This window comes from Ambystoma mexicanum, chromosome 2q, assembly GCF_040938575.1.
Source record: "Ambystoma mexicanum isolate Mex_15411 chromosome 2q, UKY_AmexF1_1, whole genome shotgun sequence".
NCBI lineage: Eukaryota > Metazoa > Chordata > Amphibia > Caudata > Ambystomatidae > Ambystoma > Ambystoma mexicanum.
In genome coordinates, this window is record NC_090924.1 from 217,097,742 (window position 1) to 217,241,920 (window position 144,179).

The following is a 144,179-nucleotide window of genomic DNA, read 5'->3' on the forward strand; positions in this document are numbered from 1 at the left end:
TTCCAGACACGCTTCATACCTAGTTTGGAACCTCTCTGGATCCGGGATAGCGTCCCTGATCCCAGGGACCCAAAGATGACCCATTGGGGATGGCCAAGTTGTAACGCCAGCCAATCCCGTTCCCTCTCGCCACATGCCCCAAATGGTGCCCAGAATGGGGTGCTCCCTTATCCTACACAGTAGCTTCAACCTTGGAACCCATAGCCATTCGGCAACCGTTGCCGCCACAAGTGGTGGTTGTCAAGGGCCACCCATTGCAAGTCTTCCCGCCATCTGAGATGTGGGATTAGGACCCTAAGCTGAGTGGCTTCATAATACAAATGTATGTCTGGGAGTCCCACCCCCCTCCAATGTCCTTTTGGAGACTCAATGTCACGTTAGAGACCCTGGGTTTCTTCCCCTGCCAGAGGAATCGGGAGAGAGTACCTGTGGTTGCTGTGAAGGAGTCGGAGATCTGTATGGGGAGCATCTGGAACAGAAAGAGAATCTTGGGGAGAAAAACCATTTTAATCGCGTTCAGTCGCCCCAACCAAGAGAAGGTCAGCTTGTTCCATTTTCCTTTGGTCTTTCTCCAGTCATCACGGGGGGGATTTGCCATATATAGGCCATTTAATTATCTTGTGAGGTTGATACCCAGATACTGCAGTGTCCCCACACTAACCTTTATTCCCAGAAATGAGAATCGCCCCTCCTATCCGTCCCTGCTTTTATCAAATGGGAAAAGGACCGATTTGCCTGTGTTTATTTTGAACCCTGCCATATGACCATATTCCTCAATCACACCTATTGCGGCCGGGACCAAAGTCAGCGGGTTTACCACATGGAGTAGCATGTCATCCACGTATAGGCCAACTTTGTAAGTCTTCCCTGCAACCACAACACCCTCAACCGCGGGTCCCGTCTCAGTCTATGAACCAGGGGTTCTAGTGAGAGTACAAAAAGAGCAGGGGAAAGTGGGCAACCCTGCCTCGTCCCTATACCTAGGTTAAACCACCTTGAGTATCCCCCATTAACCGAAACACAGGCCATCAGGGAGGAGTAAATTGCGATAATACCACGCAGAAATCTCTTGCCTAGCCCTATCTTAGTGAGGTTCGCCTCTAGAAAATCCCATTCCACCATGTCAAAAGCCTTTTCCGCATCCACAGAGAGAAGAGTGCCCCCCCCCTGCAGCCCTTGGGCCTCATTTATCAAATGCAATATCTTTCTCCTGGTGTCTGCTCCCTGACACCCCCCCACAAATCCCTCTTGGTCAGAGTGTACCAATTTTGGTAAAAGAACCACCAATCTTGCTGCCGGGACCCTAGCATAAATCTGTCTATGTTTAGAAGTAAAATTGGGCGATAGGAGCCACTGGATCCAGGGTCCCTGCCATCCTTAGGCATCACCGTAATGAGGGCCTGGACAAAGGAGTACGTTGCTCTCCCTGTCTCCATAATATCGTTAAAGAGTAACATCAAAAAGGGAAGCCGGACCGTCGAGAAGGTTTTTATAAAATCCCGGGGTGAAACCGTCATCACCCAGTGCCTTCCCAAGCCGGACGAGCCCTGTAGCGTTCTGAATTTCCTGCCCAGTAATTGGGGCATCCAAGGCCCCCAATTTGACCCCCAGTAGAGAAGGGAGGTGGGTCCCTTCAAGATATTAATTAATCTCCCCCATGGGAGCCTTCCCCTCACTCCTATGTAGAATGAGGCAAATGCTTCCTGGATCCCTTCTGCTGTGCCCACTCCTGCCTCCCACCCCTCAACCTCCATGGCCCATCTCTCGGCCCATTGTCCCTGTAATCTCGAGGCCAGAAGAGCATCATCCTTATCTCCTTTCTCATAAAATTTATTTTTAAGAAACTGTAGGTTACAGACTATCTTTCCCTCTTCCAGCAATTTTAACTCCTCTCTCAGGCCCCCGGCTTCCAAAATATGGTCCTCCCCATCTGTGGATGACAACTGAGCGAGCCTTTCCAGGGCTCGTATTTTTACCCTTGTTCATTTCTCCGAGCGTACGTTCCCTTTCCTTGCGGGGCCCCTCACCAATCAACAGGCCCCTCAATGTGGCCTTCACTGCATACCATACCATACCCTTTCTAACCTCACGCGTATTATTGATGGCAAAAAAGTCTCTAATTCTATTCTCAATTTCTTCTTTAAACACTGTGTGCTTCCACAATGATTCATTACATCTCCACTTAGAGTTTCTGGGGCACAATCCCTCCCAATGTATGTCTACAGACACCATGTCATCGTCTGCCATGAGATTGGGTGAATCCCTGAGTCCCTTGTCACTTCCCATAGGTCCCTTGATATATACAGGTAGTCTATTCCCGTGAGAGTACAGTGTGGGGTGGAATAAAAAGTGAATCTTCCCGCCTGTGGGTGAAAGTGCCGCCATATGTGAGTCAGCCAATAGAACTCCATGGCTGTTCTAAGCTCCGTACCTCCCTGTTTCTGAGGTTCCCCTGCTCCTTCATGTCTGGCCTGCCTGTCCAGATTTACCTCCTTCCAGATATTGAAATCACTGCCAAGTATAAGATGCCCCTGGTTCCGGGAATATCTTGTTGCAAAGGTAACCCTTATTTTCTTGATCAGGCTCGAGATCAACAGGGCCCGCCCCTCTGCATCTGACCATTTCTTTGTCACTTCCATATGGAGCCCTTTCCGTACCAGAATCCCTACCCCTGCTTTTCGAGAAATTCCTGACCCCCCAGTATCCACCCCCAATAAGGCCACAGGGAATCTTTCATTCATCCCCCCTCTGATATCTAGTTTCCTGTAGGAATAGGACATCAGTCTCTGATCTCTTAATCTCTCTGGCAACCAGAGACCTCTTTGTGGGTGGGCAACCCTTGAAAAAACTCTGGCAACAAGTTGCCTGGTGTCCCTGGAGCACGTAGCAGTTGGGGGAGAGGTTTCTCCATAGACAGATTTCTCAGGGCCTGTTGGGGTATGCTGGGCCGATAAAGTGCCTAGAAGGATGTCCACACCCTTAGCAATCCACCAGACCATTTCCCCAGGGGTCTTACGTCCTCCATGGCAGGGCTTGAGCAGGCGGGCACATGCCCCAAGTTCAGGGGCCACACAGCTTCACTACGGCCCCTTGCCCAACAGAGACCCAGAAATATTTTACATTTAAAATGACTGCGCCCTGATGCTCTTTTCCACCGTTTTCAACAGTACACAGTTGGTTCCAGTGAGACCCAGCTATGCATAGCCATGTTCAGGGTGTGCTGCAGCAAAAGGGGAATTTCTCACTGAATAACAGGGTGTGTCAGGCAAGATCTATGAAATCACAAAGAACTTTACTCCCAGTCGTACGGAAAAATGCTTTACTTTGCAACAAGATATCACAGCTGAACTCTTCACAAGAAGACCTATTTCTCTGTGCTTATGTTAGTGTCAGTGGACGTTTGCCTTTAACAGATTTCTGTGTATGAGAAATTGACTAGGGCCACAAATAATGTTTGGGATCTAGATGTAAGAGAAAACCACATTGTGGAGTGACATCCAAGGGAAATTAACCACGTGTAAAAATTGTTGCTTTTTGCAAACAAGAAAATGTCTGATCAAAAGTAAATTGTTGAATTAAGGCCCTGTCCTTGCATAGAAAGGTGAGGGGGGTGTAACGCTCACCTGATTCCCGTAGAGGCGCCGGTCTTGACTGGGCGTATACCGTATCTGCAAAGGTGATGTGTAACACACGGCTGGCTCTTTGGGCTGGACCTCTGTGCACTGTATGTCTGACTTGAAGGGTAAGATGTCTTAGGTAAGTGAACGCCGTGCTCTCCATCTGCCTCGGGGCAGGGTGCTGTAACCAGTTTCTTCACTGGATAAGGGGAGCAGGCCTCTTGACTTCAGAGGACTGCTGTCCGTCGTTTACTGCACGAACTGTAGTTTTCGAGTAATTCTAATGTCTTTAAAGTCTTTAGTAATGATGTTTCTTGTTTTGCAGGGTTCCGGCGATGGCGGATGACGGGCTGAAGTGAGTTGAAGATGGAGCCCGTGTGATGAATAGAAGCGCCTGGAAGCACGTAAGTAAGCGCTTGTTGCCTGCTTCACGATGCGCTCTAACTGTCTTTTTATTTTGCAGGTACAAGTTCGGAGCGGCTGCAGGGTGCCGGAATACCCACTGGGTTAGATGTGGAAAGGAGTAATGGCACGTGAGTATTAAAGTTCCCCAATGTCTTTAAACGCACCTTGTTTTGTCTTTCAGATGCGGGATGCAGCGCCGAAGGCCTCCGGAGCGTGCGAAGAGTTGGTAAGCTTTTGTCTTTCAGATGCCGGAATGCAGTGTGAAGACCTCCGGAGCGCACGAAGAGTAGGTAAGCCTTTGTCTTTCAGATGCCGGAATGCAGCGCGAGGCGTTGGTGACAGCCGATGGACCAGGTAAGTGAAGAGCTGTCACTGAAGACCGTAATGCTAACCTGTTCTTTCTTGTCTTTATAGGTGTTGCTGAAGACTGGATTCAGGATGGTAAGCCTTTTTCTTTAGGCCCAGGATCAGATGCAGAAGACACGATGAGCGTTCTGCTGCAGAGGATGCAGAATAACGCAAAGCAAGATTCATCCATCGGGTGTGGTTTAAATAGCCTCCTGTAGTGCTTAGGTGTCTCCTTCCACAGCCACGCCTAGGTAAGAAAAGAGTTCCTGCTTTCCAGAAGAGTTCCAGTGTTCTGAATCTAGGGAGTGGCTCCTGCCCCACCCAACAGGAAAAGTAGTTCCAAACAGAAGAGGATCAGAGGCTCAACTGGCAGGCAAGTAAGCAGCATGGTCTGCTGCAGGTAAGTCCACCCAAGCATTATGAGCCCGGCGCTTCCAGCGCTGGGACTGGGCATATTTATGAGCCTGGTGCCACTGGCGCCAGGTCTGGGTCCAAAAGGTCCCAATTGGGACTGGTTGGCACTCAGAACCTGGGTTAAGGATCTGCTTCCAAGGGAGTTGGGAAAACCCTGACCTTTTGGAAGCAGAGATCATGACAGTACCCCCCCTCAAGGCCCCTCCCAAACCGGGCTTCTCCGGGAGTTTTGGCTTGTCAGGAAATGTTCGGTGAAATCTTTTGATTAGGCGAGGAGCGTGGACATATTCAGGAGGTTCCCAGGATCTCTCTTGGGGGCCGTAGCCTTTCCAGTCAATTAGGTAAAATAGTTTAGATTTGGAGATCTTGGAGTCCAGAATGCTTTTGACTTCAAACTCGAGTTCTCCATCAACTAGGATAGGTTTTGGAGATTTAGTTAGTCGGGTTTGAGGTTGCACGGGTTTTAATAGAGAGACGTGGAAGACCGGATGTATCTTCATGTGCGGGGGCAAGTCCAACTTGACCGCTACTGGGTTTACTATGGTAGTGATGGAATAGGGACCAAGGTATCTTGGGTTGAATGTGTGTGGCCCTTTTAGAGGTAGATATTTGGTGGATAACCAGACTTGATCCCCTACTTGATATTGAGGGGCTTCCTTCCGATGTTGATCTGCTCCTTTCTTGTATTGTTCTTTAGCCCTTTGAAGGTGAGAAACAGCTTCCTTAAAGGCTTGGGTGATTGTAGAATGCAGGTAGTCTACTGCTGGTGTTTCAAGATCTTGGAGGGGATCCAACTCCGAGGTTCGAGGGTGACTGCCGTACAAAAGAAAAAACGGGGTTTTCCCAGTTCCCGAATGGACAGAGTTATTGTAGGCATATTCGGCTATCCAAAGGATGTCTTTCCAAGTTTTTTCAGTTTGTTGCAGCAGGCAGCGTAAATACTGTTCCAGAGTTTGATTGGTCCTCTCGGTTTGTCCGTCGGTCTGAGGGTGGTGACTGGTCGATAGTCTCACATCAATTTGAGCCGACCGACAGCAACTTCGCCAAAAATGAGAAATAAATTGACTACCTCGATCCGAAATTAGAACCGAAGGAAAACCGTGCAGTCGGACGATGTTTTCGAGAAATTCTCGGGCCAGAGTTGCTGCTGTTGGCAAGCCTTTGAGCGGAATGAAATGCGCCATCTTGGAGAATAAGTCCACGATTACTAGAATCGTATTGTATCCGGAGCATGGAGGTAGATCGGTGATGAAGTCCATAGAAAGCGTATGCCAAGGGCGAGGTGGGATGTCAATAGGGCGTAAGAGGCCTGCTGGTCTTTCCTTTTGACTCTTGTTTTGGGCGCATACTCCACAGGACATTATAAAGTCTCTGATATCTTTTTTCCAAGACGGCCACCAGAAGTAGCGCTTGATCTTTTCTGAGGTCTTGGCCATACCGGGATGTCCTTCCATTAAAGAATGTGATAACAAGAGATTACTTTTTTCTGTAAATCTGTGCTGGGTAGGTATAATCGTTCTTGGAAATACAATAAGTTGTCCTTTACTGCAAAGTCCTTTCCCTGCAGATGCCAATTCTGTATGTCTGCTGGAGTTACAAGTTGCCTGGCCTTATCCTTAACTTCCTCTATGGATTCTGTGGCGATTACACCCAGAATTCTTTGTTCGGGAATGATTGGTACAGGTTTAGGGTTGATCAAGTGTTCTTCCACTCCCATCCGAGAAAGGGCATCAGCTTTACCGTTCTTTGTACCAGGTCGATAGGTAATTATGAAGTCAAACTCGGCAAAGAATAATGCCCAACGGAGTTGTCTAGAGGATTGGGCTTTTGCGGTTTTCAAATATTGCAGGTTTCGGTGATCCGTAATCACAGTAACGGTGTGTCGGGCCCCCAGCAGATAATGCCGCCAAGCCTTAAAGGCAGACTTGATAGCCAGAAGTTCCTTGTCAGTAATCGTGTAATTGATTTCAGGAGGCGAGAATTAGCGGGACCAAAATGCCACGGGATGCAACTGATTGGCTACCGGGTCCTTTTGTGATAGAACTGCCCCCACGGCAAGGCTTGAAGCATCAGTTTGCACGATGTAGGGGAGTTCAGGGCGAGGGTGTTTTAAGATTGGTGCAGAGATAAATTTAGTCTTCAAATCCTGGAAAGCTTGTTCCGCCTCGGTAGACCATTCAAAACGTTTGTTTTTCTTTAACAAGGCAGTGATGGGCTGGACTATTCGAGAGAATTTGGGGATAAACCTGCGGTAAAAGTTAGCGAAGCCTAACATGCTTTGCACACCTTTTACGGAGGATGGTGATGGCCATTTGAGAACTGCATCGACCTTCTTTGAATCCATACGCACTCCGCCAGGTGATAATATGAATCCCAAGAATTCAACTTCAGTCACGTTGAAAACACATTTTTCCAACTTAGCGAAAAGTTTGTGTTGACGCAATCTTTCGAGGACCATTTTCACGTGTTTCCGATGTTCAGATTCCGATGAAGAATAAACGAGGATGTCGTCAATGTAAACAACAACCCCCACATCTATGAGCTCTCTGAGGACATCGTTCATAAAATATTGAAAGGCGGCCGGGGCATTGCAAAGTCCGAAGGGCATGACCTGATATTCAAATAGTCCATACTTGGTGCGGAAGGCCGTCTTCCATTCATCGCCCTCTTTTACTCGTACCAAGTGGTAAGCTCCTCTAAGATCCAGCTTTGTATATATGCATGCTTTTCTGACTTGGTCCAGGAGTTCAGGGATCAAAGGTAACGGATATCTATTCTTAACGGTGATCTGGTTCAGGGAGCGATAATCTATACAAGTTCTAAGGTCTCCTTCCTTTTTTGGAACGAAGAACAAAGCTGAAGAAGCAGGGGACTTGGAAGGACGAATAAACCCATTTGCCAGGTATTGATCCAGGTATTGTCGAAGGTGAAGGTTCTCAGGCTCGGTGAGGGCATAAATTCTACTACAAGGAGGAGTAGATCCAGGTATCAGGTCTATCTGGCAGTCATAAGACCTATGAGGAGGTTGAGAGTTAGCCTGATCCTTCCGGAAAACATCTTGGTATTCTAGGTATTCGGGAGGTAACTGGGGAGTCTCTGAAGAAATTGCTGCCAGTGCAACACCAGGTGGAGGGTGACAAGTAGAGACACATTCTGGAAACTGGACCGTTCTTGCTCGCCAATCGATCAGAGGATTGTGTTTCTCTAACCAAGGTATTCCTAGAATAATCTGAAACTGAGGTGCCTTGATCACATCGAACACAATCTTCTCATGGTGTCCATCTTGACTTACTAGCGTCACCTCTTGAGTGGTATGTGTTACTGGCCCGGAGGCTATCTCCGTACCATCCACCGTAGTAATGACATCCTTTACAGCCTTGGGACAAAGAGTTAGATTCATCCTCAAAACCATTTCATGATCCACATAATTGCCGATGGCACCGCTGTCGACGTAAGCTTCAATTGCATGTAATCGATCCGGATTATCAGGGCTAATGAGGACCATAGGTATCACGAAATGCGAGGTCACTGAACTGGTTTTAACGCTCGGCAAGAGGACCTCTATTCTTGTCGGGCGAGGTCGTTTCCCTGCTCAGAGTTTGTAACTTTGGTAACTGCAGCTCCTACTGCCTTCTTGGCAGGTTGCACCGGACAGTCTCGAAGAAAGTGCCCTGAGCTTCCGCAATAGAGGCATAATTGCAACTGTTTTCTCCTTTCCCGCTCCTTTTGTGTTAGAGGACCTTTCAGACCCCCTATTTGCATGGGTTCCCCGGGGTCTACTCCTTTGGAAGGAGTTGGCGGTTTGGAAAATACTCGAGCATCAAACTTGGAACGATCGGCCTTCCTGTTCTGCAGTCTGTGATCTATTTGAACGACTAAGTCTATATAGTCCGAACAATCTTGTGGGGGATTCACTACTTGGGCTAACACATCTTTGAGCTCTCCACGTAGACCTCTATAAAACAACGTAATCCTTTTGTCCTCAGGCCATTGAGTTTCCACTATCAGTCTGTTGAAAGACGCAATATAAGCCAAAAGGTCTTGATTACCTTGTCGCAACGAAAGAAGCTCATTGTCCAAGGCCTGCCCCTGTGAATGTCTTGCGAACAGTTTTTCCATACTGAGCTGAAAAGCTTGAAAATCATGGAGGACCGGATCATCTTGATTTACTAGAGGGATCGACCAGTCTGCCGCAATGCCACTAAGGTACGAAAGCACGAAAGCTACTTTAGCTTGATCAGTTGGAAAGGCTGCTGGCCGGCATAAGAAATGCAACCGGCACTGATTGATAAATACTGCAAACCTCTTTGGGTCACCAGAAAATCATTCGGGCGGAGCAAGAGGTACATTCCCAGGTAGGTTGATCTGCACTGGATTCATAGAGGATGTAGAAGGAAGATTTCCCCCAGATGCGGGTAACGGGGTCTGTCCGGCTTGTGACTGTAGCAATTGTCTAGCGAGATCATCTGTTCGCTCCTTGGAAATAATCAGTTCCCTTCTTAGAGCGTTTGTTTCCTGACGGGCTGCATGCACTTCTGCCCTTAGTTCCCCAAGTAACTGGGCTAGCTGGTCGGTATCCGAGGTTTCCATAGCGCCTGGACGGGAGTTTTGTGGTAGGCTTTGCGTTCTGTAACGCTCACCTGATTCCCGTGGAGGCGCCGGTCTTGACTGGGCGTATACCGTATCTGCAAAGGTGATGTGTAACACACGGCTGGCTCTTTGGGCTGGACCTCTGTGCACTGTATGTCTGACTTGAAGGGTAAGATGTCTTAGGTAAGTGAACGCCGTGCTCTCCATCTGCCTCGGGGCAGGGTGCTGTAACCAGTTTCTTCACTGGATAAGGGGAGCAGGCCTCTTGACTTCAGAGGACTGCTGTCCGTCGTTTACTGCACGAACTGTAGTTTTCGAGTAATTCTAATGTCTTTAAAGTCTTTAGTAATGATGTTTCTTGTTTTGCAGGGTTCCGGCGATGGCGGATGACGGGCTGAAGTGAGTTGAAGATGGAGCCCGTGTGATGAATAGAAGCGCCTGGAAGCACGTAAGTAAGCGCTTGTTGCCTGCTTCACGATGCGCTCTAACTGTCTTTTTATTTTGCAGGTACAAGTTCGGAGCGGCTGCAGGGTGCCGGAATACCCACTGGGTTAGATGTGGAAAGGAGTAATGGCACGTGAGTATTAAAGTTCCCCAATGTCTTTAAACGCACCTTGTTTTGTCTTTCAGATGCGGGATGCAGCGCCGAAGGCCTCCGGAGCGTGCGAAGAGTTGGTAAGCTTTTGTCTTTCAGATGCCGGAATGCAGTGTGAAGACCTCCGGAGCGCACAAAGAGTAGGTAAGCCTTTGTCTTTCAGATGCCGCAATGCAGCGCGAGGCGTTGGTGACAGCCGATGGACCAGGTAAGTGAAGAGCCGTCACTGAAGACCGTAATGCTAACCTGTTCTTTCTTGTCTTTATAGGTGTTGCTGAAGACTGGATTCAGGATGGTAAGCCTTTTTCCTTAGGCCCAGGATCAGATGCAGAAGACACGATGAGCGTTCTGCTGCAGAGGATGCAGAATAACGCAAAGCAAGATTCATCCATCGGGTGTGGTTTAAATAGCCTCCTGTAGTGCTTAGGTGTCTCCTTCCACAGCCACGCCTAGGTAAGAAAAGAGTTCCTGCTTTCTAGAAGAGTTCCAGTGTTCTGAATCTAGGGAGTGGCTCCTGCCCCACCCAACAGGAAAAGTAGTTCCAAACAGAAGAGGATCAGAGGCTCAACTGGCAGGCAAGTAAGCAGCATGGTCTGCTGCAGGTAAGTCCACCCAAGCATTATGAGCCCGGCGCTTCCAGCGCTGGGACTGGGCATATTTATGAGCCTGGTGCCACTGGCGCCAGGACTGGGTCCAAAAGGTCCCAATTGGGACTGGTTGGCACTCAGAACCTGGGTTATGGATCTGCTTCCAAGGGAGTTGGGAAAACCCTGACCTTTTGGAAGCAGAGATCATGACAGGGGGTTTGTGTTGAAACATATGTAGGATATTTATTTCCAACAGTCTTGCCTCCTGGTTCAGGAAAGAAAAAACTAAAATAAATAAATCTACTTTGAAACCAACAGGACAGGTTTTTTTCAGCCCCTGACTTCAAATGACATGGCTTCCTGGGAACAGGATTTGCCTCCCTTCAAGTGGACCAGCCCCCGGGGCATATGAATAAGCAAGGGTGGTGGATGTAACACGCTCATCAGACTCTGTGGCAGTGCTCCAGCTTGATACAATGGATTATGTGACACATAGGTGTGACTTGTTAGCAACACCTCCCCTCAACTTAATCTGGGGAGCTTCAAAGGCAACTCCAGAGCCACATTGGATTCAGGCTGGCTAGGGCCTGACATTTGCGGGGGGTTGGAAGTATGCCCTTATATGGGAGACAAAAGCTAGCCCATCTGGGGCAAAAGACTGTTCGGAATTAATAAACGTTAAGACTTTTATCTCTGCAACCGGAAGACGCAGAAATGTGACAGTTTTACAGTTTAAATGTAATTTTGGTGGCATTAAAACAAGACATTGTTGATTCCCCTAGCATGTGGGGGACGCAAACGGCAGAAAAAGGTAAATTATGGGCAAAGTATCAATGGTGCAACTTTGGAAATCAATGCAAACATCCTCTGTGATAATATGTACACATGTATAAAGTTGTAGAATTGTAGGTGAAATATTTCCCACTAAAAATTGCAAAAGATTATTAGAAGGACGAAACAATGTCGTACAGACCTGGGAGTTGGAATACCATGCTATGTATGAAATATGTCATTTGCCTAAGTGATTTGCAAAAGCGCCACAACTGTAAAAATGTGCAATTTAGGTCATAACTTATTTTTGGCAAAATTAACTATGGGAGGGCCTCAGCATAGTAAACCCACACCATAAAACTGATGTCATGTCTCTGAAGTCCAACCGGCTGACAGGAAGGCGGTAACAATAAACCCTGACCAATCCATTTGTTAGAGGCATGTCCAGCCAAAGCCAGCCCCATTGTATCATCCTGTGATGTCCCCTGCCTTATAAAAGGGGGAAGCTCACAAAGACAAAGGACACACTCTCTTCTGAATTTTCCAGCTCCAGCAAATCCAGACATTCCATATTCATCCTGCAAGATTCCAGCTTCCACTGTCAGGCCAGAGCATAGCTGACTTTATCCAGGCAGGACCACTGATCCAAAAAGAAACCCCACTGAAAATCCCAATAACTCAGGGAGAAAAGCTGTGGTACCCTTTTTGAGAGTATCCTGTGATCAGACCGGCTTCTTGCCCCACTACCTGCATGCCAGTTGTACCCACGCTATCCAGTGACCAGACAGGCCCAGCTGTTTTCTTTTAGGAGAGCCCGCTAGTGTGCCGTGACCAAATCCTTTGAGTCAAGAAACCCGGTTGGCTGTCCCAAATCCCAAACTCAAGTGCTGATTGTGAGTATTACCCCATCCCATAGCAACACATAGCATACCCCATCTTGATACCTTGTCTTTGTTCCTCCATCTAAGTAATCCCATCAATACCCTGATAACTTGTTTAAAACTGTCAGAATTCTCTGTGCATCCTGTCCTTGATTTCCTAGTATTAGCGCCATTCTTCCACTCATTTCTGGCGAGTCCTTAGTACTATTTTGATTAAATAAATACATTCTCCCTAAAAAGAGGCACACTGCGTGAAGGGTTACAACTGCAGCGTAACCTTTCTATTCACAGGTGGCGTTTCTCTTTTCTAGCCACTAAAATCTAGTTTAAGTGAAACTTGCCTTTTCCTTTCCAAACCGATTTTCTCTGACAACTGCTTTTTTTCTATTTGATTTCTATTGGCATTTCCATAAAAAGAACACCACATGGAACAAAATACCCCAACCCCCACCCTTCATCCCACCTCCCCAACCCAAGGTCGAGAGCAGTACAATGTTGCATCGCTTCCCCAGAAGATCAATTTCCGCCAACCTCCCCTCTAGTGAACCCCTATAGGATGGGCTGAACAAAATTGTCATGCCCCTTCATGCGTCTGCTTCGCCGGGGGCGTCTATTATACCCAGGAGCCTTATGCTCTTAGGGCACCATTGCTGCCTTGCCCCATCCACCAGATGTGACAGTAGGGATGCCCAGTCCAACCTGAATCTTAGAGATGCTCTCCCTGTATTGAGTACGTGAGCCACTCAAGTGCCAACAAGTTCCACATTTTTGCCACCCATTCATGGTCCCGTGGAGGGTCCTTTGCTTTCCATCTACTAGCTAGAACCATTGCAGCGGCCATCATCATTATTGCGTAGAGCTTGTGGTCAGCCTTGGTCTTAATTGATGCCAGAGCCCCCCCCCCAAGCCCAGCATCGCAAGACCTTTGTTACCCCCGTGATTAAGGCCCAGGACTTGGTTGAGTGCGTCCAGAACCCCGCCCAATAATTCTCAATTTTTGGATACTCCCCAATTTGTAAGTCTTCCCTCCAACCACAACCCCCTCAACCCGCAAGTCTCGTCTCAGTCTATGAGCAAGGGGTTCCAGTGAGAGTACAAAAAGAGCAGGGGAAAGCGGGAAACCCTGCCTCGTACCCCTACCTAGGTTAAACCACCTCAAGTATCCCCCTTTAACTGAAACACAGGCCATCAGGGAGGAGTAAATTGCGATAATACCATGCAGAAATCTCCGTCCTAGCCCTATCTTAGTGAGGTCCGCCTCTAGGAAATTCCATTCCACCATGTCAAAAGCCTTTCCGCATCCACAGAGAGAAGAGTGGGGCCCCCCTGCAGCCCTTGGGCCTCATTTATCAAATGCAATGTCTTTCTCATGGTGTTTGCTCCCTGACACCTCCCCCCCCCCACAAATCCCTCCCGGTCAGAGTGTACCAATTTTGGGAAAAGAACCACCAATCTTGCTGCTGGGACCCTAGCATAAATCTTGGTGTCTATGTTTAGAAGTAAAATTGGGCAATAGGAGCCACTGGATCTAGGGTCCCTGCCCTCCTTGGGTATCACCGTAATGAAAGCCTGGACAAAGGAGTCTGCTGCTCTCCCTGTCTCCATAATATCGTTAAAGAGTAACATCAAGAAGGGAAGCAGGACCTTCGAGAAGGTTTTTATAAAATCCTGGGGTGAAACCGTCATCACCCGTTGCCTTCCCAAGCCGGGTGCACCCTCTAGCGTTCTGAATGTCCTGCCCAGTAATTGGGGCATCCAAGGCCCCCAATTTGACCCCCAGTAGAGAAGAGAGGTGGGTCCCTTCAAGATATTAATTAATCTCCCCCATGGGAGCCTTCCCCTCACTCCTATATAGAATGAGGCGAATGCTTCCTGGATCCCTTCTGCTGTGCCCTCTCCTGCCTCCCACCCCCCAACCTCTGTGACCCATCTCTCGGCCCGTTGTCCCCGTAATCTCGCGCGTGGCCAGAAGAGCGTCCGCCTTATCTCCTTTCTCATAAAGTTTCTGTTTAAGAAACTGTAGGTTATTAAAACCGATTTTCTCTGTCAACTGCTTTTTTTTCAATTTTATTTTTATTGGCATTTCCATAAAAAGAACAACACATGGAACAAAATACCTCAACCCCCCTCCTTCATCCCACCTCCCCAACCTAAGGTTCGAGAGCAGTCCAATGTTGCATCGCTTCCCCAAAGATCAATTTCCGCCAACCACCCCCCTAGTGAGCCCCCATAGGATGGGCTGAACAAAATTGTTATGCCTCTTCATGTGTCTGCTTCGCCGGGGGCGTCTATTATACCCAGGAGCCTCATGCTCTGAGGGCACCATCGCTGCCTTGCCCCATCCACCAGATATGACAGTAGGGATGCCCAGTCCGACCTGAATCTTAGATGCTCTCCCTGTATTGAGTACGTGATCCACTCAAGTGCCAACAAGTTCCACATCTTTGCCACCCATTCATGGTCCTGTGAAGGGTCCTTTGCTTTCCATCTACTAGCTAGAACCATTGCAGCAGCCATCATCATTATTGCGTAGAGCTTGTGGTCAGCCTTGGTCTTAATTGATGCCAGAGTCCCCCCCAAGCCCAGCATCGCAAGTCCTTTGTTACCCCCGTGATTAAGGCCCAGGACGTGGTTGAGTGCATCCCAGAACCCTGCCCAATAATTCTCAATTTTTGGACACTCCCCAATTTGTAAGTCTTCCCTCCAACCACAACCCCCTCCACCCACGGGTCCCGTCTCAGTCTATGAGCAAGGGGTTTCAGTGAGAGTACAAAAAGAGAAGGGGAAAGCGGGCAACCCTGCCTCGTCCCCCTACCTAGGTTAAACCACCTCGAGTATCCCCCTTTAACTGAAACACAGGCCATCAGAGAGGAGTAAATTGCGATAATACCATGCAGAAATTTCCGTCCTACCCCCGTGATTAAGGCCCAGGACTTGGTTGAGTGCGTCCCAGAACCCCGCCCAATAATTCTCAATTTTTGGACACTCCCACCATATGTGCTCCCAAGTGCCCACTGCGTCGCATTCTCTCCAGCAAAGAGGGGAGGTCCCGGGGTACATTCTATGAAGTTTGGAGGGGGTCAAGTGCCACTGGGTGAGTAGCTTCAGCCACATCTCCCTTATTTGGAGGGATCTTGTTAGCTTTGGTATCTGCTTCCATAGCCAACTCCAGTCATTATCCTCAATTGCTGACCCGGTAGCTAGTTCCCAATTCTTCATGTAGGACCGCAGTGGAGGATCCTCTCCTGCCTTCATATGTCTATATATGGCTGTTATCAAGTGCTTGTCCCCCGATTCCCTGCTGAGATACCTTTCAAAGGGTGTTAGTTGTCGAGTTGCGGCTTGCCTTAGGATGGGATGGCTGAGCCAAGTTAGCAATTGCAAAACCTTTCCCTTTCACCCAGCGTGAAATCTGTTTTACACTGTTCAAACTGCTTTACCTGACCCCTCCCGAACATATCCCGTAACATCCTGCATCACCCCTGATACCAAGCTTGAAATGCAGTAGTGTTGTGTCCAGGGGTGAACTGCGGGTTAGTGAATAAGGGGGCGTAGGGCGATGGATACGATGTTAGGTGGGCCTGCTGCACTGCCTCATCCCAGGTACGGGCCACCAGGGCTAGGATTGCACTACTATACATCTGAATCGGCTTGTCCTGTTTTGCTTCCACAGGACCCCTTTGAGATCCTCCCCCAGCACCGCCCTGTCCATGGGCCTTCATACTTCCCCCAGTCGTCTCTTTGCCAGTCCTGGAGCACCTTCAGCCGAGCCGCCCTATAGTACCCCCTAAAGTCGGGTAGCCCCATGCCCCCCTGCTCTGTTGGGGCTCTCATCACCTTGGCCGATATCCTTGGGGGCCTATTTGCCCACACGAACCTGCTAGTAATTTTGTACAGAGCTTTGGGAGTATGGTCATTTTTAGGGGATCGATACGACATAGCCAGGAGACGGGTAGGAGGCCCCAGTCTATCATCTTGCTTTTCAATTTCTCCAGTAGGGGCGGATAGTTTGCATGATACAGATATTCCACCTTTGTAGACAGTTTTATTCCCAAATAGGTGATAGAGTGCTCCACCCATCTGTAGGGGGAATTGGCCTTCAAGGAGTGAGTTGCTGGCGTTTAGACTGTGAGGTTGAGAATTTCTGTTTTAGAGGCATTTATTTTCAGGCCCGCCACGCTACCAAAGTGGGCTAGTTCGGCTTCTACTGCAGGTATGCCAGTGCTCGGGAGGGTCAGGGAGAGTATCATATCATCAGCGAAGGCTGCAATTTTATGCGATTCCCCTGCGAAAGGGAGTCCGGTTATGAGCTGGTCGGCTCGCACCGCTTCGAGGAATGGTTCCAAATGGAGGGCGTACAGTATCGAGGAGAGTTGCCACCCCTGTTTAGTGCCTCTCCATAGACATGCACCGGGTCCGACAGTTGCCCATTCACAGCTAATCTGAGGGTTGGATTTCTATAATTGGCTCTAATCCTGTCCATAAATCTGGGGCCAAAGCCCATCCTAAGCGTAGTTCCAAAGAGGAATCCCCACTCCACCCGATAAAATGCCTTCTCTGCGTCAATTGCCATAAGGAGAGAGGGGATTCCTCTCTTGTGAGCCTTCTCTATCAAGTGAGCCAGCCACCTGATGTTGTCGCTGGTCTGCCTGCCTCTGACAAATCCCGATTGGTCTGAGTTGACCAGCTTAGGGAAAAGATGGTCTAATCTTTTTGCTAGGATCTTGGCATGTATTTTAGAGTCTACATTGATTAAAGATATGGGGCAGTAGAAGGTGCACTCTGTTGGGTCCTTGTTCTTTTTGTGAATGAGGACAACTTTCGCCTCCTCCATAGATCTCGTAATTGCGCTATCCTGCCCTATTTGGTTAAAGTGCATGGTTAGGATAGGGGTAAGTGTTTCCTTATGCAATTTATAGAATTCCGCCACATAGCCGTCCGGGCCAGGCGATTTAAGATTAGGCAGGGCTCTAATTGCGTCCCTGACCTCATCCTCTGTGCCAACCCTTTCCAGTGTTTCCATCTCTTCTTGCGTTATGCGGGGCAATTTAACCCTATCTAGGTAATTTAGTTAGGAAGACTGCTCTGGAGTATCGGATGTGTACAGGGCGGAGTAGAATCGGGTGAATTCCCTTGAGATGTCCTCATTTTTGATGCTGGTGGTCCCTCCCCCCACCATAATTTGTAATATTGTCTTCTCTTTCTGCGCATTCTCGAGAGCAAGCGGTCTGCCTTATTAGCTTTAATATAACATTTCTGCCTGAGATATAATAAGCTCCGTTCGGAAGCTCGAGTCTGGATCAGGTCCAGCTGGCCCCGCACTGCCCTGTACTCCCTTTTAGTAGCCTTTACATTACATTACATTTGTAATGCGCTCTATGGGCCCGCAGGCATGGATGTGCGGACAACATGAATTACATAAAATGCATACGGTTAGCCAAACTGGGTAAGAAATTATAAACCATAACCACGACAAACCTGGTGTCCAGACATTTGGTCGACCTAAAACTGGTCGAATGACATTTGGTCGACGCAATTTGGTCGAAAACCAAATGGTCGAATTTTTTTTTTAAATTATATATTTATTTTTCGGGTTTTCGTTTTTTACAAAAATGGGTTTTTAGAAAAAAAAGGGGGCTCGGGGGGGGACCCCCCCCCCCCAAAAAAAAAAAGGGGTGAAAATAAAAAAATCGACCATTTGGTTTTCGACCAAATTGGTTCGACCATTTGTCTGGTCGACCAATTTTTTTCGACCAAATGTCTGGTAACCGACAAACCTTGCTCCACTTATTTCTGTCATTTGTAAGTCCTTAGTACTATTTTGATCAAATAAATTAATTCTCCCTAAAAAGAGGCACACTACGTGAAGGGTTACAACTGCAGCATAACCTTTCTGTTCACGGGTGGCGTTTCTCTTTTCTAGCCACTAAAATCTAGTTTAAGTGAAACTTGCCCTTTCCTTTGCAAACCGATTTTCTCTGTCAACTGCTTTTTTTTTTTAAACTGAATTTACTTTCCCCTCAAGAATCTCATCCTGTCATTAAATTAGAGTCACTCTTTCAATTTCATATTATCCCTGTAATGTGCATCTGTCACCAAGCATAAAAACCACATTCCGATTCCATCTGTCTTCACCCGTTTTTCAAACCGTTTTGACATTTAAGCTTGTGTAAATTAGCAAATGCAATTCCTACGCGTGTACCTTGCCTTGCAGTTACTAGTGCTCTTACATATCTGATATTGTTTTAACTCATATTTACCTCATTCATTCAACCGCACATTCAGATGAAATATGTAGTAATTCTGAGTGCTATTTTATGCAAATGCAAAGGTTTTAAAATATGACTTTGCCTCCCATGTCATGGGCGAAGATTGGATTGTAATTCTGTTTGTTGCCCAGTATACCTGACTCCTTTCTGCTCCTTTCTAACCACTAAAATAAATTCGAATAATACGGGTTTGATGGAGTATTGCAGCGGGAAATCTTAACTGGGTGCTATCTACCCCAACAGTAAAATTGCTTCCATTCATTTGTGCTTTGGATATGCTATAGTAGAAGGTCAAATTTAAGTGTATTCTATCATTATACAGTGTAATGATCACCCCATTGGTGATTGCTGCCCAATATTACATTTGTGTGATTTTATTTAAATTTAAAATAAATATTGTATTACCACCCACGGCCTGGTTCATGGTCCATTGTACCCGGGGTATTTGTAAAAGAGGGTGTGAGACGGGTTGTGTGCAAGCTCAATCCGAATTCTAGGAAATAAAGAAAAAATATTTTAATTGTGCGCTACATCCTTGCCTAAGGGCAAGGGTCCTGGTCTGGTGTGATGCCCAATTAGAATCCTTAACATAACCACACATTTCAGGGATTCCTTCTCCCCCAGTCCGCTGCTTCCTAACCTCTGAGGTCGTAATGGGGCCAAGAGCACATGGACAGAGTGTCTGCGCCTCCTTTTTTCCTTTTTCTACCTCAGACCCTGTGTTCAGGTCCCGGGGTGCAGGGACACACCCCAGTCCTGGGGGCCTCACCTCCAGTTCAAGACTCCCTCAGGAGTTACTGCTCAGACCTGAGTCTCTGTGCAGGTCGCTTGCCCTGCCGGATTCCATGCTCAGGGGTTGAGGGGTCTCTGCTCCCGGGTGCTTTGTCTCCCCCCTCCACTTCATCAGCAACTCTTATGGGCCAGCAAGGTGGGCACACGCGCTTTATAAGGGGGCCCTCACCTTTCAGGGAGCGCTCTCCAGTCCCCAGCAGGCCGCCTCCTCAATCAATGGGGCCCAGGCTCATCCACTGCAGCCTGGGCTTCTGGCACTGGGAGCTGCCATGTGTTGCGACTCCTCTCCACTTCCTGGCGCAGACGGACCATGCCTCCCTGTCCCAGTGCCCAGGCCGGGCTGCCACTGGTCTCTGCTGTTCTCCAGGAGCCTCCCAGGTGGGACAGGGACCCTCCTGCGTGGCCACAACTACAGGGAGTGGGCCACAGCCGATGCCCCCGTATACTAGAGGGGCATACAATCTCCCTCCACACTTAAAATACCTCTCATCCTGAGAGGGGTGGGAGCTGGAACACCTGCTTCAACTTCTGGCCGGCTAGGCTCTCCCTCCGACGTCTATCCGCTGATCAAAGCGTGGGCAGCAGCCACTCAGGGCCTTCACCTTGCACTTTCACTTTCACTGTTATTAAACAGAGGGCTGTTTCTTCGGTTCTGCCGCACCAATTTCCTCCAGACTTCAGTCTTTTAGAAGCTCTTCAGTCCAGCCGTCCATATCTGGCACTTTGTCACCACATTGGGGGCCATAGGTGGGGGCACAATTAAATTTTAGGGGCATGGGTGATGGAGTCATACATCCACATGCCCCCTGGGGACCGCTCATCATGCCCCACCTTTCTATTGCACTCTTTCATACGTGCGCTCTTTTGCGTGGATTTCTATCACATGGGCACTTTCCCCTTTGACTTTCATCAGCTACTAGTGTTGCCCATAAAGTTTTATGCAGTTCAGTAATCAATGTGCTTTGTTTCAGATTTTCATTCAGTTCAGTTTCAATATGCTTAGTTTTAGATTTTCATCCATACGGCACTTTGTGACTTATGTGTAGCCTACTGGTGGCAACCCGGCTTTTGAGTGGCTTTCCGACGACACTAACCGTTCCTCAGCATTTTGCTCCTGCTGCTTCCTTTCTGCTTTTCAGGCTGGCAGGCCGGCCTCTGCGAGCCCTGCTCGCATGCTGGGTGCTGGCCTGCATACGCCAGCAACTCCACTGCTTCTGCATGGACATGGACGGTGCCCTCTCTCCTTCCTGCTTTCTTGCAGCCCCAACTGCTCGTTCTTCTACAGAGAGGCTCCCACACCTGTGCCAGCCTAATGGCCCAACTCGCCTTGGACTCCACAGGTCCTCTGGGATGTTGGCCAATGCCATGGCTCCTCCTCAGGTCGCACCACAGCTGTCTTCTTCCGGAAAGGGTCCCCTGCTGGTCTCTCCCACACAGGCCTCTCTGTTGCTTATTTGTGCTCCACTGGTCTCCCTTTATACACCTGCAACCACTTGACAGGTTGCAGGTGTGGATTCTCAATTGGGTTTGCCTGACTATAATTAAAGGGACATGCCTGACTCTGAGTAATCTGCAGGCATCTTCCTCGTCCTAGTACTAGAGGGGTGAAATGGGTTTTTAGTGTTCATTACTCTGTCGCCGCTTCCTCGTTCCACTACTGCGTGAAGGCATCATGAAGCAAGACAGACAAACGGATTCAATATTCAAACAAAAAAGGTTTTATTAACTTAAATGTCAGGATGGTGTAATGCCCTACTTGCCCTATGCTAAGGTGGGCTTCCCCTACCTAAATAAAACTAAGGAAAGTCTGAGTCAGATTTCAACTGAAGAATCCGTCTGTGTCCAAAACCTATACTTGCCCTCACAGTTCATATATAAAATATGTAGGGATGTCCGCAATCAAAAGAAACAGTGTCCAACATAAAGTTCTGGGCCTCTTCCAGCTCGAAGCTTCCTTGCAGCTCCCTTGCACAAGTATAAAACAGCCCCAGACAAAAAGTCTTAAATTTACCTCTCTTGAGTTCAGGATGATACAGTTTAAACCAATACTCAAGGTTCCCTTACCCAAGTTCAAAGTAACACAGTTCCAAGCACCTAAGAACCATGACAACTCCAGTCCCAAGTCAGTAAATATCACAAGTCTCAGGGTTCCCTTCCCCATGACTTAATCTCAGCAGCACAAAAGTATACCTCACTCTTTTAGAATTCTTTGCCACTCTTGTATTTTCTTTTATGGTAGGGTTTCCATGCGCAAATTGTGAATTTGATGCAATAATCTTCAAAACTTTAGTAAATTCTGCTCTCAGTGTAATTTTCTGTTAGATGCAGTTTTCATGTAGTCTGGTATTCAATATGCCTTTCTTTGTTTCAATATTTAAAGTTCCATTCACTTTAGAAAACAGCACATATCGGTTTCACTTGTTTGTAAAGTATCATTCATTTTAGTATGCAGCATTTGATGGTTTTATTCGAATTTAATGTTTGCTTTTACTTCTGAACCAAGTATATAACCGTTCTGCTCTTTTGGGAGATTTTCCAAGGATTGTACTCAGTTCGGTATTCAAGAAGCACGGGTGGCACTTGTTAAGATTTTAATTCATTTCGTTATTCAAGACAGATGATTTGTACTCAGAACACCTTTCATTCAACCTGCAGTGTAATATTGACTTCATTTCAAACGGAATATACAACCTTAGGAGACTTTTGAAAATGTGTTTTCTTGCACATGTGACCACTGTGATACAAAGTATTCCTGTTCCTTCAATATTGGACAATGGATTAGAACGTAGACCTTTGAAAACATGTTTCCTCAAATACGCGACCACTCCGATATAAACTATTCCTCGAACAACCAAGTTTAAATACTCACACACCGGGTTTCCAAATGGCTAGAAACTCACTGGTCACGTTCAAAGGCTTCACAGCAGCATTGATCATACAGCCTCTGGTCCTCACTTCATGAGTTTCACCAGAATGGTAAAAGAGTATGGTCACTAGCAGGGAAAGGGGTATAACATTTCTCACCCTGCGCTCCCTACTTCCTGTCCCCAAGAACCCTCCACCCAGGTAATTCTCCCTCACTTCTCCGCCCCCAGGGTCGGGATCCAAAAGCGATGGCCCTTTCCCTGGCCACCTTAGAAGAGGATCCGGGGGAGTAGGAGTGAGGATATCGTCAGGTTTCTCACACAGACCATCACATATCCACCACAGATGCAGTCCCCATTTCCCCTGAATATCCAAAATGCCCCACAGCAGATACCCCCGGTCACCCAAACTATACAGAATACTGTCCAGCAACAGCAGCTGCCCCAATACCCACAACCGAATCCCCTCCAAGAATTCTTTACCCCAGGGTGCAGGACCACACTACACAGGAGTAACGGTGTTTGGAGGAAGCACTTTCACATTTCCAGGCACAAACTTGACTAGCCAATAGGATAGCCCAACAAAGGCTCTGATGTGCCCAGTTGTAGCAGTGATTGCAGACACGGTAGAGGAACCACAGGTTGCACTGAATATAGGCAATAAGACATTGTCGTTTTTGGTTGACACGGAGCTACCAAATCTTGTATTAATGAGGGAAGAACTTACACTCACCTGGCTCCCACAGAGGCGTCGATGTGGACTGGACTGCTGCGGCCTCCACCAATGTGACGCGTAGGGCCGAGATGACCGACTGGACTGGCCCACCTAGCTTCGTTTGCTTGGCCCGTAGGAATATTCTTCTGCAAATGGAGAAAGGGAATTAACCACCCGTGGAGTTGAGCGTAAATCCCCCCACCCCGCTGTTCTCCCCACTGATCACCTTGGATGTCCCCTCTTATAGTCTCTCCTGATGATTTGAAAAGATCTGCTCTCCATCCTGCATTGAGCGCAGGGGCGTGTAGATAACCAGTTGCTTCACCGGCTCGAAGGAATTAGTGAGTTCCAGGACAATATTGACTCCGATATTCCCGACAAGACGCCGTAAGTATGTAGTTCGTAAGAGTTCAAATGCCTGACTTTCACTCTTGTCCGATTCCTTGCAGGTTGCAGCTTGACCCTACTGAAGAGTTCCTCGTGGCAACCGGTAATGTTCTGGTAAGGATTAGTATTATCCAACACAGTTCGAAAAAATAATCTCCATATGTAACCTGTTGCTTTCTCCCTTATTCAGGCGCTGAGAGAAAGTATGAAGTCTCGGGGAATAATGCCTCCGGCGGTAAAATCAGGTAAGTCTTTTGTGGTGAGGAGGGTTCCCCTTGTTAATCCCTTGTTTCACTGTGCTGTCCTTTTGTTTCCCCTTAGGGGCCGGGGTTCGGCTAGGATGCAGTGGAAGCTGCGCCGACCCGTGAAGAAGAATAGTACCCCCCGGTGGTAAAATCAGGTAAGTCTATGGGGGGTATTCCTCTGTGTATTCCCTTTGCTCACCTTGCTGTTCTTGTCTTCTCCTTAGGTGCCGGAGTGCGGCGGGAACATGCAGAAGGATGCGGTGAAATGTGAAGATGCGGCGAAGGCCGGTGAGTTCAGCGCGGCGCTGCAGCAGGCGAGGCAATGCGCATAAAATAACTTCTTTCTTCCAGCTCGAAGGCGCGATGGATCGGGAATTCAGGTAAGGATGAAAGGTATTGTTCTCGTTCTAACCTTTTCTCCTTCTTTCTCCCTTTTTCTAGGAGCTCCAAACTCGAGGTGGGCGTGGCAGAAGACTGGATGCAGACTTGCAGGCACGGTGAGCGTTACGCTGCTGGATGCAGAATAACGCGAAGCGTGTGCTGCTCTTTGGGCGTGGTTTAAATAGCCTCCAAAGTAGTCCCAGGTAAGTATTCCTCCCCAGCCCCACCCAAGTAAAAAAATAGTCCCTAGGTAAAATAGTCCCTTCCAAGCCTCGTTTGGCTTGGAGCTCTTGCAGCATGGTCTGCATCAGGTAAGTTTGCAGCATGGTCTGCATCAGGTAAGTTTGCAGCATGGTCTGCATCAGGTAAGTTTTAATCTATGAGCCTGGCGCCTTTGGCACCAGGACTGACTTTCCATTTGAGCCTGGCGCCGTAGGCGCCAGGACTGCACCCAAATAGCCCCTAGCGGGGGTTGTTGGGCTTGCTTGGGGTAACTTGATGCCTGCTTCCGGGGTTGCTTGTATTGGTCTGGGTCCCCGGGGGTAGGCATCATGACAGAAGATTTCCTTTGTCAGACCAAATAATGGACACACTGGGATTTTCTGGGGCTGTTGTAATGGTTCTTTTCGCTGAAGATTTGCCCATTACCATAGGCACACACAAAGTTATAGAACCCTAATTGTATTTAAAACAAACACTGATTAACATATTGGGCAGAGATATTATAAGCAAACTAAACATGAAAATTTCATTTACCAAAAAGGGCATAGTATGCTCCACTTCTGATGTGTATTACACACTGCAATTATACAAGCATTTTGCACCCACAGCGCTCTGCGATGTGCACCACTTTATCCAGAGTTATTCCTTTACGTAGTGCAAACACTGTTAGTATGGGTTCCCAGGATTAAGGACCACACATTCTGATTATCCACAGAATTCTTATTCAGACCAGCAGTGCACAAGGAAGTAGCACCAGGCTCCACTATCATAATACATTTAGAAGCAGCAATAACAAAGACAGACAAAGTGATTCTGCATGGTTCAGCTGACGATGGCATTGAATTGTGCATTGACCCAGCACAGCATTTGACTGACCTGACTGCTAAACAGCTTTTCACAGACGGTGATGACATAGGGGAGATGGTGTTTGAGTTATGCAGACCATGTCAGTTGGTTGTAGAACACAGACACGTTCCCCAGAAAGTACTTCTTACAAAGACACTACCAGCACACTTAAATTAGGATTTGGACAAGGTGCCTAAAGAAATATGGACCAGCAGCCCCCATGATGTGGGTCTCTTGGCAAGAATAGGGGCTGTCTGCAACAAACTGAAACCAGTGGCAATATTGCCCTGAGTCAACCATTATTGCATGTCACAGGAATGTATGATACCATTGTAGCTTTGTGGCGACAGGGCATCACACAGCCATTACAAAACCCCTGTAACACAGCTAAAGGTCGAGGTCTCAGAAGATGGTGCAAGATCTCCAGCCTTAAACAACATAGTAGAAGTAGAATTCCCAGTGGTGCCAACTCCAGCCACCATTTTGTGTAAAATACCAACAGGAGCAACTTACTTTACAGTAGTTGACCTAAGGAATGCATTATTTTCCATTCCATTACACCCAAACTCTCAGCACCTTACTGTGTTTACCTACTGTGAGAAACCTGAGGGTATCCTCATACCTACTCCCCTTGGAGCCTCTTCTCATGTGGCTAGGGAAAGGCCATTGTTTTTCAATCCTGACCGTGGGGGTGGAGATGCGAGGGAGGATCAACTGGGTGGTGGGTCCCAGGGAATTGGGGCGAGGATGTCCACAGGTGAGATATGGTATCCCCCTTTTCCTTATGATAATCAACCTTACCATCACCCTGCCTTTATAGGCTATTGCCAATCACTTCCCCTCATTCATACCACTATACGAGGAAGAGGCGACTAGGAGTGGTACACACCAACATGTCATTTCACCACTCTTGTACTGAGATGAGGAAGAGACCTCCAGACTGTTGTGAGGGTCAGGCATGTCCAGAGAACTCCCCTAACTATGGTCAAGCAATTGGGAATGTTTGCAGGTGCATAAAAGGTGGAGCCGACAATCAGTGGAGAGACCAACAGGAGAGACGCCGGGCTGAGCTCGGGCCTGAGAGGGGAGAAAGCCTGTTGAGAAGGAGGCTGCCAAGAAGGGTCCTGCCTTGAGGCCAGGATTCCAGCAAGTACCCTGTAGACACTGTTGAGTCGATGTCTGAGTGGGGCGTAAGAGGGTCACAGTGGTAGGAGCCTCCCTGGTCTGGTGCCCACAGCAGGAGCTGCGGAGCACTGAAGAAATCTGGTTGCTACAAGCTACAGGCAGCGTCCGCGAGAGGCGAGTAGAGCTGCTGGCAACCCATTGAAAGAAGACTGGAGTGCGAGCGGTGCTTGCAATACTACGAAGACGTGTATGTCGAGCAGCAGAAGAGGAAAGTAGATGCCCGGAAGAGTTACCAGGGACCGGTGAGTGAACAAAAGGGAACACTCGTACCAGGGTGCTTCGGGGGCCATTACAGGGCAAAGGTAATTGCTGAATGAACGAAATGATATGTGCAAGATCAAGTGAACCCAAAGTGATGATCTGCGAACTGAAGGAAATCTTTTGATAAGCCTATGAATGGAAGGCAAGCTTGTTTGAGGTACCAGTAATATATATTGAAAAGCAAAGAACGAATCCTATGAAAAACAATGGAAAGCGAGTAATGAGTATTACTGAAGAGTGTGAAAGTGATGTGGTGAAGGAAAGCGAGCGCCACAGAGTGAACTGCATGAAAGAACACATTGTGGCAAAGTCAAGAGAATGGCAAAGAGGAAAATACATTGTGGCTAAGTCAAAAGGCTAGCGAGGAGAAAGCCAAGTGAATGTGAATCAGAACACAGGTGCAGTAACAGAAGAAGCCGTGTGGGCAAGAAAGCCCAGGGTTACTGGTTGCGTGACCTGTAATGGGTGGACCGTATGGTCCGACAACTGTGCCTAGAACGGGGATACATTATATGTGAAAGTCAAGGAAACATACAGAGAACAAACCTGCATGTGTGAAAGAGATTGTTGAAGTGAAGCAGAAGAAAACAATCTGCATAAACTGGCAAGGGATCGGAAGGACTGCAAAGTTGATCTGACACTGGCTTCGAATAATAAGAGACTGCAAAATAAGTATAAGTTGGCAAGTTGGACAAGCTGATGTCTTGGGGAAGGGAAAGCTAAGACCTTATGAACTTTGTTGGGGCCTTGAGGAAGGGAACCTTGTGGCCCCTTGTGGAACTGTGTTGAACTTGGCAAAAGTATCCCTGAGACTTTGTGGAACTGTCTTGAACTTGGGAAAGGGGAGCTGGAAAGTAAAGCTAAGAGGTAGAAGAAGCTCAGAACCTTATTTGGAACATGATTTCTTTTGTTGCAGACATCCCAAGACTCTGTTTAGCGTTTTAGTTGCGAGCGCAAGTATACGTTTTGGACATAGACAGACTTTTAAGTTGAACTTACTGACTCGGCCCATCCTTAGTTTCTTTAGGTAGGGAAATCCCACCTTAGCATAGGGCACGTTAGGCCTTCAACCATCCTGACATTTAAGTTAATAAAACTATTTTTGTTTGAACTTTGAATCTTTTGTTTATGTCTTGCTACATGATGCCTTCACAAAGATTCCAACACACGTGTTTACCACAAAGGTATTGTGAATCCCCAAGCATTTTCAAATTGGTACTACAAATGACCTAGGCAACTTGCAAACAGAAAGCACAGTGATAAGGTATGTAGATGACTTCTTGGTGTGTAGCACCTCAGAAGAGCAATGTTGAAATTATTCAGTGACACTCTTGTCAGAAAAGGGGTAGATGGTGGATAAGGAGAAGCTACAATACTGCCAAAAAGAGGTAGTGTATTTAGGGCAGATAATATCAGTATGAAGAAGGGTTACCCCATAGAGAGCAGCAGCGGTAGAAGGTACCCCACAGCCCAGAACTATGAAGCATATGCAACAGTTCTTGGGCCTGTGCAATTACTGCTGGTCCTGGATTTTTTATTTTTCCACTTACACAAAACACCTCCTACATGGGTTGAAGGAATCCCAGAAGATGAAGGGCCTCATAATTTCGGCACATGAAATGATTGAATCATGCAAGGAATTAAAGAATGCACTCAGTACAGCACCTGTTTTAGTGACCACAGATTACAACAAAAAGTTTTTTCTACTCTCACATCTAATGATCAGGTGATGACGGCTGTATTCACCAAGAAGATTCACAGGGACACAGGACTTTGGCTTATTACATTGGTCTTCTAGACCCAGTAATGGAGTGACATTTTCCATATGAGCAAGCACTTGCAGCATCAGCATTTGCCATTCAGAAATTGTCCACCATTATGATGGGCTGCCCAGTGACCCTGTACATAGAGCATGCAGTGTTTGCTATACGGAATCCATAGAAAGTATCTAAATAAAAATAACGAATGGAGAAATTACTGAATTTTTGTACCGATTTATTTAGAATTTTGGGGACATTTTACTAAAATATAGGTGTGGCGAAGAGCCAACGCTTTTGGATCTCGACCCTGGGGGTGGACAAGCGAGGGAGGATCAACTGAGTGGAGGGTCTCAGGGGATTGGGAGGAGAATACCTAAAGGCGACACATGGTATTCCCCCTTTCCCAGTTGTACATCAGCATAGTCTCCCTTAGCTTTTTTATGGGGTATTTTCAATCTCATCCCATCTCCACCTCCCAATTTCCAACATGTACTGGGATGAGGAAGAAGCAACTGAGAGTTAAAAATAGTACCCCTAAGAGCAACACTGGGATGCAGGGAGCGGCCTACTACACTCCACCACTAGGCTGTGCCATTAATAGGGTCAGGCAAGGTCAGGCACCTGACATTAACCATACACACCTGACTCCACTTGACTCCCAGTTAGGGTATAAAAGGCGTGGTTCCGCCAGGTGGAGGGAGCGAGCTGAGAATTCTGGATGGATCGTGGAAGCCAGGGAACAGGAGGCTGCAGCAGGATGATCCTGGAAGATCTGGAGGAGAACGGGACGCCAGGGCGCTGACCCTGTGTGCCAGAGGGGTTACAGCATGGTGAGGTATCCGCGTCTCCATGGAGCCAGAATGGGTAAAGTTATGACTTGTTGGCCGTATACAGGCCAGTGCTCATTTCCCTGGGATGTGTGCCAGTCCCAGGAGTATCTGGGGGGCAGGTGGTGAGACCATGACCTTGGCCACATATCTCAACGAGATTGCTCACCACTGCCGTGCTACAGAGTAGTTTTCGAGAGAGAGAGAGAGCAATTCAGTAGCGTGCAGGTGGCTGGAGCAGGAACAGTGAAAGAGGCAAAATGCAAAAGGCGAAAGGAAGCAGAGGAAAGAAAAGTGTGCGAGCGGCGTGAAAGCAGAAAAATGCAAAAGGTAATGGTTTTGAAGAATGTGAAGCAAAGAGACGGTGTGAGTGACCCAAAAGAGAAAAAGAAAAAATGTGCAAGAGGCACAACAATGTAAAAGAAGTGTGCAAGTGTGCACGGCAAAGTGAAAGAAGTGTGTAAGTGTGCACGGCAAAGTGAAAGAAGTGTGGAAGAGGTATGGCAAAGTAAAAGGAGGGTACAAGTGGCACAGCAAAGTAACAGAAGAATGCAGAAGGCACGAGAAAGTGAAAAGTGTGCAAGAAGCACAGGAAGGAAAAGGTGCCAGAGGAAAAGTACAGTGTGTATGTAAGGAGAGGGGCCAGAAATCAGAGTGGTCGCACATGGGAGGAGCAAAAGCCCTACGTTCTTGAAGTCTCTGCCCTGTGAAACAACTTTGCTTTGAGAGGTACTTCCTGACAAGGTGAACTTTTAAGTGAACTTTTTCTCGAGACTAGAGTTGCCTAGGCTGGGGAAGGGAAACCCTGAGAGGCCTAGAAGGAACTGTGTCTTTTCATTTGGAACCAGAAGGGTCAGAGCTTGATGAAGGGAACCCCAAGAGACCCGGAGACATTGGGCCTCATTACGAGGTAGGAGTTAAGGGATTACGGGCACCGGTGATCCCTTACCTCCATATTCTGAGGTCCCTTAGCGGGTCCCTTCATGAACGCATGGTCTGACCATGTCACAACTGAACTTAAGGGAGGAGGATTTCAATCCCCTCTCCCGAACCACAGAAGCCAAATGGATCGACCCCTCCCACCGTGGTTGGCACGGGCCCTGGATGTTCAAATTACAGGTAGCCACGTGGCAGCCAATGGGGGGAAGAAGGAGTTAGGGAAAGGGGATGGACCAATAAAGGGAAGGAAGGGAAGACAACAAGACATAAAATGACAAAAGACCCCTACAATTCCTGACTAGATAGCTTAATACTCCTGCAACCTGACCTGACTCTATCTTCAGTAATTAATTAACACATAACACGCCACCCTACACAAATCGTGAGTAAACATGGATTAGCACAACATAATGCACATAGAAAGGCACTTTAACTAGAAATGACTTAGAACCATAATACACTGATAATGAACAGAGAACATTGAGACGTTCACATGCCTCACAAATCATGAATTAACATAATACACTGCACATAGAAAAAACTTAATACTGGAAATGCGGATTAGAAGAGTTGAATTTTCCCTGGTGCTTAGAACGTGAGGAAGCAATGTGCCGGCTACCAAACTGGCATTTATCTTGCCCAAAAAACCAAGGATTTATGTGCCTGCACTTAACTTTTGGTCCGGACGTTTTCCTGAGATGTCCGGACATAAATACTTGAAGCTTTTGATTACTCCATGTTAATGCCGTAAACCGGCCAAGTGAACAAACATAGAAACACTTAACTGATGGTCCGGGAGCCTACTGCGGCTGACCCGGACCTGTAGCTCTGGAGCAGATTAAGGAGCGAGTGCCGCTGCACCCCGGGATATAAAGATGCCTTGCGACATAACCGGCGTGATGCCTTCCCGCCACTCGCTTACACCTTCAGCATTCCTGCTTCGCTCCTGCCGCCGTTGCCGCCGCCGCCCATGCTCTCCAACATTAATCAACAGCACATGAGCACGGGCGGGCGGCCGTTAAGAGCCCAATCCCTAATTGCAAAGTGCCGGCAGCTGAGTACCGACAGGCCCAAGGAACTACACATTTCCCCATGCCTGCTGGGAATTGTAGTTTTTAGATATGCCGTACCTGCTTCCTCCTGCACCACAGGCCCTTATTCCTGACAGACCAGGTGTTAAGGACGGGACCCGCTAAGGGACTTCAGAGCTAATAACGGTACCGCAAATTGCAGTACTGTTATTAGCTCCTTCCCCATTCCCATTGAGCCCTATGGGGGCTCAAATGGGAATGGGGAATGGTTCTCAGAATGGGGACTTACCAGGTCCTCCAAGGTTGGAATGACCCGGTAAGTCCCCATTCCGAGAACCCGGACCCGCTATGCGGTAAGGGGGTAGCCATGGTGCTAATAGCACCATGGCTACCTCCTACCTCATAATGAGGCCCATTGTGAACTTAATTGACTTGCAGGGTTTTTCCCACTCTTTTTGTTGTTGTCGGGGGACCGATTTTTGAACGGGAAAATTACAAATTAGGCACTCAAAAGGAAAAAACGGTTACCCCTCTCTCTGTCCATGTTATGTTAACTGATTAGCCAGACACTTCTATGTTTCTCCGCCATGAAACATAAGTGAGACGATATCAAGTATTTCAAAACATTTACAATTTATTTTTCACATAACAAACAATTTTTATATATACATTTTAAAAATGTTCACCATCGCACACAGTGTGGTTGTACGATACCAATAATTAAAATACACAAAAATCTCAATTTACAAATTAAGACAAGCAATTATAATGATAAAACACGAAGGAACCATTTGATGGGGTGAAAGGAACAGTGCAAAAGTTCTTAGTGGAAACACAGAGGAAAAATAATCGATCTCTATTTGTTCTATTTGTTCAGTTTTAAAAAGGTCATCACTCTCTGTTGTATTAGTCTCAAACGCTACAAAGTCCACTCTTCCAACCAAAAGTACAAAACACAACAAGACTTGTTATTATTCCAGTCTTATAGGATTGTCGACATGTTTCGGCCTCATTTCTTAATGAGACACCATCCCTGATGTTGTTTTCGAGTTGTTATACTGGCCTTCTTCAGGACGCACAAGTGTTTGTATATGTTGTATTGCATAAATCTTCTATACCCCCATGGTATGGGAATGGTCACACTTATAGATTTCTTGATGTTCTTAAAAGGAGGATAGGTCCAACCGATAGTCAGGCACAGGTTCTATTTCTCATGGACATCTCTATATGGCCCGGTGCTTTCGTTCTTTGGCTATTCAAATAGATTTTCCGGGGACACTAGCCTGGTTCATCCAGTCTTAATTGTGAAGAGCATCTTATTCTCTTGCCAGGCTCCGACATCCACTTAGTAACCCTGGCAACCACCGCACAACAGGGGATGTGCCGATTCAGCCCATACACTATAAAAATAATAGCAATAGAAATGTCAAAAAAGGTTGTGCCACCATGTATTCAGATTCAGCATATGTTGCATTGACAGTGCACTCAGAGTTGTCCAGATGGAAGAGGGGGTTTACCAAAAATCTGATGGTACACCTGTGCACAGCCAGATTTACTTTCCAGACGCCTTACTAAAGCATTAGCAGTAGTGAATTGTGCAGCCAATACAAAAGGTACAGACCGCAGCAAAAGAGGCAGCATATTTACTACATGTTAGAGAAAAAGTTTCCAGATTTATAAACATTCCACAACAGCAAGTACACATTACTGAACACCTGTAATGCCCTACCCTTAGCAAATATTAGAGTTACAGGGACGTTCCCCACAACATGTGCAAGCACTGTGGACTAAGAGAGGGTGGTATTTATCCCACACAGATTTAATATGGAGACAAAACATTTCAGGGAAGCCTGTTCTGCCCCAAGAGTTACTTAAAATTGCACTTGAGGAATTGCATTACCTGGCACACCCCTCCAAACAGTACATTGTAGCAGACCTGCACAGGAGGGCTGGTTTGTCCCCAATTTGCTGAAACATGTGGCAGAGTTCATTACAAATTGTGTAACATGCCAACGATATACTGCAGGTCACAAGTTGAAAACGATTATGGCAACACTGGACAGCCTTTCAGAGCCTTTTTCAAAATCTCCACATAGATTTTGTAAATATGCTTAGATGCATGCTATTTGATAGTTGTGTGCCCATTCTCCCGTTAGCTTGAAGTAGGTCCCTATGTCCACCCTTGTGCCAAATCTGCAGCTAAATTCCTTGTACGCAATGTGTTCCCATGATGGGGTATTTGTGAGGTGTCGAGGTCCAACAATGGGCCACATTTCTTCAATGACCTCTTCAAAGAAATCACTTCCCTATTAGGCATAAGATGTGTGAAACACTTCACAAGGCTGGCTGCATTGCTTTCCTTTGGTTTTATTTGCTTTATGGAACCTGCCCTGGTCATCATGTAACCCTGTACGGGCAGGCGTCTACAAACACTGCTTACTCTTGTCTGCACAGCTTTTGATGCTCAAAGTTCAGCAGAAATGTTGTGAGTTGAGTTTCAGGGCTACCTTATGGAACTTACTAATTCTCTCAAGTTCATATCCCTGCAGGTTGGGGCCCGTCGAAGACAGCTAGCCGCATCAACAGCAGAAGAAGCAACGCCACAAGATGAATCATCTACATCAACCACAACTTGATCCGGGGGATAAGGTTTTTGTCAAGAACTTTACGCGAAAGTCGGGTGAACCTCAGATTTTTGGCCCGTTTGAGGTCCCTTACACAACACCGACCACTGTGAAGGTTGCTGGCCGGAATGTATGGAACAACATCTTGGACAGTCACAAAGGCAACACCCACTTTCCAGGACAAGACAAGGGGGGAGAAAAAAGGGAAGTGTTGGCCAGTTAACTAACCTTTTTAACATCGGTTTGTCTTTTTGGGTAAACTTTATCCAACCATACTGCAGAGAAGACCCGGAGGAGTAATTCAATATATGTTATGTTTGAAGATTGTTAGCTTTCTTTTTTTTCTCTTCCTTTCATCTTGTTTAAAAAAGAATGGGTTTTGGCTAGGCATAGCACTAATAATATAAATGTCTTAGAGAATATTAATGTTTCTGCGACCAGAAGCAAAAGGGATGTTTTGAATTCAGAGTTGGTCTTAAGCAGCACTAGGGGAGAGCATCACATCGAGACTGATAACATGTAGTACAACCACATGAGGGCAGTGGGAAGAGAGAGAGGGCAAATGACACTTGTTATGTCTGCTCCCTGCTTCCACATGTGATCGGCACACACAAGCCCTTTATCCCACAGAAAGTACCAGCACAGACAGCACACTGTTTTGTCCGCCTGGCTTTATGCAGAGTTTAGGAGGTTGTTCCATGGACACAGGTTCTGGATACAGTGGATGGAAGAGGGTGACGTTGATTATGAAGATAATTGCATCAAGCTTTAGAAAATGGCAGAAAAGGAAGAAACAAATCATATTGTACTGCATAATGAAACAAAGGGACCAAGGAGTGGGGAACTATCATTTACAACACAACTCACACACTTTCTTCCGAAAATGGAACAGGACATGCATTGCCTTGGTGTAGGATGAGACCACGATTAAATATAGAGGGTGCTGTTTTCTATCCGGATGAGTAGGTGGAAGGGCTCATTGCATGTAGGGCAGAAGGATGGTGGGATTTTCAGAAGAAGTGGCTAGGCATATAAACAAGACTTGTTTTGCTATTTGGGATAGTAATGTACAGACACTGACTTGGAAAGATGAAAATAAACAACCCATTCATATACAGGCACTTAGACAATATTCCTTGTGTTTCAGATCCAGGAGTAGCATTAACCCGGGAGTAAACATGAGGTGCACAAGAACAATGCAGCTCTTGAGCCTGTAAGGAGGAGCAGGAGCACTAATGGGCACGTACTGGGCATGTGGTACCCTGGCATATGCCCAAATTCCCTTGTTACCCTGCGCTTGCCCGAACTACTGGTAGTGCATGGTGATAATTTGCTAAACATCCTGATATTAAAGATCTGTACCTCAAGTGGACTAGGCGGTCCCTGAACTTACAAAAAAGCTGTCGCAACAGTTATTACTTTTCTCAGGACTCCTTTGGTAGACTAGCAGCAATACCTACAGAATTCCATCTTTTCAGTAAAACTGCAACATTTTTTATATCACTTCTTGCAACATGTATCCAGTCAGCAGCCAATGCCAAATGGTTGCAGACCACTCGTTGGGAGCTGTTGCAGCTGGCAAACTGTGCAGAGCAGGGTTTAAATGCTATCAGGGAAGAACTCAGGCAGTTGGGTTGATCACCCTGCAACATAGGTATGTCCTGGACTTGATAATAGCTACGGCAAGAGGAGTGTGTGCGAAGATCAGACGTTCCTGCTGCATGTTTGTTGCCTGAAATAACGCTGAGAACGGAAGCTTGACTGAGGCTATTGGTGCATTGCACACACTCCACATTACCATGGAAAGAGAAAGCAACAGGGTGGTCGAAGATGATTGGTGCACAACCATTTTTTCTTGGGTGCTCACCTGGTTGAGGAATATCGTGAACATTTTAGTTCCTGTCCTCGTAGTGGTACTTGTTGTCCTTTGTGCCTTACAAAGTGTTTTGGGTTTCTGCAAAGGGGTTGGGGCTAAGGAGACATCCATGATGTTAGTCACACTGAAGAATCCCTATGATGCTGCCACACCCCTCTCGAGACATGTTCATACACAGACTGCTAAGTAGAATGGCGAGATCGAACCTCAAATTGTTCAAGTAGGGAATCCAATTGGTTCCCCAGGGACGATCTTTATTCCACCTCCAGATTCTGAAAACAACACTGAACATTGGATAGATTGTAATGCTGATGGTGATTGTTGTTTTATGTCCCGTACACCTGAGGAGTATGCCAGGCTAGGTTCTTGCTTTAGTAACTCCTGGCCTATCAGCACTCAATGCAAGACCTTACCACACAACAAGACACCTTTCACCAAACCCATATCATTCAACAATGATCATAATATCTCCAACAATACCTTGCACCGTCAGGCATCTAATCTCCCCCATACCAGCCTTCCACTAACCGTGACCCCCACATCAAAGGAGCCCTCATCAATGCTCAGTCTTTGATTGCTCATGCGTTAGACATAGCAGACCTCATCTCATCCAATATCCTAGACTTCTTAGCAGTCACAGAAACTTGGTTACACCCAGCCGCAGGACCACCCCTTACATTAGCATTACCAGATAATTGCACAATCATCAGATCAGATAGAACTAGCAGGGGTAGTGGAGTAGCATTCATTGCAAAAAAAACAGCTCGGCATCAGAGAAGTTCTTAACGAACCATTCTCTTCGGGAGAACTTCTCTCCGTCAAACTTTGGAATCTAAAATCTCCTTGGTTTGAGACAATCTGGCTTTAGGCCTAAACACGGAACTGAATAAGCCCTTATTGATTTAAAAAATCAAATGGATAACCTAAAGGACAATGGGAAACTGGCGCTCCTCCTCCTCCTAGATCGCTCGGCCGCCTTCGACCTAGTTGATCATAAGGTCCTGTGTACCCATCTTACTTCAGCGGCACACTTTTCTAATGAAGCTGTGGCCTGGATCCAGTCATTCCTGGACAACCGGACCACAAGAGTCTTCTCACCCAACTCCTCAGCCGATCCTATACCCATCACCTGTGGAGTTGCACAAGGGTTGTGTGTTTCACCGACCCTGTATAATATCACCACCAAGCCCCTATTTGATTATCTTGATAATCTGGGTGTCACACTAAGTACGTGGATAACACCCAGATTCTCATACCCATCACTGGTGACTATGATATGGACTCTACATTGCTTAACAAAATATATTTGATTATTCAGGCATGGATGGCCACCCATGGCCTTTGTTTGAATGACAAGAAGACCGAGCTTCTTCTCGTCGGCTCAACAGTAAGACTTAATAACCTCAATAACCCGTTTTTTTAAAATTGTTTTTAGCTGAATAAATCAACTTTTACAATTTAATTTATCACATATCAACAAACACAAAATTAATTACTTTCTGATGATTGTAAAATTAAATGGTCTGAACTCAGATAATTACAATTTTAAAAAAACTAATAATATTTGTAAAAAAGGAAAAGGAGATCAAGAAACAACATCTAACCTAGAATCAAAAGAACACAACAAAATATCAGCTAGAAAAAATCTCTGATCAGTAAAGACCATTTACAGTAAAATATTAAGATACATCTTCTAGCAGTGCATAATTCAACAATCAGAAATGACCTCTGTATTCAAGTTCACACATGTCTCATCAAGTTTTAGAGCTCTCAAGAAATTAACAGTTATAACCAGTTTAAATCCTTCAACATTGACGGTAAGAACATTAAAGTCTTCAAAGAGGTAAAAACCCTAGGCTTCTACCTTGATTCAACACTAAACCTAAAAAGACAGGTCAACGCCACAGCATCTGCCACAGCATACACGTGTAAATTAATTAACGCATGTAAGCCTTTCATCTCAACTGCTAGCTGCTTTATATTGGCTAGAGCACTAATCTTATCAAAAGTGGATTATTGTAACGCCCTTTACTTAGGCTCTTGCAAGTACAATATAACCAAATTACAAACCGTGCAGAACAATGTCATAAGAACAGTGTTTAATGTTCCTAAAACTCAGCACATCTCATCTGTCAGACACAGTATCAAATGGCTAGCAGTGAAAGACAGAATTAATTTCAAAATCCTAAACCTCACGTATAAATGTCTGGATGACTCGGCCCCTGAATATCTAGTTGACAAATTCAACAAAAAAAAAACTCATAACGCCCTTCGAGATCTGCTTATTCACACCAATTGATTCTTCCCAGATACAAACTGCTTATTCACACCAATTGATTGTTCCCAGATACAAACTGCAGAAAGCAGGTGGCAGTAGCTTTCCAGTGATGGCTTCTAAATTATGGAACTCATTACCTATCGACCTAAGAACAGAAAACTACTACAGTTTCAGGAAGAACACAAAAGCTTGGCTCTTGTCCCTTGATGTATAGCTCTGCTTCACCTCAACCTTGTACATATCTGTATGGAACATTTGTAATTATGTCCATTATTTTGTAAATATCTATGTCTGTTTGCACATTTTTTGTATTCACCTGATTATATGTATGATCTGTATGCAACTATGTAACCAAGTAATGCGCCCAGTAACCTACCGGTTCTGTGCGCTATATAAATAATAAACAAATACAAATACAAAGTTCCTCAGGAAGGACAAGTTCAATATGTTTAACCTTTCTCAGATCCTTCAGGCTCTCCAACTCCAAGACTGTTTGGTATCATTGTACCTTCAGGATGCTTACTTTCATGTGCCAATCCATCTCAAGCACAAGAAGTAACTGAGGCTTGCGGTTGGCGGTTCTCATTATCAGGTAGCGGAGTGAGTTGCTGAGTGTTCTACGGTGTTCCCTATTCCCTGGAAGTCTGTTTTCGCTGTCTATGCAGCAACATTCGTGACAGCCTCTACAACTCTTTATCAACTCAGCCGCACATGCAGAGCGTTTAGCGGAGTGAGTTGCCGAGTGTTCTACAGTGTTCGATGAGGGTCGCGAGCTGTGAGCCGTGAGTAAACTCCCCCTCTATTTGACTGTTCTCATATACGGACTATATTCAGTCAATCTAATCTTGCGACTTGCAAACACTTTACTTTGTGTGACTGCCAGTAATAGTAGTAAAGTAAGCCTTTGTGTGGTGAAATAGACAGAAGTGCTTGGGATTGAGACCCCTTCATCTCACACCCTCCATGCTTTGGTGCTCTACTATGCCGGGGAAAGCACAAGGTAGGAATAAACATTATAACCTTTGCAAAACAAAACCTTACGGAAAAACAACCAAAATCTAAGCTGCATCTATGTGCAGTGAATCGCCGGCTTGTGGGGAAAAGGTGGAGATGAGTAAAGGTTCTAAGAAATTCACCATATTACCTGGCAGATCGCTTATACAAATAACAGACTTTTTTAAACCTGACAAGGAGGGTCATGATGACAGATTCCAGAAAATGACTGCTCAAGTACATGCGAAGGCAGGTACAGGTAACTGAGTGTAGCGTCTCTCCCCTCATTTGGTGCTATAGATGCTAACTCCTTGCTGGAGTTGTGTTATCGCCTGTGCAGATCCAATTGGGCTGCTGCAGAACTGGGTGATATCTTGAGCCACGTGGGGGCGAATCTAATAATGGTAGTATGGTGAGGGAACATAATGATCAACAAGCATCTACAAGAATATCCCACCATCTAACGTACCTGAAACACAACCTATTACCCTCCGAGAAGAGGTTGGAGAAGATAATACCCTTAATCATGAAGGGTCTGCGAGGCGAATTAATGAATTTGATAATAACACCAATCTACCTATATCTACACATATCTACCCCATCGCTTAGCCTACTCCACTTTGCCTTTAAAATCTTGATTAAAGTATGTGATAATATTTACTCCCAGTCTCAATTACACAGTGAATATTTAAGTGTCTTTATGAAAAATAGTAAGTTGATGGATCATAATGTGGAATATGAAGAAGATGCACAGGATGTAATTGAGAAGGAGAAGACTGATAACTCAGTGGTGATTGTGGAACCCATAGCTGAACAAATCTGCCCTGAGGAGCTGCCTGTTACCAATAACCGCAGGAAAAAGTCCAGGAAAAATGACCGTGCTAGCAAGCAGCAGCAGGGTAATATTAAACTGGCTGAAAATAATAAAGAAGTTGAAATTGGCCCTTTCATCCCCTCAATTCAACAACGGCATCTTGCAAAGAATTGAAAGGAAATAAGAGGCGCACCCGAAAATGGGCTAATCGGAAAAGGAAGAGACAAGAAATGAAATCTGGTATGCTAACAAGTTGGCTCTTACAAAATAACAAAGCAAATAGTAAAAAAGAAGAGTCTCAGGACGAAGAAAGTTCTGACTCTGAAAGTGATCTGGAAGGTTCATCGATTAGCTTGGTTACGATACACACCAATGATAAGAGGAAAAATACTGGGAAAAGAGTGAGGGTTAGTGTGGAGAATAAATATGCCCCGCTCGTAGAGCATGAGGTTGTAGTGGTCGATCCACGGATTGTGAAGATAAGTGAAAAAGACGATAAAAGAACCAAAAACCCTATTAACAGATTTTGTTTGTTAGCATTATTTGCCAAAATTCCGGAACTGAGAATTTTTAAATCATGTGACTTTGAACTTATTGAACAAATAAGGAGGCAGTTTGGTGCAATGTCAAGGATACATTGTGCATTACCAGCTACAGCTAAAGTTATTAGAGCTCACAAAGAATCACTTGACTTTCTGGGCTATGATTTGGATATTGAGATTATAGATGAAGAACAGTGAAATGAATGTTTGCACTGTAAAGTGGATAAACCTGAAGAACAGAAAAATGTTGCACATAAAGTTGAGTCTGAAAATCAAGTGGGGGTATGATGGTTACAACAACTGGTTGATATGATGAAAAAGTCTTGCCCATTAGTTTGTTCGATTGTGTCTTGGAATACTAGGGGCCATGCCCATTTGATTAAGCCTGGGCCTTCCCTAGATAGAATTTTACATAACCACATTTTTTTCCTTGAGGAGACCTAGTTGGTCAATGACATTTTAGTAGACACACGTGTTATTTCAAAACCATGCCAATAAAGGCCTTAAGGGTAGGCCATTTGGTGGCCTTATTATAGGAGTTACCATGACTTTGATTCAGAAAGAGTTATGCCTTCTGGTACAAATGACAATGTACTGGCGGTTGTAATAAGTACGAAACAGAAAACTCATGGTGTTAACATTCTAGTCATTAATATCTATGATCCACCTGGAGGAGTAAAAACCAGGGCCAATTTTGACACAATCGACAAAATTATCACAAGCTGGTACAAATAGTTCGATGATTGTTTTAGGTGGTGACATGAATGCACATGTGGTACCATGAATATGAAAGTTAACTTCAACAATTTAGCTACTATTAACATCCCAGCGAATAAAAAATGCAATGCGCAGGGGAGTTTATGGAAAAGGTATATGGGTGAGGGTATTTAGCTTTCTAAATGGGAGAACTGTAAGTGATACCCCTGGAAAATGTACATGGATATGTGGAAAGAAACGTTGATTATAGATGGGGCAACATTGACTTGCTTAATATTGTGTCTGATTTTGAAGTTCTAAATAAGGGTGAAAGCGATCATGATATGTGCAAAATTAAAAATAGTTACAGATGAAAAGATTATGAGCGGTACGAGTAACATCTCTACCAATCATAAAGGCACGAACATTAAATGGAACACTAAAAAATGTAAGTTAATGACATCTAAAATACACTTACTTTATGAATTAATCCATAAATATGCTGATAATTTGAGTGGGGATGATATTGAGAGTATGATCAAAGGGATCGCGATTGATGTTGCTTCAGTTAAAGGTATCCCGCAGATCATCAATGGTAAAAATGTTAACCGCTCCTATGATGGAGAACTGTTAGTGGTAAAGCGCAAACATCGTTCCTCACTGCGCAAACTAAGGAACTCTAATATGGGACCTTGGGACCTTCTGAGTTTAACAAAGAAAAAAAGGGGTTGAAAAATGGCTACAAAAATTGGTGTAAGCGTAGAAGATGTGCCAAGTTGAATACAAAATGGCAGATCATGATTAACACTCTTCAACGCAATGAAACTAGTTCTGCGTGGAAAATACTGAACAAAGTAAGAAATGACCAAAAGGCTGGTATTTTGAATCCCATAGGCGAGAAACTGTGGAATGTGTATATTTGTAGGATGATCTATAATGAAAATAGTGAGACCTGCCTTACTATTAATTGCGGAGGATGGCCTCTCAAATTGTTTGTCAAATGTATAGAAGAAATCGTAATAAAATTTAACAAATCACGAGCGCCGGGTCCTAATGGACTTGCCACCATAGTGATGAAACACGATCCCTAATTATGGAGCAATGTGCTGTTTAGGTTGTTTACCAATGTATGCAGAGAGCGTTGCAGCCCTGAATCTTGGAAGCAAGCTATCCTAATACCGGTGTATAAAGCAGGAGAAAGATCCTTGCCAGACAATTATCGGCTATTGTCGATATTAGATTCTACTGGCAAGGTGTTCACTGCAATTGTACTGGAACATATTAATGATTGGGCTCAAACCAACCGCCATTTGCATCCCTTCAAAACTGGATTTAGACGAGGTACAAGCACGACCCATAATATTCGAGTTTTGGATGGCCATAACTACTAAAGCCAAAACCAGTAAAAGTCCTTCTGTGTATGTCACGTTTGTAGATTTTAAATCCGCATTTGATAGTGTTAACCGAAGCCAATTGTGGGAAATTTTGAAGAAGCTGGAATGTCCTAGTTGGATTCTAGATATTTTGGTTAAATTACACGAAAACAACAGTGTACAAATTCGTCTCGACCATGAAGGAAATTTAACACAGTCTATAAGAGTGAATAGATGTCATGATTCCTCCCCTCATGTCCCCAGCCCTCCAAGATGTCAGGCTGGAGCCAGGCCACGATCACCTATATGGCCCTCAAGGGCCTCTCCATCCCTCCAAAGACCCACTTGGAGTCAGACTTGGCGCTTGTGGCACCAGACTCACTGAATCCCATAGGATACCATTGGGGATTGGATTTGTAGTGCATTGATGGGGACAAGATGGATGCCCCCACATATTTCGGTTCCCAGAACTGCATGTGAGGTCTAGTCTTTTGGGTGTGGTTCAGCCCAGAGACACCTGGGATACCCAGAGGCTATTTAAGCCACACCCAGGCTGAGAAACATGCTTTGCGTTTTCTGCACATGCAGCGTGACACTCACCGTGTTCGGATCGGTCTCCAGTAGGCCTGCATCTTTCTTCCGTGCTCAGCTCCTGCAAGAACAAGAACACTGTTAGGAACAGCCTTACCTTGCGGCGCTTCTGCCCATCATTCATCGCTCCTTCTGTTCTGTGTGCATCTTCGGCGGTGTCATTCCCATCCCAGGACGCCGCTTCCTAAGGAAAAGGGAAAAGAACAGAAAAAAAGGCATTAGTAAGCATTCTGCAAATCTTCGCTTATTTTTAAATACTGCACGAGCTTCAAAAGCTTACCTGAATCCCAGCCATTCTGGGGGAACTCTGTCTCCGGAACTTCTCATCCATCTGCAAGAGGGAAAAGACACTCCAGGTTAGCGTGGAAACATCTAGAGGCGCTGCATACCGCGCTTACCCAACACATTTGTTCTTCATAACCGGCATCAGACGCTGAAAACGTTGCGGCACCTAAAAGACACAGAAAAAGAACTCCGTTCAATGCAAATACGAAAGGGGTGCATCGCGCATCGCGCTCTCACTCACCTTCAGCGCTACTCATCTCAGCAACACGCCGCCATCCCTGGACGCCGGCCATCATCTAAGGAAGGACAGGAACAAAGTTAGAGAACTGTTCAAAAGACTCATTATACTTACCTGTTGGACTCTTGCCAGTGAAGTAACTAGGCAGCAACAAGTCTGCATCAATCAACGCGCCCCTGCGCTGAAAGCAGGACGGAGAGCACACTATAGCTGTGGATCAAAGGGAAGGGTTTGGACCCCGGGGAAGAAGGGGGTCAAGCACACAGAGACAATAGGGAGTTAAACTCTACCAATCCTGTGTTTCAGGCCCAGTCTCCAGTCGAATAGCCTGTAGGGAAGGGTTCGAGGTCGTAAGAGGTCAGAACAGGCTGAGTGATGTTCCCGTGGATTCCAGGTGAGCGTTACAGAACGCAAAGATTCACATCAAAATCCACCTGGGCGTCATGGAAACGTCAGAAACTGACCAGTTAGCCCACATGTTGGGGCAGCTACGTTCGAAGTACATGCAGCCAGGCAGGAGACCAATACCCTGAGGAGAGAGCTGATAGTAGCCAAAGAACGCACTGATGATTTAAGCCAGCAACTTCTCCAGTCACAAGCAGGGCATGCACCATTGCCGGGAAGCGTGCCCTCGATGCCAGCGCCATCAGCCAATCCCGTTCAGATAACCCTTACTGGGGCAGTTCCCTTGGCCCCGCCCGAACGATTTACGGGGATCCCAAGAGGTTTGCAATGTTAATGAACCAGTGCCGCCTGCACTTCCTTTGTAGGCCAGGGGCCTTTCCGAATGACCAATCACGGGTCGCTTTTGTGCTATCCTACCTGAGTGGTAGCGCCGCGGACTGGTCTGTACCCTTTGTGGCCCAAGACGATCCTTTGCTGCATGACTTCAGAGGCTTTCAGCAGGAGATGGAAAAGCTGTTCGCCCATCGTACTCATGGACAGGCATTAGACAACGAACTTCTGTCCCTACGCCAAGGGAATCAAGACCTATTAACATACATAGCCACGTTCAATAGACTCTTAGTTGAAGCAGAATGGCCAGTGGAGAAGAGAACAACGTTATTTCATCAGGAGTTGCAGGGGGATCTCAAGGATGTTCTCGCGCAAGTAGTGAACCCCCCGAAAGACTGCTCAGAATTAATTGACCTTGTTGTTCAACTGGATCATAGGTTGCAGGACCGAAGAGCAGATTGAACCAGACTGGACCCTCGCCCATGTATGTGCGTTCAAAGCCAATACTGCCCAAACAACGGAAGGTTCAGGAGAACCAATGCAAATCGGGGGGGGTCAGTTCCCCCTTGACTAAAGCGGAAAGGGATAAAAGGAGACAGCAGCAGTTATGTCTGTACTGTGGAAGGTCAGGTCATTTCCTTAAAGAGTGCCCTGTGAAGCCACCGAGGAGGACGGTAGGGGCCATGGACAAGGAAGATACCATCAAGGAATACGAAAACTCCCCAGCCCGGCAAGTGTAGGGGTCCACTTGTCAAGCGAAGAAAGTGAACTACAGACCTCCCATTTTGCACTATTTGTGGTCTTGATCAATCACCAACAACCATCTCGGATGCACGCAGTAAGAGCGTACATAGACAGTGGAGCCGTTGGGAATTACATCGACCAGGATCTTGCGGCAAAGATTGGGCTTCCGTTACGCCCTAAATCAACCACCGACACTGTTACCACTGTCGACGGCACGGAAATAGCTTCTGGTCCAGTATCCCAATGCACTGCAGCTTTAACACTTCTGTGCCAGGATGGACACCAAGAATCTATTGTTTTCGACCTCATTAAGGCACCACAGTTCCGGTTGATTTTGGGAATGCCATGGTTGGTAGCTCACAATCCTCGAATCGATTGGCGAGCAAAAGAATTGGCATTTCCCGAGACTTGCGCCCACACATGTTATCGCCAAGAGAAACAACCAATAGACACCAGAACCTCCACACTTGCGACTGTGGCAATCGGCACCCTACCAAGTGAATACCAGGACTTTCAAGATGTCTTTCAGAAAGAACAGGCTAATACCCTGCCACCGCATAGACCATACGATTGCCAAATCAACCTGATATCTGGCGCACAAATCCCTTGTGGGCGAATTTACGCACTCACGGAACCAGAAAACCGGCACCTAAAGGCCCATCTTGACCAATACCTGGCCAACGGGTTCATCCGTCCCTCGAAGTCTCCAGCAGCCAGTCCTCTATTCTTTGTACCGAAAAAGGAGGGGGACTTGAGAACGTGCATCGACTATCGCACACTGAACCAGATTACTGTAAAAAATCGCTACCCCCTGCCACTGATCCCTGAATTGCTTGATCAAGTCAAAGATGCCCAAATCTACACAAAACTGGACCTAAGGGGGGCATATCACCTTGTTCGCGTAAAACAGGGGGACAAATGGAAAACCGCTTTCCGCACCAAATACAGCTTGTACGAATATCAAGTAATGCCCTTTGGCCTTTGCAACACGCCTGCTGCATTTCAATACTTCATGAACGATGTCCTACGGGAATTGATTGATGTCTGTGCTCTAGTGTACATCAACAATATCCTAGCATATTCCGCATCAAAGCAGGACCATGTTAAACACGTCCTGTCCGTATTGGAGAAACTCTGTCAACACCAGCTCTATGCCAAGCTCGAAAAGTGCTCATTCCATGTCTCCGAGGTGGAATTCCTGGGCTTTATTCTCAGCCCGAATGGAATCCGAATGGATGTACACAAGGTAGATCCTATCCTCAACTGGCCATCCCCAAATTCATTCAAGGGGGTTCAACGTATGCTGGGTTTTGCAAACTTCTACCACCGGTTCATCCCAGGATTTTCGCAAATTGTGCATCCCATCACGTCATTACTAAGGAAAAGCAACAAAAAGTTCCAGTGGACAACAGAAGCCGAGGAGGCTTTCCAGGAACTCAAAGCAAGATTTACATCTGCCCCTGATCTCCCATACCTGGTGGAAACGGACACCTCAAGCATGGCTATGGGAGCCGTCCTCTCACAAAAGGACCCCGAAACGGGCCAGTTACACCCTGTTGCCTTCTAGTCGCGTAAATTCACACCCCCTGAACTCAATTACGCTATCACAGACAAAGAACTCCTGGCCATTAAGTCATCCTTTAAGGCATGGCGGCACTACCTCTTGGGCGCCAGACACACAATCACCGTAATAACTGACCACCGGAACCTCCAGTACCTAAAAACAGCAAAGGCCCAATCCTCACGACAACTACGTTGGGCTCTTTTTTTTGCTAAATATGACTACGTGATTCCATTTCGACGAGGGGTGAAAAACGGGAAGGCCGATGCCCTTTCCTGTATGGGGGTGGAAGAGCAAGGGTATCAGACCTCTGACCCAATAGCAATCATCCCGAGTGAAAAGCTCCTAGGAATCACAGCAACCATAACTCAGAAAGAATTACATGAAGAAATCCAAAACCTGATGAGTCCGGAGCAATTACAGCGTGAAGTGCACAAGGAGAACATTACATGATAAAAGATCAGTTGCCCTACTTCAGGAATCGTTTATTCTTACCAAACCAAGAACTACGAGAACAAGTCTCCATTTGCAGGATAGCAGCCTTATGCACAGGCCGCTAGTTTTTCCATGCGCTGACGAGTTGAACTATCGCGGCGGAGACAAGGGCGTGGCTGTTTACTGCTGTGCGGCTGGGTGGCCATCTGTTTGGATTTGCCTGAACTGTACTTACTGGGAAGCGCCGCTCTAATTCGCATCAGTCTACCGGCAGGAGCCGATAGCAGTTGAAGCGAGCGGTTCGCTTCCTCATCACGTGACATGCGTCACCTGACTTTTTCTGAGTTACGCCCACTGGAAGTGCCTTCATTAGCAGTACTCCGTGACCCTTGCGGCGAGAAGCCTGCGGCGGAGACAAGGGCGCGGCTGTTTACTGCTAAGCGGCTGGGTGGCCATCTGTTTGGATTTGCCTGAACTGTACTTACTGGGAAGCGCCGCTCCAATTCGCATCAGTCTACCGGCAGGAGCCGATAGCAGTTGAAGCAAGCGGTTCGCTTCCTCATCACGTGACAAGCGTCACCTGACTTTTTCTGAGTTACGCCCAATGGAAGTGCCTTCATTAGCAGTACTCCGTGACCCTTGCGGCGAGAAGCCTGCGGCGGAGACAAGGGCGCGGCTGTTTACTGCTGTGCGGCTGGGTGGCCATCTGTTTGGATTTGCCTGAACTGTACTTACTGGGAAGCGCCGCTCCAATTCGCATCAGTCTACCGGCAGGAGCCGATAGCAGTTGAAGCGAGCGGTTCGCTTCCTCATCACGTGACAAGCGTCACCTGACTTTTTCTGAGTTACACCCACCTGAAGTGCCTTCATTAGCAGTACTCCGTGACCCTTGCGGCGAGAAGCCCGCGGCGGAGACAAGGGCGCGGCTGTTTACTGCTGTTTGCGGCTGGGTTCGGTGATAAGTGCTGTCTACTCTATCTCAGCAGTACATCCAAACAATACATTCTTCTATCCCTGTACCTGTCTTTGTTTGAATAATTACTAAATGGAACTCACAAAACCGCGTACCCGACTTCAAGGGAAACTAGAAGAAACGGTTGCAAACAAAAGCCTGATTCAAACAGAGATAAAAGGAAAGCAAACGCCCAAACTAAACTCTAATCCTCAGGTATTTATGACGGCAGAAATATACCAGTTTGAATTTCAGTCACTGCAGCCATTAGAAATTTTACAAGCACCTGTACACATATTACCATCAGTGCCTACATCGCAAATCACTGAGCCCGAGTCCCATTCGCTGCCACCTCAAACAAATCATGCCCTTCCTGCCTACGCCTTCCCCACCCCCATTTCGAATTTGTCTACATTTACAACTCCTACGGAACTTTCTCAGACAGAAACGAAACCGATTACCCAAGACAAGATGCATAGACCAACATCTGATATCCTTCATGAACCTACACCATCGGCTTCCATAAAACGATCCTGTCTCTCCACATTGCTTCCTCGTCAACCTACTGAAATAGCGTGTAAATCCAATCCAGTGGACGCTTGTTACATACCAACCCTTCGGAAGCGAGCAAAAGCAGCCAAACAACAATGGCAATCGACATATCAACTGATAGATTCGACTAATAGGGAAAATTCCAAACCTCTATCAGTTCGCATCGCGCGTCTTTCACTCGATATAACCGAGATTGATGAGATTATGGATTCTCAGGAGAAAAGGGAGGAAGTATTTGGAGCAATCCTCAATTATACTCCGATCCAAAAAATCAATACATCGACACCTATTGCAACGAAAGGATCCCAGGCGTCCCTAAAAAATTCCTCAAAGTCCACCCAAGAACTAGTGGAGGGCGAATCGTTTTCTTCACATAAGATCTCTGAAGTATTAAATGACTCCCCAGAGCTACCGGAAAGATTACCAACTACGATGTTGGATCTCCAAAACTCATTAGTAGCTGTACTATCTGTAGCTATGATCCCTTTTCTCAAAATACAAGAAGCGATGGTGGACTCGACTAAGGATCAAGTTACTTTGTTAGCCATGATCATGACAAAGCAAACCCATTTAGAAAGTTTCATTGGAACCATTCAGGAACGCTTGAAATATGAAGCGGAGGCATCAAGAACAAGTCAACTGGCGGAAGTTGCGAGAGTCGACTGTGCCGATAAACAAAACTTGATGGAGACTGTATCTTTAATTACAAAAAAAATGATGGATGAAAAAATCAAAAAACAGTGTCAGGTGTTGCCACAATCTTCGTGGACAACAAAACAAACCCAAACTGCAACTAGTACAGTGCAACCAGATGTCCTCAAAATAGATCAGTGGACTCAATATGAAATGCAACCATACAACAGTGGAACAATGGAACCTGTTCAAACAATGACTACCCCTAATGGTGAACCGGCAATATGCATCCCGTTCGATATTTTTGATCTGACCAAACGAGGCCTTGTGGGAAAAGAACCTCAGCCCAAAACAAATATAAGAAAAAACTCAAAAAAACCTCAAACAGGCTCACGGGCATTTCGAAGAAATATGCAATCTGTGCAAAAATCATTGCCAGAGAACACAACTAAAAATGCATCAAAACCAATGGGAAAGACCCCGAGACCGGTAGCTGTTGTCGCAATTACTCCAACTGTTAATATAGTGAGCACGACAACTAAACATGATGAGCACACTCAGCATGAACCACTGGATGCTTTGCTGGCGGTAATCAATCAAGATAGCCCTCTTAAAGCGGCTAAAGCATCGTCAGTGATTGAGAGTGGTACTGAAGACGACTCAATTGATGATGACTCCATCCTTACTGATCCTCAAGACGATGTACTGATTGTCCTTGATGAATGCAAAGAATCATCCTTCGAATCTTCACATATGAGTTCTTCCACTCAGGATTCAAGAAACAACATTTCTTTGGGCTATTCAGAGGTGTCAAATGACAAATTATGGTCACCTTCAGAAACGAAAAAGAAACCAATTATCAATGTGACCCAACCCCCCCAATTAGATCCACCTCTGGTCAGACCAACTTTTCTCAATCCAACGAAAACATCCTATGCTTTTAGAATCTCTCTAACTCCAATTGCGACAAATAGCGATGAGCCAGTAACATTGAATAGAGCCAATGTACTACGCCTACTAAACGCAATCCCACAATTGGCTCAGATTGGTTCCCGAGACATTGATGTGATCCTTTTCCCCAACAAAGAACAAATGGAAACAGTACAGATTGACTTCTATTGTGAAGAAATAATGCACCACGTACTTTCTACTAAGCAGCAATTGGAGATGCTGGTTTTTAAAGCTGAAGAAATTTTTGTTTCGAGTTTAATGGCTCGGGAAAAATGCAGCAATAAACTTGCGATGTTTGATTATTATCATAATAATAAAACGAACAAACAGAAAATGACACAAAATATACAGAAGAATACTAACGACTCGGCTTCCAAGTTGCGACACACTGATGGGGAAAACTATTCGCCATACACAAATGATGCTGTGAAGAGACAAGGGATATGGCGCGACCAAGAAGGGAATCCTGAAAACTAATTAAGATCCGATACGAGAGACGAACAATGGAGTCAGAACAGGAAAACCTATCTATAACAACCAACAGGAACAACTACCCAATTGAGCCTAGTGTCTCTATACTCTTGGAACACTAGAGGGCACAAACACCTCTTCAATGAAGGCTCACTAGCTCTTGCAGGAACTGACATAATTTGCTTACAGGAAACTTGGTGAAAGGAAGAGGTAGTCTGTGAAGGTTTCATAACCCTGATGAACCCTGCAATTACTTCACAACAAGGCAGACCGGCATCAGGAATGTTGATCCTCGTAAAAATCACTCCTTTCTGGACAATTATATCACGGAAGAACATTCACTCTTGGGCGCAATATATGACCATACTCATACCGACCACCAACAAAGATCCAGATCAATGCATAAAATACAGTTTGGTAAACATTTTCAATATCCATTGGAACCCGACTGCGATGAATGACAATAAGTTCCTAGATTCCATATATGATGAAATTGATAATATTGCCTCCTGGTTTATAGTCATAATGTCGAAAAAAAAATGTCGACAAACAAAAATGTCGAAATTTTTTTTTCGAAAACAATAATGTCGACATCCTATACTTATAATGTAAAAAGTCATTTTTTAGAAAAAAAAATGTCGACAAAAAAATGTCACTTAGAACTATCAACACCTCACCCAACTCCCCCCTGCCACCCCCCCATAACCCCCACCACCACCCTCCCACCCCTCATACTCAACACATTCTAATTATATATTTATTTATTTTTTCAATAAATAAATAACCAAAAAGAGTATCATTTACTATTGGGGGGGTCCCCCCCAACCCACCCTCACCAAACACCCCCCTGCCACCCCCCCCACACCCCCACCACCACCCTCCCACCCCTCATACTCAACACATTCTAATTATATATTTATTTATTTATTTATTTTTTCAATAAATAAATAACCAAAAAGAGTATCATTTACTATTGGGGGGGTCCCCCCAACCCCCCCTCACCCAACACCCCCCTGCCACCCCCCACATCCCCCAACCACCCTCTCACCCCTCATACTCAACACATTCTAATTATATATATATATATTTTTTTTTTTTCAATAAATAAATAACCAAAAAGAGTATAATTTACTATTGGGGGGGGACCCCCCAACCCCCTCTCACCCAAGACCCCCTGCCACCCCCCCACATCCCCCACCCCTCATACTCAACACATCTTAGTTATATATATTTATTTATTCATACAATAAATACAAAATTTCGAAAAAATATCGAAAAAATGTCGACATTATTGTTTGTCGACATTATTTTTTTCGACATTTATTTTTCGAAATTTTGACTGTCGACATTATGACTGCCCACCATTGCCTCCTCCAACAACGGAGCTGAATTTATCATCGCAGGAGACTTTAACATCCATTTATTTAGCAGAGAAGGGCAACATTTTGACTCCAATGCATTGTCAGCCAGAGCCAAAAAATGGGTTAAAGAATTATCTATCCGTAACATATCATTAATAGAGCCTGCAGTGAATAATAAAGGTGTGCCTCTTCCGACATGGTCGCGAGAAAAAACGACATCAATCATCGATTATATCTTTACATCGGAAGGTATAAGAAACCTAATTACTTCCACTGCTAATGTTCCACAGTCTACCAGTGATCACCACCAAATATCAATTACATGGGACACAGTAAAAACAAAGTATCCACGACTAACCTTGCCAGTCTTGGAAATCAATAATGGCCTTAATAAACTTTGCATCAAAAGTCATCAAATACCTGGTTTATTATCAACATTTAAGGAGTCCTTGCTTCAGGATCAGTTAAAACTGAACTACGGATGGTTACTGGAGCAATACCATCAACCATGGCACAAGAGCAACAAATCAAAAAACGCACATAGACATCAGTTCAACCCAGAAATTGCATTGAAGAAAAAACTTCTCCAAAAGCGAATAAGGCAGTTAGAAAAAAAAAGAACCAGATTTTGAAACTAAAATAAAAGAGAAAAACAAAAACACTCAAATGCAATCAAAGCAATTAAGTCCCTAGTGCAACAGAATGATGCAGAAGCAATCTTAGCTGCACTCAAACAGAAAAACACGAGGCAACTATGGTCATTGCTAAATGATTCACCAAAAGCAACTTTCATGATCCAAGAAGTAGAAGCTCAGGAAAGGATTAATCATTTCACAGCCCTCTATAACCCAAATCTCAATGTCCCTGTAACTGATTTAGTTCAAGCAGAGGGTGCCTGGAATCTCAACTGGGACTTAGAAGATGTAAGAAATACCATCATGGCCTTGAACCCCTCTCGAGCCCCTGGACCCGATGGATTATCAAATGATGACCTCAAAGCAAGTCCAAATGAATGGGGAGCCTTCTTCACACTTCTTCTTCAGCTCATTGAAAATACAAAAGAAATCCCTCATAGTTGGACGCTTGCTGTTTTGATCCCAATCTTTAAAGCTGGTGATCGTAAAAGCCCGGTAAATTACAGACCTATAGCGTTGCTGGATCCCTTAGGGAAACTATTTGCGGGTTATCTGGTAAAAAAAACTTAACAACTGGGCAGAGGAGAATGGAAGACAAGAAAAAAGGCAAACTGGTTTTGTCAAGAAAATGGGAACAAATGTCAACCTCCTATTATTAAACTTGATAAAATATGAGGCAATAAGCAAGAAACACCAAGTATATGCCATCTTTATAGATTTAAAGATGGCATTTGACTCGGTTAACAGGCAAAAGCTTTGGTCCAAACTTGCAGCCTGGGGATGTCCATCTTCTATTATGAACCCGATCAAACAACTTTATTCAAACACCTCTGTCAGAGTCCGGTTAACTAATGATGGGATGGTGACAAACCCCATTCCTACTTGTAACGGCTTAAAGCAAGGATGCCCCTTGGCAGCCTGCTTTTATAATCTGTATACTTACGACTTCTGTGAAAAAATCCCAAATTCAGCAGCTAACCCTCCAAAGATCAACAACGAGCCTATACAGACGCTAATATACGCCGATGACATCATTATTTTGGATAAAACTGTATTGGGTCTACAAAAATCTCTTGACAAAGCTCAAAATTACATGCTCGAAAATGACCTATTGATAAACAGCAACAAAACTAAGGTAATGAAACTTGCATCGTGAAAAAATCATAAAAACCAACATACCCTAAAGATATACCTAGAAAGAGAAGAGATCGTAACAACCAAGGCAATGAAATACCTGGGTGTAATGAGTAATCCTTCTTTAAATGAACAAGAGTGGAAGAACCATACTGAGGGAAAAGCCGGATCCCTGGCTAGACAAGGCTGCTTCTTCCATAGAAAATACGGAACGTATTTAATAAAAGCCACAATAGCCTTGTATAAACAAAAAGTAATCCCGATCTTGGCGTATGCAACCGAAACTCTGATCAATCAACAAACAATGAACTGGCCCAGGTATGAAGCATTATTTTGGAGGAAAACTCTATCTTTTCCAAGGTCTTTTCCGATGTCGAGAATTCTCTATGAATTAGCCATCCAATCCATTAAATCAGTAGTTCTTTGGAAGCAAATGGATCTTCTAAGGAAAATAATTTCCAAAGACAAGATCCCATCGTTGGAAATCCTGAGAGAAAAGACTTCAGCAGTTCATATCACAGCACTGACCAAATGGTCTTCTGAAATCAAACTGAAAATGCAAGCTGAAGATATCTCTGAGGAAATGTTGATTAACAGACCACAGTACGCAAAGTGTAAAATACAGACTAATGACTGGATCAAAACCATCGCTGATCAAAACAAATACAAATGATATCTAAAATGTGAAATTGAAACAAGAGGTCTCCATGAATTGCCTGCCTATCTAAACTACTTCCCGGATCGCAACATACGTGATCTGTTTCTACGCTTTCGGTTTAACATCCTACCGACTCGGGAATATCAATCTATGATGGACAAATCAAACAAAATAACTCCTGATTGTCGCTTTTGTAAAGATACAAACATCAAGGAAACTCTATTTCATTTGATTTTGACCTGCCCGGCACTGAAGGAGCAAACATCCTCGTATAGAGACTATTTCGGGATATCACATAAACAATTGACAACTCAAGAAAGATGGGACAATTTATTAAGAGGACAAGACAAACGACTAATTTTGACAATAATTACATTTTGGTTGGAAATCACCAAAGAAAAACAAAATTAATGAGTGAAATGCAAGCAAATAATGATCTCTGATTGATGTTCTTTTTTCTTTTTTTCTTAATAATGTAATACTTTTGTAACACAAAAATGAAAAGTTTGTAAAATCAAACAAAACATTTTAAATTAAAAAAAAATAAATAGCAATCATCCCGAGTGAAAAGCTCCTAGGAATCACAGCAACCATAACTCAGAAAGAATTGCATGAAGAAATCCAAAACCTGATGAGTCCGGAGCAATTACAAGCGTGAAGTGCACAAGGAAAACATTACATGATAAAAGATCAGTTGCCCTACTTCAGGAATCGTTTATTCTTACCAAACCAAGAACTATGAGAACAAGTCATGTCCGGTTATCATGATTCCTTGATCGAGGGCCACCCCGGAATCGCTAAAACCCTAGCCAAGGAAAAACAAAATTATTGGTGGCCCACGTGGCGTAAAGACATTATCCAATTCATCCTATCTTGTGGAGTGTGTGCTCAAAACAAGTCATCCAAGCAGAAACCAGCTGGGCTATTACAACCATTGGAAATCCCACTAGCACCCTGGCACACGTTGTCCCTTGATTTTATTACTGATTTACCACCCAGTCAAGGGTTTAACACTATTCTTGTGGTTGTGGACCTATTTTCAAAAATGGCACATTCCATTCCTCTTAAGGGGCTCCCAAATGCTTCCACTCTGGCAAAAGGTATTTCTTGAAGGCATCGTACGGCTCCATGGGTTTCCTTCAGTTTTGGTCTCAGACCGAGGTACTCAATTCGTATCTAACTTCTGGAGAAAATGCTGCTCTATGGCCCAGATCGACATGCGGCTATCCACCAGTCACATCCCCAAACGGATGGTCAAACTGAGAGGACAAATCAGACGCTTGAGCAGTATCTGCGTTGCATGTTACACCAAGCTGAAGGAAGCTGGTTCGACCTATTATGGATAGCTGAATATGCTTATAATAATTCCCTACATGCCAGCACTGGGCAGATACCCTTTTATACCATGTATGGCAGGCACCCACGTACTTCTGAGTTGGACGTTCCTACAAGCCTGGAAATGCCAGCAGTCAAAACCTTGCACACATCCATTTCTCAAACCTTTAAAGGGCAGCTGAACACCTACTTCAAGCTAAGAATCGCCAAAAGAAGTTTGCTGATCAACACCGAGCAAAGGCCCCCAACTACCAAGTGGGAGACAAAGTCTGGCTGGCGTCTAAACACGTGTCCATTAAAGGAGCCGAACTTTCCGTCCAAGATACCTGGGTCCATTCACTGTCACCTCCGTGATAAATCCTGTGGCGGTCAGACTAGCTTTGCCGTCAAACATGCAGATTCATCCTGTGTTCCACGTGTCTCTCCTTAAACCTGTTCAACCTGGGACCCGGGTAACAACGCCACCGCAGCCAGTAGTAGTCACCGGAGAGCCAGAATTCGAAAGTCAAGGACATCCTAGATTCAAAGTACATCAGATCCAAATTATACTACTTAGTAGACTGGAAGGGGTATGGTCCACAAGACAGGACATGAGAGCCTTGTGAATACATCCATGCACCTTGCTTGCTTAGACGATTTCATTAAAACCATCCAACCAAACCAGGACCAGACAGAAGAGCCACCTTCAGAGGGGCCTTGGGGGGGAGTGCTGTCATGATTCCTACCCCTCATGTCCCCAGCCCTCCAAGATGTCAGGCTGGAGCCAGGCCACAATCACCTACATGGCCCTCAAGGGCCTCTCCATCCCTCCAAAGACCCACTTGGAGTCAGACTTGGCGCTTGTGGCACCAGACTCACTCACTCCCATAGGATAACATTGGGGATTGGACTTGTAGTGCATTGATGGGGACAAGATGGATGCCCTCACATATTTTGGTTCCCAGAACTGCATGTGCGGTCTAGTCTTTTGGGTGTGGTTCAGCCCAGAGACACCTGGGATACCCAGAGACTATTTAAGCCACACCCAGGCTGAGAAACATGCTTAACGTTTTCTGCACCTGCAGCATGACACTCACCGTGTTCGGATTGGTCTCCAGTAGGCCTGCATCTTTCTTCTGCGCTCAGCTCCTGCAAGAACACTGTTAGGAACAGCCTTACCTTGCGGCGCTTCTGCCCATCATTCATCGCTCCTTCTGTTCTGCGAGCATCTTTGGCGGTGTAATTCCTATCCCGGCACGCCACTTCCTAAGGAAAAGGGAAAAGAACAGAAAAAAGGCATTAGTAAGCATTCTGCAAATCTTCGCTTATTTTTAAATACTGTACGAGCTTCAAACGCTTACCTGAATCCCAGTCGCTCTTGGGGAACTCTGTCTCTGGAACTTCTCATCCATCTGCAAGAGGGAAAAGACACTCCAGGTTAGCGTGGAAACATCTAGAGGCGCCGCATACCGCACTTACCCACCGCATTTGTTCTTCATAACCGGCATCCACGCTGAAATCGTCGCGGCACCTAAAAGACACAGAAAAAGAACTCATTTCAATGCAAATGCAAAAGGGGTGCATCACGCATCGCGCTCTCATTCACCTGCAGCGCTACTCATCTCAGCAGCACACCGCCATCCCCGGACGCCGGCCATCATCTAAGGAAGGAAAGGAATGAAGTTTGAGAACTGTCCAAAAGACTCATTATACTTACCTGTCAGACTCTTGCCAGTGAAGTAACTAGGCAGCAACGAGCCTGCATCAATCAACACGCCCCTGCGCTAAAAGCAGGACGGAGAACGCACTATCCAAGAAAACAAAGTGAGCTGTGGATCAAAGGGAAGGATTGGACCCCGGGGAAGAAGGGTTTCAAGCACACAGAGACAATAGGGAGTTAAACTCTACCAATCCTGTGTTTCACGCCCAGTCTCCAGTCGAATAGCCTCCAGGGAAGGGTTTGAGGTCGTAAGAGGTCAGAACAGGCTGAGTGACGTCCCCGTGGATACCAGGTGAGCGTTACAATAGAGGTGTGAAACAAGGAAGCCTATTGGCTGCCCTTGTTTTTAACCTCTATTTAGCAGATCTGATTAGACGACTGGCTGCTAAAACCAGTTCCCCAGCTAAATTTGAAAACATCATGATATCTGCCATGTTATATGGGTACGATCTAGTAATGATAGACCATTCTTTTAGAGGGATGAAAGCGATGCTTGAAGAACTTGGCAGCTTTGCTAAAGAACGTGGATTGTCTATCAACCTAAAACAAACACAGGTTATGCTGTTTTCTTGTAAGATAGTTAATAAAGTAAAAATGGAACTATCATGGGGTAACGTTGAATACACAGAGGAGTACAAATATTTGGGAGTTCCTTTCAATTGTAAAATTGTCTATCGTTGCTTAATTGAGAATAAAGCTAGATGAGCTAACCAAATCACCATGATGGTGAACAAATTTGTAAAAGACTATGCAGGATATTCTCTGCAAGGGATATTGACATTATACCGTCAATGGTTTACACCGGTTTTAGTATATGGCCTTGAAGCCATTACCATCACCGATCTATCATTTCTAGATAGGATTGAAGGACAATTTTAGCGTACTATTTTGGGTGTGCCTCGTTCATGCCCCATCCAATATATTAGAGTGGAACTTGGCATCCAGTCATTGTGTTCTATTGTTAGACAACAGCGAGGGTTATTCGCTTTGAAAGCAGTGTGTCACCCAGAAAGTGAACTATTACAAATTATAGGTACACATATTGCTAAAATTGATGTAATTAAATCTAGTTGTAAATATGTGTCTAGTTGCTGTGAATATTTTCAAGAGTTGCAGTGGGTAGCTAAAGCTAATCAGTGTGGATATTTTCCTGCAATTAAAAGAGCGTTTAAAGCTAAAGCCAAGAGATATGATTGGGAGAAGAATTTCATTCGTATGTACGAACTTAAAAACTTTAAATACATTGAATGGATTTTACATATGTACTTTAAACCACAGAGGTACCTAATACGATGCCCAGATCTGCGGGTTCGTAAATTCAGGTTGCTAATGAGAACCAATCAACTCCCAGTGAAATCCACCTTTGGTCACCAATGGAAGATCATGAAAAAGGACAGATACTGTCGCATGTGCCAAAATGTTGACACGTTAGAAACTGTGAGACATGTGCTTACTAGCTGCCCTGAAAGATGAAAACAATATATGGTGAACTATGGTCTTTTTGTCCATAATATGGAATATGTACAATCAGAAGATTTTTGGACATGGTGTTTGAATGTGCAATCAGAAGCTATGTACATCGCACTTTACAAGGTATGGCAAACTGTTCGTCCTATAATTGAAAGTCTTTAAAGCAGTTGTAATGGTTTTGGAAAATAGTTTTAGATAACTGCACAGTATGACTCTTTTTAAGTAATCAAAGATTGATGGAAATACAAAAACATGTATGTTTGAGTATTTATTGTAATTAACTAATTGTGAGATAGTATGAATGTATGTAAAAGTTGTATAGTTTTATGAACTGTAAAACAACTAAATAAATAAATTATCAGTTTCGAGTTCTGCCATTTGGGCTGACCTCCGCCCCAAGGGTTTTCACCAAACTGATGGTGGTAGTGGCAGCGAGTCTCAGGACAGGGTGGATTCATGTTTACCCCTAACTGGACGATTGATTGATCAGGACTTGTTCCCCCGAGCAAGCCTAGGAACATCTCAGTATCACCTGCCACTTCCTACACAGACTGGGCTTCTTCCTCAATTACAAGAAGTCCTATATGATACCTTTCCAAAGACTCCAATTCCTCAGAGCGGTCTTGGATACTTCCTCAGGGAAAGTCTCGCCTCCCGAGCTGAGAGCTCAAAACATTCAGCAAATGGTAGCAGAATTCCAGAATACCCAGCATCTTCTGGCCTTTGTTTTTCTGAGGTTGCTTGGTCTCATGGCATCCTGCATTTTCCTGGTACCAGAGGCCTGATTGAAAATGGGATCCCTTCAATGGGCCCTCAGAATTCAGTGGTCGCAATTTTCAGGGAATATGGCGGATCAACTGCAGGTTCCGAGCAGAGTTGCTCAAGACCTCCTTTGGTGTGCTTGCAGCAACAACATTCTCAAGGGAGAATCTTTTTGGCAACCATGGCCGGAGATAACGGTAGTGACGGATGCCTCACTCACGGGGTGGGTAGCCCACACCAACGATCTGACAATCAGTGGTCGTTGGTCTCCATCGGAGTCCAAACTACACATCAACCTATTGGAGCTGAGGGCAATCAGACTAGCGCTGAAAGCCTTCCTGCCCTCTGTACAGGGAAAGAATGTCCTGATACGGATGGACAACACGATGGACATGTACTACCTCAACAAGAGAGGAGGTGTAGGGTCACTAGCACTGTACAGAGAGGCTAAGCAGCTCTGGTTCTGGGCAATACGAGAAGGAATCTCTCTGTCGGCAGTTCACCTAGCTGGAGAGCAGAACACGGTGGCGGACGCTCTGAGAAGGCAGAGCACAGTCTCCCATGAGTGTGACCTAGTTCAGGAAGTCCTTCAAGAGATCTTCACCCTTTGGGGAACCCCTCAAGTGGATCTGTTCATGACCGGTGTCAATTGGAAGTGTGAACAGTACTGCTCCAGGGAATTTCCCCCAAGAGGAGCTCTAGGAGATGTGTTCATAGTAGACTGGGAGTTTCCACTTCTATACACGTTTCCTCCAGTCCCCGTCATTCCTCACGTGATCAGGAGGTTGAGAAAGTTTGGGAAATTCATGATCCTAATTGCTCCGGATTGGGCCAGGAGGACATGGTACCCGGACCTTCTGGACATGTCCATCTGCCCACCAATAAGTCTTCTACAAAGAGATGATCTTCTCTCAGAAGAGGATGGTCGGGTTCTCCATCCAGAGGTCAAAATGGTCATCCCTCACGCATGGTTTCTGAGAGGCTGAGATATAAGCATTGGGACCTCCCGGATGACGTAATGGAGATTTTGCTTTCGGCCAGAAGGCCAGCAACCAAATCCTTGTACCGGTGTCGTTGGAATAAATTCAGTAACTGGTGCAAGGACAAGAATGTGGATCCATTTCAATGTGGCCTCCTATGGTGCTTTCTTTCCTGTTGCATTTGGCTAATCTGGGGCACCAGATTGGAACCATAAAAGGATACCTGGCGGCGCTTTCTATTCATAAGCGCTCCTCTGAAGCGGTCTCTTATTTCTAAATTCCTTTTAATTGTTAAATTTCTGAAGGGACTCACTAATGTGTACCCTCCAGTACAACTTACACCTTGTACACCTTTCGAGCCTTTACATTCCTGCCCGTTAAGGCTCTTAACTCTCAAGACTGCACTTCTTGTGGCATTAACATCAGCCCACAGGGTAAGTGAGTTGCAGGCTCTTTCATGCAAGCCTCCTCATACTACGTTTCATAAGGATAAGTCCTTAGAGTAAAACCATCATTCCTGCCGAAAGTAGTCTCTGACATCCATTTGTTGCATAAGATAACAATTCCATCTTTCTATCCTCCCCCTCATTTGGGCAAGGAGGAGGAAAGTCTGCATAGGCTGGACCCAAAAGGGGCTCTAAGCTGTTATATTGCAAGAATGGCAGAATTTCGCTATGATGATCAATTATATGTGGGATATACCGGTCCTAAATTGGGACTCGCAGTAACTAAACAAACCATATCCCCGTGGATTACTCTGGCTATTGGTGAATGCTACAGAGCAGCGGGCAAAGACCCGCCGGAAGGGCTTCGAGCTCATTCCACAAGGGGCATGGCAACTTCTGCGGCTCTAAAAAGGGGTGTCCCTATAATTGACATCTGCTCTGCGGCCACTTGGTCGTCCATTCATACTTTTGTTTAGCATTATTGCTTGGACTCCTCTTGCACTCATGGAGGTCTTTTTGCTAAAGCAGTCCTCCATTCTATTCAAGATTAATTTAATTAGTACTCCCAACTCCAAATTCTCACTGCTTTGGGAGTCTATCGAAGATGAGGAATACGTGGGAGGACACAATCCATTCGAAGAAAAAGTTACTTACCCCTGCTAACGTTCTTTCAACTGGATGTTCCTCCCACGTATTCATCATCGCCCCTCCCAACCTACCCCGCCGTACAATTTGCATGCATTACGCTCTGCGTTTCCTGAGAGCTTGCGGTCTGGGGTACGCCTGGTTAGTTCCTCGATTGATGGGAACGAAAAAACAGAACTGATGCCAACCAGCGCTGCACAAGCTATTTATACTGCTGGTGGCGTCAACGCTCAATGGCAGCCCTCGAGGATCATTGACATCACGACATCGAGCACAGCGCCCTCTGCCGAGAAACATTTTTCCAAAGCAACAAAGCTGGCAAGATACGAATATCAAAGATGAGGAATACGTGGGAGGAACATCCAGTCGAAAGAACGTTACCAGGGTTAAGTAACTATGTTCTTCTAGGGAATTTTGAGAGGGTACTCTCAGGTTCAGACTCAGGGTATTAACAAGTTCAGAATATTTATTTGTTTTGGCTATGACAGATTGACTATGGTCTGATAAGCTATTAAATGCAGGCTGGGCCAGATAAAGCTGGATCAATTTAGCTATATCATCTCGTCTTTGCTCTAATGTTATGTTATGTTACTTGGCATTTATATATCGCTCTATATATCATTGGTATGACCTCAAATAGCTGGTAGGTTGAACTCCCTCTGGAACCGTAGTTCTGGTCAGTAGAGAGCGATAAAGTCGTAGGGTGCATGGGTGCGCCGGATATGTGTGCAGCTGGTGTAATTGCTGGGTGGTAGCTGCATCCTAGCGTTAGGTGTGAGGCCGGAGATATCAGTTGTATGTGTGCAGTCTGGTGGGTGGACACCTAGACTGGGCTCCGGCTGCGTTAGGCATGAAGGAAACATATGTGAGCAACTAGGCTGGAATGTGCTTGGCTAACTGCGTTTTATTAGGGTGATGAGGTGTTCATGGAGTCATATTCGTATGTGAACAGCTAGGCCAAATTAATCAGGGGTATAGCTGTGTTCTAGTTGAATGATGGTATAAGGTAGAGAGCAAGCGTAGTGGTGTGATATGATGGTTATCTTTAAGGCGGCCGAGACCAGGCACGTGGACAGGATGGCAGGGAGCAGGGCGACATACATACAGACAGGGGCTGGGAATTACAGTGAGGCGGGGGGGGTATGGATATATAGCAGAAACATGGGAAACAAGAGAGCAGGGTACACAGTGATACATTTATATTCGTATTTCTGTCCAGAATCGATTCACGCTAATGTTCACAGCTCCCAGTGTCCGGAAGTTCTCATCAACTGAGGTGCTTATTCCTTTTCCGGAAGTTCTCATTCTTTTTCCCGCTCGACTGACAGCTTGGGAGTAGGATTTGTTACCCACAGCGATGTTTTGGCATTTTGACTTTGTTCAGCTATCTTTATTAATGTATCTAATGGTTCATATGCTAAATGACGACCTTCTTGTGCTTGTATTGCATTGGATGCATTCTTGCGTCGACTTATTTTAGCATATGTTTTGGTCACCGTGCAACTGGCTGATTGAGAGCTGTTATTCGGGAGCGTTAAAGTGTTGAAAAAATGATGAGAGCTCGACGTTTTGGCTATCGCTTAATGTTCTTACTTTTTTTTCCCTGTTTTGGGATTTAGAAGCAGTTTTGTCTGTTTTTGAAAACATATCATAGTGGGACTTCTCTGGTAATGTCGCGACACTTAGCCCATTTTGGGATTGTACAGTGGCTTGTATCACGGGCGTCTGTTGGTGAGGAGCCGACTTGATGGATTTAGGTGTGCTCTTTTTACCTTTGTTTTTACTAAGAGATTTGGCCCGTGAATCAGGTAAAATTCGATGCACCTAAACAGATGACATTGCTTTGAAGTGTTTGCTGTAGACTCGAGTTTGCAGTAATTTCGGGTTCACTTTGTGTAAATTGTGTATTTGTATTATTAGGAGTGCACACATCTTTATTCTTTTTTTCCACTAGCTGCTTACGCAGGTCAGATTGATTTTGTATTTATTTTGTCGTCCGTGTAAGGGAGATGCCTTTCTCACCAAGTACCATCCGTCTCAGCTTTTCCGATTGGATGCCATTGATGAGCTGCCTCCGGATTTCTTTTTCGACGTTTGTGAACTCACAGGACATGGCTAACTTCCTAAGCCGTGTGTGGTAGGCGTCCAGCGTTTCATCTTCTGCCTGAATGGTGGTGCAGAATATAAATGTCTCATAGTCCGGGTTTAATTGGGGGAGGAAATGCGCCGTCAGTACGTCTTCCGCACTTTGGTATGCGCCCTGGCCCTCATCAACGTTTAAAGGAATGGTTCGGTCAAAATTTTGTATTGCCCCTACGGGTCGGCCATGTGTTTTTAAGACTAAGTCGCTCGATTTTAGAAAAATTTCCTATGGACCATACCCGAGTTTTCGTCCATTAAACGCATGCGAAAACAGGCACCAGGAAGCTGCCATTTTGTGATAATCCTATAATTTCCCCCATCGCCCTGGCTGACCTGCTTTTGCGGCACTAAATCATATCCCCCGCCCCTGAGCCTGTCATCAGCAGATGCATACCGCCCATTTGACAACGCCAAAGCACGTCTCGTGTCAACATTCGCTGCGCTTCAGCTAATGACGTGTCGCCATGGAAATGGCAGGACGCCTCTTTCCTCAATAAGTATAAACAGACCATTTCACAACACACAGCAGCAGATTTTCTATTCCATTCCTCTCTGTGTGTTACTTTGAGTATTCTGTGACTCGTTTCTGTACTCTGGTCAGCTACCTTCGTTGCTTGTAGCCCGTGTGGACAGATACCAGTACCACCGCTATCAATTATTTTAGTTTGTGCAACACACAATGGATACAATAATGCCCTACATGTGCGAGCCCGAGTATACCGAGGAGGAACTACTGGAAAGGGAAACACGCGAAAACGATGGGGCTTCGGACAGCAGTTGGCAGGACGAATCAACGGATGAAGACCCTGGACCTAGTCGCATGGACGGTGTTTCCACCTGGTGCACATGCAATCGGTGCGAGCTAATGCCGACCGAGGAGGAGAACTGCTGCTGCTGTGAAAACTCGGGATGCGTGGCCTACATTTCGGAAGGCGAGCCACGACCGCAATGCATCACCGAGCTTCCAGACTTCAGGGCAGCCTGCCTCACATGGCCCGTGTTGAGGATAATGATGGTGCTTATGCACGAACTTCGCACAACTGTTCGTCCTCGTAATCCGAGTAACGAGTAAGTATACTCTGCTTGTCATGCCACTCCCATTTCATGGTCTTCTACTATATCCAAAATTACATATACATATCATTGTAACGCATGAAAGTCTTTCAATAGTGTGCAGTGTCTAGATAGCATTTGTCCGAGCAGAATGCCATTAGAATTGTCATTGACAACAAACGTTTATTAAACTTATCTTGGTCATTTAAAAACAGTTTGTTTCATTCCTTTTCACAGGTGGTACAGGCTGGTGGCCTATCGTTCCTTTACATGGTGGCTTCACGGGAGGCTTAGACACCGCGTTCGAAGAGTGATACCAGCCTGTGCCGTTCATGCCATAAGAGAAACGTTCCCGAGTGACAGCGGTCAGTACAGGGGATTTTCTCTCGCTGTGCTGCAACCTGAACTGTACAATGTGTAAACTTGTGTATTTTTGTGTCATCAAAATAAGCTACAAAATAAAACGCCACATATATTTTAACAACGGTTGTTTCGATTTTTTAAATCAATCAAGTGTGTCTCCATTCAAGGATGGACGTCAGACACCTGTGCTCAGAATGGGTGAAGTTCAGGTCGCTGTGAAGCGGGGTGGTCACTATCTAAGCTAACATAATATATTATCAATAATGCATGCACTAAATAACACTTGTTCAAAGTCTTTCAGTCGGTTATGTCTCTATAAAAGTCACACATATATCAATACTATCAATGAACATTGGATTATACAGGCCTTATGTCAAGGGTCTTGACCACTATAATACAGTGTTTGAAGTGTGGGTCTGTGCTCACATGAATCTCCGATATGTGGCATTTGTTATTGATAGGCAACGATATACTGCAGTCTAATGTTAGTTGGGGATCTGCTAGGTGGCCATCATGGCGTGCTCAGTGGTCTGGCACATGAAGAGAATACCATGCAGGGACACACGGTCAGAATGGCAGTAACTTTCCACTGGCGAGGGTGCGTGGGCAAGGACACGTTTGTGGAGATGAACGAGCCATGTGCTTGGTTCAGGCCGGTTCACATGCAGGACCGTGATCTCAGAGAGTGATGTGTTACATTTATTAGCTGTTGCAAATACCTCTGGAGTTTTCCAGTCAGAGTGGGAACGAGGCTGTGGGCAATGTGCTCTGCGCGCTGTACTATCGCAGTGAGGCCTGGTCACCAAAATGGAGTGGAAAGGGGGTACAAAAATGGATGCCCCGTGTCCTGCTCAGTATTCCCATCTACGCGAATGTCATGCAAAGTTAACATCACATAAGGGCAAGGGACGGGCGCAAACGGCCAAGGTGCCAAACAGCATGTACACTTCAAAAGGTATCCCACGCCCAGGGGCCATCGCTCACATGGCCTCCTCAGACCCTGTGTCTCCAGGCAGGCCTCCCCTGAGGCAGGCCGCCCCTGCAATCCACATAAGTGTGCCTCCATTCAGCAGTCTTCCTGTGCCTTATCTGCACGCCCACCGGCCCATCCATCCCACCCCCCTCTATCAAAGGTGGTTCGCACCCGTGGATGAGCGCTGGCATGGGGGGCTGTGACGGGCGCAAACGGCCAAAGTGCCAAACAGCATGTACACTTCAAAAGGTATCCCACGCCCAGGGGCCATCGCTCACATGGCCTCCTCAGACCCCGTGTCTCCAGGCAGGCCTCCCCTGAGGCAGGCTGCCCCCCTGCAATCCACATAAGTGTGTCTCCATTCAGCAGTCTTCCTGTGCCTTATCTGCACGCCCACAGGCCCATCCGTCCCACCCCCCTCTATCAAAGGCGGTTCGCACCCGGGGATGAGCGCTGGCATGGGGGACTGTGACGGGCGCAAACGGCCAAGGTGCCAAACAGCATGTACACTTCAAAAGGTATCCCACGCCCAGGGGCCATCGCTCACATGGCCTCCTCAGACCTCGTGTCTCCAGGCAGGCCTCCCCTGAGGCAGGCCGCTCCCCTGCAATAAACATAATACCACGACATATTCACGTCATTCATTCACAAACACACCCCTGTTTCTAATACTTTATAAACCACTTGATATGTCTCATGAGAACATCTTTGTGCTTTGCAAGTCAACTCCTGAACCTTCTACCTGAGAAGCACTGAGATCTATGCTAATCTGCTCGTCACCGTGCTATCTGTGACCGCTTCGAGCAAACTCGTCAGTGTGCTACCTGTGGCCATCTACCTGTTCTCCTGCAACATACTGCTCGGCCTGCTGAATCCAACTGTTTGTTGGTCAAGGTAAGGCCATGTATCCTAGTCATATTTCGGTCATTTTTACATTTCAATCTATTTGCTATTACAGTAGCCAATAGAGCTATGGTCATTGGTCTCATTGCTATTGACTTGAGTTTCAATTGTTATGCTATCAATAGATCTATTTATTTTCATCTGTGTCAATTGTCATCGAATTGCATCCTTCGGGGGTCCAGTCTATAATGTAAGCATGGTTCCTTTTCGTGCAAGACAGAACATCCAAGGGACGAGTCACATGTTCAGAGTTTAGTCACATAATTTAAAACATTTCTGTAACTTATGCAAATACTAAGCCGCACATGATGAACTGGTATAGTTCCGGCGACCAAAACAAACCTTGCATTGAGCATGGTATGGTTCATTTACTTTTTTATGACATTTTTATTCATCAAGGTTTTATAATAATCTTGATATTTACTTTTCAGAATTTTCAACAATGCCTGCCTGTTCGATTAGCGGTTGCCCTTCGAAGACCCATGCTAAATCTGAAGGCACTACAATGCATGTGTTCCCGAAAACTGTTGATCGAATAAGAGAATGGGTCAGACATTGCGGATATCCACTGGATGAGCTGGAAAGTAGAGTCCAACAAGTCTTTGAGGACAAGAGGGGTGATCGATACCGCTTCTGCAGCCGGCACTTTCCCTCGAACATGTACACCACATCTTGGGTAACAAAGAAGAATAAACGGCGATCGACACGAAAATTGCTCGCAAACGCTATTCCCACTCTATTTGTCCACAATCCGCCACTGGTGAGTCAAGTGTCCGTTTTTAGCTTTAGGCCTTGCGGTGGTGTGTAGGTAGCCGAATGGATTCATTTATATTTTAGGTGTTGTTTCCAATTTGTAATACTTTCGACATTGATATGAGTGTACAGCTTTTTGAATAATGACATTTATCAATATATTATTTTTAGATTTCATAACCCACAAACGAAATCTATATATGGGCACAGGGAACTGTGCTATATTGCGCATTACTCAAGTATTCTGTCTCCTTACATGGCAATTTTAAATATTGTCATTTCATTATCAAACAATAATTTACCTTTACAACTTCTTGACTATCCCTTGAATCTGAAGCAAGAACATTCTACTTCCGTCACGTGCTCGCAGTTATCAACCACTTCTAGCGCGTATCAGGTAATCATACTTGGCTATTCCGCTACTGACTTGTTTTATGCATGTCAAGTAATAGTTTGTATGTATCGTGTGATTAGTTTACCAATTGTTTGGTTAGTGCTTTCCAATTGATATACACCTTAGTTGTCGCCCCTTGGTGTTTGTTTTCAGTTATAATTAGTGTTATCCATACTAATGCAAGTACTGTCTTTCAGGGAGATGCTGAAGCGTCCACCACATTGACAACAGCCCTAGATGTTCTTCAGCAGCCCGAGGTATGGATACTGACAGCTCAACTGACCGTGATCATCAGGACTGGAACACTTGTCATTTGATTGTTCTACACCATGTTTCATTTGTGGTTAACGTTGATATGTACCTGTGCGGTCGACCCCAAGCGTGTGTTGTTTTCAATATTGTAATCCTTACTAATGCAAATACTATGTTTCAGGCAGTTGTTGAATCGTCAACCCACGCACTTGATGCGGAGCCTGACATTCAAGTAATTCCGGTGGAAGCGGGACCATGCGGATACGAATCGGCGCAACAGCTTTCGGAAGTGTGCACCACATTGACAACAGCCCTAGATATTCTTCAGCAGCATGAGGTATGGATACTGACGGCTCCATCGAGCGTGATCATATAACGTGATTCCATTTGCTATACTTTCTTCCCTATTAATGCAAGTACTGTGTTTCAGGGAGATGATGGAGCTTCCACTACAATTACAAGATCCCATTTAGATGATGCAGATGTAAAGAAATCGGAGAAATAAGTCGATTAAATCTGATCATTTTTAAATATTCCTTGATTCTTTTAGACAATGCAACATTTGTGGTTATCTCTTTATATGTACCTGTGCCGTCGACCCCAAGTGTGTGTTATGTTTACGATATTGAAAACCATACTAACGCAGGTACTGTGTTTCAGGGAGTTGCTGATGCCTCCTCTTCAATACAATCATTCGTGGCAGTCCATGCAGAGCCAGAGGTATGGATACTGACAGCTCCATCGAACTAGGTCATCAGAGCTCGAATACTTGTCGTTTGATTGTTCCACACAATGTTTAAATCGTGTTTGGCTATTGAGATGTACATGTGTGTTCGTCCTCACGTGCGTTTTATGCTAACAATATTTTGATACACAGTAATGAAAATACTATGTTTCAGGGAGTCGATGGAGCGTCATTCCGTGCTGTCTATGCGGATACAGAAAATATAGTCGTTGCAGCGCAAGAGGAAGGGGAGACATGCGGATACGTATCGGAGCAACAGCGTGCAGATGTTGAAGGTCGAGTCAAAAAAGTTGCAAAGAAAAGAAACCAAAATAAGGTTAGTTACAAACAGATCATAACTTTAGAATTTTTTTTGTGCTGGGGACTATTTTATGTTTTTTTCCAGTCAATTGTACTATACTTTATCTTGTGTTTAAACTGAACATCCCTTTTCCAATCTGTCCTCTAGTTACCCGTGGGTCTACGAACTATACATACACAGACAGTGAAGCGAATGAGAGATGTTGCTTGCCAGACCATTTACACTATGGAGGAACTATTAATTCAGATGTGGCATGTTGAGACTCGGGATGCTCATGTCCAATGGCCAGAACATGAAATGAATGTGTGCGGAGAATCCAGCAAAGTTTTATTGGACCATTGCTACAATACGACCGCACCGCCGCAACAGATGTATTGAAGATAGCTCTGAAGTAGTCGCAGATCAATTCACACAATCTACACCCGCCAAAAAATTGCCACCAAAAAAGCTGTCGACATTGTTATGTTCTCCCATCAATGTTGAGGTAGCAGATGTTGAAATGACAGAGAATGAACCAGCAGCAGCATTCACTGACGCATCAGAACTTGATAGCAGCGATATTTCTTTCAAATGTGGTGATATGTCCTCAACGTCACAGGCCGAAACAACTTTGACGCAGGATGACAGTCTAATGAAAGAGGGCAAATACATAGTATTCGATAGTTGTTTGATGGATATTATAAGTATGCTGAAATGTGGGCATTCCGTCAGAGGGAAAGTATGTGGGAAGCCATTGATTCATGTGACTCGTCAAAAACAAGGCAGTAACGTCACAATACATGCCGCCTGTAGATTACATCATACATTCTCATGGTCTGCACAACCGATGCTGGGGAAACTGTCAGCAGGCAATCTACTGTGTGCAGCTGCATCACTTTTTAGTGGCTCCAGTTTTAGAAAGTTAGAGTCTTTCTTTCAGTTTGTGGGACTCCATTTCATTTCAAAAACACAGCACTACAAATACCAACATGATTATCTGCTTCCGGCCATTAGTGATGCTTGGAAAATTGAACAATTGTCTCTAGCAAGTACATTTGAAGGCAGATGATTCAGGCTAGCTGGCGATGGACAGTGCGACAGCCCTGGATTTTCTGCCAAGTACTGCATCTACCACTTTCAGGACATGGATATTAAGAAGATTGTGAGTTCGGTGGTCGTGCAGGTAACACAATGTACATCCTCAGTGGCCATGGAGAAACTAGGATTTATAAAATCAGTGGAATATCTACAATCGAGGGGAATGCACATCGACCTCATAGCCACGGACAGACACGTTTCAATTGCCAAGACAATGAGAGAGCAGTTCCCACATATTAAACATCAACTTGGCGTATGGCATCTTGCTAAATCAATCAATAAGAAAATCTCGGCTGCAGGGAAAAAAAAAGGTTTGGAAAGTATTTCAGAGTGGTCCCAATCTATCAGCAACCATCTTTGGTGGAGCTCCAAAACTTGTGAAGGGTCAGTGGAAATACTACTTGAAAAATGGCGGTCACTGATGCACCATTGTACCAACGTGCACCGCTGGTCAGAAAACCTACATTTCCACCAATGTGAACATGGCCCTTTATCCCCAGTGGAAGCACGGAAGAAGAAGTGGTTGAATCCATCTTCACCGACACACAAAGCCATTGAGAAGATTGTTTTCGATAAAACTCTATCAAGAGATTTGAGGGGACTGACAGAATTCTGTCACACAGGAGGTTTGGAGGTGTTCCACAATATGTGCCTAAAGTACAGGCCAAAGCGCTTGCATTTCAGCACATGGCATGAGACATAGGACTCTACTTGCCGTCTTGGCCCATAACGAGAATCTCGGCCGTGAACAATCTAGGACTAAGTGTAATGTAAGGATGCCTCGCTACACTAAGGCCTTTTCAAAAAGAAGTAAGCAATGGGTGATCAAACCAGTCTATGAGGAAATGGAGTTCGACTTTGTCAAAAGCCTTATTGTTGCTGTATTAGAGAAGCACAGATATGGAATTTTGAACGTTTCTGTGCAGAGCACTGATCCATTGCCACCCAACATTGCCACTGTGCCATGTCCACCCAAAGGAGAGATGGTTGTGAAGTACAAATCCCGGTTTAAATAATTGTAATACGATTGTCTTTTTGTAAATAAATGTTATTGTACAGTGTGCATACAAAGTATGCTAACCATAACCCCTACCTTCACCATCCTGGGTGCCGAACTACCTGGGTGTCATCTTTGAATTCTCTCTCTATTCACCTCATATTGCTGACCTTGTCTATATGTGTACGTATATATTTTTGTTGATGTAACTCATTTTCGCAATCTCTTATAAATGCTGGGCACTGTTAACCGGGGGGAGGCTTGCGTAATGCATATAATAAAACAAACAAACAATAAATCTCACTTTCAACTCAACTCCTCGGGTACTTTATACTTTCCCTGACCTTCCCCAAAAAATTTAAAGTCTCAATATTTATGGTTCTTTGGGGCTTCAAAGCTCGCAGACAACGAGGACAAAATTGGGGCCTTAGAACGCGCCAAGCGAGCCGTTGCAGATGGGAGAGAAGCCAGTTCGCATTTGCACATTGAGGCGCACTACATAGATGGATTCGAAACTTCAAGTTCTCACAGATGGCTTTACTACGGGATGTTGCAAAGAAAGAATGTATGCTAATTTCTAGTGAAGGTCAGCGGCTTTGATTTTCAGCTCGCGCCCTGAAGAGGCCCACAACTCGCACTGGCAGTATAAGGTTCTATTGTTTTTTGACCTTGAGAGACAGGGACCATGCAGAAAGAACTTCATTTGAAGGGGTGTTTGGGGGGTGCAATAACGTTTGAGACGATAAGGCAGAAAATTCTTAAACTAGACCGAGTTTCATGTTAGTTCAGTATACGAAAAATCGTTGTCAAGAGCACAGTGGGATTTACGGATTGCATTACGCAGAGACACAATGGAAGTCGTTATGTCCTTGCATTCCATCGCCATTTCGAATTTCTGGATCCATAGCTGCCACCTGGGGCCGACTGATGACGTGCCTGTAAATGGGTCAAAAGGCTGGATCACTCCCGAGGAGTGTGCCTGTGGGCGAGCCTGTGGTGACGACATTGACAGGTTTGCTGCCAATCTGGACGGTGTACCAGGCCTGGGGGTGGACGTGCCGGTTGCCATCGCTGGGGTTCGCTTGCCTCACCTCGGGGCTGGTCCCTGGGTGATCCCTTCTGACTTTCCAGGTGGGCAGTAGTGTCAGGATCAGGCACTCACCATGTGCACCCGTGCTGGATTTGTGGATGTGTTTCCGCAGTGGGCCTTCCTGATGTATCCTGGAGCTTCTGGCCCATGGAAGGCAGGTAGAAGGCCTCGGTGCTTCCACGTTTTGGTGGCCTGCCCATGTGTTGGTTGTATCCAGGTTGATTCAGCTGAGGATCGTATTCCTCTGGTGTAGCGGAGAAGAAAAAAAAATGTATTTTTCTTTTTTTTTTTGTGGGTGGGGGGTTACGTGTGTGTCCCTCCCCCCCCCCCAACCGGGTGTCCAAAAATGTATTTTGTATGGCCGTGGGCCATCAGCAGCCTGTCGAGCGCCGAGCGCATGTGTTTCGTATTCTCCTCTTCGTCGCCATTGTTACATCCGCCCTCTGCGGGGAGACCGGAGCGATGTGATGGAAGGCCGCGCGGCCTTTGTGGCGCAGCTCCAGCCGGAGCGAAAGAACACGCATGCACACAGGATTAGTGTTGGCCCGGAACTGCCTCCCGTGCTCGGGGGCGGGGCTTTTATTAGTGCGCCCTGCATCACCACGTAGCGGGACGCAGGGCGGATGTAACACTTGCCAGGGAATAAAGGGCTGTATTCATCGCTCGTAACGTTGATTCCATGCCTGCCAGAATGGTCAGCGGTCGCAGAGTCAGTTACTCGCGGTGAGGGACAGCCGGCTCACCCGGAGGTGCGATGGGTAAAGGAAAGTGATAGAACAGAAGCTTCTTGAGCCGAAGGGGAGAACATTGCCGGGGATTGCGATAGGGCTCTCGCAGACGTGGATGACGAGTCTCTGGTCGAGCAACTATGCTTCCTTGCTGTTGCTATAGGAGTAGAATCAAGATGGGGAATAGCACTTTCTTCTTTACATTTTCAAAAACTGTAGTGCAGGTCAACTGCGCTGCCAAGCCCAACAGTGCCATAACGTGAGCAAGCGGCGGCTGAGACCTGTGTACCTGGGCCACCGTTTGTCTATCACGTGGAGAACCTGTGATGGGCGCGGCTTCGCTACCGCTGGCCGAATCTAATTGAAAGCCTGCCTCCAGGAGTGAGTCAGTGGGCATACAGAGGTCCATGCTTGGTGTTGCCGTGGTTTCAATTTCAACAAAGGGACTAGTGATGGTAGCCGTCCACTCCAAAGTAGGTGGAGTTACAGTGGTACAAAATATGTTGTCAATAGTACAGAATTTTCAAATATCTGATGTTGCAGAGATAGTAGGATTTAGACTTCTCGTTAGATTGATGGAGCTAGCAGTGAGCTTGGGAGTTACCTGTGAGTCATTAAGTAGGTTGAATAGTTCTTTCCCCGGCGGCATATCTGTGTTTAAGTTATATAAGCCAGGCATACTTGAGGATAGTCGTTAGATGGATCAAGTCACTTTCAATACAACCTAAAGGTTCAATTAAAACAATACCAGCGGCCATATCCACACCCCCACCCCGCAAACAGCCAAAAAGCACTTATGAAAAGCACTTGCTTGAGGTTTATTGTAGTTGTTAGTTGTTGTAATGAGCAAGAGGTCTGCCATGTTAGAATAGGCCATTGTTGAAGGCTGCAGGTTTTGCCATTTTAGAGTGCTAAGCTGCATTTTTGAATGATGGTCATTTAATTGAATTTTATTTCTGCTGTTGGGCTGCGGTCAGGATCAAAAGGGATGCAGAATCGTTTTCAGCTAGTTGTTGAGAGGGACAAAGTTCTCAGGGGCCTGAAATGGTACTCTAGACAGCAGGTGCCTTCCCAGACGAGAGACTAATGAATGCATAATGGTTGTGAAGGACACAGTGAGATATGCGAGAAGGCCTACGCAGCAGTTTAGTCATAAAGAAGAACTAGCATTTGAACCAGCGCCCCCACTGAAAGTTAAGGCACTCAGTGCAGTTGTAAAAATCGAGATGGGAGTTGCAGAGTGAGCAGGTGCAAGGGGTGGGAAGCCAGAAGGGAAAATTATGGGGAAGGGATTGTGGTGTCTCATGGGATGCAACAAAGCTTTGATCCCGCTGATTACTCACAACGTTATTAGTCCGTCTCTGTGGGCTGCTACAGCCCGAGCTATCTCAGGTGCTGCTGTCCAATTAAGGTAGAGCTTTTTATATCAATTTCACCATCAAGGGTGCCAGCCAATTAAAATGTTGTAGTTTGTGCTGACTTTGAAATTGTCATGTTCGAGGGGTGGTAGTTTGATGGTCACGAGAAAGGAAACTGCCAATTATATTGCTCAATGTATACTGTTCTTTAAGGGCTCAATGAAGAATAGCCGATCGAAATGTTCGAATTAGAATTAATGTTGCATTTGAAGAACCTGTTAATTTTGCAGTTTCTTTCTTATTGTAGCCTGAGTGGGCTTATCGAGTTGATCTTCAGTTGCACAGAGCTGTCGGATTCTCCCAGACGTATTTTGCATATAAAAAGCCGTTTTTTCATGTAATCTGTGCACTCTATTTTTGATTACTTTTTGCCTTATTTCTTGGATTACTTTGGGGAACTTCACCTTTACACTGCACTTATGGCTCTTTTTTTCCCTTTCCAACTCCTACTCTCCTACCTACTCCACCCACTGTTTCTCCTCTCTCCCTAATACATCCTCTTCTATCCCTCCGATGTGCCTTTCTGATACCTACCTCCACCTTCTGATCTTACTCTGTCTACTCTCTCTCTGCCACACACATACTACTCCTCTCTCCACACTACTACAACTACTCTCGCCTCTCCACACTACCACTCAGTCTACCCACACCTCCCACAGTCACCCTCCTTTCACTGCCCCTGCCACCACATTCACTCCCTACTTAGTCTCACACACCTTTCATGCACACTGAAAGCCAAGTGCCACTTTCTCCACCAACCAGTACTTTACCTTGCACCCTCCTCCAGCAATACTCCTCCATGCTCTTCTACTCTCTCCTTCCTCCACCTGGTCCCTTAGTCGCACTTCTCTCTTGACCTCACCCAAATAACCCAAGACTTCCTGTTTCTTGTGCCCCCTTTTATCCTCCACCTTCCTTTTGTTTGTCTTTCTTCCGTGGCTGGTTCCCTGAGCCAATGACTTCCTGTCTTTTTACCAGGGAAGGTGTTATAGACAACAAAACACAAGGGGTCCAAGGCCTCGTAACTTTCTTGTACTCTGGTTTACCAGTATCTAGCAATGGCGGCCCACTGCTTTCAATGTCCCATATTGTGTGAGGGCTTTCTGGCAAGTATGATATGCTGGTGTGAGGAGGGATCTACTCTGTGACCCACTAGCAGGTTTACATTGTCTCTGAGCATGTGAACATTGCTTGAGCACTCCATGGACTTGCTAGCACTGGAGACTGCTGGTGCGGGTTGCAGAAGTAGCTTGGCTTCATTCAACTACTCTGCAGCTTTCTCTATATCCTGTTTGCTCTTTGTGGTCTCTCTTGGTCTGGTTACTCGCTAGCTGTTCCACTGCTATGGCTGGTGGTACTTGAAGCCCTATTTGACCAGCAGAAGGCAGCTGACATTGGGGCATCGACAGTGGTACCGAATTCAAATATGCAGGCACATGAAGAAGGGATAGGGAGTGGGTGCCTCCCAACTCCCACACCCTGCCTTTGGCCCAGAAATGGCTTTTAGAATTCCCATGGTAGGCCTCCCACCCCAAGCTGAGAGGGATCCCCATCCCCTCTTGACAGGGTCAGCTCTCTGATCCTGTCATACACCTCCATGTTTTCTTCACAATCCCCTTCCTCCTCTAAGCAGCTGACTATCTGTGGTTCTGTGACAAATGTGTTGACTTCTCCCTTTGTAGTTCTCTGGGGGATTGGTCGAACAGGGGAAAATACATACCGAACAACTTCTTCAGGAAGTCCAGGCATGACCATCATTGGCATGGATATTTCTTGCATCTGGATATGAAAAGTGGTGATGACTTGAGGGTATAGGTCTGCATCCTTTACCCTCAGGCCATCACCACTATTCATATCCAGAAACAGGAAATAACCATGCCAATGTGGATGCAGGTTATTTGACACATGGGCCCGGGGTGAAACTCTTCAGGAATTATTAAGTCAACACTGATGGCTGTCTGTTTACTGCAAAGGTCCAATAGGGCTCTTGCTGGGATTCCTTGTGCTGTCACTGGTAGGGGGAATTTCCTGTCTCTCGCTCAAGGTGTAGACAATCCATGAGGTTCATTCCGGTTCTTCTAGCTCATTGGAAAAAAGGCCTGCAAGATATTCTGGCTCAGTCCTGTACTCAGCCTGGTGGGATTTCCTCCAAGGGAGGTTGGTATTCCATCCAACATGAGACTGATCTTCATAGGCTTTTCTTTGGGTCAATTGGGAAAGAATATGGCAATATGCCCTGGTTTCCTGAAGGCGTAATATCTTACTTCCTATCGGCCTGATGAAGTTCTCGCTTTCCACCAGCATAGGAGAACTTGTCTTGGTTTCAGATATGGAAAGACTGGGGCCTGGAAGACACAGAGGATTGGTGTCATGGCCCACTACCTGCTTTCTGGAGTGGCCAACGAGGGACGAGTGAAGGGAGGCATGGCACTGGAGGACAGTACAATCGATCGGGCGGCAAGCGCAGAGGCGGAGGTGCAACCCTCAGGGAGCCGAGAAGGCCCTCCTTGCCGGTGGTTGGCGCAACAGTTATTCGGAGCACAATGAGGTTTGACTCCCCCTGAAAAGAAACAGTTTGCACTGGGAGCCTGGTTTGGGGCCTAGCAGTGGCACGGGCTACCAGCCGAGAACCTGGATGTCAGAGTAGACTCAGACCCTCCCTAGGGCAAGTGGGCAACCTGGACTGCCCGTAACCGTACGTGGGGGCCCTGCCTATGCACGCTCAGATGCCAGGCAGAAAGAGGCTGTAGAGGTTGGGACTGGGGCACACAACGCATTGTCACCATGGTCAAAGGCCAGCAGCAACAACAAAAGCTCAAAAAATGTATGGGAGGTAAAGGAGGTCGATCAAAGCTGGCCCAACACCTGGCTGGTGACCTTGGGGCAGCCATGGGGATGAACAGTGCAATCACCATGGAGAAGCTGTTGGAGGTGATCCAGGATTCCCAGTCCTCTATAGAAAACAAGGTACAGACTTTGGGTGTCAAAGTGTCCATGGTCAGAGCTAACCTCAAGAAAGTCTGTAAGTGAGAGAAGTGGAGAGGAGAGGTGGAGAGCACTGTCACAGTGTTATGAGCCCGGTTTATTTATTTATTTATTTATTTGCTGGTATGGTCGAAAATAAATCCAACCTTTCAGCTTACATTGTTGCAATAAAAATTAAGAATTTACACTCTGATCAATACAAAATTAATTTAAAACTTTTGACTTTACATTTCATTCGGTACAAAAAATAATATAATATAAAAAATTGTTTTTTTATATAAAATGTATACCTTCTTTTAAGACAGCATATATTTCTTTGCAATTTTCCATCTCAATTTCAGGGCCAGGTTTAATGCTCTCACTATGGCAACAAGATCTTTAGAGGAGAGAGCAGAGGACACATATGGTCGCTTCCAAAGGAGCAATGTGAGGATTCTTGGAGTGGTGGAGGAAGAGGAAGGCCATACTACGGAACTGTTCTTGAAGACCCTTTTTGTGGACACCCTGAAGATTAAGGGGTTGTCATGGTTTTTGATCAAGAGGATGCTGTGAAGAATCAGGAGTATTCATCTCTTCTACCATGGGGGAGCCACCCACTTTGAGGTTAGAGAGGTGAGCCCACACTGCAAGAACCTTCCTAGGGGTCTGTGCAAGTGCAACCTCACTGGAAGTGACTACCCCTGAGGGGGACAAGGACTCCCATTCCCAAAGGGAACTCTCTATGCGGGACACTTTATCTGCATACATGGGACTGCCTTGCATCCAAAACACTGCGTCCTGCTTCTGTTTGGCTGTAGGTAATGTGAAAGCCAATACGTTATCTGAAAATAAAGGAGCTATCACTTTAAGAAGAAATAGTTATGAAAACGGGACGAGGAGGCCCAAACAGAGGAGAGAGCAGTATGCAGGGGAAGCCCCCTGATGTGGGAACGCCACTAAGGCCTTAGTGCTCTGAGAAGCAGGGAAGGCAATTCAGAGACGCCAGAGGACCGGCGTAGAAGACCAAGGGTGAACCGTTGTCCGGACAGAATTCAGAACTGTCCGAAGATGTGGTGTGACAACAGAGGTCCCGTGGTGGGCCTGGAGCCCTCCTACCTATGCCAAACACTGGATTATCATAAGTGAGGGAAGCTTCCACCTGCTGCCGTTCATGGAACGCAGCAAGCTACATAGAAGCCGAGAGGAAATCGATCTACCTGAGCGTGAGCCGACTGCCGCAAAGTCACCGAGGCTGATTCAGATACAGGGGTGTGCTGGAGGAGCGGATGCCCACCAGGAGGATGAATAATTAAGCAAACGGACTATGATTGTGATACAGGTATTGACTTAATAACGAGTGAGCAGAAACGGATGTCTGGGGAGATATTCAAAAGCCTAAAGCAGAAAAAAGGTTGTGAAGCCTTCAGAGCATGGAAACAACTATTGTGGGGGAAGAGAGAGAAAACCCCAAGAAGTGATTTCAAGAGAGACAATTGTTAAAGAGTGGGGAGACCCCTGAAAGAAAAGTTGTGAAATGTATTGTGAGTTAGGAGTACAAAGTGAAGCACACTAAGAAAGAAGGAACTTGGTAAAACCATCTCAGAGGTGTGAGGAGCCAGGATTGAGACACAGACACAGGGGATTCATTCTTCTGGACAAAGATTTTTATTAAAATAAAAAGGAGTGGGAAATGCCTCTCTCTCCTTACTCTAACACGTGTTTCCCTACCAAAAACAAAACTATAAGGGTCTGTCCAATGTCAAGATGTCCAAAGCAAAATGTACTCCGTCCAAAGTACTATTCTGACCCTCACATTCTAAAAATCAACTCCAAGGTGAAAAGGAAAAATATCTTTGGCTTTAAGTAGCGTACAAATGTTCAAAAAGGAAATATGTAACTTCAACACAAAACTTCCAGAAGGATAGAGTTATATGATATGATATGATATGGCATTTATAACGTGCCTATACACAAGTGTTTCAAGGCGCGACGAGGCATGGTGGGGGAACAAAGGGAGGACAGACAACGATCCTACTAGGCCAGGTATCATTCAGATCGCGCAAGTGCATGGGAAGGGGGGAAGGAAAGTGCGAGGGGGGAGGGGGAAGGGAAAGTGCAGTACATGGGAAGTGGAATAAATAAGATAAATAAAACACATAAATAGCCAGCTGGTGGCAAGTGCAAGGAAGTGCAGACAAAGTGCTGGAAAGGAAACTGAAGGGATACAGAAAACGGTCCCCAAGTGCAGAGGTTGCCAGGGAGGCAGTGCAGGTGGGCAGTTGACGGGGCCTGGGCCAGAGATCAGAGAAAGGGTGGCCAGGTAACCAGTGCAATTATAGTCAGGAATTCAGCAAGGGAGGGGAGGAGAGAAAGCAGAAGCAAAGAGGAAGGTTTTGAGGTGTTTCCGGAACCAGAGATGGTTCTCCTCGAGTTCCTTATTCCAAAGGGTGGTTTCCTTCCCTCGGATCTCTCTTCACTCTGGTTTATACCTTCAAGAATATCAGTTCATTAAGTTTCTCTTGATCAACAACACTACTGGTATACAAAACAACTTGGCTGTTAGGCTGTGTCTTGGTAGGATACCTGGTTGTTAGGGAGAATTCTCTTATAAGGCTAATTTCCCAAACCTAGTGAGTACCCCAGCAGCTTTGATGGATTTTTGGGGTTTGTTTTTTTCTCCTGCTAAGAATGAGACTCTTCCTCCCACTCTTAGGCATGATTTGAGGTATGTCTTTGACTTTACTCCATAGGGTATCATCTGTTTTTCGTATGTGTGTTACACAGCACCCTCAGTGCAGTAACACAGGGGTGTCATAGTGACTCCCAAACATAGACTCCATACCCTGGGACTGACTACTGTCTCCCAGGGCATATAAAGTCACCATTGACTTTACTAGTCCAAAATTGTGAAAAGAACCAGTACACACCATCCTATTGTGGAAGTACTGGAAGGGGTTAATTTGATTGCCCCTAGGTCTGTTTCCAAGGGGGCACTGTCCAGTCCCCACTTGTCGAGTTTCTGGCTGGTGGCAGTGGTTACCACGCAAAATATTCCACCGGAATATTTCCTATGGGATTTTCCCATTGATTTTAAAAGCACCACTTTTTGGTGCAATGTTAAAGATACCGCTGGTTTATTTATTCAATATTAAATCACTGGTTGGGTCTTTTTGCCAGAACTCTTTTCTAAAATGGCGTTTGTGTCCGTCTCTGTAACTCCAACCAGGGTCGGACCCTTTGTTCCACTTTTTGACGGGCTTCTCCACAGAAGCCCTCCAACTGGTGCCACTCTGTCTGGGTTCCACAGGATGTGTGGGTGGGGGAATTGGCACCCTGGACCGCGTTGCCTTAGCAACTCAAGTCGCACTCTGTTCTGATTGGCCCAGTGGTGAGCCGCCCGGCTCACCACTTAGCATGTATGAGTGACAGCTAGGCTGTTGAATGGGGGTTTTTCTGCATAAAAGCAGGGCTTTTGGGACTGGAACTTCAGAAGTCACCACAGGACCTAAGAAATCCTAAGAGGGGAGAAGCTGAGCCATCTGCAACGACGACACCACCGGTGGAGCCCTGCTGCAACGACCTCACCACTTTCCCAACGACGAGAGAAGATCTTCTGCTGAAAGAGTCTTCTTCCTCTGAGCTGGTGGGATCAACCAGTTTCCCATTTCGCCTTCCAGGACGTCTCTTGGTCGAATCGCCCGTGCCAAGCACCCCGGCGGCCGGATAGCCAAGCTTCACCACTGTGACTGCGAATAACAGGAACGCACCTTTTTCACCGAACAAAATACGCGGCTGGCCTCTTCCCTGGACAGTGCAATGACTCCAAGTTTCCTCCTTGATGAGATCATCTCTTCCCCTGGTCGAAACCACAAACTGCACCCGCTGCCAGGAACAACTGCCACCGATGGAGCTTCCTCTACTTTAAAGGTACTGTGTTCCACCTGGCCTCCCTTCAACGGTTTGCTAAAGGTGACCCTTAAATCCTTGGCTTTCCAACTGGGTTGGCCCCCAGACCTTCTAACTTTACCTTCTGAATCGACCCAACCTCTTTTGAACATTTTTACAAAGACTTGAATGCATTTCTCAACTGTGTGATCTTGGGCACATTTCACCTTGCTCCATTTAAAGTGGGCCTGGCCTATGAACTTTGGCTCTACAGTAGACTCTGCCTTCTTTAACTTGTTTTGGTCTTGTAAAAGTGTTGGGAACTGTTTTATTTTCATGACCTGCCTTTTTCTCTCCCTTTTACTTAATTATTGGAGTGCCATCTAAGTTACGCGCTCATCTCTGTTTTGACAAAAAGTGGTGTTTTGACTTAGACTTGTCTAATAATTCTTAAGGGAGGTGTGTATACTCTTCTGATTGTGTTTTGAACTTGCTTTGAGTAATAGTGCTAGTGTATTTTCTAAAGTGTGAGTTAAATAAATAATTATATACTTTTGATAACAAGCTCTGGTCAGTGTTTGCTTGCTCTACTCTGTTTTTAGCCCTATTGTGTATCCTCTGTATACTTCCCTACTCTTCTTGAGAGAGGTCTGACTGCTCAGCCACAGCTAGCAGGTACATCTGGGTGGTACAGACTGCTACCAATTGTGTTTACTGCTTACTCCTGTAGTCTTAATCTTTTTGCAGTGGTCCCCAAGGGAACTGCACAGCATTCTGCCTAACACTGGTGTACTATCCTGCCAGGTTTTCTTTCCTCTTTACTATGTTTCAACACAGCCTTTTGCTAGTCCTGATGTATCCTTATCAGTGCTTCCTGGGGTGATATTTTTCACACTGTCCAACTTGACCTTCCCCGGTATGCTTTCTGGCCATTTAACGCTCACCTGGTCTCTTTGGAGGCGTTGGGGCATGGTTGCAGCCCTCCTGGGGATTAGTTCACCCTTGTCTGGTTTCTCCCTCTTCACTTATACAGTTACTGCGGCAATAGGTAGCGCTGCTCAGGACTGCTCCTCTGAGAACAAAAGGGGACGTGCGTATGCCAGTCTGTGATCCAGGTCCCCTTGCAGACCCTTCCACCTAGGACGTGATTCCCGTAGGTTGCGCTGCCCCTAGAAGGCTCACCTGATTATCTTGATTGCTGAGCTCTATGTCCTGCTACTTCTGGCAGGGGCGCTTGTCTGACTGGGACCGAGTTCCTTCACTGGTCCCTGCGCGTGGTAGTCCAGTCCAGCTGCGACTAATCCACTTCTCTCCAGGTCAATGTTTCTGTTTGTCTTTGTCTTTCCTCTCCTGGTGGCTTTCAGCCTGCTTTCGTTATGTTTGTATAGTTCGTTTTGCTTTCAGCCTGTTTTTGCGGTGTTTGTATAGTTTGTTCCTGTATTGTTGTCCACTCCTTCTTTAATATTGTTCTTTTGCTCTCTCCCCGTATAGGTGGTATTGCGGGCCCTGCAGCAGTTGCGCTGATGATGGCAGCCGGAGCAAACAAGGAATGACCCACGATGGTCCGGTAACAGGTGAGTGGTCTCTAGGGATGCGCGCGTGGTTCGAATGCGGTGCGACCCTAGGCTGATGGGTGATAGCTGTCTCACCTTGTCTTTTGTCTTCTTCACAGGTCCCGACTCCGTGGATGAGGAGCGTAGCGTCGGGATCAAGATCGCTGGGTTTGTATGCAGATGAGATGATGAACGCCGGTTTCCAGGAGGTGAGTATGCAGGATAAACGTTGGGTTCCAAAAGGGTAAGTAAGCTGGTCCAAGCGGCGGTGAGCATCACGTTGCATGAGAATGCAAAGTAACGCGTAGCGCTGGCCTTGGAAATAGAATCAGCTTATATAGCTGTGCTCCTGGGGCCATGCCCACTAGTCCTGTCTTGCTTGCCACACCCTGCCACTCCTAGAGTCTGCACGTGCAGCCTGGGCCTGGGGAGCCACACCCCAACAGTATGCTCATGGAAAATGTTCCAGAATAAAAGCATGTGGAAAAGTTCTTGTGAATGAAGCACTCGTGCACAAAAATAAAGTGTTCCTGCTTACATTCTTACATGGGCCTGGCGCCAAAAGCGCCAGGACTGAGTCCAGCCGGGCCCCCTGTGTATATGTGCCCTGTGACCCATTACCCTCATCACTTAATAGTGTGGTGTCTGTGTCCTTGGGCCAGTGCTCATGACAGTACTCCCCCTCAAGGCCCTTCTCAAGGGTGGTTCCTCTCCTGGTCCTGGTTTGGTGGGATTGTTGCGATGGAACTGCCTGATCAATCATGGAGCGTGCACATGTTCTCTGGGTTCCCATGTCCGATCTTGAGTTCCATAGCCTTTCTAGTCTATAAAATAGTATAATTTGGACCGGACTATCTTAGAGTCTAGGATACTTCATATTCTGGTTCTCCCTCTATTGTCTCAGGGTCCGGTGGAGTATCGATCTGTGTACTGGTTTCATTGGTTTTAGAAGGGAGACGTGAAATACAGGGTGGATCCGCATGTGAGATAGAAACTCTTAACTTCATGGCAGCAGGATTAATCACAGCCCTGATAGTGTACGGTCCCAGGTATCTGGCCGGAAGGCCTGTGGTCCTTTCAGAGGAATGTTTTTGGATGCTAATCAAAACTTGTCTCTGACTCAATAGTTTGGAGCTTCCCTTCTGTGTCGATCCGCAAACTGCTTTTGTTTCTCTTTGGCTCTGGCCAGATGTTCTGCTGCTTCCTTAAGAACCTGGGTGATGGTCTTGTGGAGGTCGTTACAGCTTGCATTTCCAACGACTCGGGTGGATCAAAAACGGATGTCTGTGGATGTCGTCCGTACACTGTGTAGAATGGACTTTGCCCAGTACTGGTGTGGATGGAGTTGTTGTATGCGTATTCTGCTAGCCAAAGTATATCCTTCCAGGTATCCTCGGTTTGTTGCAGCATACACCTTATATATTGCTCTAGGGTCTGGTTGGTCCATTCGGTCTGGCCGTCGGTCTGGGGATGATGGCTTGTGGATAACCGAAGGTCGATCTTGGCAATTTTGCAACATCTTCTGCAAAAGGCGGAGACAAACTGAGTCCCTCAGTCAGATATCAATATTGATGGGAACCCGTGTAGCCAATCTGTTCCAGAAACACGGTAGCCAGAGCAGATGCAGTAGGAAGACCTTTCAGAGGAATGAAGTGGGCCATTTTAGAGAACAGATCTACGATGACTAAGATAGTGTTGTGTCCGTTGCTGGGGGGAAGATCTGTAATAAAACGTACTGACCGATTATGCCATGGCGCTGGAGGTACCATCAAAGGACGCAGTAGACCTGCAGGACTTTGTTTTTGGGACTTGTGCTGTGTGCAGACACCACAGGTTTCGATGAACTGGGCAATGTCTTTTCACCAAGTTGGCCACCAGTAGTTTTTCCTTATTTTAGCTAGGGGTTTTGCTATTCCTGGATGTCCTTCTATTAAAGAATCGTGATAGTTTGCTATGATCTGATTCTGTGGTTTTTATCTGGAATGTACAGCCGTCCTTAAAAGTATGGTAGATTGTTCACGATAGTATGTTGGTCTCCTTTTGATAACCAGTCTCATTGTGCTGCTTGATTCATCAAACGTTGTAGACCAGATTTTAAGTCGTCTAAAGAGGTGGTTGCGGCAATCGTGTTTAGGATCAGTCCTTCCGGGATGATGGCCACGGGGTCTGGTGTAGTGAATGCCTCCTCTTCCTCTCTCATGCGTGACAGGGCGTCTGCTTTTCCATTGCGTACTCTGGGTCTGTAGGTAATTATGAAATCGTATTCTGTGAAGAAGAGGGCCCAGCGGAGTTGGCATGAAGATTGTGCTTTAGCGGTCTTTAGGTATTGCAGATTACGATGATCTGTGATGACTGTAACTATATGTCTAGCTCCGAGAAGATAATGTCTCCATGCTTTGAATGCTGCTTGATTGCTAGCAATTCTTTATCAGTGATTGCATAGTTTAATTCAGGGGCAGAGAACTTACGAGACCAGAATGCCACGGGATGCAACTGTCCTGTCTCGGTTTCTCGTTGGGACAGGACTGCTCCCATTGCTATGTTGGAAGCATCGGTTTCGACCACGTATGGTAGTTCTGGTCGAGGATGTCGTAAAACTGGTAGTGTCGTGAAAGCTTGATTTAGTGTCTGGAAGGCTTCCTCTGCCTCTGCAGACCAATGAAATTGTTTATTTTTTTTCTGTAGCAAAGAGGTAATTGGGTGGACCCTGGAATAAATCGACGATAAACGTTGGCAAACCCGAGCACACTCTGTACTCCCTTTGTGGATGTTGGTGAAGGCCGGTGGAAGATAGCGTCTGCCTTGCGCATATCCATGCGTACGCCCTGCGGTGTGAGAAAAAAGCAGAGGAATTCTCTGTCACATGAAAGAACCACTTCTCCAGTTTGGCATATAGCTGATGTTGACAAAGGCTTTTTTAAGACTGCCCGAACATCACTGAAGTGGTCTTCCTTGTTGGTTGAGTAAATGAGAATGTCGTCAATGTAGACAAATACGCAGACGTCCAATAGTTCCCGGAGCACGTCATTCATGAAAAATTGGAACACCGCCGGGGCATTACATAGTTCTAAGGGCATGACCTGGTATTCAAAAAAGCTTATTTTGTGCAAAAGGCAGTCTTCCACTCTTCCCCTTTTTTTACTCTTACCAGATGATAAGCCCCTCCTAAGTCTAGTTTTGTATAAATCTGAGCGTTTTTAACTTGATCCAGCAGTTATGGGAGAAGCGGCAATGGATACCGTTTTTTTTTACCATGATCTGGTTAAGTGCTCTATAGTCAATGCAAGTTCTTATGTCTCCTTTTTTTTTTGGCACAAAAAAGACGGGCGACGATGCAGGGGACTTGGACGGACGGATGAAGCTGTTTGCCAGGTACTGGTCAAGGTATGTTCATAAATGTTGGTTTTCCTCTTCTGTTAAGGCATAGATCCAGCTGCAGGGAACTTGGGCCACGGGTACGAGATCAATTTGGCAGTCGTATGGCCTGTGCATGTTCACGTGCTCCGTTTGAAAAACATTTTGGTAATCCAGGTATTCAGGTGGTAATGAACCTGTGAGGCCCAGTACTGTTTTCTTTGCTCCTTTGTTGTAACAGGTGTCGACACAGTCTTTTGGAAAGATCAGAACTCTTTTACGCCAGTCAATCTTAGGGTTGTGGGTCTCCAGCCAGGGCATTCCCCATATCATCTGGAACTGAGGAGCGACAATGAGATCGAAGGTGATGTCCTCTCAGTGACCGTCCTTACACAGAAGCATAACCTTCTCGGTGTAGTGCATCACTGGGCAGTATGATAGCTGAGATCCATCAACTGCTGTAACGGTTTCCGATATTTGCTTCTGTCGGAGAGGAAGGCCTATCTGGGTAGCCAGATCTTGGTCAATGTAATTCCCCACAGCTCCACTGTCAATGTATGCCTCCAAGTAATGTATTTATGACGGTTGTTTGTGGTTTACCAAGAGCACAGGCATGGCAAGGTGTGAGGTCTGTGTTGGTTCGTTTTCACCGCTCGACAAGTGGACCCCTACGCTTGCCTGGTGTTGGAGTTTCCCGAGTCCTGTTCTTCTTCTTCACTTTTGTCAGTTGCTCCAACTGTTTTCCTGGTTGGTTTCACCGGGCATTCTCATAGAAAGTGGCCTACCTTATCACAGTATAAACAAAGTTGTTGTTGTCTCTTTTTCACCCTTTCTGCCTTGGTGAGCGGGCTCCGCAAGCCCCCGATTTGCATAGGTTCAGACTGATCGGGTGACTTGGTTTGATTCTCACGGGGTCCTACGTAGACTGGCCGCCCCTCTGCTTTTGCTTGATCCATTTTCTGTAACCTGTGATCGAGTTGCACTGTCAGGTCGATGTATTCTGCACATCCATCCGGTGGATTTACTACTTGGGCTAAAACGTCCTTAAGTTCTCCTCGCAACCCTCAATAAAAGAGTGTAGTTCTCTTCTCCTCTGGCCAGTTTGTCTGGGCTTTAAGGCGATTGAAGGAGGCGATGTAGGTTAGTAAGTCTTGATAAGCTTGCCAGAGTGAGAGCGGTTCATTGTCCAAAGTTTGTCCTTGAGTATGCTGTGCAAACAGTTTCACCAATTCACGCTGAAAACCCCAGAAGTCCTGAAGTAAAGGATCATCTTGGTTGACCATGGGTACTGACCAGTCCGCCGCACTACCTCCCAAACATGAAAGCACAAATGCCACTCTAGATTCTTCGTTGGGGAATGCCCCAGGTCTGCACAGGAAATGTAGGCAGCATTGGTTCATAAAAAGCGCGTACTTATTTGGGTCGCCTGTGAAACATTTGGGCGGGGCCACGGGAACTGCCCCTGGAAGGACCACCTGTACTGGCATTGACTGTGCAGGTGTAGCAGAAGGGATTAACCCTGGTAGTGGGACCTGGCCAGCCTGAGCCTGGAGCATTTGTCTTGCTAGTTCATCAGTACGTTCACAATTCACAATGAGATCCCTCCTTCGGGCATTGGTTTCCTGTCTTGAGGCATGAACTTCAGCCCGTAACTCTCCCAGTAATTGGGCCAACTGGTCCATCTCTGAAATCTCCATTACGCCCAGGCAGAGATTCGTAGAGGCTTCTCGTTCTGTTCCGCTCACCTGATCTCTGCGGAGGCGTTGGTATGATGTCTGTTCTTGGGCCAGTGCTCATGACAAGCCAGGGCTTTCTTATGTGAACACACTAGAGATAAACGGGACCCGAGAAATTACAGGCCCATTGCCCTATTAGACGTTGAGAGTAAAATCTTTGCAGCCCTCATATTGCAACATCTAGAGGGATGGGCCACCTCAACGGGGGGACTGGATAGATTTCAAACCGGTTTCCGTTGCCAACACTCAACAAACATGATTGGGGCCGTCATAAGGGAGTTCCAGGATCGTACTAGAGGTACGCACAAATTCAGCATGTTTATAGCCTCAATAGATCTTTCTGCAGCTTTTGATCGAGTCGACTACTCGAGGCTCTTGGCAAAAGATTCCAAAATGGGGCATGCATCAGGGCTTGTTAAGGCTGATCATGAGTCTGCATGACAACTCAGGTATTTTTGACCGTTTGGACCAAAAAGGAAGTCTTTGCTGTAGAATATCCACCAAGACTGGACTGCGACAGGGATGTATGTTGGCTCCATGCCTCTACAACCTCTACGTGTCAGACATAGGAGAAGGCCTGAATCCAGCAGCTCTGATTCCACCTAAGCTGGGGGCAACAAAAATGTCATGGTTATCCTACGCTGATTATTTCCTTCTTTTTGATCGCTCTAGAGTTGGAATGAAGAGGCTGTTGGGTGCCTTTTCCAACTATGCAAAAATAAATGACCGTATAATAAACCCAGCTAAAAGCTAAATCTTGGAGCTGTCAAGAGGAAGGAAAGAGGGACTAAGACGTTGGAAGTTCGAAGACCATTGGGTGGGCTTTGCAACAAGTCCAACATTCTTGGGTTTCCATTTCTCTCCAAAAGCCCAAATGAAAGACACACATCTACTACTGAATATGAAAGTAAAGACGGTGACTAACCAATTAATACAGGTAGACAAAAGGTATGGAAGATTTTCAGTCAAGCAGGGATTCAGGTTATGAAGGTATATGAAGGGACGGCCGTGCCAAATCTACTATACGGACTAGAATTGTGGACAGACAAGTTACTAACTTGTCTGGACACAATTGAAGGGAAGATTTGCAGATGGGTATTGAGGGTCCCAATTGTGTTCCAGTTGCCGCAATCCGATACGAGCTGGGTCTCTTATCTTTAAAGGTCCGGGTACAATGGAAGTGCCTGTCACTATACCAGAAAATGATATGTTCTAACACCGATAATTTGTATACGGTCCTTCGTCTTACCTTGTTAGCAAAAATGAATTCCCAATCTAATTGTTACACATTTGTGGGCAAGCTGAGAGCCAATTGTGAATTTCTGTTAAGAGAATTGGGACTGGACAGTGATTCCCTTATGTCAAACCCAGAGACGGTTAAGAAGGTCTTGTACAAATGGGATTGGGTGAACACCACTAATCTATTTAATGAGTTGCTCTTCATTGAGCCACTTGTCTCATGAACATAAGCTCAGAGGGAAGATTGCACCATACTTGTTGATATTCCCAAACCGCTATTATCGATCGCTTATCATGCAGCTTTGCTGGAACCTCCTTACTACGAAGGAGATTCTGATAAGACGTGGAATAATTGATTCCACTGACAATGTGTGTAGAAGGTACAAAAAGGGAAGGGTCGGTGGAATCGGTTGAGTGTTTGTTCATGGAATGCGTGGCTCTGCGGACGGAAAGAATGGCATATTTTAATGGGATAATGAGGTGGCGGGGACTACCTGAGCTAAAAGACTTGTGAGAAGGTCGGAAGCCCTGCCAGTGGCCAGATTCATACAATCTTGGAATATTTTTAACACAGAAGAAGAATCCTAGTTTAGTAGTATATCGTGTCTTCTTCTTTTACGTGTTTTGAGCTTTTTCCTTTCTTGTAAATATTTGTATGCTCTACAAGAAACTTTAAAGTTATGAATGTGTAAGATGTATTCTGTTTTAAATGCATTTTTTGCTCATGGTTTTTTGTAAAGGTTTGTAATAAACCAAACACAATAAAAAATAAATTTAAAAAAGTATGAACACACTTGCAGTTTGCATCTGCCTAGTATACTCTTCTGCCAGGGCTTATCTCTAATGTATACTCTTACAATTTTAATCTGCCTTGTCTACTCTCCTGCCAGGGCTTTTCTTATGTGTGCACTGCGCAGATTTACAAACTTGATAGTCTCTTATATTTACTCTGTTCTGTTCTGAATCTACCTGGTTCACTATCCTGTCAGGGCTTTTCTTGTATGTATGCTGCATACACTTACAAACTTCTCTTATATTTATTCCGTTATGTCTCTTTAAGAAATGTTAATTTGCTCGTTCTCTCTCATATACTTCATTCACTGTTATTTGCTTTCCGCAGGGTTCCCGATACACACTGGTGTCCCTGCTTCCCTTGGGTGGACTCACCGTCTCTTGGTGGCTCTCCCACTGCAATCATGTGGAGGCTCTTTGGTGTTCTGCTCTCTCTCACAGCCTCTGCTATGCAGCACCCGTGCCTCTCGCAGCTCCCGCTCGTCTATTCGTCGTCTCTCCAGGCTTCTGCGGTGTCGAGGCTGCCTTTTGGTACCAGCGAAAGTGAACGCTCGGAAGCCTTTCTTCTGCTTCTGGCATCCTTGCATCGTACCCTCCTCTGCAGTCAGCCCACCTCTGCCTCTTCAGAAAACCGGTTGGCTCCACGGACCTCGCAGCAAGCGTCTCCTTGTCAGCTGGTTTACCGGTTTAAATCTCCCGGTGTCAGTCCTGCTCCTCTACCAACTAGAGCACAGCTTGTGCTCTTGGCCTCCATTGATCTTCATTACTTTGCTCATCTTCTTCGTTACAGTATTTTTTGTGTTTAAGGAAAGGGATGTAATTTCTTGATGACTTGTATGAAAAGTCTGGGAAAGTGTTCTCAGTAGTCTTGAAAGGCAAGTCAGGGTTTGATTACTTGTATACAGAGTATGGGTTCAGTAGCCTTCCTAGGTGTGTGAGGGGAGGTATGACAATATGTCATTAAGGCATGGAGAATGGAGGGGGTTGTCACTGCCCACAGTTCCTTTCCCAGGGATCACCTCACCTGGATCTTCACTGTGGCTGAGTACCTTCTGTCTTCTTCTCCGGTCCTTCAGGGGTTTCTCCTCTTCGTCTTCCTTCTTGAGAGATCCTTTCCCCTTCTTACGTTCATAGAGATAGGGGCGGTCTCCTCCCTAGGCCACCTTGACCGTTGATGGAACAAAACAGTCAAGTGAACCCTGGGGAGCCCGCTCCTTCAAAACAGGGAAAAAGCCTAAAAGGCAGAAAAAACCCTGTGTAGCTGCAGGTGATGATGGACGGGTGGATTTGAAAGCCCAGAGGCTGGTATGGTCTTGCAACAACGATCTTGTTTGAAACTCCAATGGATGGCGGCACTGTTTCTGGGCATTCCTTGGGAGGAATGAAGGAGCTCTGGGAGGAGAGGCGGAGGGTGGAGCCACAGGAGAGGGCTTCAGCAATGCCGAAGGAACCGTCCAAGGAAAGACGAAGGTAAGATCTCACAAGAACAGACAGGGTATACAAAGGAAAGCTCTACCGGAGAACAGGTAAGATCAAGGAGAGCGAGAAGTCAGAGCGAGAGAGAGAGAGAGCGAGAGCGAGAGAGTATGAGCGAGAGAGAGAGAGCGAGAGAGTATGAGTGAGAGAGAGAGAGAGAGAGAGAGCAAGAGTGTATGAGCGAGAGAGAGAGAAAGAGAGCGAGAACGGAGATGAAGTGAAAGTGACCCCGAGCGGGTGGGAGCCGGCCGTTCGGATCCCAGCCGCCGGGAGAGACGGGTCTGCGGCAGCGCGAGGCTGACCACAGAACCAGAGCAAACCAAAGCCGGGGAAAGTAGACTGGATGGAATAGAAGGAAAGGCGAGGGAGGAAGACAGAAACCTGGCGAGAAGGCTAAGAGCAGCAGGGAAAAAAGGGAGCAAGGGGGAATTGCCGAGAAAGGGGAAAACCAGGAAGGCACTGGAGTAGGACAAAAACGAAAGTCAGCGAAAGCGAGTTGCAACGCGACTCGCAGGGGGCGTGGCTTCCTTAAATGCCTGCTGCAAAACAAAGGCTGGACCGCTCGCAGACAAGTCGTAGAGACCTAATAGCGCCTCCATCTTGCCCATAGCTTCCATGGTCGCAGCGGTGTGACAGTATGCCCTCTCCTCATCCCTTCTCCTCCGGGTTTCCCTGGGTGAAGGCGATGGAGCAGTCTTAGCAGACGTGGGGCGTGAATGTTACGTCTGGGTTCCCAAGATCGTTCTGCAGCAGAATACCCTTTCCAATGGACCAAATACTGTACGGTGCCATGTCTGTAACGGGAATCCAACAGCCTCTCCACTTCATATTCTTCAGAGTCAGGATTCTCGATCCTTGAGGAGGAGGGCCTACGACGACTCATGGGATCGGGATGATAAGTTTTCAGGAGAGAGGTATGAAATACAGGGTGAATCTTCTTCAAACTAGGTGGCAGTCGTAAACGAAAGGCCACAGGATTAACCTGAGACAAAATAGGGAAAGGACCTATGAAACGGGCCGAGAATTTTCCTGGGTGAATCCAACGCGGGAGATATTTGGTTGATAACCACACCTTGGTTCCTACTGTCCACCTGGGATTAGGTGATCTCTTCTTATCGGCGTATTTCTTGTAGCGGATCCTACTAGCCTCCAACTTCTGTACCGCCTCCTTTTGGATGGAACAAAGATCATGAAGGCGTTGATCAACCGAGGGCTCAGTTGTAGGAGGTATCCCAAAAAGAGGGATGTGTCTCGGATGATACCCGTAGGTAATGAAGAATGGACTGAATCCTGTAGCGGAATGTTGGGTATTGTTGTAGGTGAATTCTGCCAATGCTAGATAGGACTGCCACATGTCCTGTTCCTGATGGCAGAAACAGCGGAGATATTGTTTGAGGGTGGCATTTAAACGTTCTGTTTGGCCGTTGCTCTGGGGATGGTAACCAGAAGATAAAGCTCTCTTTATCCCCAAAGAGCTACATAACGCCGACCAAAAACGTGAGGTTAATTTGGCCCCCCTATCCGACACGATGGTCCGGGGCAGGCCATGTAATCTCACCACATCTCTCAGGAATACTTCGGCCGCAGCAGGAGCAGAAGGCAGGCCAGGCAAGGGAGAGAAATGTGCCATCTTGCTCAGGGTGTCTATAGTCACCATGATGGCTGTGTACCCCCTAGAGAGGAGAAGATCTACAATAAAATCGGTAGAAATATGTTCCCAAGGCTGTGATGGTAGAGGTTCTTGTTGGAGCAGGCCTAATGGTCGGTGAGTAGTATGCTTGTTGGCTGCACATACTGGACAACCCGTCACGTATGCCTTAATGTCCTTTATCATTGTCGGCCACCAAAAATATCTAGAAGCCAAATGTAGGGTTGCCCCTTGGCCCTTATGCCCAGCCGAAGGAAGGTCGTGGCACCAATACAAGGCTTGAGTTTGGAGTTCCTTAGACGGTAGGTACAGTGCGCCCTGATGAAAGTACAACATTCCCCTCTTTACCAGGAGTGGTTGGTACTCCGATGACACTTCGGAACGACTGGTGGCAAGCTCTACTTCTTGCAAGAAGGAGCTAACCATTCCCAGGATTCTCTTGCCCGCAAGTATTTCCTCCTGGCCCTGATTCTATTGGTACTCCAGACTCCGGGAAAGAGCATCCGCTAAGGCATTGTCCTTTCCGGGAAGGTATGTTATTTCAAAGTCAAATTGGGAAAAAAAATAGGGCCATCGAGCATGTCGGGAGTTTCGACACTCCATCTGCTGCAAAACCTTCAGATTCCGGTGGTCTGTACGGACCAGAAAAGGATGGGCAGCTCCCTGTAATAAATGTCTCCATTCAATGCACGCCTGGCGGATCGCCAGTAGCTCTCGTTCCAATACTGAGTAATTCCTTTCACTAGGTGTAAGCGACCTGGAATAATATGCAACCGGATGTTCCACTCCATCCCTGCCAGTCTGTAGGAGGGCGGCTCCAATGGCCCCTCCGGAGGTATCCGTCTCTACCACAAAGGGGAGAGATTGGTTAGGTTGCACTAGAATGGGAGCTGTTGTGAAGGTCTTCTTGAGTAACTGGAAGGCTTGGTCGGCATCCTTATCCCATTCAAACTTCTGGCCCTTCTTAAGAAGACGAGTGATGGGCAAAACAATGTCAGAGAAATTAGGGATGAATCGTCTATAAAAGTTGGATAGACCCAGAAACCTCTGTATCTCCTTGGGACTCTTTGGAGTAGGCCATCTAAGGACTGCCCTTATCTTTTCGGGATCCATCTGCACCCCCTCCTTTGAGAGGATGAACCCTAAATATGACACTGAGGCAGCTTCGAAGACGCACTTCTCTGGCTTAACCAGGAGCTGATTTTCCCTTAACCTTTGGAGGACCTGAGTGACATGACTACGATGTTCTGAAAGGGAAGAAGAAAAGACCAAAATATCGTCCAGATAGACCACTACTGAGGCATATAACAAGTCCGAGAAGATCTTATCAACGAAACGCTGGAATACGGCGGGGGCGTTCACCAGACCAAAGGGCATGACTCTATATTCAAAATGTCCCAGAGGAGTCCGAAAGGCCGTCTTCCACTCATCCCCCTTCTTTATTCTCAGCAAGTGGTAGGCTCCCCAAAGATCTAGCTTGGTGAAGATAGAGGCTCCTTCTACTGCTTCAAGTACCTCCTTTATAAGGGGCATAGGGTATCTATCTCGAATAGTCAAGCTGTTCAATCCCCGGTAATCTATACACGGCCTGAGTTCTGCGGTACCCTTCTTGGGAATGAAGAACATTGAGGGCCCTGCTGGAGAATGAGATTCTTGGATCAAGCCATTTTGTAGATTAGCATCTAGATATTCCTTCAGTGCCCTTCTTTCTGGTAGGGACATCGGATACATGCGCCCAAAAGGTACCGATGCTTCAGGCTTCAGATCGATGGCACAGTCCTCCGCTCGATGTGGGGGTAAAGTACGGGGTAGTTTATCTTCAAAGATCTCGGCGTACTGCTGATAATACGGAGGAATCGTCTGAACCACTGCCGAGGAGGTTGGAATTGCGACTCCCTTCCCCACAAAAGGAGATGCCTGGGGTAGACACGAAGCCGAGCAATACGGCGACAGAAAACATACGGTGTTAGCAGACCAGTCAATCCTGGGATTATGTTTGCGTACCCAGGGTATGCCCAGGATGACTGGGAAATGGGCAGCTCTAATCACATCAAAGGTGATCTGTTCTTGGTGCTGAAACAAAGACATGGTGGCTGGACCAGTCTCCTTGATGATGGGTCCAGATGAGAGAGGGGCTCCGTCTACACCCTCTACTGGCAAAGGACAGTCCTTTTGATGTAGGGGAATAGCTTGTTCTTGCACCCACTGAACATCAATAAAGTTTCCTGCAGCACCGCAATTCAACATAGCCAAAGTTTCTAGTGAAGCGAGAGATTCAAAAGTAAGATGAACCGTAAATACCATAAGTCTATGGTCCTCTCCCAATTCGTCCTGTTGCCTAGAATTGCAGGGATTCTCCAGCACCGCCCGGTTCCTTTCCCTACTCAAGACCGGGGAGATGCGTTTCCCGAGCGTCTCGGGGGTACCTAGGGGCAACTCTGAAGCAGATGCTTTGAGGATCCGCAGTACATGCAAAGACCTTGGTCTCTGCGTCTCTTCCGTTCCTCGGGAGTCAACGGACCTCTAGTTGATCCTATTTGCATAGGCTCTTCTGTCTGCGGTCGGGTAGGGGGATTTGCTGTGGGGATTCCTACCGACAGATGAGGTCTGAACCTCCTTCTTTCTAACCTTCGCTCCTGCAATCTGTATTCCAACTGCAGAGACATTGTGACCAAATCTTGGAAGGAAGTAGGACGTGCCATCCGAGCTAGCTCGTCCTTGAGTTCATCATGTAAGCCTCGTCGGAAGAGGGTCTGCTGTACTGAATCTGGCCACCCCGCCTCCGTAGCCAATTTCATAAATGTGGAAGCATAAGTCTGGACATCTTGGTTTCCTTGACGGAGGTCTAGAAGGGCTTCATAGGATGAATATTGAACCTCTGGTCTTTCAAATCTGACACGCATCAATTGAGTGAACTGAGTGTAGTCATTTACAGCAGGGTTTGCCTGAGCTATCAGCGGAGTAGCCCAGGCCAAGGCATTGCCCACAAGGTTGGAGACCAGAAAGCCGACCTTGGCTCTGTCGAGGTCATAAGCCTTAGGTCGGAACGTAAAGTAAATCATACAGGCATCCAAAAATTCTTTCAAGAGTTGAGGACTGCCATCATATTTCCCAAAGGAGAACGTCAGGGGAGGTAAGTCGCCTCGGAAATCCTCTCTAGCCGCTACTTGTTGGCGTAAGTTGATATTCTCTGTTCGGAGGCTCTGAACCTCTGCCTGGAGGCCTTGAATCGCTGTCACCATCTCCTGGTATTGCTCCAAGGAAGCCATAGTAGTTGGGTGGCGTTGCAAACTGTCACTGCCCACAGTTCCTTTCCCAGGGATCACCTCACCTGGATCTTCATTGTGGCTGAGTACCTTCTGTCTTCTTCTCTGGTCCTTCGGGGGGTTCTCCTATTCGTCTTCCTTCTTGAGAGATCCTTTCCCCTTCTTACGTTCAAAGAGAGAGGGACGGTCTCCTCCCGAGGCCACCTTGACCGTTGATGGAACAAAACAGTCAAGTGAACCCTGGGGAGCCCGCTCCTTCAAAACAGGGAAAAAGCCTAAAAGGCAGAAAAAACCCTGTGTAGTTGCAGGTGATGATGGACGGGTGGATTTGAAGGCCCAGAGGCTGGTATGGTCTTGCAACAACGATCTTGTTTGAAACTCCAATGGATGGCGGCCCTGTTTCTGGGCATTCCTTGGGAGGAATGAAGGAGCTCTGGGAGGAGAGGCGGAGGGTGGAGCCACAGGAGAGGGCTTCAGCAATGCCGAAGGAACCGTCCAAGGAAAGACGAAGGTAAGATCTCACAAGAACAGACAGGGTATACAAAGGAAAGCTCTACCGGAGAACAGGTAAGATCAAGGAGAGCGAGAAGTCAGAGCGAGAGAGAGAGAGAGCGAGAGAGTATGAGCGAGAGAGAGAGAGCGAGAGAGTATGAGCGAGAGAGAGAGAGAGAGAGAGAGAGAGAGCGAGAGTGTATGAGCGAGAGAGAAAGAGAGCGAGAACGGAGATGAAGTGAAAGTGACCCCGAGCGGGTGGGAGCCGGCCGTTCGGATCCCAGCCGCCGGGAGAGACGGGTCTGCGGCAGCGCGAGGCTGACCACAGAACCAGAGCAAACCAAAGCCGGGGAAAGTAGACTGGATGGAATAGAAGGAAAGGCGAGGGAGGAAGACAGAAACCCGGCGAGAAGGCTAAGAGCAGCAGGGAAAAAAGGGGAGCAAGGGGGAATTGCCGAGAAAGGGGAAAACCAGGAAGGCACTGGAGTAGGACAAAAACGAAAGTCAGCGAAAGCGAGTTGCAACGCGACTCGCAGGGGGTGTGGCTTCCTTAAATGCCTGCTGCAAAACAAAGGCTGGACCGCTAGCAGACAAGTCGTAGAGACCTAATAGCGCCTCCATCTTGCCCATAGCTTCCATGGTCGCAGCGGTGTGACAGGGGTATCCTCGAAAGGAAAAGGGGGATACCATCTCTCATCCGATGTCTTATCACTCCCCCGAAGATCGCCTCCCCCATTTATTTTATTTATTTGTTTATTTATAATGCGCCGAAAGCTCACAAGCATCGATCCTCACCCCCCAAAACCCCAGCGGCCCAGAATGTATTACCCAGAACCCCAGACAGTGTACATTTTGTTTTTTTCTCCACCAAATATCACACTTTGTCGGGGATTCTGGCTAATAAAAACTGGGGCAATTTGCGCAAGGCGGACCTCTATGGATTCCCACGGGTGTCCTCTTTTTAGAAATGCATGGGGTTCCCTGTTTTCCTTGCTGGCTTCGACGCCCTAGGCCCAAATCTGTAGGTTGCCCACATGAACAAGATGTGCTGTGCTGAAAGGCTTGGGGTTACCAGTGGGTTAGCCTTTTCCTTTTGCGCCCTCGGTAGGTGCACCCACACATGTGAGGTACCGTTTTCATCGGGACACGTGTGGGGACACGGGAAGGTAGGCCATTTGATGTTGGCGGTGTGTTTTGGTGGGAGGCTAGAGCGAAATGTCTGAGAATTGTCTTTATTTCCAGCCAATTTCAGAGACATTACCCTATGTCCACTCACCGAAAATGTCGCCAACAACAGATGTCATACCTTCCCGCGTTCCCACAGGTGTCCCGACGAAAATGGTACCTCAAATTTGTGGGTGCACCTACCGGGGCGCAAAAGGAAAAGAGTAACACACTGGTGCCCTCTTTTCGGAAATGCATGGGATTCCCTGCTTTGCTTGGTGGCTTGGACACCCTAGGCCCAAATCTGTAGGGTGTGCGCATGAGCAGAATTCCTGAAATGATGCTTTGCCGAAAGACTTGGGGTTACCTGTGTTTTAGGATTTCCCCTTGGCGCCCAGGTAGGTGCACCCACACATGTGAGGTACCGTTTTCATCGGGACACCTGTAGGAACGCGGGACGGTAGGCCATGTGTTGTTGGCAGCGTGTTTCGGTGGGTGAGCCGAGTGAAATGTGCGGAAAATGTTTTTTTTTCGCCACATTTCAGACTTTGCTGGGGTTTCTGGGTAATACATTCTGGGCCGATTTGAGCAAGTCACACCTCTGCGGAGTCTCACGGGTGTCCTCTTTTCAGAAATGCATGGGGTTTCCTATTTTCCTTTGTGACTTGGACACACTAGGCCCAAATCTGTAGGGTGTGCGCATGAGCAGAATTCCTGAAATGATGCTGTGCCGAAAGACTTGGTGTTACCTGTGTTTTAGGCTTTCCCCTTGGCGCCCAGGTAGGTGCACCCACACATTTGTGGTACCATTTTCATCGGGACACCTGTGGAAACGCGGGACGATAGGCCATGTGTTGTTGGCGGCATCTTTCGGTGGGTGAGCTGAGTGAAATGTGCAGAAAATGGGGGTATTTTGCAACATTTTGGACTTTGCTGGGGTTTCTGGGTAATACATTCTGGGCCGATTTGCGCAAGTCAGACCTCTGCAGATTCCCACGGGTGTCCTCTTTTTGGAAATGCATGGGGTGCCTTGTTTTCCTAGGTGGCTTGGACACCCTAAACCCAATTCTGTAGGGCGTGCGCATGAGCGGAATTCCTGAAATGATGCTGTGCCGAAAGACTTGGGGTTAACTGTGTTTTAGGCTTTCCCCTTGGCGCCCAGGTAGGTGCACCCACAGATGTGAGGTACCGTTTTCATCGGGACACGTGTGGGAAGCGGGACGGTAGGCCATGTGTTGTTGGCAGCGTGTTTTGGTGGGTGTGCCGAGTGAAATCTGCGGAAAATGCATTTTTTCCCCACATTTCAAACTTTGCTGGGGTTTCTGGGTAATAAGTTCTGGGCCAATTTGTGCAAGTCAGACCTGTGTGGATTCCCACGGGTGTCCTCTTTTCGGAAATGCATGGGGTTCCCTGTTTTCCTTGGTGGCTTGGACCGCCTAGGCCCAAATCTGTAGGGTGTGCATATGAGCAGAATTCCTGAAATGATGCTGTGCCGAAAGACTTGGGGTTACCTGTGTTTTAGGCTTTCCCCTTGGCGCCCATGTAGGTGCACCCACACCTGTGAGATACCGTTTTCATCGGGACACCTGTGGGAACGCGACACAGTAGGTCATGTGTTGTTGGCGGCGTGTTTCACTGGGTGAGCCGAGTGAAATGTGCAGAAAATGCGTTTTTTTCGCTACATTTCGGACTTTGCTGGGGTTTCTGGGTAATCATTTCTGGGCCGATTTGCGCTAGTCAGACCTCTGCGGATTTCCATGGGTGTCCTCTTTTTGGAAATGCATGGGGTTCCCCGTTTTCCTTGGTGGCTTAGACACCCTAGGCCCAAATCTGTAGGGTGTGCGCATGAGCAGAATTCCTGAAATGATGCTGTGCCGAAAGACTTGGGGTTACCTGTGTTTTAGGCTTTCCCCTTGGCGCCCAGGTAGCTGCATCCACACACGTGAGGTACTGTTTTCATCGGGGCACCTGTGGGAACGCGGGACGGTAGGCCATGTGTTGTTGGAGGCGTGTTTCAGTGGGTGAGCCGAGTGAAATGTGCGGAAAATGGGGTTTTTTTCGCCTAATTTCGGAATTTGCTGTGGTTTCTGGGTAATACATTCTGGGCCGATTTGCGCAAGTCAGACCTCTGCGGATTCCCATGGGTGTCCGCTTTTCGGAAATGCATGGGGTTCCCTATTTTCCTTGGTGGCTTGCACACCCGAGGCCCATATCTGTATGGTGTGCCCGTCTGAAAAAATCGTGAAATTCCGATGTCAGAAAAGACTTGGGGTTAGGGGTGTGTTTGGCTTTCCCCTTGGCACCCAGGTAGGTGCACCCACACATGTGACGTACCGTTTTCATCGGGACACGTGTGGGAACGTGGGAAGGTATGACATTGGTTGTGTTTGTGTGGTTTTAATAACGTTTTGACCCATTTGCTGGTGCCCTTTGTCACACAACCCTTTCATTTCCCAAATGTGCCCTACATTAAGTCACTGCTTTAGGCACCATACACTTTTGTAACCTGCACAAGTCACCTACCCTTGAAAAGGTCTGCCTGTGCTCTTTCAAAAAAAATGTATGCCTGCCATTCCTCACCACATTGGTTTTCCTGATTTACACATGCTAAGTACGTCTGTTCAGGCCATAAGCATAAAACTCCTGTGTACCATGGCTCAGTGTTTGGCTTGTGGTATTGCTTGTTTTGTGAAACACCACAAAAAATGTGTGCTTTCCCAACTGCAAGAGTCGGGGGAATGTAGCAGAGCATTGTTTTTCTAAAAATTCATACAAGCCATTGCTGTACCAAGCCAACCATGTCCACCCCATACTTTTTTTGTCGGTCATTATTCTGCTTTTTCCCCAATCAATATCATTTTCCCCTACCTAGTTGTTGCCCGACCTGCGCAAATCACCCCTTCCTAAATTTTGAATTTTGTCTACTTTTCAGAAATGTAGGCCTTTCTGTCCTCCAATTCGGCTTTCTTACCCTTTTCTTCCATTCCGTCCATGCATGTCGAATTGGCAAAAATTGCCAAAATCGCCTACCTCTCACAAAACGGTTGATAACCACATCAAAATAATTTTTTCTCGTTTCCACTCAACCTGTTCTTGAAAGCCAGGAAATCGGGGAATTCAGCACAGGAAACCATTTGTTCTTAGCTGTTACAAGGAAAAAACCACAGGATTCTTTGTACATCATTTTATTTCATTTTTTGAAAAAACACAACATTTTCATCCTTTTTGGTTATTTTCTCTCACTCCCTACAGCAACCTAGGATTCCTGGGTGGCGTTACGACCGCCATCATGTGGGAAAAAAAGGGGCCAAATTTGGCCTAGATATCTCATGTAACATAAACGTTACAAGGCATTGAATGGCGACATACCGAAATCACCAAAAAAGGCCTTGGCACTGGGGGGGGAACCCATGGCACTTAAAGGGTTAAGAGACTATATTCAAGAGAACAATATTAAGTTTGTTTTCTCAGGAAAATATGACTCACCAACATTTAGGAAGAGCTGCAGGAGCTCATGAAAGAGACATTTCAGTACCAGAGGCGATCATCATAAGGAGTAATTTTGTGATACAAGAGACATTTAGATATTATAGACTTGTATGAGACCAGAAGTCCCTGGGAGAAGCCGCAAGATAAAAAGGCAAAGGGGAGGCCACCAAAAGAGATTCTTTTGGACCCAGCTTAGTTAGTATTATTAGTGGTAGGGTCAGATAGGCTTAGGTTTGGACTGAGGACCTTTTTGATTTTTGATTTCCTGACAACAGACGAGCACCTTAGTTTAATTTAGTTAGAGAATTCCCCTATAGTGATAGGGCAAGCTAGGCTTTGTCTTTTATGTAAAATAAAACACTTAAAATGTCTGTGTTGTGTCCAACTCCTTCTTCCGACCGCCACAGTGCATATAGTTATTGAAGGATATTTCTGCTAGGAGCGTCCTTGCGGCAAAGCTCCTTAACGTCTGAGATAGGGATGCAATGCTGCAGGATGCCTGAAGAAGCTTGGCCGATAAAGTGGGTACCCCAAGGATCATGACTTCACTCAAGAGGTGCAGCGAGAACGCAAATCTTATGACACAGTGAGGATGAAGCTGAAAGAAAGGGGCCACAAATAGGATGTTCAATCCAGCCAAACTGAAAGTACTTGCAGAGGTATGCTCCTTCTTTCACAGTCCACAGGAGGCTTGGGACTGGCAGAAAACCATGCAATTGAGTAGGGGGTGGGGTGCAGACCTGGGGCCAGAAGGGAGATGGAACTGTCTGGATTGGCCAAGGCCTGGACTGAGACTGCTGAGCCTATCAGTGTCCCCAATGGTAGGGTGTTGGTGGGAGCAGATTGTACTTTGTCTCTGGAGGAAAATATTGGTCGGCACCAAACAGATTTGACCAGGATTGTGTTCTCTGGGACCCCCGGAGCTAAAACAGCGATGACAGTAGGAGGATGATTTGTCAGGCTGGTGCAGCAGTCCTGGGTGGAATTGCCTGCTGGGAAGGGATCTGTGGAGGCTGGGGAAGGGCGTATACCAGTATACGGGTTGATGGGACGCCAGTCGGCACGACAAGGGAAGGGTGTGAATACCAGGCCAGGTACCGAAGTACCACAGTACTAGGATAAGGTCTGGGTTGGGAGCTGCTATCTGTCTAGGTTTGAGAGATGGGGGGCATTTGTTACTCATTCTGGGTTCCTCTTAAAGGTGTTACTTCTCTTTTTCTCTTCTCCCGACCTAGGACGTGGTATCTGGACAAATGTTAGATATGTTTCAGAATAGCAAGAGCAAGGGAATATTGCCCCAAGATTTGCGGCAATCGATAGTCATTGCTGAAAGAGACAAACCGATGCATGAATGTGCTTCTAAATTGGCTTATTTTGCTCCTTAACATGGAATCAAAAATACTGGTCAAAGTACTGGCGACAAGGTTGATTAAGATCTTGCCTGCATTGATCCACCCAGATCAAAATGGCTTCCTGCCACACAGGGCAACTAACATGAATATTCACAGACTCCAAGCGGCCCTGGATAAGGCTGACTGTATTCCGGAACCTCTGGCGCTACTGGCCATTGATTATGAAAAACCCTTTGATTCAATATACTGGGAATGTGTCTGGGCTGTGTTGTCAGGTATGGGTTTCGGGCCAATCTTCCTACAATGGATTAGATTGTTGTATGAGTGCCCCCTGAAGACGGTCTGAGTTAATGGGGTGACATCTAAGCACTTCCCGCTGGAGAGAGGAATGTGCCAGGACTGCCCTCTTTCCCCGTTGTTCATCGTAGCTATCGAACCCCTGGAAATCTGGCTAAAGGGGCGATCCCCTAATGAAGGGAATCGTATGGCTGTTGGCCAAGAAGACTGTGTTTCCTTGTATGCACACAATCTGTTGCCGTATGTGGGGAAACCTCAGAGGTCGACAAGGATAATGGAGATCTTACAAATGTACAGATGACATAGTGGCCTCAGGGTCAACTGGAGAAGGTCAATTCTATTCCTGATAAAAAGGGGTTCTGAAGCAATCCCAGACAATTGCATCTTTAGGGTAGTGTTGGCTCGTCTAAATACCTGGGCATGCATGTTTGTCAGGACTCTGCCAACTTTCATTGCTGCAATTTGTAACCCATAACCGAACGATTTATAGCCGATACAAAATGTTGGTCGGCTCTGTCCCTGTTGGGGACGGCTCTTGCCCAGGAGGGCTGCCCTATTCTCTAGTAGGAACTGAGGGGTACACATTGAAAACGCATGACAAGATCACCACTGGGAATTATTCCATTCTCCGATCTAAGTTAGTGAGAGCAATTTGTATCCATGTAGCTGGAAGAGGTTACACTGTTTCAACCCTGTGAATTGCAATATTTAGGATCAAATCAAAAACATGTCAATCATTACATATAACTGTTGTATAGTGTTTGGGATGAATGTAGAAGTATGGCGAGGTAAGAGCGAATGTTTGGTGTGACATTCTAGACTCAGGCAGTTGGAGAGCCCCTGCCTGTGTGATGGAAGCCAGTGGTTCTCACTAGTCATCTTAATGTAACTTAAAGTATCCTGAATAAAGTAACTTGCTGGAACCTACCTGTTTTGCCTGAGGATCCTGTTTTATTTCACTGGCAACAAGCTGCTTTTCTGGGAGGCCAGTAAAAGGACCTGTGTACAAGAAGAAGTTGATGGTGGCAAGTCTGCTGCGGTGGGTGCAGAGAAGAAGAGAGAGGAACTACTGCCCCCACAAGTAAGTCCCATCGCCCAAGGCAAAGTAGAAGGGGAACAAGCCCCACTAGATAGCCCAGGGTGAAGAAGGGGGAGCCAACCCAATAGAAGGCCCACGGAAGACTGACGGCACAGTCAGAAGACCCAGAAGGGGAGAAGAGTCGGTGCGTTGTCACGCCTGTTTGTTACTGTGAGCAAAGAGGCAGTAACAACCCCTTAAGACAGAGATTGGTAACCTGAAGAGAAAGGGAGCACACAGATAAAACAAACATGCCTTCCCATGTTAAGTAAGCACCAGTAAATGATGATGGGTTACAGATTGACCTGTGTAATTCCTGTTTCCTGTTCAAATGTTTAGTTGGGACAATACAGAAAAGGCCTGCCATAACAAACAAAAAGGGCAGGGTACAATGAGATCCCAAAGATGTGTCCCTTACGACTTGGGAGAACGGTAATGCCTTGGGGCAAGTGGCGCTTACCTAGTACGCTGTGGGAGCGGAAGAGCAGAGGAAGCGCTTGGAGTTTTCAGAGCTCTGCCCTGCTTCGCAATCCACTCCCACTGGGGACATCATGGTGGATGACGGGGGAGTTGGCGATTGTGGGGAACAGGGTGAGCATGGCGTTCCATAGCAGTTGTTCAGAGAGAAGAACGCTGGGAGTGTGCCCATTCTCAGTGTGATGGAATAAGGACCCTACGGCGTCACAGTTTACGTTCCGCAAAGTGACGGAATACAGGAAGCTCAAGAGGCTGATGAGGCACACATAGCCAAAGTGACCATGGATGTGTGCCGCGACCGTGAAACACACTTCATGAGGGAGCATGGCTGCGATCCGAACATCAGTGAACTGTATGGGTGGCGCTACGAGCATGGAGGTCTGGCAAGTTACAATGAGACAGTGGCATGGCTAGTTGTGGTGTGTTTTTGCTTGGGCTAACGGCTCAATTGAAGAGCCCAGTATTAATGAGAACTCCCCACATGGACTCCCAAACGGATTGCATCAAAAGTAATAAAGATTACCCCTGCTAATTGCACAGGGAGTATTAATTCCATTAAAGACTAGGAGACGAGCATTATGCTTCAAATTCATTTATTTTACTCTCCAGCAGTTTCAACAAAAACACGCGCAATAACATTGAAAAGTATATTCCTGGCACTTTTCTTCCTTTGAAACTACAAGTCCCAATGTCCCAGTAGTTCCATGTTGCCCAGTCCAGCTATGACACTCTTCCTGTCCCTGGACTCCTCCTCTCTTGTATGGCTCTGAACTGTCTCTTGAACCTTTTAACAATGACCCGCCAACAGGGCGAACAGTTCCAATTTGGCGCCAGCTTAACTGAGCTGTTTTCCACTTGCGCTCACTACTTCCGTCAAACCTTGATCCTCTCTGAGGATTCCTATTTAATTGTTTTTCTGTTCTTCCCCTAAGGATCATACAAATAACAATATTAGGGTGGAGTCCATGTACTGTCGTATCCATTCATTAACTACATACATTTTATACAATACACGACAAGTTGTGAATTTAATGCTCGGCTCCTAGTCTTTAATAGAATGAATACTCCATGCACAATTAGCAGGGGTAATCTTTATTCTATGGCAAGACTAGAGGTTACCATTATGCTTGTTCAAAGCTTCTCTAATACAGTTGTCTCTAAACTTTCAATTGGTTTGAAATAAAACCCTTTAAAGGTATTATCGCTCGCCCAATCAGCTGCTAGCATAATCTCCCGCAGAGATACCCCTGCTGTAAACACTCTGGACGCCATCGCCCCTCTTACTGAGTGTGCTCCATATACATTCAGAAAATATAAGAACACAGGGAACTTTTTAGGAAGAATCACTCTTGGACCTCCGCGACTTGAGTTCTAATCACCATTTAGGTGGTGTCGCAATGGTGCGTGCAGGAAGACCGGAGACACTGAGTTCCCCCACTCCGATTGTAACAATAATCAAAGAAGCTGCACGCATCTGTTTACTGCGCCACAATAAGATTTGAGAGACTTGAAGTTGTTGCCAAAAAAATGAAAAAAATATTTATTAATAGCCTTTTGTTTGACGACACGTGTTTCCGCACAATCCCTGTGCCTTCCTCAGATCAGGGCAATGTCTATTTGATGCCACAAAATTGTATAATTAAAGATGTGCAAAATGTCATAACGTGACGATACAGCAAAAACCCCCGAATTGGGGCAACACAAGAAAAAATATTTTATAAAATCATATGTTTTACACCATTAACATAAACACAAAAGACACAAATGGAACATTCATTGTATGATAAATTAAATCACATCCCGTAACATTACATAAAAGTCATATAGAATTCAAAAACAGCAAATCAAATAAATTTAAAAAAGTTGTGTAAGTAAAAGACAATTGTAATTAAAACATACCATTCGGTCGTCGAGATTTCATTGAAAGAGGGTGGAGGTGGGGGTGAAGAATAATTGAAAATATAAGGAGGAGAAGAGGATAGGAGAAAAAAGAGAGAGAAGACATCCAAATTAGACGATATATACTAAAATAAAACTGCGGGGATATGTTCAGTGTATAATCGGAGAAACCCAAGTGGGTACAAAAAAGCTTACCCATCAACTTATTTGTCAGCTACACATTAACGTGGTTTTCCAATGAGTCCCATCAGACTCTATTCGTCTTCTAAAAAGTAGAGGTAAGACATAAAGGTCTGTTTTATGCATCAATAAATCTGTGTGTACTATGAGATTTCAGCCAATTGATTTAAACAGATATATTATAACCAGTCCGTGAGTACGGTTACATGCTAGTACCAGTTAGTTTTAGTGTCGCATTGTTTACCTCTAACCGCCTATGCGTTCGTTTTCGCGGTGCTCCAACCCGATTAATTTAAGGGTGTATTAGATTACCTGAAGTGTGTGCATGTTCTTAAAATATTTGTGACCATGCTCTGTCTTAGGCGTTCATGTTGGCGTGTATACAACCATGAGGGTACGAAAAGAGTAATGCGGTTTCACCCGTGTAGGGGGGCGGGTGGGGAAATCTATTACGGTCTGCAGTGCGGACCCTGAGTTGATTGGTGTGCTAAGGGGTGGGCTAGATAGCCCCCTTAGGGCTTACCTGAAAATTTCAAAATTCACGCATCACGCATCGGATTACCAGGATAGGAGTCGCCATACCGTTTCCTTTGTATATAGGATGTTACTATAGTAATCCTAGTGGTCCTACCTCTATTTCCATCTTGTCACAGCTGTCGGCCATGTTTAAGAGCAAAAAACATTATTGTTGCCAATAGGTACATACGTTATAGCGAGGATACTTGGGTCCTGCAGGAGTGCGTTCCTATGATATATTGAGAGATCATTTATCTCGTTACATAACTTCATTACAATGTCTCAATTGATATTCCTGCAACGGAGGTAGTCAATATACACCTTATCCGGATGAGCTCCTAGAGGAGTGTTCACTCCTCCAGAGGCATTCTGGGAGATGTAGTCTTATACGGCTCTGGAATCAGGGCAGTCATGCAAAAGCCTTGCAAACTATTTCATAACACTGGGTCCGGTGTTCCTCATAAAAAATGTGAGTGTTGCTGGCTTTAAGGGAGGCATTTTATGTTTCTACGTGAGACGTATGCGAAACCGTGGTTTTAGTGTGTCATTAATATGTTATCTAGATCATATTTGAAAAACTATTATTTGCAGTTATCAGTTTCCATTGTTTGACGCTTACAATCATAGATATAAACATTGTTCCCAATTTACATCGTTACATCATTATTCTTAGTGCAAAATGTTCCCTTGGCGATCTGTTCAATGCAAAGAGCAGCCTGCAAAAGTCATAGAAAGTATGACATTTCATTGTCTCTGTTGAGGCCAGTTTCCACACATCTGAAGAAATTGATGAGTTTGGCCTCCTCCTGGCGTAATAGCAGTTCCTGGTTGCCTCCTCTGCACCCCAGAGTCACTTTTTTTAAACCAATGAATTTGATATGTTGCTTGTTGTCCATCTTGTGTGCTCGCTGCCAATGATCAGCGAGAGGCAGATTCTTGTCCTGGCTTCCGATCACTGCCAGGTGTTCTCTAATCCTGAAGCGAAGTTCACGAATCGTACTCCCTATGTAGATTTTCCTGCAAGTGCAGATGATTGCATATATGACATGTTTACTTTTACAATTTATCTGTTCACGTATCCTGATTTGAAGTCCGTTGTCTGCTTTAAAAACATCTGTCGTCGGTGTAGCGTGTTTGCACATCGTGCAGGTGCCACACTTTCTAAAACCTGGAATCAATTCTTGTAGCCAGGTCACAGTTGCCTCTTTCCTCTCTTCTGGTAGTAGTGACGGGCTGAGACTCTGTTTCAAGGTTTTTGCTCTTCTTAGATCTGATATTTTCTGAGAGATTTCTTGATAATATGCTTGTCTGCACAGTATGTAGTAATAAATTGTACCTTGTCAGATGGAATAGGTTTAGCCCGTTGTGTCAAAGTCTGTATTCTTAGCCCGTTGTGTCAAAGTCTGTATTCTCGGTATTTTTTGTGCTTTATTATGTGCAATCTCAATGCTTTTAGTCGAATAGCCTTTTAGTCGAATAGCCCCTGGCTTGAAATCTTCTTGACAATATTGCACATTCTTCGTTGAAATGAAATAATTCTTGACAGTTTCTCCTGGCCCTAATGTATTCCCCTTTAGGGATATTCCTAATTACCGGTTCATGGTGGCAACTGGTGGCATATAGTGTAGAATTTACTTCCGTCTCTTTCCGGTATGTTCTGGTTTTCAGATGTTCTCCTGAAACATAGACATTCAGATCCAAGAAATTGATCTCTGTCTTACTACAAATTCCTGTGAATTCAATGCCTAGTTTGTTATTGTTGATTTGAAGTCTGAAAGTTTCCAGTTCTTGTGGTGTCCCGTTCCATACGAAGAAAACATCATCGATGTATCGAGTCCATTTGACGACGTGTCTATTGTAAGTCTCTGTAGTATAAATTAGCAAGTCCTCAAACATGCCCATTACTAGATTTGCTAGTGTCGGTGCATATTTAACCCCCATGGCTACCCCCATTTTTCTGTTTGAAAAAGATATTGTTGAAAGTGAAGATGCTATTATCTAGGGTGGCCATGAGCATTTCTTTTAGCATGCAAACGAACGGGAAATGAGATGCTGATTCCTCTTTAAAAATGTAGTCAACGGTGTCAAGGGCAAGATCATGTCCAATGGACGTATAGAGGGCCTTGACATCCCATGTGGCGAGATAGTATGTGGGCTTCCAGTGAATACTTTCAATGATATGTATTGCAGCAGTTGTATCTTTTAGGGAGGCTTTTACCAGTTTGACCTTGGGTCTTAATATGTTATCAATGTATTCTGATAATGGTTCCGTGGCCCAACCTATTCCACTCAGAATTGGTCTTCCTTCTGGGATGGTGGAGAAGGCCTTGTGCACCTTAGGAAGGAAGTAAAAAGTTGGTAATATCGGTTTGGGAATAAACAGAATTTTTTTTTCCTCATCTGTGATGAGGCCCTGTCGGTACCATCCGTCAATTGAATCCTTAAGGTCTTGGACAATCTTATTCTTCGGGTTACTTGTCAAAGCTTCATAACAGTTTGGAGTATCAAGATGATTTTGAGCCATCTTAATATAGTCCATACGATTCATAACAACTATATTTACACCTTTGTCGGCTTCTTTAATGACCAGGTGTCGATTGGTTTTCAGTTTGTGAAGTGCACTCCTTTCTTGTAGTGTAAGGTTCTCCCGTTCTGTCTGTCTGCGATTATTTCTCAGTTTATCTTGAGTTTTATATAGGGATTTCGTGACTGATTTATAGAAAGCATCTATCATATTGTCCGGAGGTAATTGTGGTAAAAATCTGGATGTAGGTTTGAGTTCTTTACTGATTAGACCAATAGGTAAAATTGTTAGTTCTTGCCTGGTCTGATGGATGGGGACATTTTCTGGTTCCTGTAGTGATCTCAAAAGATGAATGTTGCCTAGTTCCTCTATCGTGACTTCACTTGTTCTCAATGGATCTGAAGTTGGTTTCACTTTCTCTACTTGAGTCGTAAAGAATTTCTTAAGTTTTAGTTTTCTCACAAATTTAAACAAATCAATATGCACTTGCATGGGTTCCATATAGACAGTTGGTGCGAATGATAATCCTTTGTTAAGGAGAGATTTCATCCTGTGTGTGTCTGATAGATTCATCACAAGAGTATTCATTGGCTCTTCTTGGCCGCTGCCCTGGTTCCCGCTCTTGTTAGTCTTTGTGATTCTTCTAAGGTATCTGGGTTGGCTGTGTCTACCTGACCCCCTCCTTCCTCTTCTCCGAGTAAAGGTTGTTTCTTGTTTGGGAGGTTCATTAACTGAAAACGGACTTGCTTTGGTGTTTGGGTCCTATTGCCTTTTTTATATCTCCTTATCTGGTTGAGGAAGCCTTTCCCTGCACTGTTGTCATCCTCTGATGTAAGTGGTTCTCCTTCCGATAATTCCTCTGTGTCCGAGCTCGCCGGTGATGTATTTGGTGTACTTTCTTTAGATGAGGGTGTGGTCAGTTTGTTATATTTATCTTGAAATGTATACACTCTGTCTTCTTTATAGTCTCTCTCATCTCTGTAAAATTTCTGTAGTTTCCGTAATTTGATATCATCTTGATATTCTTTTAGTACCTCATACATCTTCAAATAGTTTTTCTCTTTGGTTGCTTCCAATGCTTTCGCATCAGTAATCTCTTTCTTAATTGTTTCTATTTGTTCAATGGCTCTCTTCTGTTCCCGTGTAGCATGTTCCACCAACATCTCCAACATTTGTGTGGAACAGGATTCCAGATTCTTTTCCCAATCTTCCGCCAGGTCCTTGTCTTCATCTTTGTTGAAGTCTGGGAAGATCAGGATTCATAAACCACGAGGAACTTGTTTCTTGCTTAGATAGTTCTTCAGTGAAATGACTTCCCAGTATTTGTCAATCTCCTTCCGTGATACTCTTTCCAACTTAATAAATTTGTATCCCAGATCCTCCCGTTTTGGTGTACTCATCCCAAATGAATGGGCATTGTTCCCTTTCGGTGTGAACAGGTTGCTAGCTTCCTCATCTCGATTTTCTAAATATTCCGCCATTATGTTTCCTTTTTTCTTTTTTCTTCCCTTTTTTCCTTTTTTCCTCTCTAACTTTTCCGTAGTCTGCGGGGTGAGTGATAACTGAACATATCCCCGCAGTTTTATTTTAGTATATATCGTCTAATTTGGATGTCTTCTCTCTCTTTTTTCTCCTATCCTCTTCTCCTCCTTATATTTTCAATTATTCTTCACCCCCACCTCCACCCTCTTTCAATGAAATCTCGACGACCGAATGGTATGTTTTAATTACAATTGTCTTTTACTTACACAACTTTTTTTAATTTATTTGATTTGCTGTTTTTGAATTCTATATGACTTTTATGTAATGTTATGGGATGTGATTTAATTTATCATACAATGAATGTTCCATTTGTGTCTTTTGTGTTTATGTTAATGGTGTGAAACATATGATTTTATAAAATATTTTTTCTTGTGTTGCCCCAATTCGGGGGTTTTTGCTGTATCGTCACGTTATGACATTTTGCACATCTTTAATTATACAATTTTGTGGCATCAAATAGACATTGCCCTGATCTGAGGAAGGCACAGGGATTGTGCCGAAACACGTGTCATCAAACAAAGGGCTATTAATAAATAATGTTTTCATTTTTTTGGCAACAACTTCAAGTCTCTCAAATCTTATTGTGGCGCAGTAAACAGATGCGTGCAGCTTCTTTGACCATATACATTCAGATCGATACCTGCTATCTGCATCACCTCTCTCACCCACCTAGCTATGGTGGCTGTTGCTACTGCCTAAAATGGCCTTCTGACCGCAATTAGTAGTTGTATAGTTCCTGCTGCTCTACACTCTGCTGTTCTGCTCTCGTATTCTTTGATACACTTCGCTACAAACCACTTGGGGTTAGTCGGAAAATATGGATAATGCACCGAAGTCGTGCCTGTCTTGGTGCTTTTCACTATTGAAAATGTGACTCCCTCAGGTCTGAAGGACTTCCAGTTAATTTCCAATGCTTTAACGTCTGCCACTCTCTTACAGGATACTAGGCATAATAACATTGTTAATTTGCCTGACAGCTGTTTCAGTGAAAGGTACCTGTCTGATGGCCAGGTCTCCAGTAGTCGCAACACCACTGTCACGTCCCAAACCTTACTGTACTTTGCCTCTGGAGGTGCCTTATATTTCGCCCCTCTTATGAGTCTCACTACTCACCGCTGGATGTTCCCCTGCTGGAACTCCTTCAATCGGCAAAGGTCCAGCTGAAATGGCTGACCTGGACACTCGAATGGTCCTATACGCTTTCCCATATTGTAACAGGAATGCTAGAAAGTTCAATAGCACCACTACAGGGGCTGAAACAGGATGAAAATGTATGTCTCCCTCTACACCAGTTCGACCACCTCGCCCAAGCCGCGTCATAGCTCCTCCTAGTGGATGGTGCCCATGACTCTGCGATGAGCTCTGCAGCTTTTGCCAAAATGCCGGGCAGCGCCCAGCATCTCCTGATACTCTGTACGCTATTAGCGGCAGAGTCCCTCGCACTCTCAGAGGATGAGATGACCCAGCTGGGTCCATGAGGAGTCATTCTCTGTCTGGGAGAAGTTGAGGTATGTCCGCTGACAGCTCCATCAGCGTTGGAAACCATAATTGCGACTTCCACAACGGCGCTATCAAGATCAATTTTTCCTTCTCCCTCCGACATTTCGCTAAGAGCCTGCTCAGCATCAAGAAAGGAGGGAACACGTAGTGCAGGTCCCCTGACCATTGTTGGAGGAATGCGTCTGTGCCTCTTGCGTCCGGGTCTAGTCTCCAGCTGAAATAGCTGACTGTCTGTGCGTTGAGGCGAGACGTGAACAAATCTGTGTAAACTGGACCCCACAGATGATTCAGAGTCTGAAAAATCCTGATGTCTAGTCTCCAGCCGCTGGAGTCCGTCAGGTATCGCGAGTTCCAGCCGGCCACTACATTCAGCGAACCTGGCAGGTACTCTGCAGTCACTGACATTCCTGACATCAGTCACTAATGCCAAATGTCCTTCGCTAGCTCTGCTAGTAGTTGGTATCTCATTCCTCCTAGATGATTTATATATTTGACCGCTGATATGTTGTCCCTTTTGAGGACACATGAACTCACTCTCTCCCTGGTGAATGCTTTGATAGAGAAAGAACCCGCTAGAAGTTCTAAACAATTTATGTGCAGACAGAGCTCTTCCTCGTTCCATTTCCCTCCGGTCTATAGTGGTCCGCAGCTTGCCCCCCAGCCTATGCGTCTGGCATCTGACTCTATGACTAAATCTGGTCGATCTCTGAAAATGGCACGCCCATTCCAGGCATCCATATTCTTCAGCCAGCATTCTAGTTCTATGATGGAGTCCTGGTCTAACGATATTTTCTGATGGTACTTCAGAGCCTGATGGAGATGCTTGATCTTCAGTCTCTGGAGCGCTTGATAATGCAGAGGGCCTGGAAAAATGGCCTGGATCGATGCTGCAAGCATCCCCACTATCCTTGCCAGCGCTCTGATAGATACTGTCTGCTTGCTCAAGCAGTCCCTGATCTCCTTCTTGATATCTCTTATTTTCCTCGCTGGTAATTCTAGAGTTGGTTTCCTGGTATCTAGTACGAACCCCAAGAATTCTATCCTTTGTGCTGGCTTTACATCCGACTTCTATACATTCACTAGGAAACCTAAAGAGATCAGGAGGTCCTGTACCCATCTTGTTTGGATTACTAGTGTCTCTCTCTCTCTTCTGCTAAGAGCAGGGGGTCATCTAGATATATAATCATCCTGATGCCCTTCTTCCGAATCACTGCTGCTACCGGTCTCATCAACTTGGTGAAGGCCCAGGGTGGCGAGGCTAGCCCGAAGGGCATAGTTTTGAACTGCCACAGTTGGTTGTTCCAGCGGAAAGCCAGGAATGTCCTGAATTCCTACTGTTAAATATGCGTCCTTCAAGTCTAACCTTGTCAGCCAGTTCCCTTCTCTTAGCGTATCCCTGAGCTGGTGTATCCCTTCCATCTTGAAGTGGTGGTATACTATCCAGCCGTTCAATTATTTCAAGTTAATGACTGGTTGCCCTTTTTCCTTTCTGTGGACCAGAAACATGTTGCTTATAAATCTGGGGGTCGCGCAGCACTTCTCTACGTCCCTCTTCTCCTCCAGCTGCCGGAGCTCATTGTCTAGACTTTCCTGCTCTGATTGTGCTAAGTGCGGCTGCGAAGGCCAACTGGCTGCTGGATAAATTCTAGTTGCAGACCTCTGACAGTTTGCAAAAACCTAAATGTCGCTGGAAAGCGTGCGCCAATTGTTCCAGAAAAGCAGTGTTCTCCTTCCCACTGGAGGGTATTGCGTTGCTCTCACCTGGTGTAAAGCTCTGCCCTCTGCTGGCTCCTCTTCCTCTGCACCCTTTCAGAAATCTCCCTCTGGCGGGGAAGGAGTCCTGCTGTTTATTCTCCCAGTACTGTGCTCTGGGATTCTGGGGTCTTCTTCCTCCTTGAAAGCGACCGGCTGCACGACCCTGATAGCGGCCGGTCCCGGCAAAAACTCTACCAGGAAAAATCTTCTTGATTGATGCTTGCGCCTTTTCTAGCGAAGCGTACATGCCGACAAATCGTCCCATCTCATTGCCAAATGTCTTCCCAAAAAGCATGCCTTGTGCCGCTTCGCCGGCTTCATAAGATGCTAGGTCACTTAGCTTAGGGTCTATCTTCAGGAGCAAGACTCTCCTTCTCTCCGAAGAGATGGCGCAGTTTGCATTGCCTAACAGGCAGACTGCCCTCTGGGCCCAACAGGCCAGTGCTTCGGGATCCACTTCTTCCCCCGCATCTCTAGCTCTCCCTGCCAGGTTCATTATTTTTGCCAGAGGGACTGATATATCTAACACTTTCTCCTTGCAGCTACTCCAGGATCTATCAATACCCTTACGTGGGTCCTTGCTGGTCTTCGAGACGAAGGTCAACATCTTAGGGTCCAATTCTGGCGTCTCTGCCACCTTTCCCGGGAGGTCTGGACGCAGACATTCTGCTTGAAGACGCTGCCTCACTTCTTTGTCTAAGGCCTTCCTCAGTCTGATGCTCCTGTAGTGTTTCACCCTGGGGGAGGGCTGCCAGTCGGACGATCTAGGATTCCTCAGGATCAAACATATCTGTAATCTCCTCTGGCTGACGACCAGATGTTTTTCTTTACAGGCTCTCTTGCCCCCGCTGGGTCTCACCCACCATTCTTCTATTCTCTCCTCCTCCTCGTGAGAAGATAGTTCACCCTCTGCTGGCTCCTCTTCCGAGCCTGGGTCATCACCGCCCATATTGTCTTCCCCTGGGAAGGGGGTCATGAGGCCTGCCACTGTCAGCCTTCGCATGAAGGCTTCCTTCAGCTTGGTAAAGGCGTTGTCAGCCTCTGGGGTCTTCTCTTTCACCCCCGTAATCTCGACCCAGTGGTCAGAAGAGGCTTTTCTCTTCCGGGTCTGGATACTCCTCTTCAGCCCTGTCATCGAGGGCCCTGTGGGCGTGCCATCACTATCTCTGGAGCTGCCTCGAAGCTGGCTCAATATGCTTTCTAGAATCTCCAGCCTTTCTTGTAGGGGTCTTACCCCTTGATCCACTGCATCTGTCAACGAGCTCCCCAGCACTTCCTTAAAACTGGCAGCGAGGTCTAGAGGCTGCTCCTCCTCACTCCATTCAAATTACGACATCTCTGGGTGTCGTGGGCCTGTTACCTGAGCCAGGTGTCTCTGCACGCCCACTGCTGCGTTGATCAGGATGTCCTGTCCTGTAAATTGTCTCACCCAATTTTGTAATGTATAAAATATCTTTCTTTTTTTTTTTTTAAGTCTATTTACTTTTTCTGTGGCTATAGCACCAGTCTGTATTCACTTGTCTGTGGCCTTCTGACTTCTTGTCAGGTTGTCTGAGGCCGAATCAGCTGAGAGGAATTCCTCTCTGTTCCACGGCCGTGTGCGCCGCTTCCCGCTGTGAGCTGGTAGATATCAGCTGATCTGGAATCTTGTTGCTCGCTGCTCGGGCTTATCACACCCTCCGCCATGCAGTGTTTATGTAATTAGGGTCCTTTTTATATATATGAGAAGGCTTATTCACTGTCGGGCCCGTGTGTCTTCCCTGAGGCGCGGAAGTATGCTTGCTAAAGAATTGCCTGGCGTTGCGCTCTGACTCTGCCTCCCCAAAGGAGGGGGGCGGGTCAGAGCGCTCTGTGCAAGCAGAGCCCCTCCTTCGCGAGGGTGGGGCCACTTGCTCTGTGGTTATGAGGCCCGGCGAGCCCCCGGACGTGCCGCAATGTGGCACTGGCCCCGCCTGCCTCGCTGCTGCTCGTACCTGCAATCCAGCCCCCTTTATCCCGCAGAATGCTTCGCGGTCACTGAAATCTGCATAAATGACACAATAAAGACGTGCATAGCCCCCGGCGAAGCGCACCTATTCTCACGCAGTACTCTGCTTATATGCAAATATCCTGAATAAAATCCTGTATTTACACAGTCAATGTTCACGTTATCTCCAATATCTATATTTCTACATTCAAATTCGTATAATATGCTAAAAACCCTTCAAACATGCCCAAACTACGGAGACATGAGAGAAAGGTACTTTTCTGCTGAAGAGCAGTAAAAGAAGAGGAGGAGTCCAGGGACAGGAATAGTGTCATAGCTGGACTGGGCCACATGGAGCTACTGGGACATTGGGACGTGTAGTTTGAAAGGAAGAAAAGTGCCAGGAAGATACTTTTCAATGCTATTGTGTGTGTTTTTGTTGACACTGTTGGAGAGTAAAATAAATGAAGTTGAAGCATAATACTCGCCTCCAGTCTTGCCATAGAATGGGTTCTTTTGTTTGGTCCGTTGAGATATTGGGAGTGGTGAAGGGTTTTGTTGCCAGGCACTCGAGAGTTAATGAGTGCAGCCCCCGCCGTTGGGGAGGCGGAGTTATTGTATTGGGGAGCGGGAAGGAGAAACGGGGAGTTCTGGGTAAGGCGCGAAGGCGCCAGTTCCTGTTAGAGATTAGATGAATAAAGAAGTTGTTACATCCACTCCGTGTGCGCGTCCTCCTTACTGGCCCTTCTGAGAGGGTAACACTGGCGACGAGGTCTTCCAGTGCGCACCGCGGAGTCCTCCTCCTCCTTGGCAATCCGCCACGCTCGTGCTCGGCAGGCCTACCGGCTCCTCCGCCGCATGCACCTCCTCCTGCTCCTTCGGTGGCCGCACACGTGCCACCTCCTTCCTCTTTCCGCTACATCAGGGATTTTTACCACGTGCACTCCGGCAACTGAAGTACGCCACGGCCTGACTCATCTCCTCCCGACGAGCTACCGTCGCACGTCGCCATGAGCAGAAGGGGCTCCACCTCAGGGTCCGGGCCCAGCTCACCTCAACTGCCCCGTGCGACGCAACCGATTCAACTACGCCTACCCCCACCTTTCACCATGACCCCACAGTCCACAAAAGGGCCGCGATGGACTGACTGGATGGAAGATTTTCAACACTACGTACGGGGGTCCGGCGATGGCGAATCGCCCAACATCAGGGACATTTTCCTCAACCTGGTGGGGGGAGAGATCAAAACCGTGGTGAAAACGATTCCCGCTGCAGAACAAAACACCTTCAAGAACTTGATCAAGGCGCTAGACAAGCTCCTCATAATTGAAGTCAACCGTGACTATGAACGCTACTTATTCAACAAGTGCACCCAAATGCCACAAGAGACGGTAGATGAGTTCATCACCCGCCTTCGGGTAAAAGGAGCGAACTGTCAATTTGACGCGTATTCACTGGAAGAAGCCATTAGACTGAGGGTCATCGAAGGGTGCCTGTCTCCGGCCCTCAAGAAACAGCTCCTGAAGAAACCTCTCACTATCCAAGAGGTGAGTGAACTAGCCCGCATTCACGAGAGGGTGGATGCCCAGGCCACATCCATGTGCAATCCGGCCCACCCCAAATTGGACACTGCTGAAACCGTCGCGGCGCTGCAGCCATCCCGCCCGGGAGATAGAGGCTCATACCCGTACAGGACGCAGCCCACGCAAGCTCCTCGTCTACAGCGGCAGTGTTATCGATGTGGGATGTCGTTCCCCCATGCCGGAGCGTGTCCAGCGCTATCACAACGATGCTCGAATTGCGGGAGAGAGGGCCACTTCCAGTCCGTATGCCGGGAGGGCATACCATTCCCGCCGGTGAGACCCCTCACACAGGCCAGGATGCCTTTCCGTCCGCCGTCCCCACAATACCACCAGCCCAGATTCGGCCAACCAGGAGGGGGACAGAGGCGGTACATCAGAGCCATCGATGAGTATCAAACCCAAGGTTACCCGATGCAACCTGAACAACCGGATCAGCCACAAGCTCTCACCGACGAATATGACCACCCCCCGATAGACTTCAGATATGGGTCTGCCTACCATGACGTGCAAGATGCGGCATACGATCCGCCATACGACATGTATGACCAGGACGAATTCGTCAACCTGATACAGGACACCGAAGAAGCCAGAGAGGCCCCCAAAATCCCTGTCAAGATGGGCAATCAACAGTTCCTTTTCATGATCGACTCAGGCGCCACCGTCAACATCATGGGTGAACAGGACTACGCCGGTGAGACTAGTTGAAGAGTGTTGACTCTGATGTTTGGACATATTGTTCGGGGGTGGTGTTGCCAGGCACTCGAGAGTTAATGAGTGCAGCCCCCGCCGTTGGGGAGGCGGAGTTATTGTATTGGGGAGCGGGAAGGAGAAACGGGGAGTTCTGGGTAAGGCGCGAAGGCGCCAGTTCCTGTTAGAGATTAGATGAATAAAGAAGTTGTTACATCCACTCCGTGTGCGCGTCCTCCTTACTGGCCCTTCTGAGAGGGTAACAGGTTTCACAAGAGACATGATTATAAGCCTTATGTGTGAAGCGACCTGCTTCTGTATATTTTTGTTTCCCAACACGATACTAGTTTGAGAGATTACTAGAGCTGTTATGCAAAGAGTTTTTTTTTTAATGATGACTGCTGTTTTCTTTTCTCTAGAATAGTTTTTGGAGGAATGTTGGCATGCATTTCAGATGGGACATTATGTGGTTGTCAAGTATGCTTTGCCGGTAGTGCGAAAGGATGCTTCTTTACAGTTGGCGGATGGTCTTTTAGTTTAACCTGTTGAGGAATTATTGCTTCATGAGCAGGGCTGCAGTTAAGGACTTTTAAGCCTATGATAAAAAGTATTGCCGAAGGGTGAATATTTTGGTAGCTGGAGTGGATGTGTGTGGTGAACGGGAGCGAGTGCGCTACTTTAACCTGTTTTATGAATTTCAGGTTAGGAGCTGTGATCAGCTAAGGAATTTTAGCAAAATATGTTTAAAAATGTTAAATGCCTTATTTGTTGGTTGAGAGTGGTTGCATGGCTGATGCCAACCTGTGTAGAAAGGGAGGCATTTCTTCCGACAAGTGAGAGTGGGTGTGTATTACTTATGCCTGCCAGAGTAGATAGGGGGATGTACGCCTTCCGCCATGTGAGAGTGGTTGAGCATTGTATTTGTGCTAACCATAGTAGATAGGGGGGGGGGGCGGGTAAGTATGCTTTCCACCAAATGTGTGTTGGTTTGGCATTGCTATGCCAGGCAGAGTAGATAGGGGTAAGTATACCTTCTGCCAAAAGTGTGAGTGGTTGATCTGTAAAGATCCAGCCCGAGTAGAAAGGGGGTTTCACCTCCGTCATATGAGAGTGGCTGTCATGCGGAGATTCAGCCCAAGCAGAAAGGCGGGGAGGACGGCTTCTGTAATGTTATTATATCAGAGCTGTACCTCTCATAAAAAGGGTGCACTGTGTGATTGTGTGTATGTTGGTGGTGTGTAATGACCCAGGTGTTTGAGTGCGTGTTGGATGTATGCATTATGTGAAGAAAGGAGATTTGTTGAGAAGTGCTTCGTTGTGATGCGCTGAGATCTGGAAGGAAGAGAGATGTTGTATAGCACTTGGGATGAATGTAGAAGTATGGTGTGGTAAGAGAGAATGTTTGGTGTGAGGGGGAATGTTTGTAGCAAAGGTTCTAGACTCAGGCAGTTGGAGAGCACCTGCTTGGCTGATGGGAGCCAGTGGTTCTCACTAGTCATCTTAATGTAACGTGAAGTATCCTGAATAAAGTAACTGGTTGGAACCTACCTGTTGTGCCTGAGAATCCTGCTTTATTTCAATAGCAAACCAATTATTCTTAAATTTGAATGACTATTGTGAGAAACCTGTCGGTTTCTCCCTAGTTAGTCCCCGGGGATCTGTCATCCAGGTGGCCAGGACACAGCCATCGCTATTGCATCCAGTTCCTGGGGGTGGACCACTGAGGGAGGATCACCTGGATAGGGGGTCCTTGGGGAGTGGGAGTGGGACACTGATGGGTGAGACGCTGTATCCCCCTTCTTTCAACACCTTTTCCCCATCCTACCATGTAGGATATTTCAAAACACTGCCCCCCCCTTTTCTGACACAAACACTTTTGCACAACACAAAAGACAACTGTCTAACACCAGAGCTGTTTACCTGACATGTCCCAATACAAGGGTCAGACAAAGTCAGGCAATTGACCAGAATCACACACACCTGACGGCCCTTTCCCTTCCCCACAGGGATAAAAGGTGGCGCACAAGAGCACAGGACGAGCAAGGCAGACAGCACGACGTGAGCGCTAACTCAGCACGGCAGTTCAAGCAGAGGCGAAAGACAGCGCATACCGAGAGGGTGACAAGGAGAGAAACGACCTTGTCCTTTTCGACCAAGGACCGTGAATCCTCTGCAGATGGAAATTTAAGACTGAGAACAATAGCCAGCGTGTATTGCAGCAGATGTTAGCGGGACACAAGACCCTCCTCTGCTGATTACCAAGCCAGAGAGAGATGCTTTTCTTGGAGGTACCAACCTTGACTCCAAAGAGAAGGAAAGCCAGGCGGTTCATCGCAGCGGGTGAGTCGAGAGAAGAGTGGATAAGAAACCAAACTCTGTTGAACGAAAATTAGCCAACGGCTAATTTGAACTTTGAAAGGTTTAAAGAAACTATTGATGAAAGAGGGGGAAAACCAGCAACAGAGGCGTCCGGCGCTACATGGGTGCTCACATAGGAAACTCTGGCCGATTACCCAATGGTAGAGACTATCGTAACCAGAAGGCCTTGAGAAGAGGTGAATAGAGGTCAAAGTGGTCATACAGGGGTCTTGTAAAATCCTCTGTACCATTCAAAGTCCTTGACCGACAGATGATTGTGAAGGAAAGGGAGATGAGTCCCACTTGGTGAAACTAGCATATAAACTGTGTATCGTAAATGTTGGCCAGAGTGAACCCGGCAGAGTGATGCTAACAAAAAGGGGTGAAGTCTAAAGTCCCGAAATACAGTGAGCTGTTTATCAAAGGTTGGCAGAGGTGAACCCGGCAGAGGGATGCTAACAAAAAGGGGTGAGGCCTGAAGTCCCTATGAACAGTGCGATGACATAAGTGAACCCGACCAATGGATGTCCAAAGTGAACTGTTTGGGCAAAGGTTGGCAAGAGTGAACCCGGCAGAGGGAGGCTGACAAAAAGGGGTGAATCCTGAACTGTTTATAAAGACATTAAGATTCATGAATGCAAGAAGCCTAGATGTCCGAGCCTGAGATAGGGAGATCCAGGGGTGGAACGTCATCAACCAAAGTTCATTGAGCAAGGAACTGTTTAGTTGATTTTGGTGACTACGACTTGTGAGGGGTCTACGCCTGGAAGAGGGGGATCCAGAGGTGAAGCCTTCACCCAAAGTATATGTGGGACAGAACTTTGTGTTTGTTTGTTGAAAACCTCAGGCCCTCGAAGGCAAGAGACTTTTGTTAAAAGAGACTTAACCAGCGAAGAACCTGATAGCTAGAACGGAACTGTTGACTCGTGCTAGGAAAGCTTGAGTGTGTCCTCTGCTCGGGAGATCCACCTTGTCCCGTGCTCAAAACGTGGTGAAGGAAGATCCCTGGCAATCACATCCTGATTTATTATTTGAGAACACTTCTTTCTTTATTGAAAACCCTAGCCCACACTCTTTCTGTAATTAGTTGTAAGGATTTGGCAATAGTTTTTTTTTTGTATAGGCCTTTTTACTTTGACAAGACGTCACAAGGACTGCCTTATTTTTCATTTGATGGTTGAAGCTTGTTCCCATTTTGGATTTAAATTAGGCGTTTTTCCACCCTGCATTTACAGTTTGATAAACACTGTTGAACTGTGATCACTTGTGTCTGCCTTTACTGTTGCCATCATGAGTTCCTTAGAGTATATATGGGCCTAAATCCAACGCATAGTTGCAAGTAATAATAATTTATCAGCAAAGAAAATGACAGTAGTAGGACACAAGAAACATTATAAAACATGACAATATGAATAAAGAAATGTGTGCTAACAAAAACCATCTACTTGTTGTTAGTAGAGGCCTAATTCTCTGGGTCCGTGTGCAAAATACTGTAGAAGCGCCAAGGAGATGGAGGTGGCCTGCCAATAAATAGGAGACCAGCTAACCAATTATTATTGGAGCCAATAGAAAAGAAAAAAACAGGATCTGTGTATGGATGCTACCCTTAACAAAAGCCCAGCATTAGTGTTGGGTTACATTTTGCATACTCCATATGTTTCAGTGGAAGCTGAAGTTTGCACCACCGTCATCAGGAACAAAGGACGGCCTTGTAGCGAAAACAAAACAGTTACATCTCAAGGATTGCACAACCACCACCTATAAGTGAGGCTAGCTGAAATACTAAGCAAAAAAAGGAAGCGGCTACTCAAATCTGCATCAGTAACCTGAAAATAGTGAGGAGTAATGAGATGGATAGATGTCATAGACAACAAGGTGTGAGGGTAGGTTACGTTAAGACAAGCTATAGTATGAACAGAAGGCTACCGTCACCAGCCAGAAAGACCGGAGCGGCCACACTGGCCGTGATATGGGGTCCAGAAGGTTGAACCTCAATGGGGTAGCAAGGATATAGGAACCGGAATTTGGACCGAAGAATGAGGCAGGAGAACCATCTGCAAACGTGAAAAACTCACGGGTAAATGAAGACTCAATCTGCGCAATGAAAAAGTGCAGAAGAAGCCCCACACTACAGAAAACCAAAAAATGAATGGTACCTAAATCAACTGACCTGTAAACAGGAGTTGTTTACACGAATCCTGAAGACGAAGAACTTCGAAGATAATGCGACCGAACTGTAAATTATATATAAATGCCAAATTAAGCTCTCATGGTGGTATGCTGGAGACCGTAAAGGGAAGAGGCAAGAAAACCATAGAGCTTTATGTATCGTGAACCTCAAAAATGTAGTCACAGAGCAACTAGAATGTTGGGGAGGGCAGCAATGTTTAAAATGATAACGCTGCCTACATTTTTGTATATTCTTCACAATACCCACTGCTAGAATTCCCAATCAGGAATTCCAGATTTTTGAACGAGCTCTGAGGAGATTTTTTTGGTGGGATTCCCAGCTGAGAATAGCTTTGCAGTCCGGTAAGGTTCAGTATGGGACGATGGGTTTGGTCTCCCAGACCTTAAGAAATAGTATTGGGCCTCTCAGCTGGTAGTGGCAAACGAATGGTTGCTGGGGGACCCTTCCCGTCCGCATAGCTGACTTGAACGCGCCAGTACGTTCTACATGGACACGCTGCAGACCCTTCATGGTGCGATGAATACAGGTGGTCTGCCCTTCATGTCCATTATGCAACAATCAGGACATGCTGGAGCTATGGAAACGGACCTTTGCAGCTGAATGGCATGCAAAATAAATACCTTTTATGGGAGTTGTCCTCTTAGAGGGCCACCTACAATCATTCCAGGAGCTGCAAAGAAACTCACAACTATCAATTTCCGATAATTTTCAATATATCCAATTCCGATATTCCATGTGGTCACAATGTCAAGGGAATTAGGAATGCCCAGAACAACTCTCGGTGGAAGCCGAAGGTAATCTCGGCTGGGTGGCACATTCCAACTATTGATGATGTCACATTGCACTAGGCACGTTCTATCGTACCATATAGTATGTCCGAAGATCCAGAACTTCTTGCTTAGGATCATAAACAAGTTGTCGTGGTGCCTCCTGGTGGACCCGAAGTTAATACTGCTTGGAATATGGGGCGAGACGGCTTACTCGTTTTACAAAAAACTGGTTATGTCCAATGCTCTGATAGTGGCCAAAAGGAATATCACCATGAAGTGGGGAGCCAGAGGTGCTCAGGGTGTCTAAATGGGTGTTAGATATGCATTACTGCATGGCAATGGAGGAGCGGACATACAGATCCACAGGTTGCCCCAACAAATCTGTGATAAAAGGGGGTGTAGTGAGTTACTCCAACACTGCAGTGACAAGCATGTGTACTGGTCTAACTGGCTCAGATCTTCCACGTATATTGTGATGCGCGGATGAATAACACTGTTGGTTCATTTTGCTTGTTGTAATATCATATGTGCTGTCAGGCAAATGGTGGAGGAGGCATGCTTGAGGTGAGTTGGGGGTGTCATTTGTGGCGGCACATTTCAGCCAACAAAATGTGGCCTTGCGGCAATCTGGGGGTGCAGACATTTCCCAGGAGGCGCTGGGGGAGAAAGTCGTGCGCGTGCAGATCACGGCATTGGCGGACGCTGCGACCATGACGCTGGAGGATTCCTTGTTTGCAGGTGACCCGACAAGCAAGACAGAACGCGGCCATGCGGTAATGACTGGCGCTGAGGCGCTCTGTTCCCGCGTGACATCAACTTCGCCCAGGGCGCATCACGGGGCCTCCGGACCTCAGATAGGTACACGTTACGACCCATTTAACACTCAAAATGCAGTTTAGCCATTTGCGCAGCATACGTGTGATGGCACTCTGTAGTTGAACTACTTAAAACTCTACTTCGGTGGCTCGAAAATCCATGGGGTCAGGTTATTAGTGTTAGGAGCTATGAAATGCTGCATTGCTGAAATAAGGTGCAAGAAATCGCACCTGTGGTGATTAATACAATGCACATGCCAGGGGCTCAGTAGCGGAACTTTGCTAAATTCTACTTGGGCTATACAAATCAGTCTGGGTAGAGTGCAAATGTTTGCAATCAGGGAACAGTAAGGAAACTGACTTGGATGAACCTCAGTGTGATCTACGTTTGTTGTGTGTTTCATTTCATGCTTTGCCAACAGGCCATGAGTTTTGTTACTTCATGTGGGGGAAACCACAAAAAGCTTGTTTGTGTCATCCCGCCATTATGCTCTAAATTTTAGTTTGTTGCGTTATGCCATCATATTCTTGTTTTTGTGGTTGATTTGTTTGCTGAAACCATTGTCATATGTTTCACATGATTCTAGAGAGATGCCATGGGTATGAATGTCAATGTAAAACAGAGAAGGCTACTCTGGCATATCATTGAAATTGATGGGAATTCATGATTCTGGTTGCAGGTGTAGGTCGTGTTAAGGTGAGGCAGGTATTCCTTGATAGGAGTAGGCTGGGGCACATAGTAGGACTATAGGTGCTAAGATATTAAGGTGTGTTTTTCCCTAAACTCGCCCTACCTATCCAATCTAGTTACCCTAACCCTCTTCCTGGTTTCCCTCATTTCCTCTTTATATCCACACCCTCTCCCTAATCCCTCTTCCCCCCACTGGCTGCCTCGTGGTTACCTGTACTACTAAAATCCAGGAACCCGTGCCACCCAAGTGGAAGGGTTGATTCCATTCAGCTTCTGTGGTTCGGAAGAGGGTGTTGGTACCGTTCCCTTGCTGGTTCTTGACATGTGCTGTTTACCCTTTTGCCCTTAGGGTTCAATTATTTTCAGAACAACCTGTTTTAATGATTGTTTTGGCTTTGTCTTTTATTATAAAATCAATAAAAAGATATGGTAAAAAAAAAGGAGTCTTTCACTCTCTATGACGGCCGGCGCAGAGTTTACCATTGGTGCAACAGTAGATGTCTCAGACTTATTGGTAAGTTTTCACAATCTTGTTCTTCACGGGGGCCCTTCCGTCAAGGTTAAGAGCTGGATAGGCCTGTTGGGCTTCTCCCATTAGCAGTGGGGCAATGTACATGGCCCATTGATCTCAATGCCAGCCTGAAGTCTAACCTACTATTTCAAAGGTCACAAAGAAGACTACTTGGTCCTCCCTGTTGCCTAGTGTTTGTAGGCTAGCAAGGATTAGTGCAAGCTGTTCTCTTCTCTTAATAGCTTCCTTCCATAATAGCTTCCTGTAAGAGATTTCACCAAATTACGCATTGTGCCATTACTTACTGCTGTTCTGCACTTTGGTATACCAGGCCTTTTTCCTCCCCGCTCAGGATTCTCAAATTTAGGTGGCCTCTCTCTGGTTCCATACTGAGCACTGTGAGATCTTTAACCCTGAGAGTCCGTCCTACTGCACCACTGGCTTGCCGCTCGCTATCCTGTCAGCTTGCTCTCGTCTGTCTTCCCCCCTCCTCTCCCTCCTATTCTATGGTGCTCTCTATCTCGCCTATCTTCTCTAACTGCTTCTCCATTGACTATCCTGCTCTCCTCACTAAATCTGGTAGGAAAAAGTTTAAAAAGGACATCCTGGTCTCCAACCCAGGCCTCCCTATCGCTGACACCTACACCAGTGCCTCCTCCAAGGAAACTCTCACCGACATCCTCTTTTTCGTGCCTTTGCCAGACCTATGGACCCTTCATATGGTCTCTGTGCTCTCTCCTTTCTCCTCTTCTCCCATTAATGGTGGCACATAATGGAGGATGTCCTCTTGGCCTCCTTCCACTCCTCTAAGGCCATCATTAATGTCTACTCTAATGGGACCGTCTTGGTCCAAGAGACTCAAGCCGACCTTCACCTTTTTGATAGAAACGCTTACCGCGCCTCATCGACTTCCTTTCCTCTCCTGCTGTCCCCCCTCCTCTGTCCACGGCTACCTTGCCTTCCCCCTCCCTCCCTGCCCCCCCTCGTGCTCCCTCTCCACCTCCGCAGGGCGTACCTCTGATCTGTACCCCTCCCCGGAAGTCCTTCAAGGATGGCAACCTTCTCCACATTGCCACTCTAAACTCTCGCTCTGCTGTCAAACATTCCTCTGACATCTGTCGCCTTCTAGAGGAACTGGACCTTGATGTCCTCGGTCTCACTGAGACATGGTTCACGGCCAGCTCTGTCACCAGCTTTGACACACTCCTACCTGATGGCTACAAGATCCTCTCCGTGCCCAGGCCCAACCGTGCTGGTGGGGGTGTTGCCCTCATATTCCCTGAGTGGATTCCTGCCACTGTCACTCCTACGCAGACCTACTCTTCCTTTGAATGCCTTGTCTGTCGACTCTCTCTCTCTCCTAGCCATTCCCTTACTGTGGCTACTCTCTATCGGCCACCCGGGCAAATTTCCTCCTTCCTCTCCGAGTGGGTGGACCTCTCCTCCTCACTCCTGTCCTCAACCACTCAACTCCTCTTTCTCGGAGACTTCAACATACACCTGGATGCCTCCTGTCCCCCCTCTGGACACTTTTGCAACCTCTGCGACTCTCCCTCACTCTCTATTCTCCTGTCTGGGCCGACTCATTCTGCAGGGCACACTCTTGATGCCCTGATCTCTGCTGACCTTCCCCTCTCTGTCCCTCTCTCCACTCCTCTCTCATGGAGTGATCACTTTCTCCTATCCTTCCACCTCACCCTCCCTACCCCTCAGGCAAAGCCACCTTCATCACTGCCACCCTCCTTCTCGGTCATCTGACCCATGAAGCGCGTGTCAGTTGAGGCTTTCGCTGCCACCTTCTCGCCCCCTCCTCCCCCTTTGGCTGACTCCCATCCTGACACAGCCCTCTCCAATCTCCACTCTGCTATATCTGATACTCTTGATATCCTTGCCCCTGTCATGAGAATCCGCCTGAAGCCCAAAGCCAAATGTAACTCCTGGTTTGACTCGGATCTCGTCACCCTTAAACGCAAGTGCAGGGTGGCTGAGAGGAAATGGCGTGCTTCATGTTCATCCTCTGATAAACTGGCCTGCCGCCTGCTCCAAAGGCAATACCGTCTCTCCGTTCTCTCCAAAAAGATAGCCCTTATCCAAGCCCTCATCTCTGCAGCATCTAACAACTCGGCTGAACTCTTTAAAATCTGCAAGGAACTGGCCAACCCTGCTGCAGTCTCTACCTCTCCTGTCCCCTCCCAGGCCCTTTGCATGGCACTGGCCTCTCACTTCATTTAAAAAACTCAGGACATCCTGTCCTCACTCTCCTCCTATCACCTCCCTCCCTCTATTCCCTGCTCTTCCTCTGGCCCTTCTGCAGCCACCCCTCATCCCTCCTTCTCTGCCTTGCCCCTTCTCTCTGCTGACGAGGTCTCCAGGCAAGTCCGATCTATGAAAGTCTCGTCAAAACAGGTTCACCCCTGTTCCTCCAAAACTATCAAGGACCACATCGACTCCCTGGCTCCTGCCCTGGCTGACTTCTGCAATCACTCCTTCGCCTCTGGAGTCTTCCCATCCCCCCTTAAGCACTCCCTTGTGCACCCTCTTCTTAAGAAACCCTCTTACGACCCCTCCGACCCCTCCTGCCCGGCTAACTATCTCCATCACTCCATTCCTGGGCAAGCTCCTGGAGAAACTGGCCATCTCCCAGCTTAATCTCCATGCTGAATCTGTTGGTTGTCTTCACGACCATCAGTCTGGCTTCAGAGCTGCCAGAAGCACGGAAACTGCTCTCCTGAACATCTGTGAAGAACTGCTCTCCAACCTTGATTCTAACACTCCATGTGTTCTCATTTTGCTCGATCTCTCTTCTGCCTTTGATACTGTCAACCATGCCATCCTGCTAAACCGTCTCCGTGATAACCTGGGTATCACTGGTCAGGCTCTGGCGTGGCTGACCTCTTTCCTCTCCAATCGACCCTCCCAGGTCCAACTGGGGTCCTTCCTCTCTGACATCTTTTTCTCTACCTGTGGTGTCCCCCAGGGATCTAACCTCTCTCCCTGGCTGTTCAACCAATATCTGGCACTCCTTGCCCACCGCATCGCCGCTCTCTGCCCCAACTTTTAGTGCTATGTGGATGATACCCAGCTCATTTTCAGGCTACCCTCGGCCTCCTACTCTCCTTCCCTAATCTCTTACTGTCTGTCTGCTATCCAGGAATGGTGTGCCACCAATGACCTCTGTCTTAATGCCAGTAAGACTCAGATTCTACTCATCGGCACACCCACTCCCTCCTTCCCTGCAGCTCTCTGGCCGGCCTCTCTTGGCCCTCTTCCTGCTCCTACCTGTAAGTCAAAAATCCTCGGGGTCATCTTCGACTCCACACTCTCCTTCTCTCCTCACATATCTGACGTCTCTAAGAAGTCACACTACCAGCTGCACCTCCTCAGAGGTATTCTTCCTTTCCTCGCCTTCCCCCAGAAGCTCACTGTCTCCAGAGCCCTGGTTCTCTCTAAGCTGTACTACTGTAACAGCCTCTATCTAAATCTTCCTGCCTCTACTCTCCGCCCTCTGCAACTCATCGAGAACAGGACTGCGAGACTTGTCCTTGGCCTCAAGCCCAGGGACCGTATCTCTCCAGGACTGAAATCTCTGCACTGGCTCCCAGTGGCTGCGAGGATTAAGTTCAAAACCCTCTGCATTGTCCACAAGGCCTTCTGGGGTTTGGGGCCAAAATACCTTCAACTCTTTCTTCCTAAATATCTTCCTTCTCAAGCTCTTCGCTCATCCGCCTCCAACTCTCTCAGGGTCAGCCGCTTCTCCAAGCAACGAGTTGGGGGTAGATCTCTCTCTGCGGCAGGGGCCTCCCTCTGGAACAGCCTTCCTGCCTCCCTGAAACTTGAGGAGAACCATCTCCGGTTCTGGCGCACCTCAAAACCTTCCTCTTTGCTTCTGCTTTCTCTCCCCCTCTCCCCTGCTAAATTCCTGACTGAAACTGCACTGAATCTGCAATTGGGCCACTCTCACCGATCTCAGTCCCTGGCCCAGCCACTCTCCCCTTGCACTGCCTCCCTTGGCAACTACTGCACTGTGGGACTGTCTCTGTATCCCTACAGCCCCCCCCCCAGCACTTGTCTGCACTTATCCTGCACTTGCCACCAGCTGGCCCTTATTATTTATCCTGTTATTCTACTACCCCTATACTGCACTTTCCCCTCTCCCGTTCCCCTTGCACTTTGCCTTCCCCCTCTGCCCATGCACTTGCGCAATCTGAATGACTCCTGGCCTAGTATGATCGTTGTTAGGCAGAAACCTGTGCAGTTCCCTTAGGGACCACTGCAAAAGATTTAGGACTACAGGTGTTTGGCAGTAAACCCACTTGGTAGCAGTCTGTACCACACAGATTCACCTGGTAGCTGTGGCTGAGTAGTCATACTTCCCTCAAGAAGAGTTAGGCAGTATGTAGAGTATACACAATAGGTACAGAGATACAGTAGCACAAGCAAACACTGACCAGAGTTTTGGTGTAAAAGTATATAATTATTTATTTAAAGACACACTTGTAAATTACACTAGCACAAAAGAGGTACGTAAATTCAGCACACAGTCACTATTATATATATACAACCCTAATTACTTATTAGACAAGTCTTAGTGAGAAACACCACTTATTTTCAGACAGAGGTGAGCGCTTAACATAAGATGGCACTCTAATAAGTTATTAAAAAAAAGGGAGGAAAAAAGGCAGAGTTATGGAAGCACACAAGTTTCAATACTTTTAAAAGAACCACAGTAAGACAGGATAGGCAGAGTTCTACTGGAGAGCAAGGAAGTCAATTGCAAGGCCCACTCTTGGAGAGAGCAAGCAGAAGGGGTCCAGGTTCACACAGTGGGGTTATGCCCAAAGAGTCTTGTAGATAGTTTGCACAAAAAGGATGAAATTAAAGTCAGGAAAAGTTAGCTAGGTTGTCCCAGGCCAGCCCAGGTTAGAAAGTCGAGGCTTTACTGTCACCACAAACGATCTGTCGCAAGGGAAGCCAGGCGGGACACAGTACCTTAAGTGTGAAGGAAGCTCCAGCGGGGGCAGTTGTTCCTGGCAGCGGGTGCAAGTCAGTGTTGCCTCCAGAGGAAGAGGAGGTCTCGCCGTGGAGGAAAGAAGAAGGTCGTTGCACTGCCAGGGAAGAAACCAGCCGCGGAGTTCTTTCGGTTAAAAGGTACTACCCCTCTCTTCGCGGTAGTGGTAAGCCATGGTATTCCGGTTGCCGGGGTGCTTGGCACGGGCAAGGCGGCCATGAGATGCTCCAGGAAGGTGAAAAGAAGGCAAAACTGGTTATCCCCACCAGTCAAGGGAAGAAGACTCTCGGGACTGGAGATCTCCTCTGTCGTCGGGAAAAGTGGTGAGACGGTTCAGCAGGGCTCCACCGGTGGTGTCGTTGTTGCAGGTCGGCTCAGCTTCTCCCTCCTCGGGTTCTTAGGTCCTGTGGTGACTTCTGAAGTTCCAGTCCCCAAAGCCCTGCTTTTATGCAGCAAACCTCCATTCATTCAGCCTAGCTGTCAATCAAACATGCTAAGTGGTGAGCCGGCCCGCTCACCACTTGGGCCAATCACACAAGAGTGCGACTTGAGTTGCCAAGGCAACTCAGTCCAGGGTGCCCAAACCCCCTCCAACACCCCCTGTGGTACCCAGACAGAGTGGCACCACTTTTGGAGGCTTCTGTGGAGAAGCCCGCCAAAAAGTGGAACAAAGGGCTTGACTTGGGTTGGAGTCACAGAAGAGAACACAAACGCCATTTTAGAATCGAGTTCTGGCAAAAAATACCAACCGGTGAATTAATATTAAATAAATAAACCGGCGGTATGTTCGAGGCTATAGGAATTAAATAATTAAAGTTGGTAGCCTCGAACAATGGGAAAATCCCATAGAGATATATCCGCGGTCGAATATAAAAAGTAGTATCCACTGCCACCAGCCAAAACTCGATCAGGGGGGACGGAGACGGGCCCCCTCGAACAACAGACCCCGGGGCAATCGAATTGCCCCGACCAGTAGGTCCACAATATGATGGTTTGGACTGGTTTCTGTTCATAATTTGGGACTAGTAAAGCCAATGGTGACTTTACATGCCCTGGGAGACAGTAGTCAGTCCCAGGGTATGGAGTCTATGTTGGGGGGTCGCTACGACACCCCATGGGTTACGGTACGGAGGGTGCTGTGTAACCCACATCAAAAACACATGAAACCCTATGGAGTAAAAGACCCCATAGCCCATAAAACACATGGAAAGACAAAGGAACACCTCAAATCATGTCTAAGAGTGGGAGTAAAAGAGTCTCACTCTTAGCAGGAGAAAAAAATAAACCCCAAAAATCCAGCAAAGCTGCTGGGGGACTCACTAGGTTTGGGAAATTAGCCTTTACAGAGAATTCTCCCTAACAATTGTTGTCTGTCTTCCCTTTGTCCCCCCTCCCTGCCTCGTCGGGCCTTGAAACACTTGTGTATAGGTGCGTTACAAATGTCTTATCATATCATATCAGATCTATATAAAAGTCCTGGCAGGGGAGTATACTAAGCAGTTTACAATGCAGAATGAGCTTTGGCAGGAGAGTACACCAGGCAGTGGGCATTGCATAAGGGAACGTGGCAGGAGAGTATACCAGGCAATTTGCTAGCCCCAGAAATTAACACCATGTTGGCTGAACCAAGGAAAGATTGTTTGAATGAAGGAGAAAGGTGCATTAAAGAAAGACAGTCACAGAAGCTACTGTTTAAATGTGAACCTTGTGAAGCAAAGCAGGGAACAAAAGAACTGCTAGCAAAATAAACAGTTTTCACTCTACTTAAAAATCCAAGGGAAGGGGCCCACCCTCTGGAACCAAGGGCTTCCACCTTTGAGAACATTTTTGTTAAGATTATTCTTACTCCATTTGTGACCACTTTTTGCCAGTTTCAAGTTGAAGATATTTTCCCTAAACATTTGTATTGTTTTATTTGTAGTGTGAGGGTCGATAGAATGTTTTAGACACAAGGACAGCTTTTCAGTTATTGACATCCCGACACAGACAGATCCTTAGTTTTGATTTATAGGCAGGGAAACTTCTCTTTAGCATTGGGTCAGAGAGGCATTTTTCCAACCCATTTCATTTAATAAATATCTTTAACGAAAACATGACAACTTTGTGTATGGCTCTCATTTCTGACCCCTCACATTTCACTTTCTTCTGCCTACTTTCCTCCCTTCTACTCCACCCATTGTCTCTCTCCCTTGGATTTCCTCTTCTATCCCTCCAAAGTGCCTCTCTGATACCTACCTCCACCCTCTGATCTTACACTCTGCTACTCGCCTCTACACAAATACTACTCCTCTTCTCTCCACACTAGTACTACTTCTCCCATCTCCACATTTCTACTCTCCCTTCCCCATATTCCTACTCACTCCACCCACACCGTCTCCCATAGTTATCCTCCTTTCACTCCTCCAGACCCCTTCCCAAAATCACTTTGAGGCCATAAAATGGGGAAAGGCGCTATATAAATGACTACTACAATACATTTTACTCCCTACTCTCTCTATCTCACTCACATTGCACACACACACTCTCAGAAATGATCCACGCTCTTCTGCTCTGTCCTTCCTCTGCCTGGTATCTTGGTCCTCCTCCTTCCCTTGACCTCTCCCAAATGTCCCCCATCAACCTGTTTCCTGTGCCCCGGTCCAATTACTACCTATTATTTTCACTGGGGAGGGCTTACAGGCAAGAAAACATGCAAAGGGGTTCTTCGGCCGTGCCCCTTTCTAATACATGGGTATAAAGGTTTCACGCAATGGTGACAGGCTGCTTTCAGCGTCCAGGTTCATGTGAGAGTTTTCTGCAGGTTTGAGATGCTGGTTTGAGGGAACCGCTCAGCGGCCCCCACACAGATGAGTGCATTGTCTGAGTGTGTGAACATTGCTTGAGAGCTCGGTGCAGGTCATGTAGCAGCTTTGCTTCACTACGCTACTGCACAGCTTGATCTGTGTACCTTCTGCTCTTTGCTCTCATGGGGTCTGTCTGCTTGCTTGCTGTTCCATCACTAAGGCTGCTGGTACTTGAAGTCCTATGGGCCAGTGGCCAGGAGGATAGCTCAGGGGCAACTCGTTTGTCTTGGAATCAGCGTTTCAAATCCCGGTCTTGTGCTTTGACTGGTCTCCAGTGTTAAATGCTTAATAAACGATTCATTAATTATGGAACAAACTAAAGGGAACCGGACAGAATTGGGCAGTGCAGGTATGGTGTGATAAGTGATACTTATTTGAAGCATGCAGGCACATGAATAATGGTTCGGGACTGTGGTCCTCCCAACTCCCACACCCCATCTCTGGTGCAGGACGGCCCTGTGAATTTTGTTGTTAAATATTGTTTAATATTGTTAAAGCTGGAAGGGCTGGCAGTGGGAAGATCGGATGTTAGGACTCTCATCCTAGATGGGAGATACACGGATAGCTGCCCATTTTATCCTGTACTTACGACATTACATGCATGGTGCTTAATCTTTCTCCGAACTGCAGCACTTCACCCATATTAGAAGTGGCTTCCCTTATGGATATTCCCAGGATTAGGCCCCACATGGGATAAAGCTGTGATCAGACATTGGGAGGGTCTGGGGTATCACACATTGGCAGATCTATTTCCAGATGGGTCCTTCATCTCCCCACAAACCTGGCGTCAGGAACACAAAGGCACGGCCACAGAACTGATAAAATACTACAGACTAAGAGCAGGGGTCACCGCGCTGTGGCCCGATTACCCCCGGAAAATGCGGAGCTGATGTACATTGCCAACTCTAGTACCTGTCAGGGTATCCTTTCCACCCTGTATAACATTATCCTGCAAAAAACTCCCTGTCCAGCCCTTACAATCAGGAACAAGTGGTCAGAGGACCTAGGTGTGACGTCTTGAGTTGTAGACGCGCATGCGCGAGCCTCGTTGTGGCCCGCGCATGCGCGGTTGTAATAAAGACGGTCCGTGCGGCAGTTGCCGCCGAGACCTTGGAAAGCACAGACGTACGTGCAGTCGGCTCACTGATTGTGTGCATGCATGTGTGTTAGTATGGGGCAAGCCCATAACATTGGCGACGAGGATGGATGTGAAAAGGGGAATATTCTGACACGCGCGAGCGTGTCAACGGTACATTTCTTCCTCGAACACACCACGGACCCAACACGAGTGATGGCGGCCATTTGCATTTTTCACGCGTGAGGCAGTAGCGGCCCGCACGGGTGCTCGTGCGCTGCCCATGTGCTGAAGAAGATCCAAATCTTCAATTTTTGGAACCCCTGTGGTTCTCCAGCCAGGAGGACCAGAGAAACTACCAGGAAGGTGGGGGCTCTTCACGGTGGAGAGCTGGTGAGTCTCTTCAGACCACATTCTGGTGCTTGTGGCAGGTGCCAAGGCTGAGGCACACAAGGACATTTTTCAAGGTATGTGGGTGTCCGTGTAAAGTCAGGTTTGCGGCCTCCAGGCAGCGGGAGATGCCTGTGTGGCCTGTGAAAACATGGTGGACAGCGACGGAAAAGCAACTGCGCCACCCACAGTGATGTGTCGGCAACAGGGCTCTTTGCTCCCAATGCAAGAATTTGACATCTCCGGCCCACCCTCGAAACTCGGCCCGAAATGGCTCTTGTGGATCAAGAAATTAGATATGTATTTCACAGCCACCGGAGAGGCCGATGACGATGCGAAAAGGGCCACTCTACTTTATTCAGCAGGCATAGACGTTCTACGCATATATGAGTCCCTGAACTTGCAGGTGGTGACGTATGCAGCTGTCAAAACGGCACTCCAGAACTATTTCATTCCGTTATCCAATGTTGACTTCGAGAGGTTCCTTTTTTGCGGGGAGAAGCAGCTTGAGGACGAATCTCTCGACAAGTTTTGCGCACGTCTGCGACAGATGGCAAGCACCTGCAGGTGGGACAACGAGGACAACATGATCCGCAATCAAGTAATACAAGGGTGCAGTTCTGGCAAACTTCGCAGGCAGATTCTGCGAGAACCAGGTATGACTCTAGCCCAAATATTGGACAGTGGCCGGGTGTATGAGCTTGCCGAGACGAGGGGTGCAAAGATGGACGCAGCTGTTTGCCCAGGCAAATGTGAAGAAGCGTTTGCAGTGGAGAGACAGGCCCCGTCGAAATCACGATGGAGCCAGAAGCGCCAGGAGGCGGCCCCTGCGCAGGGGAGTGCGGCCATATGTCAATACTGTGGGTATGATTTGCCCCACTCCGAGGACTGTCCGGCCAAGACGAGAGTCTGTGGAAAGTGCAACAATCCTGGTCACTATGCCCGAATGTGTCGCGCAGCCGCCCCGGTGACCACGTACAGGGGGCCAGCAAGGGCGAGTGGAGGTGGCTTTCGGAGACAACGCAGCATCGCCACGCTGGAGCAGGACACTCAAAGACTCAACATCGCTGAAGAAGAAGAGGATGAGGAAGAGATCTTTTTAATTTCCAATCTTGCGACATGGGCAAAGAAAAGGCGTCAACCTATGTGTATCGTGGACATTCAGGGTGCCCCCACCCAGGTTCTGATTGACACTGGCGCCTCTTTGTGCGTACTTGCCACTGACCACTACAAGGCCATCCCGGGGCTGCCTCCATTGGATATGTCCAAAGCCAAGATATTTACTCTTGGTGGTGACACACCGCTGCCCATTCAAGGTGTGTTCGTGGCACCGGTGACTCAGGGTGACAAAACCATCAAAGCAAGGTTTTTCGTCACTGATGTCAGCCCACACTCACTCCTAAGCTGTGCTGCGTTGGAGGCGCTGGATCTTGTGCTTTTTGCCCTTGAAGTATATCAGGTGGACACAGACCGGCTCCTAGACAAGTTCTCCAGTATCTTTCAAGGGGTAACAAGCTGAAGGCTCCCCCAGTGCGGTTGCACATCGACGACACTATTCGGCCCACCGCCCTAAAGCATCGACGAATTCCGTTCCATCTTCGGACGCAGGTCGAGAAGGAACTGCAATTGCTTGTGGAAATGGACATCATTGAAAGGGCTGAGGGGCCAACGCCCTGGGTATCGCCTATTGTGGTGGTCGCCCAAGCTGAAACAGCCAGGTGCCGTCCGCATCTGCGTGGACATGCGTCTCCCGAATGCTGCCATCAAACGGGAGAGGCACATTACACCCACGTTGGATGACATTGTGGGAGAGCTGAAAGGGGCAAGGGTATTCTCAAAGTTGGATCTGAGGTCGGGGTATCACCAGCTAGAACTCCACCCAGACTCAAGATACATTACGACTTTTACTACCCATGAAGGTCTCTATCAATTTAAACGCTTGAGTTTTGGCATTTCTTCCGCGGCGGAGGTCTTTCAAAATGCAATCAGGGGAGCGTTGGCCGGCCTCAAAGGAGTACTCAATATGAGTGATGACATTCTGGTCTTTGCCGAATCCCAGGCCTAGCATATGAAGAGAATGGAGTCCACGTTGCAGAGGCTGAGAGATCTGGGCCTCACTCTACATAAGGGGAAATGCCAATTTTTCAAGGATCGTATCGGATTCTTTGGATTCATTTTCCATGCCAATGGTGTCTCGCCAGACCCGAAAAAACCAAGGACATCCGTGAGGCCGCGGCGCCCCAATCCCCCACATAGGTGCGTAGTTTCTTGGGGATGGTTAATTACTGTGGGCGGTTTATCAAAGGTCTGGCGTCCCTATCTGAACCTCTCCGAGCATTGACCAAAAATGACGCCACATGGGTGTGGGAGAAGAGGGAACAGGATGCCTTGATGGAGATCAAGCATGCTCTCTCAGATCGAAACACGATGGCGTATTTTGATCCCACTGCCGAGTCCAAGATCGTTGTTGATGCCAGCCCCGTGGGACTTGGGGCTGTTCTCATGCAGTCAGACACCAGAGGTGATATGCGACCCATCGCATATGCGAGCAAGGCCTTCACGGACACCGAAAGGCGCTATTCCCAGATTGAGAGGGAGGCGTTGGCCATCCTATGGGGCTGCCGGCATTTTCGTCTGTACATACTGGGAAAACCCATAACAGTTGTGACGGACCACAAACTGCTTCTGCCCATTCTGGCGGGTGTATCTTCAAAGCCTCCCCCGCGGATCGAGCGCTGGATGTTGGCGCTCATCGAGTATGGGGTCAAGCTTGTGTACAGGCCGGGGACGAACAATCCAGCAGATTACCTGTCTCGCCACCTGAACTATGAGAGAGCGCAGGGATCTCAGGAGCTGGTTGAGTGCCAGGTGTTTGTCCATAACATTGTGGAATGTGCTATGCCGATGGCTCTCTCCAGAGAGGTTGTGGTGGAAGAATCATCATTCGATGAGGTGTTCCAGATTATACAGGCTGCGATGAGAAGTGGGGATTGGAAACAGGTACTACAGAATAACACCAGGCGGGACGTCAGGGCCCGGCGGGATCTCCAGGCGCTTTGGAGGGTGAGGGATGAACTCTCGATATCGGACGATGGCTGCTGCTGCGTGGACGGCAGATTGTCATTCCGCAGTCGCTGAGAGCTCGAGTTCTGGAGCTAGAGCACACGGGTCACCAGGGGGTCGCGAAAACCAAGACGCAGCTAAGACCCAAAGTGTGGTTCCCGGACCTAGAAAGCCTAGTGGAACTACATGTGAGGAGGTGCCTGCCATGCCAAGCAGCAAGTCCCATTGAGAAAGCGCCACCCATCAGCTCCATGGAAAGAAGTGAGAGCCCGTGGGGCACCGTCCATGCTGATTTTGGGTCGACCGGGAGGGGCATGTACTTTCTGGCGGTAGTTGACCAATGGTCAAGGTATCCGGAGGTGGAAGTCGTAGAATCAACAGCAAGCGAACACACCATCACAGCCCTGGACAAGATGTTTGCTACCCATGGTTTCCCAGAGATCCTGTGCTCGGACAATGGCCCGCCGTTCACGGGGAACCAGTTTGCGCAGTATATGAAAGAAAAAGGGATCCAGCACCGCAAGGGATCGCCGCTATGGCCCAGGGCTAATGGAGAAGCTGAAAGACTCATGAGGACCCTGAACAAGGTGTTCAGAATATCGGCCAATGAAGGGGGTGACCTGAAAAAGAAACTGGTTGAATTTCTCGGGAATATCGTACCACACCCCATCAGTTGACCGGAGTTGCTCCGGCGGAGGCTCTGTTTGGACGTTGCCCGAGAGGCCTTCTCCCGGAAGTTGAGGGCCGTGAGCCAGGGGTCATCAACAACGACAGAGTCCGAGAGGAGAGAGCGGCACGCAACGAGAAAGAGAGCGGCGGAGAGGTCTGCAAGATATGGAGGTTGCCGTGGGTGACGCGGTGCTCGTGCGGAACCGTCAACCAGAAGGGAAGCTGTCACTCCCATATGAGCCCTAACCGTGGACGGTTACTCATGTCAAGGGAACCATGGTCACTGCAGCGAATGAAAAAGGGACCGTCACTCGCAACCGGTCCTTCTTCAAGAAGGTGGACGTTCGTCATCATGAGGAAGAGCAGGAAGGGACATCCCCACCCGATGCTGTGGTAGACAACCCGGAGGTAGATCCACCACAGGACATAATGCCACCGATGGACATCCTGCTGCCAACCCCCAGGAGCAGCAGCCGATATCCCATGCGACATGGTCGCAGACTGCCTGTTCGTCTCAAGGACTACGTCCTGGACTCAGGAGACTGAGCCGACGCGGCAGTCAGGTCAGCGGCCCCGTTGGGCCCATTCAAAGTTGTCATGTTTCATTGATGTTGTAAGTTGTTTTTCTGTTTAAAGAAAAGGAGGGATGTGACGTCTTGAGTTGTAGACGCGCATGCGCGAGCCTCGTTGTGGCCTGCGCATGCGCGGTTGTAATAAAGATGGTCCGTGCGGCAGTTGCCGCTGGAACCTTGGAAAGCACAGACGTACGTGCAGTCGGCTCAGTGATTGTTTGCATGCGTGTGTGTTAGTACAGGGCGGCCCGAGGCACGGGCAAGCCCATCACACTAGGGTCCGAATTCTCCAACATACAGTGGAAGAATATGTGTCTGCATACTTGTAATGTTTCCCTAAACTCCAGGTTTAGACTCATGCAATACAAGCTACTGAACCAACTTTATTATACTCCCCGGAAATTGGGTAAAATGCCCTGCATGGGGGAACAGACATGCCCACGGTGCCACTGCCTTAATGCTGACCATATGCACATATTCTGGGGATGCACCTCCCTTGGAGAATTCTGGGTTTCAGTTATGAGGATTCTTTCCGAAATTGTCAATGTCACACTGGTCCCCGATCCACTGGGGGTACCATTTGGATGGTGGCCTGCATTTGCCAATAAGCGTCTCTGCTCATTTGTCAACATGGGTTGCATGATTGCTAAATGAAGTATACTGTTAAGATGGAAATACAAGCTCCCACCCTCCATGGAATCCTGGCTAGTGGATTTAACATGGGCCCAAAATTGTGAAGATGCTTATATTGGGACACTGCCAGATACATCCAGACCTAAGGACACCTGGGCGGAATTCCGATCCTGTCTAGCCAACCAGGCCCAGGAATAGGGCCGCGAAAAGCTAGACAGTCTGCTGCCAAATCCCACCTGATTACTGTTGTTATAACTCACATGAAACACAGTCCAAATGCCTATTTATTGCCATGTAAGCTCCTACCCGCTCTGCCCATATACAATGTTGTACAACGATCCTGATACTGTTTTCGGTGTTAAGCACTGTACCTGCCATGGTTAAATAAACGTTTTTTTTTGTTTTTTTTTTTAATAAAAAAAGATTTAAAATGGGGCAGAGTTTGACATACATGGGGGCAAAGCAGCCGGACTGTTAGGCAGGAACATGACCTCACTTTGCCCTATGTACAGACAGAGATAGATGTTTAAAATGTTTAAGTTTCTGGCCGTACACGAAGCGATCTGTGTGAGTGTTGCAGAGAGAATATTGGCTTTAAAGTCATGAAGATGGAACAGCATATAACGCAGTTGCATTGAATTTGAGCAATATCATCTACTGTTACACCTTTACAACACACACATTTCATTTTTAGGGTTTGACGTTGGTGGGTAATAAGGGGAACTAATGCTGTAAGGTGGTAGCGCAGCAGGTTCAGTAACTGTTGCTGAGATGTCAGTTCTTCTGCCTGCAGATTGGATTCCAGGTATTTTCCGATCAATCTGTGTAGGGGCCAGGCTCCCTTGATTTGTTTTGATTCCGGAGTGGAGGTATTTCTGTACCTTAGTGAAAAACCACTCCACTCGTTGTTCCTCTGAGAAGAATGCAATGAGAAAAACTCCCTTTCTGCAGTGCCTACCCTTCTATGCCCAAGCTCATTGCCTACATTTGCCATTGAAGACAACACTTATCTTGCAGTGCGCGCATAGACTGGCACTGTCTCACAGAATGTATGGGGAGGTCAAGGGTGGGCACGGCTCAGCGCTGATGCTTCTTGAGTTCAACCTGTCGTTCTTATTGTCTGTATCTCATGTGCACACAGCACACGGGTGCCCTTGCTGGCATGTATCTGTGTGTTTTTTTTTACATTTGTGCCCTGATGATTGCGATTTTTTTTCTTTTCTGTGTAGCATGCAGTTGTACAAAACATACTTTTCTGGCTGCAGGGGCGACGGGGGTAAGTGCCCCCACCCCTCTGTCATCTGTGCCTGCATGCAAAGTAGCCAGAATATTAAGAAGGACGAGATGTCCTAAGCATGTTCGCTTATTACATGACATACAATGGTCTTAAAGTCATATATATTAACTTCATGATTGCAGTGATTTTGAGCAGTATCAGCAGATTCACTATTACCCGCATACACACACCTGCCCCCCTCCCGAGTTGTTTCTAATGTTTGGTGTTGATGCGTGTCGAGTGAAAAGCTGCAAGGTAGCTCATCAGGTTAGGTAGCTGTTGCTAAGGTGACAGTCCTGCTGCCTGTAGATTCTAGGACATTTTTCCCCCCAATTCCACCTGAAAAATATGCTCTGAAATACACTGTTTCAGTCTGGGTGGGGGCCAGGCTCCCTAGGTTCCTTTGATTACGCAACCATTGTGAATTTTCTGCTGTCCCCTTATGGTGATCAGAGAGAGAAGTGGCATGAGGAAAGGTCCAATTCAGATCAGTTTTACCAGTGCCGAATATGCCCAAGCCCATTTCCCGCCTACAATTGCTGTTGAAGCCAAACCTTAAGCTTGCAGTTTTCACTCCCCGTACTTACTTTTATTGTAAAAGGGTGCAGGATGGGCAAGCCAGGTTTATTGGGTTGGTCTTCGTTACCCTTATGATTTGCGTACTTACGCAGTGCATATTCACAATTAAATAAAGCTTGTGCCTTAATAGGTTCAGCAGCTTTTGTAAAAGGTGTCTGTGTGATAGACTATTTTCGTACCTTCATAAAGTGCTTGTGGTGGACTCGGTCAAACAGGTATTCGGGAGTGGAGAATCCAGTGCGAAAAGAGCTACTAGTACATAGAACATATCAAAATCAGGGCTCCCCTTTAAAGAAGGCGAGGTGCCACTGTTGGATCCTTAGAAATTACTGGACAAGACAAGTCTTGACAATCCCATTAAGGACACTGCACACATGCACACAGCAGTGCCAACACACAGTATTGTGACAAAAGAAATCATTGGGCCTCATTACGACCCGGGCGGTAAGTACCGGGCATTACCGGCATGGCACAATTACCATGTCTGTGCTGGCAATAGACCGCTAAAAGCGGCCCATTACGAGTTCGCGGGCACAAGCTTTACGCCATGCCGGTAATGCCGGTAATGAACTCATTGCCATGCCGTAAAAGCCCGAAAAATCCCCCTTTCCGGCATCGACTCCAGTGGAAATAGCACCTCCGGCATTAGCGGTGACCGTAAATACGCGGAACCGGAAGTAGCGTCATCGCACAGGAACGGGAAAGAGCATGGCGGCCATCTTTAAAAACACAATCCATTGCAATCCACCACAACCAGGAGCCATCTGACCCCCAGAACTCCCACACACCTCTACCACTACCTGTTGGAATTTAGGATGCCAAATGCTGTAAAAAAAATGGGAGATCGGCTGCGCCAGGAGCGCTTCTCCAGGGAGGAGCTAACTATGTTAGCAGAGACACTGCAGGAGCATGCAGATGTGGTGTTTGCTAATTACATGTCCCATCCACCACTGCAGCGTAAAAAGCAGATTTGGGCATTGGTCGCCCAGAGAGTCAGTGCTGTCGCCACCACACCCCGCACACCAAAACAATGCCGTAAGCGCTGGGACAACCTACGTCTACGTGTGTGAAGTATACTCTCGGCCAACCGAAACATTGGGATGGCGACAGGTGGAGGTGCAGAGTCGCCCATAAAACTCCAACCATGGGAGGAGATATGTGCCACCACCATAGGCACTGAGACAATAGAGGGAGTCAGGGACATGGAGAGAGGAGCCCCGTCATCAGCCGATGCAGGTAGGTGTCTCTAATTAAATAATGCCAATACCACCACGATGATGTCCACCTGAACTGACAGTGCAATGATGTATAGCAGGGTCCACCAGACACATAAGCACGAGACTGCCTACAGGCAGTGCAGAGCATCACCTTGTCCACATGATGATGCACCCCATTTGTGTTGCAACCCAAATGCCTCCATGCATCACCCACCCAAGAGTGAGGCAACCTGTATGTCACTCCCCCCAATGTGACTCATCTGGCAATCCATATCAATGCAGCCACCCCAATGCATACCCAATGCCCGTAGACCCATCACTAACCCTCTCCCCCCTTTGGTCCCCCACAGGCACACATTCTGACAGCGGTGATGAGGACACCGATGCCACACCACGGAAGTAGGCCAGGGCCGAGGAGGGACAATACCGCCCCTCCATTTCAAGGGGCATAGGCCAACCGGCACCACATTGGAAGGCCAAGACAACACCACAGGCCACAGCACCAATGTGCTCT

At 46.7% G+C, this 144,179-nt stretch overlaps 1 protein-coding gene across 2 annotated transcripts; it reads right to left on the reverse strand.

Moving 5' to 3' along the window:
* Positions 1–31,624: 31,624 nt before the first annotated feature.
* Positions 31,625–116,589, reverse strand: LOC138569300 (uncharacterized). 2 transcript variants are annotated; one of them, XM_069647154.1, is made up of 2 exons: positions 114,775–116,589; positions 31,625–32,332 (listed from the first exon to the last, which is right to left on the reverse strand). In XM_069647154.1, the coding sequence occupies exons 1-2, from the start codon at positions 115,901–115,903 to the stop codon at positions 32,211–32,213; spliced, it is 1,251 nt and encodes a 416-aa protein (XP_069503255.1). In that variant the 5' UTR covers positions 115,904–116,589; the 3' UTR covers positions 31,625–32,210. The 2 variants fall into 2 exon arrangements, with proteins under 2 accessions (XP_069503255.1, XP_069503256.1); XM_069647155.1 differs by lacking the exon at positions 31,625–32,332 and adding an exon at positions 105,429–105,779.
* Positions 116,590–144,179: the final 27,590 nt, after the last annotated feature.

Coding starts and splice junctions, on each gene's coding strand:
- LOC138569300 (XM_069647154.1), bottom strand. CDS start 115,903: ATGACAGGGCTGAAGAGGAGTATCCAGACCCGGAAGAGAAAAGCCTCT. Junction 32,333..114,774: donor AGGGCAGAGCTTTACACCAG/GTGAGAGCAACG, acceptor TTATTTTTATAG/TGTATGGGCTGAATCGGCAC.